The sequence below is a fragment of the Triturus cristatus genome, chromosome 2_1 (genome assembly GCF_964204655.1).
Source record: "Triturus cristatus chromosome 2_1, aTriCri1.1, whole genome shotgun sequence".
Taxonomy (NCBI): Eukaryota; Metazoa; Chordata; class Amphibia; order Caudata; family Salamandridae; genus Triturus; species Triturus cristatus.
In genome coordinates this window covers 148,628,987-148,773,165 of record NC_140581.1, presented here as the reverse complement: position 1 = coordinate 148,773,165, position 144,179 = coordinate 148,628,987, and positions in this window count along the sequence as shown.

Here is a 144,179-nt window from a genome sequence, read left to right as displayed (position 1 = left end):
TCACCTCTAAACAGCTGAATGTCGGCTTTTGGAATGGCTGAAGTGGTGGCTAATATTAAAGTGGATCACTCTGATCTGCTAGGGAAGGTCACTTGAGAAGTACTGGATTTATAAGTGCTGTAAACACCAAATGTTGTAGCTGAGAGTAGCCACTAAATAGGAAGTACTATAAACACCAAAGAATGGGGCTAAGAGCAGCCACTAAATAAGAAGTACTACAAACATCAAAGTATGTGGCTGAAAGCAGTCACTAAATAAGTACTGTATGCACCAAAGGATGTAGCTGAGAGCGGTCACTAAATAAGAAGTACCATAAACACCAGAGGACGCGAATGAGAGCAATCACTAAATTAGAACTACTATAAACACTGTAATATGTGGCTGCGAGCAATCAATAAATAAGTACTGTAAACACCAATGGATGTAGCTGAGAGCAGTCACTAAATAAAAAGTACTATAAAATCTAAAATATGTGGATGAGAGCAATCACCAAATAAGTACTGTAAACACCAACGGATGTGGCTGAGAGCAGTCACTAAATAGAAGTACTGTAAACACCAAAGGATGTGGCTTAGAGTAGACACTAAAAAAGAAGTAATAAAACACTGTAATATGTGGCTGCGAGCAATCACTAAATAAGTACTGTAAACACCAAAGGATGTAGTTGAGAGTGGTCACTAAATAAGAAGTACCATAAACACCAGAGAATGCGAATGAGAGCAATCACTAAATTAGAAGTACTATAAACACTGTAATATGTGGCTGCGAGCAATCACCAAATAAGTACTGTAAACACCAACGGATGTGGCTGAGAGCAGTCACTAAATAAGAAGTACTGTAAACACTAAAGGATGCAGCTAAGAGCAGTCACTAAATAAGAAGTACTCTAAACATTAAAATATGTGGCTCAGAGAAATCACTAAATAAGAAGGTCTATAAACACCAAAGGATGTGTCTAAGAGCAATCACTAAATAAGCACTGTACACACCAAAGGATGTGGCTTAGAGTAGACACTAAAAAAGAAGTAATAAAACACTGTAATATGTGGCTGCGAGCAATCACTAAATAAGTACTGTAAACACCAAAGGATGTAGCTGAGAGCGGTCACTAAATAAGAAGTACTATAAACACTGTAATATATGGCTGCGAGCAATCACCAAATAAGTACTGTAAACACCAACGGATGTAGCTGAGAGCAGTCACTAAATAAGAAGTACTATAAACACTGTAATATATGGCTGCGAGCAATCATCAAATAAGTACTGTAAACACCAATGGATGTGGCTGAGAGCAGTCACTAAATAAGAAGTACTGTAAACACTGTAATATGTGGCTGCGAGCAATCAATAAATAAGTACTGTAAACACCAAAGGATGTAGCTGAGAGCAGTCACTAAATAAGAATAACTATAAACACTGTAATATATGGCTGCGAGCAATCACCAAATAAGTACTGTAAACACCAACGGATGTGGCTGAGAGCAGTCATTAAATAAGAAGTACTGTAAACACTGTAATATGTGGCTGCGAGCAATCACCAAATAAGTACTGTAAACACCAACGGATGTGGCTGAGAGCAGTCACTAAATAGAAGTACTGTAAACACCAAAGGATGCAGCTAAGAGCAGTCACTAAATAAGAAGTACTATAAACACTAATATATGTGGCTGAGAGAAATCACTAAATAAGAAGGTGTATAAACACCAAAGGATGTGGCTAAGAGCAATCACTAAATAAGTACTGTAAACACCAAAGGATGTGGCTTAGAGTAGACACTAAAAAAGAAGTAATAAAACACTGTAATATGTGGCTCCGAGCAATCACTAAATAAGTACTGTAAACACCAAAGGATGTAGCTGAGAGTGGTCACTAAATAAGAAGTACCATAAACACCAGAGGATGCGAATGAGAGCAATCACTAAATTAGAAGTACTATAAACACTGTAATATGTGGCTGCGAGCAATCAATAAATAAGTACTGTAAACACCAAAGGATGTAGCTGAGAGCAGTTACTAAATAAGAAGCACTTGAAACATATAAGGAGCTGGCTTTGAGCAGTCACTAAATAAAAAAGCACTGCAAACACCAATGGAGTAGCTGAGAGCAGACACTAAGTAAGAAGTACTGTAAACCTCAAAGGCTATGGCTGGGAGTAGTCACTAAGGGGCATATTATCAAGAAACGGCATTAAAATTATCGCCGCTTTAGCGGCAGAAAACTGCCGCTAAAGCGGCGATAATGGGCTTGATAATATGCCCGTGAGAATTCCAATAGAAGCCCATGTTCTGGTGTCAACATGGGCTTCTATGGGAATTCTCTGCGGCATATTATCAAGCCCATTATTGCCGCTTTAGCACGGCGATAATTTTAACGCCGTGCTTGATAATATGCCCCTAAATAAGATATTTTCTTCTATTGCTTCACCATGGGTGGGGAAGTACCAGGCACTTAGAAACAATCATTGGCAAAGCCAATAAATCAGGATTTAATGTTTTAAGACAGGCACGCAGAGACACATCCAGATGACTGAGGAGTGTCTCTGTGTAAATAACGGCATGGCACCGAAAACAGGGCACAGACAGGAGAAAATATACAATGGCAGGTTATGATGATTTTGCTTAAGAAGCATACACACGTTTACCATGCCTATGTCTGCATGCATTGTTTCTTTAAACCAAGAGCTCCTACCATTTTAAACATAATACGACATTGCTTTACAAGATCTTTATTCGGTTTAAAATCCATAAACGAAACCATACAATTAATTGCAACAATTTCATTAAGCTCGCAATAAAAAAATGTCCCAATGTTAAAATCTCCCCGATGTCATCTTAAATAACAGTCCTATGTAAAAACAACGTAGCATGCGCCACTGCAAATCTCCAGCGTACTCGCCAGCTCCAGCACCCTGTCCTGTCCCAAACCAAGACGCCGTCACCAGCGCTGACATCAACCGGCTGCAGCAGCGGTGAGCGTGACACAGAACGTGTGCGCGTGACGATGGCAGAGTGCTGGTTGCATGCTATGTACACGGGGGCTACAGTGAAGCGTGACGTGGAGAGAAGAAAACCCAGAGGCAGCAGCACAAATGTGGCAGAAAGTGTTTGTTGCTTCAGTAAAAGAGCGCAGTGACTATGGATGGCTGTGGCAGTGGTGGTTTCCGCGATGGGCTCGTGCATGGTCAGTGTGGGTCTGGCTGATGCAGGGGAGTGAGGCTGAAGGGCAGCAGGCACAGAGGGAGCGGTTCTGTGCTGGGTCTGGCTGATGCAGGGGAGTGAGGCTGAGGGGCAGCAGGCACAGGGGGAGCGGTTCTGTGCTGGGTCTGGCTGATGCAGCGGAGTGAGGCTGAGGGGCAGCAGGCACAGGGGGAGCGGTTCTGCGCTGGGTCTGGCTGATGCAGGGGAGTGAGGCTGAGGGGCAGCAGGCACAGGGGGAGCGGTTCTGTGCTGGGTCTGGCTGATGCAGGGGAGTGAGGCTGAGGGGCAGCAGGTACAGGGGGAGCGGTTCTGCGCTGGGTCTGGCTGATGCAGGGGAGTGAGGCTGAGGGGCAGCAGGCACAGGGGGAGTGGTTCTGTGCTGGGTCTGGCTGATGCAGGGGAGTGAGGCTGAAGGGCAGCAGGCACAGGGGGAGCGGTTCTGTGCTGGGTTTGGCTGATGCAGGGGAGTGAGGCTGAAGGGCAGCAGGCCCAGGGAGAGCGGTTCTGTGCTGGGTTTGGCTGATGCAGGGGAGTGAGGCTGAAGGGCAGCAGGCACAGGGGGAGCGGTTCTGTGCTGGGTCTGGCTAATGCAGGGGAGTGAGGCTGAAGGGCAGCAGGCACAGGGGGAGCGGTTCTGTGCTGGGTCTGGCTGATGCAGGGGAGTGAGGCTGAAGGGCAGCAGGCCCAGGGAGAGCGGTTCTGTGCTGGGTTTGGCTGATGTAGGGGAGTGAGGCTGAAGGGCAGCAGGCACAGGGGAGCGGTTCTGTGCTGGGTGTGGCTGATGCAGGGGAGTGAGGCTGAAGGGCAGCAGGCACAGGGGGAGCGGTTCTGTGCTGGGTCTGGCTAATGCAGGGGAGTGAGGCTGAAGGGCAGCAGGCACAGAGGAGCGGTTCTGTGCTGGGTCTGGCTGATGCAGGGGAGTGAGGCTGAAGGGCAGCAGGCAGAGGGGGAGCGGTTCTGTGCTGGGTCTGGCTGATGCAGGGGAGTGAGGCTGAGGGGCAGCAGGCACGGAGGAGCGGTTCTGTGCTGGGTCTGGCTGATGCAGGGGAGTGATGCTGAAGGGCAGCAGGCACAGGGGGAGCGGTTCTGTGCTGGGTCTGGCTGATGCAGGGGACTGAGGCTGAAGGGCAGCAGGCACAGGGGGAGCGGTTCTGTGCTGGGTCTAGCTGATGCAGGGGAGTGAGGCTGAGGGGCAGCAGGCACAGGGGGAGCGGTTCTGTGCTGGGTCTGGCTGATGCAGGGGAGTGAGGCTGAGGGGCAGCAGGCACAGGGGGAGCGGTTCTGTGCTGGGTCTGGCTGATGCAGGGGAGTGAGGCTGAGGGGCAGCAGGCACAGGGGGAGCGGTTCTGTGCTGGGTCTGGCTGATGCAGGGGAGTGAGGCTGTGGGGCAGCAGGCACAGGGGGAGCGGTTCTGTGCTGGGTCTGGCTGATGCAGGGGAGTGAGGCTGAGGGGCAGCAGGCACAGGGGGAGCGGTTCTGTGCTGGGTCTGGCTGATGCAGGGGAGTGAGGCTGAAGGGCATCAGGCACAGGGAGAGAGGTACTGTGCTGGGTCTGGCTGATGCAGGGGAGTGAGGCTGAAGGGCAGCAGGCACAGGGGGAGCGGTTCTGTGCTGGGTCTGGCTGATGCAGGGGAGTGAGGCTGAAGGGCAGCAGGCACAGGGGGAGCGGTTCTGTGCTGGGTCTGGCTGATGCAGGGGACTGAGGCTGAAGGGCAGCAGGCACAGGGGGAGCGGTTCTGTGCTGGGTCTGGCTGATGCAGGGGAGTGAGGCTGAAGGGCAGCAGGCACAGGGGGAGCGGTTCTGTGCTGGGTCTGGCTGATGCAGGGGAGTGAGGCTGAGGGGCAGCAGGCACAGGGGGAGCGGTTCTGTGCTGGGTCTGGCTGATGCAGGGGAGTGAGGCTGAGGGGCAGCAGGCACAGGGGGAGCGGTTCTGTGCTGGGTCTGGCTGATGCAGGGGAGTGAGGCTGAGGGGCAGCAGGCACAGGGGGAGCGGTTCTGTGCTGGGTCTGGCTGATGCAGGGGAGTGAGGCTGAAGTGCAGCAGGCACAGGGGGAGCGGTTCTGTGCTGGGTCTGGCTAATGCAGGGGAGTGAGGCTGAAGGGCAGCAGGCACAGGGGGAGCGGTTCTGTGCTGGGTCTGGCTGATGCAGGGGAGTGAGGCTGAAGGGCAGCAGGCCCAGGGAGAGCGGTTCTGTGCTGGGTCTGGCTGATGCAGGGGAGTGAGGCTGAAGGGCAGCAGGCACAGGGGGAGCGGTTCTGTGCTGGGTCTGGCTAATGCAGGGGAGTGAGGCTGAAGGGCAGCAGGCACAGAGGAGCGGTTCTCTGCTGGGTCTGGCTGATGCAGGGGAGTGAGGCTGAAGGGCAGCAGGCAGAGGGGGAGCGGTTCTGTGCTGGGTCTGGCTGATGCAGGGGAGTGAGGCTGAGGGGCAGCAGGCACGGAGGAGCGGTTCTGTGCTGGGTCTGGCTGATGCAGGGGAGTGATGCTGAAGGGCAGCAGGCACAGGGGGAGCGGTTCTGTGCTGGGTCTGGCTGATGCAGGGGACTGAGGCTGAAGGGCAGCAGGCACAGGGGGAGCGGTTCTGTGCTGGGTCTGGCTGATGCAGGGGAGTGAGGCTGAGGGGCAGCAGGCACAGGGGGAGCGGTTCTGTGCTGGGTCTGGCTGATGCAGGGGAGTGAGGCTGAGGGGCAGCAGGCACAGGGGGAGCGGTTCTGTGCTGGGTCTGGCTGATGCAGGGGAGTGAGGCTGTGGGGCAGCAGGCACAGGGGGAGCGGTTCTGTGCTGGGTCTGGCTGATGCAGGGGAGTGAGGCTGAGGGGCAGCAGGCACAGGGGGAGCGGTTCTGTGCTGGGTCTGGCTGATGCAGGGGAGTGAGGCTGAAGGGCATCAGGCACAGGGAGAGAGGTACTGTGCTGGGTCTGGCTGATGCAGGGGAGTGAGGCTGAAGGGCAGCAGGCACAGGGGGAGCGGTTCTGTGCTGGGTCTGGCTGATGCAGGGGAGTGAGGCTGAAGGGCAGCAGGCACGGGGGAGCGGTTCTGTGCTGGGTCTGGCTGATGCAGGGGACTGAGGCTGAAGGGCAGCAGGCACAGGGGGAGCGGTTCTGTGCTGGGTCTGGCTGATGCAGGGGAGTGAGGCTGAAGGGCAGCAGGCACAGGGGGAGCGGTTCTGTGCTGGGTCTGGCTGATGCAGGGGAGTGAGGCTGAGGGGCAGCAGGCACAGGGGGAGCGGTTCTGTGCTGGGTCTGGCTGATGCAGGGGAGTGAGGCTGAGGGGCAGCAGGCACAGGGGGAGCGGTTCTGTGCTGGGTCTGGCTGATGCAAGGGAGTGAGGCTGAGGGGCAGCAGGCACAGGGGGAGCGGTTCTGTGCTGGGTCTGGCTGATGCAGGGGAGTGAGGCTGAAGTGCAGCAGGCACAGGGGGAGCGGTTCTGTGCTGGGTCTGGCTAATGCAGGGGAGTGAGGCTGAAGGGCAGCAGGCACAGGGGGAGCGGTTCTGTGCTGGGTCTGGCTGATGCAGGGGAGTGAGGCTGAGGGGCAGCAGGCACAGGGGGAGCGGTTCTGTGCTGGGTCTGGCTGATGCAGGGGAGTGAGGCTGAGGGGCAGCAGGCACAGGGGGAGCGGTTCTGTGCTGGGTCTGGCTGATGCAGGGGAGTGAGGCTGAAGGGCATCAGGCACAGGGAGAGAGGTACTGTGCTGGGTCTGGCTGATGCAGGGGAGTGAGGCTGAAGGGCAGCAGGCACAGGGGGAGCGGTTCTGTGCTGGGTCTGGCTGATGCAGGGGAGTGAGGCTGAAGGGCAGCAGGCACAGGGGGAGCGGTTCTGTGCTGGGTCTGGCTGATGCAGGGGACTGAGGCTGAAGGGCAGCAGGCACAGGGGGAGCGGTTCTGTGCTGGGTCTGGCTGATGCAGGGGAGTGAGGCTGAAGGGCAGCAGGCACAGGGGGAGCGGTTCTGTGCTGGGTCTGGCTGATGCAGGGGAGTGAGGCTGAGGGGCAGCAGGCACAGGGGGAGCGGTTCTGTGCTGGGTCTGGCTGATGCAGGGGAGTGAGGCTGAGGGGCAGCAGGCACAGGGGGAGCGGTTCTGTGCTGGGTCTGGCTGATGCAGGGGAGTGAGGCTGAGGGGCAGCAGGCACAGGGGGAGCGGTTCTGTGCTGGGTCTGGCTGATGCAGGGGAGTGAGGCTGAAGTGCAGCAGGCACAGGGGGAGCGGTTCTGTGCTGGGTCTGGCTAATGCAGGGGAGTGAGGCTGAAGGGCAGCAGGCACAGGGGGAGCGGTTCTGTGCTGGGTCTGGCTGATGCAGGGGAGTGAGGCTGAAGGGCAGCAGGCCCAGGGAGAGCGGTTCTGTGCTGGGTCTGGCTGATGCAGGGGAGTGAGGCTGAAGGGCAGCAGGCACAGGGGGAGCGGTTCTGTGCTGGGTCTGGCTAATGCAGGGGAGTGAGGCTGAAGGGCAGCAGGCACAGAGGAGCGGTTCTCTGCTGGGTCTGGCTGATGCAGGGGAGTGAGGCTGAAGGGCAGCAGGCAGAGGGGGAGCGGTTCTGTGCTGGGTCTGGCTGATGCAGGGGAGTGAGGCTGAGGGGCAGCAGGCACGGAGGAGCGGTTCTGTGCTGGGTCTGGCTGATGCAGGGGAGTGATGCTGAAGGGCAGCAGGCACAGGGGGAGCGGTTCTGTGCTGGGTCTGGCTGATGCAGGGGACTGAGGCTGAAGGGCAGCAGGCACAGGGGGAGCGGTTCTGTGCTGGGTCTGGCTGATGCAGGGGAGTGAGGCTGAGGGGCAGCAGGCACAGGGGGAGCGGTTCTGTGCTGGGTCTGGCTGATGCAGGGGAGTGAGGCTGAAGGGCAGCAGGCACAGGGGGAGCGGTTCTGTGCTGGGTCTGGCTGATGCAGGGGAGTGAGGCTGTGGGGCAGCAGGCACAGGGGGAGCGGTTCTGTGCTGGGTCTGGCTGATGCAGGGGAGTGAGGCTGAGGGGCAGCAGGCACAGGGGGAGCGGTTCTGTGCTGGGTCTGGCTGATGCAGGGGAGTGAGGCTGAAGGGCATCAGGCACAGGGAGAGAGGTACTGTGCTGGGTCTGGCTGATGCAGGGGAGTGAGGCTGAAGGGCAGCAGGCACAGGGGGAGCGGTTCTGTGCTGGGTCTGGCTGATGCAGGGGAGTGAGGCTGAAGGGCAGCAGGCACGGGGGAGCGGTTCTGTGCTGGGTCTGGCTGATGCAGGGGACTGAGGCTGAAGGGCAGCAGGCACAGGGGGAGCGGTTCTGTGCTGGGTCTGGCTGATGCAGGGGAGTGAGGCTGAAGGGCAGCAGGCACAGGGGGAGCGGTTCTGTGCTGGGTCTGGCTGATGCAGGGGAGTGAGGCTGAGGGGCAGCAGGCACAGGGGGAGCGGTTCTGTGCTGGGTCTGGCTGATGCAGGGGAGTGAGGCTGAGGGGCAGCAGGCACAGGGGGAGCGGTTCTGTGCTGGGTCTGGCTGATGCAAGGGAGTGAGGCTGAGGGGCAGCAGGCACAGGGGGAGCGGTTCTGTGCTGGGTCTGGCTGATGCAGGGGAGTGAGGCTGAAGGGCAGCAGGCACAGGGAGAGCGGTTCTGTGCTGGGTCTGGCTGATGCAGGGGAGTGAGGCTGAAGGGCAGCAGGCACAGGGAGAGCGGTTCTGTGCTGGGTCTGGCTGATGAGCGCAGTGAGGCTGAAGGGCAGCAGGCACAGGGGGAGCGGTTCTGTGCTGGGTCTGGCTGATGCAGGGGAGTGAGGCTGAGGGGCAGCAGGCACAGGGGGAGCGGGTCTGTGCTGGGTCTGGCTGATGCAGGGGAGTGAGGCTGAAGGGCAGCAGGCACAGGGGGAGCGGTTCTGTGCTGGGTCTGGCTGATGCAGGGGAGTGAGGCTGAAGGGCATCAGGCACAGGGAGAGCGGTTCTGTGATGGGTCTGGCTGTTGCAGGGGAGTGAGGCTGAAGGGCAGCAGGCACAGGGGGAGCGGTTCTGTGCTGGGTCTGGCTGATGCAGGGGAGTGAGGCTGAAGGGCAGCAGGCACAGCGGGAGCGGTTCTGTGCTGGGTCTGGCTAATGCAGGGGAGTGAGGCTGAAGGGCAGCAGGCACAGAGGAGCGGTTCTGTGCTGGGTCTGGCTGATGCAGGGGAGTGAGGCTGAAGGGCAGCAGGCAGAGGGGGAGCGGTTCTGTGCTGGGTCTGGCTGATGCAGGGGAGTGAGGCTGAGGGGCAGCAGGCACGGAGGAGCGGTTCTGTGCTGGGTCTGGCTGATGCAGGGGAGTGATGCTGAAGGGCAGCAGGCACAGGGGGAGCGGTTCTGTGCTGGGTCTGGCTGATGCAGGGGACTGAGGCTGAAGGGCAGCAGGCACAGGGGGAGCGGTTCTGTGCTGGGTCTGGCTGATGCAGGGGAGTGAGGCTGAGGGGCAGCAGGCACAGGGGGAGCGGTTCTGTGCTGGGTCTGGCTGATGCAGGGGAGTGAGGCTGAGGGGCAGCAGGCACAGGGGGAGCGGTTCTGTGCTGGGTCTGGCTAATGCAGGGGAGTGAGGCTGAAGGGCAGCAGGCACAGAGGAGCGGTTCTGTGCTGGGTCTGGCTGATGCAGGGGAGTGAGGCTGAAGGGCAGCAGGCAGAGGGGGAGCGGTTCTGTGCTGGGTCTGGCTGATGCAGGGGAGTGAGGCTGAGGGGCAGCAGGCACGGAGGAGCGGTTCTGTGCTGGGTCTGGCTGATGCAGGGGAGTGATGCTGAAGGGCAGCAGGCACAGGGGGAGCGGTTCTGTGCTGGGTCTGGCTGATGCAGGGGACTGAGGCTGAAGGGCAACAGGCACAGGGGGAGCGGTTCTGTGCTGGGTCTGGCTGATGCAGGGGAGTGAGGCTGAGGGGCAGCAGGCACGGGGGGAGCGGTTCTGTGCTGGGTCTGGCTGATGCAGGGGAGTGAGGCTGAGGGGCAGCAGGCACAGGGGAAGCGGTTCTGTGCTGGGTCTGGCTAATGCAGGGGAGTGAGGCTGTGGGGCAGCAGGCACAGGGGGAGCGGTTCTGTGCTGGGTCTGGCTGATGCAGGGGAGTGAGGCTGAGGGGCAGCAGGCACAGGGGGAGCGGTTCTGTGCTGGGTCTGGCTGATGCAGGGGAGTGAGGCTGAAGGGCATCAGGCACAGGAAGAGAGGTACTGTGCTGGGTCTGGCTGATGCAGGGGAGTGAGGCTGAAGGGCAGCAGGCACAGGGGGAGCGGTTCTGTGCTGGGTCTGGCTGATGCAGGGGAGTGAGGCTGAAGGGCAGCAGGCACAGGGGGAGCGGTTCTGTGCTGGGTCTGGCTGATGCAGGGGAGTGAGGCTGAGGGGCAGCAGGCACAGGGGGAGCGGTTCTGTGCTGGGTCTGGCTGATGCAGGGGAGTGAGGCTGAGGGGCAGCAGGCACAGGGGAAGCGGTTCTGTGCTGGGTCTGGCTGGTGCAGGGGAGTGAGGCTGAGGGGCAGCAGGCACAGGGGGAGCGGTTCTGTGCTGGGTCTGGCTGATGCAGGGGAGTGAGGCTGAGGGGCAGCAGGCACAGGGGGAGCGGTTCTGTGCTGGGTCTGGCTGATGCAGGGGAGTGAGGCTGAAGGGCAGCAGGCACAGGGAGAGCGGTTCTGTGCTGGGTCTGGCTGATGCAGGGGAGTGAGGCTGAGGGGCAGCAGGCACAAGGGGAGCGGTTCTGTGCTGGGTTTGGCTGATGCAGGGGAGTGAGGCTGAAGGGCAGCAGGCACAGGGGGAGCGGTTCTGTGCTGGGTCTGGCTGATGCAGGGGACTGAGGCTGAAGGGCAGCAGGCACAGAGGGAGCGGTTCTGTGCTGGGTCTGGCTGATGAGGGCAGTGAGGCTGAAGGGCAGCAGACACAGGGGGAGCGGTTCTGTGCTGGGTCTGGCTGATGCAGGGGAGTGAGGCTGAGGGGCAGCAGGCACAGGGGGAGCGGTTCTGTGCTGGGTCTGGCTGATGCAGGGGAGTGAGGCTGAGGGGCAGCAGGCACAGGGGGAGCGGTTCTGTGCTGGGTCTGGCTGATGCAGGGGAGTGAGGCTGAAGGGCAGCAGGCACAGGGGGAGCGGTTCTGTGCTGGGTCTGGCTGATGCAGGGGAGTGAGGCTGAAGGGCAGCAGGCACAGGGGGAGCGGTTCTGTGCTGGGTCTTGCTGATGCAGGGGAGTGAGGCTGAAGGGCAGCAGGCACAGGGGGAGCGGTTCTGTGCTGGGTCTGGCTGATGCAGGGGAGTGAGGCTGAAGGGCAGCAGGCACAGGGGGAGCGGTTCTGTGCTGGGTCTGGCTGATGCAGGGGAGTGAGGCTGAAGGGCAGCAGGCACAGGGAGAGCGGTTCTGTGCTGTGTCCTGCTTTGCAGTTTAGATGCACGCTCCTGGCCTGAGAGAGAGGCTGCTGGGAGCTCTGCATTTAAAATAAAGCACCCATCAGAAATGATAGTGTTGTTGTCAGGTGCTCTATACATATAATGTGCACTCTTGCTCCTGCCTCCTCTTCTGACGTGATAGGTGCCTGTGCAGCCTGAGGGACGCCCTGCTGTTCAGGGACAGCTGGCAAGTCAGTCAGTGCAAAAGAGCGCTTCAGATGCAGCCCTAGCATCGAGCGCCATAAGTAAAGCTGTCCCCGTTGCTTTTGGTATGGGTGCCTGCAATGATGCAGAACAGTCTGCTGAACTAATGCCTGTGCACGCTGGTGGGTGGCGGTGTACTGCAGGCCCAAGCTATAACGGCATGCACCAAGGACATTTTGGGACCACAAACACCACCCATACATTTTACCACTGCATGAAAGTCTACATATCCTCCGATTTTCTGGGCAACACGCTCCACGCCACCAATCAGAGGAGCCTCATTTAAAGAAGAGAGAACACCCAGGGCACAAGCTGGACGTGGATACAGTTTTCCCACCATTCTTAAACATGGTGCATTACATGATCCTTATCTCAAGGCATAAAGAGGTTTGGAGGTGTTCTTCTAGTCTCCTTGTGTGTTAGTACTGACTCCCTTTTGAAACAGCCTATCACAGCACATCTGCTTCAACCAGGCCCCCAGGGCAAGTATCAAGAAAAATATAAAATAAACTGTTTTGAAACAGGTATTGTATAGCTCTGAGCGGGTGGGTGAGGCAAGTAAACCCAGCACTTGTTCGAGAGATTGCCCCCCCTGAGGGACTTCTGAATTCCTTAGATTTCCTTCCTTCCTTTTCTCCATCCTTCTTGCAGTCTCTTCACACTTGTTTTCCTTCAATATTTAAATTTTTTCTGCACTTGTTTCATTCATGGATTCACCCATCCTCCTTCTGCCTCTTCCATCCACCCATCTCCCCTTCTCTCATCTTTCTTTGTCGTTTTTCTTCCGTCCTGTTTCATCCACACGTTTTTCTTCCGTCCTGTTGCATCCACAATCCATCCTTCCTTTTTGGCAGCCACCCATCCTTCTCTCCACATTTCCTTCTCTCTGACTATCCATCCACCTTTCCTAATTGTTTCCTCTAATCATTACTCATACATTCTATCCATCAATTCTTCCTTCTCTCCATTGTCATTCTTCTCGTCACCCCTAGAGTCACCATACTCTCCATCGCACTATCTCTGCATCCACCCATCTCTTCACCCATCCTCTCTCCATCAATCTTTCTCTCCATCCCTTCCTCCTTTCTTCCATCCATCTCTGCATTCATCTACCCATCCTCTCTCCTTTTACTTTATTTTCTAAAAATCCCACCCATCCTGAGGCCATATTTCTGAGCTACTTGAAGACCATTGTCTCTCATAAACATCAACGGAGTCATAAACAACTACTTAAATGTTCAATATGACATAGAACGGCCCAGTGACAAACTCCCCGTCCCCCGCACAGGCTGGTAAAGTGGAGGGTTTATGATGGTCCTGGTTCGTGTTGTCTCTAACTCTCCATGTCACTGGTTGCCTCCTCTATACTTATGAGTGGTTTATCTATTGATCTCTTAACTTCTCACCATTAACCTTTCCATTGCTTAAGGAGGTGTGAGTGTGAGGCGCTTTTTTCTCTGAAGCTGGTTAAGGAACACATCAGGAAACAAACCATTAACAGCAAACAGTTTACGAAAATACACCCAGCACGGCCACAGTTCCAATGGCGCTGTCAGCCATTTCTAAGATCAATGACACAGTGACCACATTGACATATACGTGGTTTATTTCAGACAACAATGGAAATTATTAAATGTTGATAAATCAATGGATTATGCTCTAAATATAGACCTCCTTACTGCCTGCAATACTCAGTGGGGCAACAACTGGACGTGGTATAGAAAGACTAGAATAGGCTGTTCCCTTTCAGCTGAGGGATATCCTTAATAAAGGGGTGTGCTACAATCTCCTCCTAGGCCACTGCAAGTGATGTTGTCGAAAATTATATATGCTATTGAGACCCTCCACATTTCTTGTAGGACTTGTTCCCTCAAAAAACAACAACGCTGTTATCTGAGCAGATGACACAAACCAAAGAACGTAAACCACAACACAATGGGCGAGAAACTGCATAAAGGGTGCATTGCAGGCACAGACTACCTAAATTAAATAATAAAAATGCTAAGGTGATGCAAAATGTGATGGACACTTCAAATAACCAGAAGCTGAAGGATTTGGTCTGACTCAAAGCCCACTCTATGTATATGTACACAACAAAAGATATTTCAGCAAAGTTGCTGAGTTCTGCGCCGTGTTGTGTGAACTGGAGAGAGCAGAGCTGCACCATATCTACAAAGAAACAGTGCAGTTCTGCTCTCCGCATGCACTGACGCACTTTATGCTACCCAGCGCCAATGCCGGCACTCTTGCGCCGTAGTGCACAGGTGTAAGCATTGTTGTCAGGATAGTTTCAGTGTAGGACGGTATACCTTCCCTGCACGAAAAACATCCTTTGAAGATTTTTTACTCTTTGCATATATGCCGCAGAATGAAAAACACATGCAAAGAGGGAATTACAGAGGAGAACTAAAAAATATTTCTCCTCCTTATGCCAGCCTTAGGTATGTGAACTTCCTTGATGGGAGCCCATGTCTACAACTGTTTGTAAATATGGACTTATGTCAAAATCCATGGGTGGAGGCAAGAGAAAGCCCATGCCCCACCCATGAAATGCCTGTTTGATGCAAAGTAGAGCAATGCACCGCATTACTTACTTTTTGCATTATTTTTCACAAATCAATCCAAATCGACATTTGCATTGCTTTGTCAATAGTTTATACACAACGGAAGGTGCACTCAAATAACCAGGTCCAAATTGATATGTATTCCAAAAGATCTTCTCTCGATCTTCGTATTTATTAAGCAAACAAGGCAGCCAACGCGTTTCGTCCCTAACACACAGGAACTTCTTCAGGGCACAGAGTAGGTAACTTATGTAATCCTATTCCAAATTCGTAGAGTCAGGGAAAACCCAGATCACAAAGTCGAACCGCACAGTAGGTGTGTAATAGCACATCCACAGGTATAAAAACGAAGGCAAGATCTTATTACAAAAAAGTCACGTGTAGACACAGGATAGTAGGTCAGGTACGTTATAAATCCATTGTTGGACCAATTAATCTCAATGGTCGTAAATGAGCCAGCGGCATGATAACCAGCAGCGGTTATCATGCCGCTGGCTCATTTACGACCATTGAGATTAATTGGTCCAACAATGGATTTATAACCTACCTGACCTACTATCCTGTGTCTACACGTGACTTTTTTGTAATAAGATCTTGCCTTCGTTTTTATACCTGTGGATGTGCTATTACACACCTACTGTGCGGTTCGACTTTGTGATCTGGGTTTTCCCTGACTCTACGAATTTGGAATAGGATTACATAAGTTACCTACTCTGTGCCCTGAAGAAGTTCCTGTGTGTTAGGGACGAAACGCGTTGGCTGCCTTGTTTGCTTAATAAATACGAAGATCGAGAGAAGATCTTTTGGAATACATATCAATTTGGACCTGGTTATTTGAGTGCACCTTCCGTTGTGTATAAACTCTTGGTCTTGTCCTGCATCTAACAACGACGGGTGCTGGAAGTTGTTGCACCACGTACACAAACATAGTGTACCTTAGTAATAAGGAAAACAGTAGGAATACAAGTGCTTGACCTTGGTCCGTCGTTGGGTTTGCTTTGTTCTTGTATGTATTGCTTTGTCAATACCTAAATGGATTTTGGTGAGATCTGCTTTAAAAAATGTGACACATAACTGGTGCAAACTCTATGTAAATCTGGTTCAGCATTTATGGCCACCATCAAACACAAAAACACTACAGCACCAGCTGCAAGAAATCTTAGAGAGTGGTTCATATCTGTCCAACCTGTTCTGCCATTTGTCAGATTCAGAATCTGATGATCTTAAGTGATGAAATTGATGATGGAACCTAAATTAGAGCAAGTCAGTTCAGCAATATGGAAGGCCCACCCAGCCAAGAAGGCCTGTGATGAAGGGGACAATAGATGCTGGGTTTGAAATTGGGAGTTAGATACTAAGGGGCATATTATCAAGGACGACGTTAAAAATTATGGAATTCCCATAGAAGCCCATGTTCTGGTGTGAACATGGGCTTCTATGGGAATTCTCCAAAGCATATTATCAAGCCCATTATCGCCGCTTTAGCGGCAGTTTTCTGCCGCTAAAATGGCGATAATGTTAACGCCGTCCTTGATAATATGCCCCTAATAAACTTAAAAATGAGTAAATCAACATCTGTACATTTACTCTAAGGGCCTGATACACGAAGTTAACTTATACTTTTGAGTACGTTTACTACATTTGTTTCTACTCACACACTGCCCTTTTGTAGTAACTAAGGGGCATATTAACAAGCCAGGCGATAAAATTATAGATGTGAATGACATCTAACCTGAGCTTCAATTGGAATTCCATAGAGCATATTATCAAGCCCATTATCGCCGTTTTAGCGGCACTTTTCTGCCGCTAAAGCAGCGATAATTTTATCGCCTGGCTTGTTAATATGCCCCTTATATTTTTATAGTAAGCCCAGCACTACCCATGCCCCACTACTGGTACTGTAGGTTATTAGTTTTCTTTATATTTAATATTTTGATATTAAACTAAACTTCTATATGCTTGCCATGGCAGGCCTTGCAGAATGCGTGCAATGGTATGGATTAAAAAAATAGGCAAACGCTCTGGAAAGTCATTTTGCTTTCTCGATCGGGCCTCCTGCAGGGTAGTACCCCCCCACCCCAAGCTGTTCAGGGGGACCCTTATTAGCCCAAGAACAATGAATATCTGTGCTATCTGGGCGGCAATGTGGCCTCTCTTCACATTTTGCAGCGAAGGCCCATCATTTTGTGTTCCACCACTGGTGACTCCTACACTTTCTAAAATGGTTGACTCATCACCAAACCCTAACACTTTTCACCGCTTTAGAGCTGCAATCCTGAAGCAAGTTTTTAAAAAGTCAACATGAAATTCTGTGGCCAGAAAATACTACTTTCAGACGGGCCTTGCTGCAATAATTACATATTTGGAAAAAGCCACGGGCTTTGCTTTCTGTTCTAATTTCATAACATCGAAACGTCATGAAATTAACTCAATCAGGATTCATTCTGTCTGCTAAAATCGTATCATCTTCACAGCGTTGAACAATGCTGCTAATTGTACATAAGGTGAAGTTCCTTTGTGAGTGCCTTGATTTTTTTTTTTAAATACCTCTTTTGTTCCCCATTTCGCGTCGTCAACGCTGTTACAGACATAATGCTAAAATTTAAATAACAAAAAAGTATGCATCTTTAAACATAATCTTCACGCTAAGAAATCCCGGCATCAAATTATGATTTTCTAGACCTTTCCACGACGGTATGATGCATATTCTGCATGTCTAGGTCATGCTTCAAAAATACGGTAGATGGCAGTATTAACATTGTCCTGACCCGAAGCCGCTCTTCACACAGCAGGAATCCTATCCTTTTGTGTAAATTTATCATCCGATATTTTTTTACTGCCAACATCTTCTCCAGAAAGAGAATAGCAAAGAAGTAAACAGGTGCACTGCCCCTGTCAGGAAAAATGTGCTGCCATAACAGATATAAAGACCCTAATGCAAACAGGGGAGTGAGAAATGGAAGGATGAATTAACCTCTTCTAAATGGCATTATTTCAATAGATGGCTTTTTAACGGAAGAAAAGGGAAGCGATTGGTTCCCTCGCTTGATCCTGTCTTTCATAAGATCGGTGAGATTTATGGCCTATGTAGGTTCACGCTTGATGACAAAAATGTTCCCATTAATAGCTATTTTAATGTCAAAAGGGGGTGGTGAGGCGCGCGCGATGCCCTGTCTCGAGAAGAGCGATGGCTTGGGAACATTGTTAATCATTTCAGTGCACTGGCAAGTGCGCGCTTCCGCTAGTGTTGTGCACAGAGGGAAAGCGTTCACGATGTGCGTTTGGTGCACTGACGTCACGTGCCTTTATTTTCACGGAGACTGCAGCATGCTGAATAGCACCGTCCCCTAGATGTGTTTGTGTAATTAATCTTCTAGAGATGTTTAGAGTTTGGCAGATGTCAGTCCCCCCTATACAGGGGCAGATTTACAATAAATGGTGCATCCCAGTTATTTTGCGTGACGTAAAAAAACCCTTGCGCCACCATGGATGCACCGCGTTTACAAAGCGGTGCACCGTGGCACAAGGATAGACAGATGTGTGATGCATCTGTCGGCGTAAAAGTGATGCAGTGCTGGAGTCGTGTCGCAAGCGTGACCCAACTCCAGCACTGTTCTCGGTCGGCCTATACATGCTGTGCTGTGTCACAGCGGGGTCGTAAAAGTGACGCAGTGAATTCACTGCATCACTTTTACGAGGCTTCTTTGCGACAGAACGCCCACCCTGCATACATTATACCTGACGCAGGTATGATGTAGTGCAGGGCTTTACAACGTGACACATCTCCATAGATGCATCACGTTGTAAATATGTCGCATAGTGGCGCATTGTTTACGACGCTGCTGCGTCACAGAAGTGACGCAACAGTGTCGTATAGATGTCACAAGGGGCTTGTAAATCTGCCCCTCAGAGTATAAACTAGACAGAAGGCTGTTTGTCGTATGTCCCGCACCTACCATACTCTAAAAAAACTCCTCTGTACTTAGAGACTATGGCCATATAGTAGAAGCTATGCTCTTAGCAGCGGATCTTTTAGAGTCCTAGGAATGTTGAAAGGAGACTACTATAGCCTTACAGCCTGCTGGAAAGAGCTATACCGGTTGTTAAAGGCTGTGAACCTGAGTTATAGAACGCGCCTGCGTCTCGGGCCTATAACTCAGGTTCAGGGCCTTTAAACAACCGGTATAGCCCTAGACTGAAGGGGTTTAAGACTATTAGAATATTTCACCAACTAATGGTAGAATGTTAAAAAATTAAAAGGATGAAACATGAAGACAAACATTGGAATGTTGGGGCTCCAAGCTAATATCAGCCACTATAAGTCCGCAGCGACCCCATTATTTTCAATAAATCTCTCAACATTCCAATGATTTAATATAGCTTTAGAGTCTGCCGTAGTGGTCTCTACTGGTGATTAGTGGTCCGCTCCAGCATTAAAGGCCCCAGCCAAAGGTGAGGGCCTGTGACAAGGGAATGGGCCTTTAATGGCCAGCAGAGCTACAGAGGGCTCTAAGGCAGTTAGAACATTCCACCCCTGGATGGCAGAGTGTTCTAGTTTCTAAAACAAAGGCCTCATGGAGCCTGAGGGAATTTAAATCCCCTCGGGCTCCGTGAGGCCTTTTGTTCGCAGCAACAGCTGTGAACAAACATTGGAATGTTGGAGCTCCAGCCTTTGTTTTCAATAGAGCTCCCAGCATTCTAATGTTCTAATACGAAGTCACCAGAGGGCTCCATTTCCACCCCATCCATCAGTGGGCCCGTAGGTCACAGTGACTGATGCCTCACCCTGCTCAGGGAGGCTCACTGCCTTTGATTTTCTGTATTCTGTGACCAAAAGTGGACGGAGGAAGATTCAGGCAGGGGAAACAAATAATGATCCTGTTGTGTCATGCCACTGACTTCCACTTTGGGAGTTTTTTTGGTAAACAAGAAAGAAAGCTTAGTAAAAAAAAGAACAGAGAACACACTCAGCATTCTCCAGTGTCTTCAATGAGATGTAGTTAGGCATACAAATCCCTAATCATGGCAGCCAACCAGCCATTAGGGGAGTCTCCTCTGACTTGGCTGGTTGGTAAATCACCCAGCAAATAATCCATATCTCGGAAAAACCTTACCTGGTTCAAATAGCTCTTCACTGATGCATTGCAATGTGTAAAAAGTGGCGTTTCTTGTTCGGGAATTCATGCCAGCAGCTCACTGGATGTTGAAGCTTTATGAGAACTGCTACACATCCATGACGTATCTTCTCACCAACACTCAGTCACTTTTCAGTTTAATCTGTCAATGGATTGCACCAGCAGCATCCACACCAAACCCACCTTTAGATCAGAGGTCCAAACATTCAACCAATCTACATTTAGCAGCTGTTGAAACATCAATAACTGCCCTCCCTAGGCGAGCTCTTTCAATGCATAGTCTGTCAAGCAGTACCCAGCTGCAAGGTGTACAGCTGCCACACAACGCACAAAACAGATGATATCCAAAGTGTGGAGTGCACACTCTGGTCTACACAGGGCATCTGCACTTGCTGCGGTTGGCAATACAATATTATTTGTCATTCAAGAATTATTATTTAGAACAGTGTCGGTTTACCTCACTCCTCCATAATTTGTATACTATTTTTCGAGCCTAGATGGCTGTACATTAACATATAAGAATAATTTGGGTCTCTGGGGCTGAGGGACTGTTTCTGTGTGTAATGCATTTAACTGAGTTGTGTCATAGTCATTCCTTCTCTCCCTTCCATAACAGATTGATGATGTGCTGCTCATCACCCCGATTAATATTGTGTCATTCTGTAGTGTTTGTCTTTGTCACACCTTTCCCCAGATCCCCTTTCTCATCCATTCATCAAACCCCTATCCCTCTTCCCCTGGGTTGTGTGACTTAATTTACACCATGAACAGATCACACACTTGGTGGAGCGGATATGGTGAAAGTGACACCAACTCACTGCAGGATCTTCTATTACCTGAACATTAGCCCACGTGGCCCCATTTTATTTTATCCACCCACTTATAAAAGTGATCCAAATTTTAGCTATAGAAGAAGTTCATTCGTCAACATCATCATTCAAGCCTTGTGTTGCGTAAATGCTTAACCTTGTCCAGTCATGACTCTGACTCAACTCCTCCTGACTCCAAGATTTTGTAAGTTTAGTACTTTAGTTTTAAAATCGATCTCCCCATTGCTCAGAAGACGTTACTATTGATAGTTTTTGTTATATCCTGTCTTCTTGCTGTGTCATGGTGGTAGTGTGGTCTCAGTCTTTCCAAAGGTATGATGATGACATAGTAATATTAAAACCCACTAACTCTAGGGTTTTTTCAAATGTACTTGCCTGTGATAGATAATACTTTGATTAATCTTACAGTTGTCGTTCACCTGGGTGGGAGTGGGAACTCACTTTGATCCCTTCCGTTAGTGTGCTGGCCTGCTACCACTACCGCCACCCTAAAATGCCTCCTTGGCAAACCCAGCAGTACGAACGATGAAAAGAGGCAGCAGCCCTCACTTCATTTATTTAGGTAAGAGAACTATGGAGCGTTATTATCATATAGGCAATGGCAATCCCCGCTAATGGTGGATATATTTACAGAGGATAGTAGGATTAGGGTACTGGATGGTATATACTTTTTTAAACCAATTTAAACAACAGACTGCACTAAAAAGCAGCAGTGTAAAAGTAAAACACCCCAAAAAAGATTTGAGGCATCAATAAAGTAAAATAAATACTTATTTCCCTTTTTAACAATAAAACTTATCCCTCCCATTCACAACTGGTCCACTCCTCTCCCCAAACAAATCTCCCTCTCCAAAAAGTCCAACTAAAAGTCCAATAAACAGTGCCGGTCCTAATTCCCATCATTCCTACCCTCTCCATTCACAGCAAGTCCCTCTCACCAAAACAAATATTTAAAAAAGGCTAAAGAAGAGGACACTACACTACACGCGGGCCAGAAGCTGCTTGAAGTGCCCCTCCATGTGTGATTCAATGCGTGCCTGTCTGCTTTCAATGCTTGCCAGCCTCAGCATGATGCGGCGCTTGAAAGGACTGTCTGAGTGCAAGGGGGGAACAGTGGTGATGTGATGGGTGGCTGCTGGCGGCAATGGCGTTGTTGTTGCTGGGAGACTGGAGGTGCTAGAGGCTGTCCGGGGCCATGGGCAGCAGCAGCAGCTGCCTTCTCCTCCTTCTCCAAGATCATCAGTCGCTGAAATTCAGCTCTTATGGCCTCCAGCCTCTGCTATTGAGGCTGGAATGCTATCTCCTGCCTAGTTGTTTGTCGACCAGCAGGTGTAGCTATATCAAGAAAGAAAAAGAAAAAATTGTAAACAATGCTCTGTGCAAAGCACATCTTTAAAAGTATATAGCAGCACAGTAGCAGTACATTACTAGTCCCTCAGGCCATTCGAATTTTATGGGATTAGAGTAACAGGCATTTTCTACCCACATATGCCTCACAAAAGGCTGAAACTGGCTGCAAGGAATCAAGGCCAAATAACCACACATCGGATAAAAAAACGGTTGTTTTTTGTTTCTTTCAACCCCTTTGCTGCTAGGCCTCCCTACCTCCCCCCCGTGCTAGGACTTTTTTTGGCTATTTGGGGTAGTTCGCGCTTAGGCCACCGTAACTTTTTGTTTTTGAAAAATGGGAAAAAGGTGCTTCAGATGAAAGCGTCTTTTTTTCCCTGCAAATGGTATCAATAAAGGGTTTGTGGTGCTGAAATCCCAATCTTCCAAGCTTTCAGGGACTGACGGACATTTGTCAGTAAACCACATTTTTTCACACAGTTTTTGCATTTTAATGGGCCATAGCCTATTTTTGCTATTTTTTGTGCTTTCTACCTCCTTCCAGTTAATGGTATAAACGGGCATGAAAGGAATAATGGATAATGGAAAGCTATACATTTCAGAAAAGTAGACACAATTCTAAATTCAGCGAGGGGTCACCTGTGTAGATCCTTCAAGGTTTTTTTAATGGAAACTAACAGTTGAAAATAGGAAAAATTGAAAATGAGTTGCCAAAAACAGCCATTTGTGCCAACGTTTTCACCTGTATCTTCTTCTAAGTATGACAGATTTTTGAAAGTCATGTACCGTTACATCTGATGGACTCTTCTGGTTATGGGGATTTTTATGACTTGTAGGTTCACTAAGAACCTGACGAACCCAGAGCCAATAACTGAGCAGAGTCTTGCAATGATTTTTTATTGTGTACCGGGTATATAGCAATTCATTTGGGAAAATTGTGTGTACCCAATCTAGCATGTGAATTATGGGACATTTTTCTAAGTGACTTCTTTTTTACAAATTGTATTACATTTGGAAGGCAGAAATGCATTGAAATTCAATAAGTAATAACAGTTGCTGTACGATTCTGTATTCCTCTAAGTCTCAAAGTGGAACCTCCCTTGTGTGGGTAGGCCTAGTGCCTGCGACAGGAAATGGACCAAAATGCAACTTGGACATTCCACATTTTTACAGTGAAAACAGACCCTTTTTTTGCGAAGTGCCTAGCAGTGGATTTTGAACCCTATCTCAGCCGGCACCTGGGGAAACCTAGCAAACGTATACATTTTTGGAAACTAGACACCCAGGGAAATCTAAGATGGGGTGACTTGTCTGGCTCTCACCAGGTTCTGTTACCCAGAATCCCTTGCAAACCTCAAACTTTGTAAAAAAAACCACATTTTCCTCACATTTCTGTGATGGAAAGTTCCGGAATCTATGCAGATCAACAAAATTCCACCCACCCTGCATTCCCCAACGTTTTTTAATAAAAATGGTACCTTACTTGAGTGGGAAGGCCTAGTGCCCGAAACAGGAAAAGGCCAAAACGCAATGTAGACACCCAGGGAAATCCAGGAAGGGGTGACATGTCTGGCTCTCACCAGGTTCTGTTACCCAGAATCTCTTACAAACCTCAAACTTTGTAAAAAAAACACATTTTCCTCACATTTCTGTGATGGAAAGTTCTGAAATCTGTGCAGATCCACAAAATTCCATTCACCCTGCATTCCCCAAAGTCTTTCAATAAAAATGGTACCTTACTTGTGTGGGTCGACCTAGTGCCCGCGACAGGAAACGGACCAAAACACAACGTGGACACACCACATTTTTACAGTGAAAACTGACCCTTTTTTTGCAAATTGTACAGCTATAGATTTTGAACCCTAGCTCTACCTGCACCTAGGAAAACTAAGAAAACCTATACATTGTTTAAAACTAGACACCCAGGGGAATCCACAATGGGGTGACTTCCACAATGGGGAGACTTGTCTGGCTCTCACCAGAATGTGTTACCCAGAATCCCTTGCAAACCTTAAACTTTGTAAAAAAAAACCACACATTTTCCTCACATTCCTGTGATGTAAATTTGTGGAATTTGCGTGGATCCACACAATTCCACTCACCCCACATTCCCCAAAGTCTTCCAATAAAAATAGTACCTCACTTGCATGTGTAGGCCTAGTGCCCAAAACAGGAAAAGGCGCAAAACGCAATGTAACAGTGAAAACTGACCATTGTTTTGCAAAGTGCCTAGTTGTAGATTTTGGACCCTAGCAAAGCCAGCACCAAGGGAAACCTAGCAAACATATACATTTCTGAAAACTAGACACCCAGGGGAATCCAGGATCGGGTGACTTGTCTGGCTCTCACCAGGTGCTGTTACCCAGAATCCCTTGCAAACCTCAAACTTTATAAGAAAAAAAACATCTTTCTCACATTTCTGTGATGGAAAGTTCTGGAATCAGCGTGGATTCACAAACTTCCACCCACCCCTTATTATCCAAAGTCTTCCGATAAAAATAGCACCTCACTTGTGTGGGTAGGCCTAGTGCCTGCAACAGGAAACGGCCCAAAACCCAACTTGGACACACCACGGGCAATATTATCAAGAAAGGCGATAACATTATCGCTGTTTTAGCGGCAGAAAACTGCCGCTAAAGCGGCGATAAGGGGCTTGATAATATGCCCTTGTGAATTCCAATAGAAGCCCAGGTTTAGTGTCCTTCACATCAAAACCTGGGCTTCTATTAGAATTCTCAAGGGCATATTATCAAGCCCCTTATCTCTGCTTTTGTCAGCAGTTTCCTGCCGCTAAAGCGGCGATAATTTTATCGCCATTCTTGATAATATGGTCCCACATATTGACAGTGAAAACTGTCCCTTTTTTTGCAAAGTTGCCTAGCTGTAGATTTTGAACCCTAGCTCTGCCGGCACCTAGGGAAACCTAGCAAACCTATGAATTTTTTAAAACTAGACACCAAGGGAAATCCAGGAGGGGGTGACTTGTCTGGCTCTCACCAGGTTCTGTTACCTAGAATCCCTTGCAAACCTCAAACCTTGTAAAAAAAAACATATTCCTCACATTTCTGTGATGGAAAGTTTCAGAATATGTGCAGATACACAAAATTCCACCCACCCCGCATTCCCCAAGGTTTTCTGATAAAAATGGTAACTTACTTGTGTGGGTAGGCCTAGTGCCCGCTACAGGAAACGGCCCAAAAAACAACGTGGACACACCACTTTTTTACAGTGAAAACTAACCCATTTTTTGCAAAGTGCCTAGCTGTAGATTTTGAGCCGCAGCTGGGTCTGTACCTAGGGAAACCTAGCAAACCTATACATTTTTTAAACTAGACACGGTGGGAAATCCAGGATGGGGTGACGTGTCTGGCTCTCACTAGGTTCTGAAACCCAGAATCCCTTGCAAACCTCAAACTTTGTAAAAGAAAACACATTTTCCCCACATTTCTGTGATGGAAAGTTCTAGAATCTGCATGGGTCCACAAACTTCCACCCACCCGCATTCTCCAAAGTCTCCTGATAAAATGGCACCTCACTTGTGTGGGTGGGTCAAGTACCCCCGACAGGCAAGGGCCTTAAACATATTGTGAAGACTTCAAAATTACCTATCATAAAATGACCTGGTTTTGCAGGGGGGGCATCTGGGTTTTTGGCCGCGGGCTCAGCGTCCATCTAGGGAAACCTACCACACTCACACATTTCTGAATACTAGATACCATGGGGAGTCCAGTGAGGTATGGCTTGCGTGGATCCCCCAATGTTTCCCTACTCAGAATCCCCTGCAAACCATCAAATTTTGCAAAAATAATCACATTTTTCTCAATTTTTTGTGTGGGAAAGTTGTAGGATCATCGGACTAACACAAATTTCCTACCATGCAGCATTCCCCCAGGTCTTCAGATAAAAATGGTACATCACTTGTGTGAGTTGGCATAGTGGCCACAACAGGAAATGGCTCAAATCGTACTGTGGAGACTTCAAAATTACCTATCATAAAATGACCTGGTTTTGCATGGGGGAGGGGGCACCTGTTTTTTTTGGCCCTGGGCTCGTGCCAATCTAGGGAAACCTACCAAATGCACAAATTTCTGAAAAATAGACACCATGGGGAATCCAGTGAGGTATGTCTTGCGTGGACCCCTGAACGTTTTCCTTCCCAGAATCTCCTGCAAACCTCAAATTTGGCTGAAAAAATCAAAATGTTCTCAAGTTTCTATGTGGAAATGCTGTGGGATCACCGGGCTGACACAAATGTCCTTCTACCCAGCATTTCCACAGGTCTCCCGATGAAAATAGTACCTCACTTGTGTGGGTGGCTGTTTGAAACGGGGTCTCTAGTTGGCAGGGGTATGTACCCTAGACCAAGTAGGGAACACCGGTTCCGACCCACCCACCCACCATAACAGAGTGAAACACCACAAATAGACACTACACCAGTTGTTTATAAAAATATAAAATCTTTAGCTCTGTTTCAGGCGAGGTCACAAATAAAAAGTTCACATATCATGAGCTCTTCTTGGTAATGTCTCTCTATGTTCTTTGTGACAGGAACAGGGGAACAAACTTGCAGGATCTGGGATGGTCCTGTATATCAGGTTCATGTATCACCAGTTCAGTCTTAGGTATGGAGGAAATGCCCACGGGAGAACGAGCTGCTGCTCAGAATAGCGAGGTCCTTGAATGTGGGTACTGTCTTTTGCGCGCAGGGCTCCCTATGCTATGTGTTTAGGTCTTAATTAGAAGAAGGACACCAGTTCAGTCTTAGGAATGGAGGAAATGCCCCTTCTCCCTGGCGTGGGGAGAGTCCCGTGAAAAACAGTTACCGGCTCAAAACAACGTGATCCTAGAGTGCCGGTCTCTAGTGTACAAGGCCCGTCATCTCGTGGTAGGCCGTAATTATACCACCGGGACCCCCGCTTCCGGATGCGCTGTCAGCCCAAACCCCATTTATCATTAGAAAGGGTTCTCCGCTACGATTCTAGCTATACTAAACATGACATACCTAGTAGGTCCCAGTCAACAGTTATCCCATGGGGGGGTTCCCAATGTTAGTCTATGGAGGGGTAGGCCTCGCTAGCAGGTGCCTGTGGCAGATATGCCAGTGCCATCATGCTTTTACGGGAGAGCATCTTCACCTTAGCACTGTTTTGCAGTGGTAAGGTGCCCAGAGTCCTAAGTCCAACAAAAATGTGAGGTCAAGTGGGAGGCAAAAAGGGCAAAACTGTAGGGGGAAACCACCCTAAGGCTGACAGGTCCGACAGTGGCCAAGTACCCGCAACAGGCAAGGGCCCAGAACGTATTGTGGAGACATCAAAATTACCTATCACAAAAAGATCTGGTTTTGCAAGGGGTGTCACATGAGTTTTTGGTCCCGGGCTTGGCTGCCATCTAGAGAACCTACCAAACCCACACAATTCTGAAAACTAGAGACACGGTGGAGTCCAGGTAGGTATGGCTTGCGTGGATCCCCAAATGTTTCCCTACCCAGAATCCCCTGCAAACCTTCCTGAAGCCAACAAAAAATGGAAATCCCTCTGCTGTCTGCAGCAGAGGGATTTAGTGCCCCTGTACTCCTGACGGAATGGTTTCGTCATGAGCACAGGAGCACTGGTGCTCATGACAGGACCATTCCGTCATAAGCACTGAAAGGGTTAAAGGATTTCCTAGTAAAACAAAAAACAGACCTTTTGTGTGGAAAAATTAAAATAAATCGCCTCTTATTAATGAGTAAGACATTATGCAATATGGGGTACAAGTATTCTTGTTGAGCTAATTTAATGGGGGCATGCTAGCTAGTGCATCAGTAGTAGCAACTCTGCACTTCAGCTGGGGCAGCTGTAGAGCACAATCATCATATCCCAATGGCCCTGATTTTCTCCACAATGGCTTTCAATTTTACCGGGACTCCAAGGCAGATGAATAGTAATGATACAATGTTCCACTCATCAGATATTAAATGCAGATATCCTGTGCTGTATGTAGATGGGGGAAAAACGATGCACTGCAGTTCAGGTAAAGGATTAGGAAACAAGATATATGAATTGTATTTGGCGCGTTCGTCACAGACTATCCCATCCACAAAAACTCAAGGCACTTAGTCCCACTTTACTCCTGGGCCTTACCCTTCACCACAATTTACATCATTATTTATATATATGTTATTTATAATTATATAATTATTTCCAACAAATACGTTTGCTTGGCAGTATGGAAAGCAAACTTAACTTACTCGACTGCAGGATAAGTCAGGGGAATTAGGCAAGGTAAGTTAGTAGATGTTTTAATACAGAATAATAGTGGGGTGTCACTGATCCCCGTCATGTGCCTAAGCTTTTGACTATTCACTCACTGTAGGTGACAAATGTTGAATGAGAAAAATTTGAGCAAGCATGAATCTGTTATGGAAGCCATGAAATATATATAAATCAATATAATCTAAAATCTAAAATAAAAATGTGTCTCATCCCAAGAATGGATTTCTCACTTTTTTGTGCAGGGTAGGACAGAATTTAGGAAAGAATAAATGAGTGAAGTAGTAGAAAGTGACTGAGTGGGCACTGGGAGGGGAGGGAAGCACACTTTGCTTTAGCTTTGCATTCATTGAAAACTTTGTAAGTACCACATTAACTGACGCAGACGCACATTGCACAGCCACCACTGCAGTACTGTATTGAACCATGCTGCAGTTAGGTCATTGGTGGCACTGGCAAAATGCCATGTGAAGGGATGTCACAATTGAAAACCATCCATCCATATATATCTATTCATCCATTCATTCATCTATCCACGGCTCTCAACTATCCTTTCACCAACATCCACTTACCCACCCATGCATACTTTCACCCATCCACACTTTCACCCACTAAGAAGAATTCCTTTCAACCATCAACTGTTTCACCCACACAGGTAGGCATCCTTTCACCATTATACCCTTTCACCCATCCTTCATCCACCCATGCATCTTATTACCCCCCTATGCATCCTTTCACCACTCACCTTGACTTACCTACACATTTCTTTCACTCATATAACTTTCCTCCATCCTTTCCCCATCTATCCTTTTTTTCCATTGTCCATCAACCCATCATTTTTAGCATTCATTATGAACTTTTGTCTGCTGAGTTGCAGATAGAGGAGGCCATTAACTCAACCCCGCTGTAGCTGCTAAATCAGGGGGTTCACAACCCCCTTGCAGTGAGTTTCAGTATGCTAGTAATTGTCAATAAGCAAGCAATGTAACTTACCACACCGCCCATCCCTGCTGATGCTGGGACTCCCCCTTCATGTGCTGTTGCGTCTGCTCTGCTGGCACTGTTGCTGGCTCTAGTATTGGCGGTCTATACAGCTAGAACAAATATAACAAATTTTAGATGCTAGTTATGCCTCCCCTTATTTTTAACAACATTCAACTACAATACATTACTAAAGTTCGGTTGCAGTAACTTCTATCAAAAATATCTCATTGGGCATTTTGCTAATTGGCAATGTTAGAAAAGCCAGATAGTCAAGCCAACCAAAAACCTTTTGTAATATAGGGGCAAAGTTATGATGACTCTTGGGTCACTGGCGCACAGAAAAGGGGAGGAATAATTGGTCAATGAAGGACATATTGTCTTGGTTGGCAGGTGCACTGGGGCCGTCCAGATACTAGTTTCGAGTCATGTTGGACTGTCATCGAAACTGCTGGTATACTATTACTGTATAAATGAATACATACATAACATTGGGAGGGTCCACCCTTGATGACTATGGGCTCTCTCTAGTTTTACTATTTGAGCATGAGCAAGAAAAAGAAAGTCTTCTCAACGAACATGCACAGAATAAGACAAGCCTACTTGGGCATGCAATTGCAATCTTGACAGTAGAGTACCTGTCCTAAAATCAGTTCACTTAGTCTGACAGTACCAGTCCACAAGAAATAAAAGCGGAGAAATAATCTTACTGACAAAGCAGAAGAAAGGAGGTTACAGACAGACTAGTGCAGACAGGAGTGAGTTAAGTTCCAAAACTTGAAATAATGAAAATAACTAGGATAATGTAAGGAAAATAAGAATTTAACAAACATAAATAGCAGTAGAACTAATACCAGTTGGAAAAAAAAGAATTAGGAGACAGGCATAGTAAAAAAAAATATAAAAAGGAAAAATTATTCTAAATGTAGTGAAATTTCCACCCACCGCAGAAATAGTGGTGGCACACCTGTATCCCTCACTTGTGTTTACTGAGTGCTGGTACTCCAGAAGTGGAAAGAGGAAAGCAGGAAGCCAGTGGGCATGGTCCGTGTGCAAGTTGCAGGCCATGGATGCAGTGTGCCTGCAGTCAAGACTGCAGGACTGCTGTTGTGCCGCTGCCTGAGCTGAGGTGCCGCAGACTGAGTCAGAGAAGCGGAGTGCATGGTAGGGACAGACACCACGGCTGCACTGCCTGCCACCAGTCAGTCCATCAGCCTGCTACACACCAGCTCCTGGAGCTCTCTTACAGCCCTCCCGCAGTCTGCACCTCCCCGGCATGCTGGGCCGGAGAGATTGGTGCTACAGGCCCTGAAGATCAGACCTGCGGTCCGACCTGGCCTCGCGGTTAGCAGGGGTCGCAGAGCAAGGTGGAGCCCACCACAACCAGCTCACAGTGAGCAGAGCTCTGCCTGTAGCACCCACCTCACCCGCTGGCAGTACACACAACCCACTGTCCACTGCCCATTACAAACTAAAAATCCACTGGTGGATGCTGACCCGGCCCAGCCCTAGCCGCAGCATCAGGCTTTGGCAAGCACTGCGCTACATAGGAGCAGGACACTGTAAGCAGCCCCCAGCTCTCCAGCCTCTCCAACCTCCCTAGCCTCCAGTACCCAGCATGGCCCGGGGGGGGGGGGGCGAGGTGAGGTCGCCCTAGGAAAGTGCAGCCGTGGCCGTTGGTGATCATGGAAGCGGCCAGCATTAGGCTGGTGCGGCTTGTGTTCACTGCATTATCCACTCACACCCCCTCTCACTGCCTGTAACTGCAACTGGTCCCTCCACCCCTGGGGACATGTAAAAACTCAAAAAGGAGCACAATGAAACAAAAGTAATATCCAAGGACATGTGACTGTTACTGATTCCTCTTCCCTGCAGACCAAGCTAATCTCCCACCAAAAAAAGGTACATATAGGAGACATAAGGAATATAAAGAAACTTAAGCAACATAAGAACGGATACAAATAACGGACTCAAAAAGACACCAAATGACGCCAAAGGAATGCAAAACCCAGCCAAGCCCAGGGTAGAGGCAACACACTTACCTAACCACAACCACCAAAGGACACAGGTGCCAACAGCTGGCTCACTCAGCCTGCGCGTGCCCCCCTCCTCAAGCTCCCACAAGGGAGGGGTGAGGCAGCGCATTCCTACAGAAGGAAAGGGCTGAGGAAAGTGGCAACAGATCTCCGGCCCACTCTGCACCTCACCCTAAGCTCCGTCTGAACTACTGGACAAAGACATGCACTCTTGAAAATCACTGGGGCCTGTGGTGGCTCACAGAAGTGGAAGGGGAGGGCAGAGTGTCCCGAACCTTCTGCTGCATCAGACCAGATACTTGACACCAATACGAGGCATCCAGACTGGCTCAACACCACACACAACCACAACCAGCTTCTCAGGATCCAGTGCTACCCTCTCTCAGCCAAAGATCACTTCCAAATTCAAAAATGAAGAGTCAGCCATCTTCTCCAGCAACTCAAGTCTCAAGGGCCTGCCCATCCCTCTGGGACCCATAGTGACCATATACAAGGGGGGCCTCAACCCAGCACTTTATGAGCTGGAAATGACACCAGGAGCAAGCAAACCACTTGGATCCCCGAAGTTCACTAAGGGGCCCCCCAAAAGGACGGTGTCCCTGCCCCCCCCAACCCAGGCAGGGCAGAGGCCCTGATGGGCCATATCAGCACTTAACCCTGGGACAAAGCAGGACCAGCACAAGAGTATAAAGAAGAGACAAAGAAAGCAGTCAGTGATGCTGCCCCAAAACCCAAAATGGAGGGGTACTTATCGCAGCCTCTGTTCAACTCGTCACTGGGCGGGGAAGAGCTGTCCCACTGAATCTTCCAGAAAGAGGAAGAAGAGAGAAATTGGGCGGTTCTAGGAGGCAAAGTATGCTCTGCAACACAGACAATGGAACATCTAGAGGGAGCATCACCACCTGTGGATGCTTCAACAAAGCTAGAAATAAAAAAAACACAGGCAACTAGACAGAACCAATAAATTCTCACCGAAGAAGACTCACAAAACCTCACAAAAGGCCTATCCTACTTTCGCTCCAAGGAATGGGAGATTATGTTGCCATCTTGTGGAAATAAAGCCCTAAAAAACTCAAGCCCCAGAGCTACTTCAAAAGAGGAAGCCAAGGGACAAAGAATCGACCTGGGCCACAGCCCTTAGCATTTTGCAGAGGTCAGTGGATGCAATGTCCTTCCAAGCAACCAAAATGAACATACAGATCAGCCTCCTAAATACCTTGGTTCTGTACATAGCCAGCGTTTGTTTTGCGTGACGCATTTAAGGTACTTTGTGGGAAAGTGTCGCATTTACAACTTGCATTGAACTGAACTATTTCAACCATTTGAAAACCTTATTTTTAATACTGTATTGTGGATTTGCATTGTTTGGTCTTGTTTAGATAAAGAATACTTATTTATCTAAACTGGTGTAGTGTCCTTTTGTAGTGATTTCACTGTGTTACTGTATGTGTTCACAAATGCTTTAGACACTGCTTCTGAGATAAGCCTGTCTGCTCGTGCTAAGCTACCAAGGGGGTGAGCAGGGGTTATTTTAGGAGTGTATCCCCTTACCCTGACTAGAAGCAAGGGCCCCTGTCTGGACAAAGGTACCTACCTCTGCCAACTAGAGACCCCCTTTCTAATAGAGATTATGTAGCCATCTTATGGAAATGAAGCCCCAAATAAATTCAAGCCCCAGAGCTACTTCAATAGAGGAAGCCAAGGGACAACAAGAATCGACCTGGGCCACAGCCCTTGCCATTTTGCAGAGCTCAGTGGATGCAATGTCCTTCCAAGCAACCAAAATGGACATACAGATTAGCCTCCTAAATACCTTGGCTCTGTACATAGCCAGCGTTGATGAAAAGATCACACATCTAAACAATCCAATAAAACTGTCCCAGGTGGATGCTGACAATCCCCGCCAAACATGCAACTGCTCTCCAGTCCTAGATAAACTAAGCTCACTCCTGAAGGTGATGACAAAGCTAGTGGGTGAACTGAAAGAAATAACCAATGCAAAGCCTCAAACTCTCATCGCTGGGGCCTCAGAACTTAGCCGGGGGGGAAACTGAAAAAGGACACCGAGACGGTCAGACAGACAGGACAAAAGCCGAAAGGGTAGCTGAGGTTGGACACCCGCAGCGACTGGCTACAACAGACAGCAAAGTTGATAGTAACCGCTTGCTTGCCTCTTTGGCAGCCAACATTCCCGAGGACAATTCCACAACTACAGCTGGATTTGACAGGGTACACTATGTATACGAAGGAGAGCCCAAACGCAAATGAACAAAAGGAAAGGTTGCAACAAAAATCTAATTTCGAACCACAACACGGTGCCATCTGTTTCAAACCAGGAAATGCTCAGCTCACACAGCCCCGCATAAGGATCAACACCAGCAAAGTGGCCTGGAAGTGGTGCCAGAAGGCGCTGGCCAAATCCCTGAACCAAATCTCATGACTCAATAGACAAACATCATGGCAGACACCAAAATGAGCATCCCCTCAGATGCTATGGACCCAGCCTTGACAGCAAATAGGGACACCCCTGCAAATCATCCAAAAATCCTCAAGCAAGACCGGGCTGTCTCAGTCCCGAGCCCCTTATTGGAAGTCTGGTTTCAGAAGCCAAGCTACAGGTAGCTAACACTCACAATCTAGAGGGACACAAGGTTCACTGAAAAACTGTCAGGACAGCACGCATAGTCGGTACCGGGAAAGACAACAAAACTTAAAACTCACAAGCTGCGCTCCACAGAAGGAGGTGGAACTAGCCACCTAATAAGGATCGCCAAAAAACGGACTAACCAGTTGTGTAGAAGCTTAAAAAGGTCACCAATCGCTCTAAAAATAATATGTAACCTAAGGGAAGCTCGAAGTAGTCTGAAGGTGGTGAAAAGGGTACACCAAAGATATGGAACTCATTCTGGACAAAACTACTGTATGACTTCAGGCCAATACACTGCAAATTCTGGCACACTATATACGGACTGGGTGGCACTCTCCCAAAAGAGCCCTCTACCAACATCTCAGAACCAGCATGGTATCATTTTCTATATGATCACTTTAATAAACAACTGCAATTTGTTCAACCCCTTGTCCAGCGGGAAGGTTCAGTGGCCAGCAATCCCTCGGAACATCCTTCAACGAGCTACAATGAGGCTATTCCCTGGTGCCTCATCACTGGTGCCAAAGTCCAGAAAAAAATTGCAAAAGGCCGCCGAGAGGGGCATCTGGACCAGGTGGCATCTCACCAGCTATTTATAAGGATGACAAGAAGATGCCAAGGAACTATTGCCTGATAGCCTCAATCGACAATGAAGGAAAGTATTTTGCTGCCATGTTGTTGGACTCACTACTAACATGGGCTGAGACAAAAAAAATCGTACCCCCCAAATCACACTGGCCTCATGAGCACACAGGGACAACCTTGAACCTCATTGCACTCTCCTTTCTGATAGATCAGGCGGAACTCAACAACCACCTTCTCTACATGGGCTTCATTTTACTACAAATCTGCTTTCAGCAGGGTGGACAGGGGGAAGCTTTGGCAGAAACTCACTCACTCTAACTTCCCAGACACCCTGCATAGGGCCCGGCAGCTGTTGCATCATCACACAGAATAAAAATTGGACATGGATTGCACTTGCCACGGACTATAACCTCCAAGCAAGGCCTCAAGCAAGGCTGCGTTCTAGCACCCACCCTATTCAACCTGTCTCTATCTGACCTGACCCTAGCCCTGAACACAATTGACTCTCATCTGCTTAAACTAGGGTGCTTTCACCTTTCAAACCTACTGTATGCAGATGATCTGGTTATTAGCAAAACAAAGAGTGGCTTGCAACGCCTCTTGGACGCCTCACCCATATTTTCAACTAGGAATGGTCTGTTGATCAGCAAGAAGAAAACAAAGATCCTTGCGGATAGAGGCATCAAAACACAAAAGCTGTTGTGGTCTCCGGAGCAGGCGAAACTAGTTGCAACCATATGCCACAAGTACCTAGGGGTCCACTTCAACGACAACGATAGATGCAGGAGCCAGATGAACGAAATCAAAAATATCTGTATACACAAAGTTAAAAGGACCCACACTTACGTCTATACTCGAATGTCTGACAGAATATTGACGGACAGAAAATCGACCTACAAAAATATCGTTAAAAAAATATCGATGTCAAAAATATAGATGTTAAAAATATCGTTTTTTAAAATGTTTTAATAATAATGTAAAATTAAGTAAATAATACATATAAATAAAAGAAACATAGTTAAAAATATTAAAACATGTTTAAAAAATATTAACTAATACATATAGGGGCCGATTCAGATCCTGTAAAACCCGGTTGCGAATGGTTGTACGGAGCGTATTCTCCATATGACTCGTACCCGGGAAATCCTCCTTACAAAGCAGCAAGTACGATTCGTACAGAAATACCATTTCCGTACGAATCGTAAAAAACTACGTGCGGCGAAAAAATACCCACAATTCCGATCCGGAACATTGCGTACGTGATGTCCGGACGGAGTCACGCAGCGTTTTACAGACCAGCAAGTACGATTTGTGCCTACGTCACTCAACACGGCTCATTTTTTATGGCAGCCAAAAACTCCTGGGAAATTGAGGACGACGCGAAGAAGGAGCACCGGTACGCGACGGACAGCCATGGACCCCATCCTACGTGTCATCCCGGCCCTCCTAGCCTATGACCTGGTGCACCAAAACCGCCGCCTACGCCGCAGAAGGTCAGAACAACACCCAGGGGGCAAAGGGGGGGGCGAGGGGCAGGAAACATAACCCCTACACAATTTACAAAAAATATATCCTGAACATACATTACCTCCAGGGTCTGGTCACTTCGGGGGGCGTGTCCACCAATCCCTGCGTACCGCCACAACGGAAGTGGTCGTCTGCGCGTACCCGTCACCACTACAATGGCGGGATGGACCGTACCCACGCTCTGAGGGCGTGGGTACGGTCCGTTCCACCATTGTAGTGGTGATGTAGGGGTAAGCGTGGTACGGACCGTACCCACACCCTCAGCATGTGGGTACAGTCCGTACCACCATTGTAGTGGTGATGTAGGGGTACGCGTGGTATGGACCGTACCCACGCCCTCAGCGCGTGGGTACGGTCCTTACCACCATTGTAGTGGTGATGTAGGGGTACATGTGGCACGGACCGTACCCACGCCCTCAGAGCGTGGGTATGGTCCGTACCACGCGTACCCCTACATCACCACTACAATGGTGGTACGGACCATACCCACGCCCTCAGAGCGTGGGTACGGTCTGTACCACGCATACCCCTACATCACCACTACAATGGTGGTACAGACCGTACCCACGCTCTGAGGGCGTGGGTACGGTGCATAACACGCGTACCCCTACATCATCACTACAATGGTGGTACAGACCGTACCCACGGTCTGAGGGCGTGAGTACGGTCCGTACCACGCGTACCCCTACATCACCACTACAATGGTGGTACGGATCGTACCCATGCGCTGAGGGCATGGGTACGGTCCGTACCACGTGTACCCCTGCATCACCACTACAATGGTGGTACGGACCGTACCCACGCCCTCAGAGTGTGGGTACGGTCCGTACCACCTGTACCCCTACCTCACCACTACAATGGTGGTACGGACCGTACACACGCGGTGAGGGCGTGGGTACGGTCCGTACCATGCGTACCTGTTAGACCCGGCCCTCGTAACATAGCCATCCCTGTCCCCGCACCACATAACCTGACCCCTGCATCTCACGCAGCCCCCGAGCCCACGGCCTAGCCGATCCTTCCCACCAGAACACACACACACTCGACCCGGGCTTCCCCGTCCGTGGCCTTCCTCCCTTCGGCCACACCGGGCCCGCATGCCCACTCCATGCACCATGATGGCCGCCCGGCCCCAGCGAGACCCTGGCCTAGAGGCGCCACTCTGGCTGGAGGACATCGCGCTCCCATTGGGATAAAAGAGGGAGGAGCCGTTTCCATCGCACCTGTGAGCTCCCCTGGGAAGGTGGGTTTCGATCGGCCCTCCGACCTCCCCGAGGGCTGGCTCCACGCCTGCTGGGTGTCAGGGACTCCTCCCGACCCGGCCCTGAAAGGATCAAAAGACAATGGCAGGAAACCCCGACAAGCGACCCCCAGGTGACAAGACCCCTGCCTGCACAGACTCCGGACATCAAAGAGGAGTCGTCCTATAACAAGGGGTGCTCTGGGACTGTCCGGCAGATTCGCCTTTGGAAACACCTGAGCCCTGCTGAGTGACTCGCGGCTCCCTGAAGATCGAAAGACCTCCGAACTTGTGCTTGAGCCCTGCTGAGTGACTCGGGGCTCCCTGAAGATCGTAAGACCTCCGAACTTGTGCTTGAGCTCTGCTGAGTGACTCGCGGCTCCCACAGACTCTCTTGGTCCCGCCGGACCCCAACGACGACAAGCGTATCCCCCAGCTCGAGGATTGTGAGCTGTGCGCCGGGTACGCTCCTGCATTTGATCCATATCCCCAAAGACTGTCCCGCTACCTCCTACCCCCCTCCAAGACTCTGTGAGCCCGCGCTCCACTTGTATATATTTGCCTTGCTGATCATAAAGATCCTACAACTCCGATCTGATAAAGATTTGCTCTTAAGAACTCCCGATGTGGTGTCTCTTTGTCGTGTGGTGCCGAGTGTACGCTCCTAGATACGAGATTCCTCCCCTGAGGAGTCTCCCGCCAGTGCCCGGCTACGATATCTCGAGGGTTGGTCTCAGGATAGCCAGGGCCCCCTCCGGGCTCCTCTGAGGTCGCCTTCTAACAGTACCCCTACATTACCACTACAATGGTGGTACGGACCGTACCCATGCCCTCAGAGCGTGGGTACGGTCCGTACCACGTGTACCCCTACCTCACCACTACAATGGTGGTACGGACCGTACACACGCGCTGAGGGCGTGGGTACGGTCCGTACCATGCATACCCCTACATCACCACTACAATGGTGGTACAGACCGTACCCACGGACTCAGCGCGTGGGTACGGTCCGTACCACCATTGTAGTGGTGAGGTAGGGGTACGCGTGGTACGGAACGTACCCAACCTATGAATGCGAGGGTACAGACCGCATCACCCGTACCCCTAGGGCACCAGTACATTTGTGATACAAGGCGTACACCCACCACGAATGTTGGCTTAGGGCCTGGTGCAGCATATAACCAGTATATTGGGGGGGGTGTATGCCCAGGACAGCAGTGTACTGCACCAAGGGTGTGGGTGGGATGGTGGGTGGCTGCCTAGGATTCCCAGCAGTGGACAAAGACATGTGAGGTGTGGGTGCAGAGGACTCCCAGCAGTGGACAGAGACATGGGGGTGCATGCAGAGGACTCCCAGCAGTGGACAGAGACATGGGGGTGGGTGCCTATCACTCCCAGCAGTGGACAGAGACATGTGATGGGTGGGTGCCTACCACTCCCAGCCGTGGACAGACACATGGGGATGGGTGCAGAGGACTCCCAGCAGTAAACAGAGACATGGGGGTGGGTGCAGAGGACTCCCAGCAGTGGACAGAGACATGTGAGGGGTGGGTGCCTATCACTCCCAGCAGTGGACAGAGACATGTGAGGGGTGGGTGCCTATCACTCCCAGCAGTGGACAAAGACATGGGGATGGGTGCAGAGGACTCCCAGCAGTGGACAGAGACATGGGGGTGGGTGCAGAGGACTCCCAGCAGTGGACAGAGACATGGGGGTGGGTGCCTATCACTCCCAGCAGTGGACAGAGACATGTGATGGGTGGGTGCCTATCACTCCCAGCAGTGGACAGAGACATGGGGATGGGTGCAGAGGACTCCCAGCAGTGGACAGAGACATGGGGGTGGCTGCAGAGGACTCCCAGCAGTGGACAGAGACATGTGAGGGGTGGGTGCCTATCACTCCCAGCAGTGGACAGAGACATGGGGGTGGGTGCAGAGGACTCCCAGCAGTGGACAGAGACATGTGAGGGGTGGGGGCCTATCACTCCCAGCAGTGGACAGAGACATGTGATGGGTGGGTGCCTATCACTCCCAGCAGTGGACAGAGACATGGGGATGGGTGCAGAAGACTCCCAGCAGTGGACAGAGACATGTGAGGGGTGGGTGCCTATCACTCCCAGCAGTAGACAGAGACATGGGGGTGGGTGCAGAGGACTCCCAGCAGTGGACAGAGACATGTGAGGGGTGGGTGCCTATCACTCCCAGCAGTGGACATAGACATGTGAGGGGTGGGTGCCTATCACTCCCAGCAGTGGAGAGAAACATGGGGGTGGGTGCAGACGACTCCCAGCAGTGTTCAAAGTCACAAGAGCAACCCTTATGTCCCTGCGAACCGGGTAAGTACAATGTACTACAGAACAATGTTCACAAGGAACTCATTTGAGAATAATTTTCTATCACAAACAACATCAATAGTTGTCTTTGAGTTAATCTTTCACCAAGCTAACATAAAGTTAGCAATTCACACAGTAAGCCTATACACAACAATTATTTTACAAAGCCTCAGCCGAGGTCTTTTATTTAGCTAGCAAATTGGCAAAACACATATAAAAACATATCATATGTACAATACTCCTCTCTTTTTCTTACATTCACAGTGCAAAGTGACCCCAGTGAAACCATAACCATACAAACACAAATAAACAAAAACACTTAATAAAGGTGCAAAAAGGTTATTGGAGAAAATTAAATAAGGACAGTTTTATAAATGATATAATAATTCAGTCAGAGCTGTCTCTTATTTTGTTTGTCGACGGCGTTTCGACCCACTTCTAAATACCGGGTCTCATCAGGACTGTAAATATGGGGACTAGTGGAGGGAAAAAGAAAAGGGCGTGTTTGACTATATTTGAAACAGAATAAACGATTGTTTTCAGTTAAAAACTATGAATGTATTATGTATAGTTGTTAGTAGGCTTACCTAGTTTATGGCATACACATGTCCATTTCGGATCCGGTATGCAAATAAATTAATAGTATCCACACCTATAGATAATGAACATACATATATTATAGTTCAGTGTTCAAAAAGAAATTTTGACAATTTCTTATCAGTACACCACGGAGTGCGATATTTGAATATACTCACTTAGCCAGTAAAGCATATAATTATATCTTCCACTGGTATGGGTCAATTAGTCGGTTGAGTAATGTGCGGGACAGAATTCCTATTGTGTGAGGAATGGGGATAGTTAATTGCGTTTCCATGATATTTTACAATAGCACCACGGTGTCCCTAATTCAATCAAAAACACTTACTTAGGATTTTGTGTTATTATTATCCCTATTTTCAGGATGCCCCATCATTTTAGGGTAATGCGACCTGTTCTTGTAGCGCTTTGGCTGTAATGTGTTAGAAACAATATCAATACAATGTTCTATACATCATTACCTCAGACTTTTGACATTGCCAAAGTGATTGCAAATACTCACATTACTACTAATTTGTGATGTAGAAAAAGTGGGGTCCGCAATACAATCGGGCAATAGCTGATTGATTCCACCTTCAACACGCTCTTAATCCGTGTCTTGCCAGTAACGGACTGAATCACGCTGGCTCCTAGACTCGGAAACCGATCAGACGATCTCTATTTGTATCAGCCTCAGGAAAGGAATTGGTGGCGGCCATCTTGTAGTGGCTAGGGTAGTACACGATGTCGTCGCGATATTAGTTCTTCTACCCCATACTTAGAATATATTAGAAAATCAATGTGTTACCTAAATACAGGATATTCAAGTGAAAATTTTTTATCACAGCTTTTCTTAAAAATCTCTATCTCGTCGTTCCGATCGGAGTGACGATGGAGTAGCCATCTTGAATTGGAATTATTTAGCCAACTTATCGTGTCTAAAATTGTTATATGTTTCAGATCTGACACTGATTCACGTTGTAATTCATATAAATATGGTGGGAACAGCTTAAAGTGTTACCTCAATATAACATATCTGATACATATTTATCTACATCTCGGACAGCCGATTTAAATGGAAATGAGGTGGCCATCTTGGATTGGGGAAGGTCGACAAACTACCGGTTACCACTACCCAAGTGTGTAAACGTATTGCATGTGGTGTATATATGTATAGCTCTTCAACTATTGTAATTCCTGATGTGGAGTCATTACCACCATGGTTTAAACAGATGCTGCTACATTTTTCAGTATTTTCATTTCATCACCATTATATAACATTTTGGATCAAGTCAACCCAAGTGAAGTAATTGTGAGTTATTAAAATAAAACAATAATACAGGCTGCAGAGACATGCCAACACATTTTTTTGTTGTTGTCTAGTGGACAGAACACCGCGATAAACCGCATTCATTCAGAATATTGTTACCAACGCGAAAGTAATTCGTGCATACTAACACATTGTATGGTCAAATTCGATTATAAAGCATTTCTCATTATAGTCATTGCATAATCAATCCACATTGAAATTCCATTGTACCAGTTGTATTATGATACAACAATAACATTGTTACAAGAATCACTTTTTATGTTCGTTCACTACTCATTGTTGTAACAGTTGCTGAGATGTACGAAAAAACAGTACTGCATAGAGATTATCTCATTAGCTGAACCCTTTCTGTATGTTCAATATAGGCTAATAAATTTACGCCACTCTTCGAGGTTGTTCAGACCTTTCTTAATAGACCCACACTTGTCTATCCATTTGCACTCCAACGTCTGGAGAATCAGGGACATGTCACCACCTCTACGTGGGAGTGTAGCTTTTTCAACCACCTGCCAGGTCAAATCATTAGCTGTGTGGTCTTATATTGGGCAAACCATGCAACCAGTAAAAGCACGGATAGGCCAACACAGGAGTAGAATCCGATGCAAGGTGTTGAATGCCCCCCTGGTCGATCACTTCATTGAGAAAGACCAACCTCGAAGAGTGGCGTAAATTTATTAGCCTACATTGAACATACAGAAAGGGTTCAGCTAATGAGATAATCTCTATGCAGTACTGTTTTTTCGTACATCTCAGCAACTGTTACAACAATGAGTAGTGAACGAACATAAAAAGTGATTCTTGTAACAATGTTATTGTTGTATCATAATACAACTGGTACAATGGAATTTCAATGTGGATTGATTATGCAATGACTATAATGAGAAATGCTTTATAATCGAATTTGACCATACAATGTGTTAGTATGCACGAATTACTTTCGCGTTGGTAACAATATTCTGAATGAATGCGGTTTATCGCGGTGTTCTGTCCACTAGACAACAACAAAAAAATGTGTTGGCATGTCTCTGCAGCCTGTATTATTGTTTTATTTTAATAACTCACAATTACTTCACTTGGGTTGACTTGATCCAAAATGTTATATAATGGTGATGAAATGAAAATACTGAAAAATGTAGCAGCATCTGTTTAAACCATGGTGGTAATGACTCCACATCAGGAATTACAATAGTTGAAGAGCTATACATATATACACCACATGCAATACGTTTACACACTTGGGTAGTGGTAACCGGTAGTTTGTCGACCTTCCCCAATCCAAGATGGCCACCTCATTTCCATTTAAATCGGCTGTCCGAGATGTAGATAAATATGTATCAGATATGTTATATTGAGGTAACACTTTAAGCTGTTCCCACCATATTTATATGAATTACAACGTGAATCAGTGTCAGATCTGAAACATATAACAATTTTAGACACGATAAGTTGGCTAAATAATTCCAATTCAAGATGGCTACTCCATCGTCACTCCGATCGGAACGACGAGATAGAGATTTTTAAGAAAAGCTGTGATAAAAAAATTTCACTTGAATATCCTGTATTTAGGTAACACATTGATTTTCTAATATATTCTAAGTATGGGGTAGAAGAACTAATATCGCGACGACATCGTGTACTACCCTAGCCACTACAAGATGGCCGCCACCAATTCCTTTCCTGAGGCTGATACAAATAGAGATCGTCTGATCGGTTTCCGAGTCTAGGAGCCAGCGTGATTCAGTCCGTTACTGGCAAGACACGGATTAAGAGCGTGTTGAAGGTGGAATCAATCAGCTATTGCCCGATTGTATTGCGGACCCCACTTTTTCTACATCACAAATTAGTAGTAATGTGAGTATTTGCAATCACTTTGGCAATGTCAAAAGTCTGAGGTAATGATGTATAGAACATTGTATTGATATTGTTTCTAACATATTACAGCCAAAGCGCTACAAGAACAGGTCGCATTACCCTAAAATGATGGGGCATCCTGAAAATAGGGATAATAATAACACAAAATCCTAAGTAAGTGTTTTTGATTGAATTAGGGACACCGTGGTGCTATTGTAAAATATCATGGAAACGCAATTAACTATCCCCATTCCTCACACAATAGGAATTCTGTCCCGCACATTACTCAACCGACTAATTGACCCATACCAGTGGAAGATATAATTATATGCTTTACTGGCTAAGTGAGTATATTCAAATATCGCACTCCGTGGTGTACTGATAAGAAATTGTCAAAATTTCTTTTTGAACACTGAACTATAATATATGTATGTTCATTATCTATAGGTGTGGATACTATTAATTTATTTGCATACCGGATCCGAAATGGACATGTGTATGCCATAAACTAGGTAAGCCTACTAACAACTATACATAATACATTCATAGATTTTAACTGAAAACAATCGTTTATTCTGTTTCAAATATAGTCAAACACGCCCTTTTCTTTTTCCCTCCACTAGTCCCCATATTTACAGTCCTGATGAGACCCGGTATTTAGAAGTGGGTCGAAACGCCGTCGACAAACAAAATAAGAGACAGCTCTGACTGAATTATTATATAATTTATAAAACTGTCCTTGTTTAATTTTCTCCAATAACCTTTTTGCACCTTTATTAAGTGTTTTTGTTTATTTGTGTTTGTATGGTTATGGTTTCACTGGGGTCACTTTGCACTGTGAATGTAAGAAAAAGAGAGGAGTATTGTACATATGATATGTTTTTATATGTGTTTTGACAATTTGCTAGCTAAATAAAAGACCTTGGCTGAGGCTTTGTAAAATAATTGTTGTGTATAGGCTTACTGTGTGAATTGCTAACTTTATGTTAGCTTGGTGAAAGATTAACTCAAAGACAAATATTGATGTTGTTTGTGATAGAAAATTATTCTCAAATGACTCCCAGCAGTGGACAGAGACATGTGAGGGGCGGGTGCCTATCACTCCCAGCAGTGGACAGAGACATGTGAGGGGTGGGTGCCTATCACTGCCAGCAGTGGACAGAGACATGTGAGGAGTGGGTGCCTATCACGCCCAGCAGTGGGCAGAGACATGTGAGGGGTGGGTGCAGAGGACTCCCAGCAGTGGACAGAGACATGTGAGAGGTGGGCACCTATCACTCCCAGCAGTGGACAGAGACATGTGAAGGGTGGGTGCCTATCACTCCCAGCAGTGGGCAGAGACATGTGAGGGGTGGGTGCCTATCACTCCCAGAAGTGGACAGAGACATGGATGTGGGTGCCTATCACTCCCAGCAGTGGACGAAGACATGGGGGGTGGGTGCCTATCACACCCAGCAGTGGACAGAGACATGTGAGGGGTGGGTGCAGAGGAATACCAGCAGTGGACAGAGACATGTGAGGGGTGGGTGCCTATCACTCCCAGCAGTGGACAGAGACATGTGAGGGGTGGGTGCAGAGGAATACCAGCAGTGGACAGAGACATGTGATGGGTGGGTGCCTATAACTTCCAGCAGTGGACAGAGACATGTGAGGGGTGGGTGCAGAGGACTCCCAGCAGTGGACAGAGACATGTGAGGGGTGGGTGCCTATCACTCCCAGCAGTGGACAGAGACATGTGAGGGGTGGGTGCCTATCACTCCCAGCAGTGGACAGAGACATGTGAGGGGTGGGTGCCTATCACTCCCAGCAGTGGACAGAGACATGGGGATGGGTGCCTATCACTCCCAGCAGTGGACAGAGACATGTGAGGGGTGGGTGCAGAGGAATACCAGCAGTGGACAGAGACATGTGAGGGGTGGGTGCCTATCACTCCCAGCAGTGGATAGAGACATGTGATGGGTGGGTGCCTATCACTCCCAGCAGTGGACAGAGACATGTGATGGGTGGGTGCCTATCACTCCCAGCAGTGGACACAGACATGGGGGCGTGTACATCATTATAAGATGACCACAACTCCATGGGTGTATGAACGCATGCCTAATTTTCGACTATGTTGATAGTGCCATAACAACACATCACTGACAGCAGTGTCCCACTCCCATGAGGATGGATGTCTTTCCCCCACTGCATGACACACCACATGTGGGTGTGAGGACAAATGACACATGCATACCCACCCCTGGCGGATTCAGCACAATACACACACAGAGATCATGCCACAAGACTGCATAGTCATGTCAATGCCTACTAAACTAAGAGAGCCAAGGGGAACACACACTGTCACGCACATCCGAGGACTGATAGGAATGTACAGGTGCTGGGACAGCCACCAAGATGTTGTCTCTCATGGAAGGAATAGGGTGGAGTTCCCATAGATACAATGCCAACAATTGTCAGTCAGGTGCCCAAATACCCTGCAGAACAAGTACCATATGTGTTCTAGGCTGTGATTACACACATGCATAGTGCGGAAAAGGGATAATTTCTCCCTGAAGGCATGGCAACATACTCAATACACAAGTACAGTGACTAGCAAGGATGGCACAGACGATGCAGCCGGAGACATTGCTGAGCTGGCATGGCCATAGTTGAAGGGATCCGTCACCAACAAAGGGAATGTATACACAGGTCAGCACAACAATTGTGCAACTCCCTGCAGGGAAGATGTCAGGTGCTAGAGAGGAAGGAACACTCCTTGGGACAATGTCTCCAAACACAAATAGCACACACAACCAAAGATTCTTTGCAGAGACCATGTGATGGCACGTGTTGGACTTGGCCCTTCTGGCAGGTTCACCCCTGAACTTTTTGCTTTTACCGGTGACATGGTGGTAGTGATTTTTGGTTTCTGCGCACTTTCCCTGTGTCCCAGAGTAAAGTGCGTGCGCACCCTGAGTGCATGTGGTGAGATAGGCCTGCCCTCCCATAGGAATGCATGGGGAATGTATGTGTCCCTGGTAGTTCCTGATGCGTGGGGTGTGCAGGCTCGAGTTTGGTATGTGCGGACTCGTGTGATCGAATGCTTCGCAATGATGTATAATGCGTGATTATGTCATGTGCGGAATTGCCACTTCTAGGAGTTGGCATATTAGTGTAAAAAGGTGTCTGGCGTGTGATTGGCTGGAGCTGGCTGGTGAGCCTGGCTCCAGGAGTCTGGGTGGGTCTGCCCCAGTGGTGAGTGTGAGATTAGCATGCGGATGGCTGGGGAGGAGTGCACCTTGGGCCTGAATAGGGCAGGGCTTTCCCCACACAATGCTGGCTCCGCCCCCTGTGGTGCAACTGATGACCCTAGCCCTGCCAGTGAATAGAGTGAGGGGCTGAGCACATCAAGGGTGCTCCCCAACCAGCTGCGACTGGTTTTCCCCCTCACCCTGAACCAAGAACAAAGAGTTTTACAGTATAAGAAGGGGCTGTGTCCCCTTACCTGTTGTTCTCTTCCAGGATCCTGCCTGAGGGGGGCTGCTGCTGGACCAGAGGACCGCCACTTGGACTACCTCCCTGTCTGGAGGCCCAGTGAGCTGGCTCTGGGTCCAGCCTTGCCCCCCCCCACCCCTGTCTTGCTGTATGCAGGGGAGAACTTTGCTGGACTTTGTTTTTATCCTCCTTTAAGCGCTGGGAGCGCTTTACTTGTATCCCTAAGCGCCTGGAAGCGCTTTTACTAGGCTTATAGCGCTAGGAGCGCTTTATTTGGGCCCCCAGCATCAAGAAGCTCTTTCCCTGAAAAGCGCCTTCATTGGGACCGGCGGCGCGGCGCTACGATGATCTGCGAGGAAACCCGGACGTAGGGATTCCCCCGCTCTAGCCATATTCAAAGCGGGTGCCCACCCCGCATTGTGTGCTCGTTGGCGGGTGCCCACCCCGCTTATCTACTTATTTTGATAGCGGGAGCCTACCCCGCTTATCGCCGTGGTTTAATTGAGGGAGCCCACCCCTCATTGCCGCCGTATCCAAATCACCGCCGCGGCCAAGTGGAAAGGAAGTCAGGCATCCCCTGGCGGCGGGCCGCGGGACGGAAGCCTCGTCCCGGAACCCTCGTCCCGGAACCAGGAAGCGGACGGGAGCCTACCCCGCGCTCCTGTACCAGGAGATTCAGCCGGAAGCCGACGGGAGGCCACCCCGCACTCCGGTGCTGCCAGAAGAAGTGTCTGGGTGACGTCTGCAGGGAACGAGCCCCGCAGACCGAGTTCTGCCTTCGCCACCTCTCCCCCAGCCGGTGAGTGAAAAAGGGAGTCCAGGTGGGGAGAGGCGGGTGCAGAGCGGCCCCGCTTCGCAGAGGCCGCTCCAACGGGACCACAGCGTTGGCCTCCAAGCGTGAGTGGCGCTCCAACAAGGGGGGACATTGTCTGCCAAGAGCGCGCGGCGCTCTAACGTAGAGGGGGCATTTCCTTGGTGGCCAGAGCGCGAGTACGCTCCAAAGTTACGGGGGCATTGGTACCAAGAGCCCCTCGAGGCCCCACGATACGGGGGCATTTCTTCGGTAATCAGAGTGGCCCCGGAAGGCAGCGGGCCGCTCCAACGTTTTAGGGGTACCATTCCTTTCGAGCCCACGAGGCTGTAACGGGGCACATTTGTTTATTGAGCTTGTGAGGCTCCAACGGGGGCATTTCTTTGTTGTTTAGAGCCCAGAGGGGCTCAGGGGGCCACGAGTGTTGGGTTTTCAGAGCCCTGGAAGGCTCCAACGTTGGCCCCAGCCTCAGTGTTTTACAGCTGCCCAGCACTTCGTGGGCAGCTGCTCAGTTTAGGCCCCTGACTCTACTGGGACACAGGGCGTCCTAGCCCCTACGGGGCCAGTTGGCCTAGGGACTGCCACAGGTGGTGGCTAATGTGAGTTTTGCGCTATTGATCCTAACCTGCACCTCTGAATGTGTTTTTATGCGTCATGTGCCTTGTTTTACACCGCTGAATGTATGTTATGCATCATGTGTTTTCCTTCCCTACACCTCTGAATGTGTTGTGATGCATCATGTGTAATGGGCTTAGACCCCTGCAGGTAGTGTGATACTTAGTAGGTTGTTTTCTCCTAGTACAGTTGGTGCTAGTGAGGTCCTGGTTCTCTGCGCGACATTTTCCTAAGGTGGTTAGGGTTGCGTAGGTGGTACTTACCTGTTACCAGTAGTTACTGGTTGTGAGCTACATTTGCTATTTTGTACTACAGTAATTTTATATCCTATGTTCTAAGTGCTAAGTTCTAAAAGTGCTAATTCCTGACAGTGGTCCATGTGGCCCTGTCCCCTGTACATATTATCCCTTGTAAATTCTGTCCGTGCCTGTTGGCACATTGTAAAGTGTGTGTTTTTATCTAATGTGTTTTGGTATAATACAAAGGCTATTTTTATATAATACCTTGTGTGGAGTTTCTTTTGTGGTGGGCCTTGGGTGTTATTGCTGGGTGCGTGCGCAAACGCTTTACACATCGCTTCGGGATAAGCCTGACTGCTCGTGCCAAGCTACCAAGGGGGTGAGCAGGGGTTATCTTTGGCGTGTAACTCCCCAGCCCTGACTAGAGTGGTGGTTTCTGCCTGGCTTTGGCGCAAGCCCTAGCCAACCAGAAATCCCATTTCTAACATTGGTGATCAGCGGTGGGATTAGGACTTGCGTTTGCGCTCTACCGCAGCAGCAGCTGGCTGCACTACAAAACTCTGCATTTAGATAATCACATGGTATAGGGATTATTGTGCTAAAATTTGTTCTTAAGTGTCATTTCTGTAGAAATGTGTTTCTGGCTTCACCAGTAAGGGTGGGATCCAGTGGTGGCAGCATAATAGTGTCCAGTACATTTGTTCCCCGCCCTGCGCCCAGAGTTGGTACCTGTGTCACTTGTGGTCAGGTTGAGGAATCAGGGGTGGTAGAAACTGCCTTACCAGTCCGAGGGGAGGGTTGTGTGTGGATGAATGGTGTGTGGCACTAGGCAAGTGAGTGTGAGTTCTCTGGGATAGAGGGCTTGCTGAACCCGTTTTGTGAATTTTGTGCTCCTGTTAAGCTCAGACCCCTAGGTTCCCTGTGTAATCCTTTCACCAGAACGTCCGCCAGAATGGAGCCTGCTTTTGATCTGTGTGACCTGTTTGGGCACAGTAGGCAGGAGTTGGAAAGGTCCTGTAGAGAGAGAGGTATAGGGGTGAGAGAGTCAGACACTCTGTACGAACTTAGGGACCACCTGTTCCTATGGCAAAAGGGTCATTGGGATCCTGAGCGCAGTACGGAAAGGGCCTGGGCCTCACACCTGGAGGGTGGTGGGTCCGTGGGGAGCACTGAGGATTCAGAAGAGGAGGAAGAAGATGACAGTACCTGGACGCCAGTAGAGAGTGAGGACCCCATAGGTAGGGAGTCCCTTGCTGGGTCCAGAGTAGGACGCAGCGCCTCATCCCTTTCCCTGTCCCCAGAGGAGTGGGAAGATAGGAGGAAAGAAAGGGAGCACCAGCTGACGTTAGAGAAGCTCAGGTTAGAGCATGCCCAGGCTATGGCGCAGCTGGAGGTCAAGAAGCAACAGCTAGAGACTGAGAGGGTCTTGGCGCAGGAGAGGATAGAGGCGGCTGAGAGGGCCTCCCCCAGAGGCAAAGGAGCTCTGGAGGGTAGACTATCCCCTGCGCACAGTTCTAATTTGCTGGATTCCCCAGGGAGGGTTGAGTCCAGTGGTGGCAGTTATAGAGAGTCCCGTGCGAGAAGTCCCAGTCCCAGTTCCCCCAGTCTGGTACCTGTTTCCCAGGAGGAGGAGTTAAGGTTGAAATTTAGGGGCAGTAGGAAACTGTCTCACCAGTCTTGGGAGGAGTTTGTGGATGGATGTGAGGGTGCACTGTTTGATTGGATAGATCCCGCAGGATCTGATTTTGATAAACTGTGTAACCTGGTTCTCAAAGAACACCTGCTCAGTAGTTGTGTGCCGGGGTTGCGCCAACACCTGTTGGGGTGTGGATTGTCTGAGCCATTTGAGCTTGCGGATGAAGCAGAGTGCTGGGAAAGTGCTAGAGGTTCTCTAGAGTCATTAGGGAGTGACTCCAAAAGTAGTGGTTCAGGTATCTTCCAGCCCAGCGTGGTGGAAGAGGCTCAGTGTAGCCCAGCTAGGTCCCAGGATAGCGAGGAGGGTGTAGGGGCTTACGGCCTGGCTCAGTGGAGTGGGAGTAAGTGGGTGACCGAGGGTCCCCAGACGCACGAAACCCTGCCTCAGGACTTGGATGGTTTCTTGAGGGAACACCAGGTTGGGGACCTAGGCTGTCCTGTTAGTCCATTTGAGGAAGATCTCCTAGTGAGTGGAGGACCTGGAGCGCCTGTAAACAGGGCTCCTGTGGTTCTGGAGTCTGGCAGTACCGCTCCGGTAGGGAGGGTACAGGAGTCCAGCGTGAGGAGTGATTGGGGGATGGGTTTCCCAGTGGAAGAGCCGGTGGGTCAGGGACTACCCAGTTGGGCTAGGATCCCGTGTAGTGACCATGGTGACAACACTTCTGTTCTGGGGGATCTCTGCGCACTGTCAGGTGGACAGGGGACGGGAGATCAGCGCCAGACAGACAGTCACACGACATATGTGTCTTTTGTTAGCCTCAGGGGGATGGAGTGTAGATCCCCAGAAGTCCTGGAGTGCCAGGCGATTATTCCACCAAAGGTTCTAGACCGGAGGTTGGAAGGCCAGGTTCAGGATCAGCCTGACCTGAAGGGTGGGACGTCTGTAACCAGCATCCCGAACGGTTCTTCTTCCAGAGGTACCGCCCCAGTTGGTAGGGAGCAGGGCTCTGGAAGGGGGTGCAGAGGGTGGGAGAGCCCACCTCTGACCTCAGTGCAACCTAAGGGGTTAGACCCTGGGTTGGAATGGCGTTCTAGGTGTACCCCTCGCCAGATGAGGAGGAACCCTAGGAGAAGAGGTAGGGGGAGGAGAGCATTCCCTGAGACTCCTGGTCCGCCTGAGGGTGTAGACCCTAGGCTGGAGAACCAGTGGCAGTCTATTCCTGTCTTGCAGACAGGAAGAGTGGAGAATGGCCGCTATGTGCCAGGGGTTACTACCCCCCACTCTGTGATTAGGCAAGGACCGGAGGCACCTGGGTGGCCTAGGGCCTGGTCTTGGCCGCGGACAGCTTGGGAGTACCAGTGGGGTAGCCCAGTTGGTCCGGACAGTGGTTTTAGAAGGAATCCCATGGGTTCACTGTGGCGTAGAACAGGAGGGTGTCCCTGCAGTTGCGGGCCCGCGTTCGTGTTCTATCGCCCCAAGCAGGGAAGTCCATCACGGTGGTGATTGGTCTGCCCTGCGTTTTGGCTGGAAGGGGGTTGTGTTGGACTTGGCCCTTCTGGCAGGTTCACCCCTGAACTTTTTGCTTTTACCGGTGACCTGGTGGTAGTGATTTTTGGTTTCTGCGCACTTTCCCTGTGTCCCAGAGTAAAGTGCGTGCGCACTCTGAGTGCATGTGGTGAGATAGGCCTGCCCTCCCATAGGAATGCATGGGGAATGTATGTGTCCCTGGTAGTTCCTGATGCGTGGGGTGTGCAGGCTCGAGTTTGGTATGTGCGGACTCGTGTGATCGAATGCTTCGCAATGATGTATAATGCGTGATTATGTCATGTGCGGAAGTGCCACTTCTAGGAGTTGGCATATTAGTGTAAAAAGGTATCTGGTGTGTGATTGGCTGGAGCTGGCTGGTGAGCCTGGCTCCAGAAGTCTGTGTGGGTCTGCCCCAGTGGTGAGTGTGAGATTAGCATGCGGATGGCTGGGGAGGAGTGCACCTTGGACCTGAATAGGGCAGGGCTTTCCCCACACAATGCTGGCTCCGCCCCCTGTGGTGCGACTGATGACCCTAGCCCTGCCAGTGAATAGAGTGAGGGGCTGAGCACATCAAGGGTGCTCCCCGACCAGCTGCGACTGGTTTTCCCCCTCACCAAGAACAAAGGGTTTTACAGTATAAGAAGGGGCTGAGTCCCCTTACCTGTTGTTCTCTTCCAGGATCCTGCCTGAGGGGGGCTGCTGCTGCTGCTGGACCAGAGGACCGCCACTTGGACTACCTCCCTGCCTGGAGGCCCAGTGAGCTGGCTCTGGGTCCAGCCTTGCCCCCCCCACCCCTGCCTTGCTGTATGCAGGGAGAACTTTGCTGGACTTTGTTTTTATCCTCCTTTAAGCGCTGGGAGCGCTTTACTTGTATCCCTAAGCGCCTGGAAGCGCTTTTACTAGGCTTATAGTGCTAGGAGCGCTTTATTTGGGCCCCCAGCATCAAGAAGCTCTTTCCCTGAAAAGCGCCTTCATTGGGACCAGCGGCGCGGCGCTACGACGATCTGCGAGGGAACCCTGACGTAGGGATTCCCCCGCTCTAGCCATATTCAAAGCGGGTGCCCACCCCGCATTGTGTGCTCGTTGGCAGGTGCCCACTCCGCTTATCTACTTATTTTGATAGCGGGAGCCTACCCCGCTTATCGCCGTGGTTTAATTGAGGGAGCCCACCCCTCATTGCCGCCGTATCCAAATCACTGCCGCGGCCGAGTGGAAAGGAACTCAGGCATCCCCTGGGGGCAGGCCGCAGGACGGAAGCCTCGTCCCGGAACCAGGAAGCGGACGGGAGCCTACCCTGCGCTCCTGTAACAGGAGATTCAGCTGGAAGCCGACGGGAGGCCACCCCGTGCTCCGGTGCCGCCAGAAGAAGTGCCCGGGTGACGTCTGCAGGGAACGAGCCCCGCAGACCGAGTTCTGCCTTCGCCACCTCTCCCCCAGCCGGTGAGTGAAAAAGGGAGTCCGGGTGGGGAGAGGCGGGTGCAGAGCGGCCCCGCTTTGCAGAGGCCGCTCCAACGGGTCCGCAGCGTTGGTCTCCAAGCGTGAGTGGCGCTCCAACAAGGGGGGACATTGTCTGCCAAGAGCGCGCGGTGCTCTAACGTAGAGAGGGCATTTCCTTGGTGACCAGAGCGCGAGTACGCTCCAACGTTACGGGGGCATTGGTACCAAGAGCCCCTCGAGGCCCCACGATACGGGGGCATTTCTTCGGTAATCAGAGCGGCCCCGGAAGGCAGCGGGCCGCTCCAACGTTTTAGGGGCACCATTCCTTTCGAGCCCATGAGGCTCTAACGAGGCACATTTGTTTATTGAGCCTGTGAGGCTCCAACGGGGGCATTTCTTTGTTGTTTAGAGCCCAGAGGGGCTCAGGGGGCCACGAGTGTTGGGTATTCAGAGCCCTGGAAGGCTCCAACGTTGGCCCCAGCCTCAGTGTTTTACAGCTGCCCAGCACTTCGTGGGCAGCTGCTCAGTTTAGGCCCCTGACTCTACTGGGACACAGGGCGTCCTAGCCCCTACGAGGCCAGTTGGCCTAGGGACTGCCACAGGTGGTGGCTAATGTGAGTTTTGCGCTATTGATCCTAACCTGCACCTCTGAATGTGTTTTTATGCGTCATGTGCCTTGTTTTACACCGCTGAATGTATGTTATGCATCATGTGTTTTCCTTCCCTACACCTCTGAATGTGTTGTGATGCATCATGTGTAATGTGCTTAGACCCCTACAGGTATTGTGATACTTAGGTGGTTGTTTTCTCCTAGTACAGTTGGTGCTAGTGAGGTCCTGGTTCCCTGCGCGACATTTTCCTAAGGTGGTTAGGGTTGCGTAGGTGGTACTTACCTGTTACCAGTAGTTATTGGTTGTGTGCTACATTTGCTATTTTGTACTACAGTAATTTTATATCCTATGTTCTAAGTGCTAAGTTCTAAAAGTGCTAATTCCTGACAGTGGTCCATGTGGCCCTGTCCCCTGTACATATAATCCCTTGTAAATTCTGTCCGTGCCTGTTGGCACATTGTAAAGTGTGTGTTTTTATCTAATGTGTTTTGGTATAATACAAAGGCTATTTTTATATAATACCTTGTGTGGAGTTTCTTTTGTGGTGGGCCTTGGGTGTTGTTGCTGGGTGCACGCACAAACGCTTTACACATCGCTCCGGGATAAGCCTGACTGCTCGTGCCAAGCTACCAAGGGGGTGAGCAGGGGTTATCTTTGGCGTGTAACTCCCCAGCCCTGACTAGAGTGTTGGTTTCTGCCTGGCTTTGGTGCAAGCCCTAGCCAACCAGAAATCCCATTTCTAACAGCATGCAGATACCATGGTCCACCCCATGAGCATGAGACTACAACATTTCCCTGAAACATAACACATTACCACAACCCCAACTCCTGGAGCATCAGCACCAACATCAAGACCTGAAATGCAATAGTGTTCAAAGTAAAAAGAAAATGCTTTATTCAGCATTAAATGAAAAATAATTAAAGGACACTATTTACAAAGGCCAATGGCCAGTCCAGATCAGAAGTCCTTGAGGGGGGGCACATGGCCACGCGTCTCCCCTAGCTTGCCTGCACATTAGAACCCTCAGGTTCGTTGACTGGGGGGGGGCATCATGTGGGGAAGGACCAGGCACCGCAGGGACAGGAGGTGTAAGGGTAGGTGTGGTGGGTGCAGGGCTGGACGCCTCCACCACAGGGTGTGGGGCAGTGCCAAAGGTGGAGGTGAGCTCGGCGCTGCACACTTCTGCCAGGGCGTCCAGAGTATCCCCTGCACCCAAACAAACCACAGGCACAAAGGAGGGGGGGTCGGAGAGATGGGGTGCAGCGCTACTGGGGGAGGGGGTGGACAGGGGGGACTCAACTCCCCTACCCATGGAGAGCCTTGCCCGTTTGCGGGCTGGTGAGCCAGTGGGGCTGAGGTCCAGCACAGCCAAGTAGCTCTCTTTGTCAGACTGTGTGGCAGGGGAGCCGAGGGGAGTGCCTTTGGAGGGACTGGGTAGTGAGGCATGCGGACTCAGACTGTGGCTGCGTGTATGCCTATGTGCCCCAGACCCAGTGGGTGCGCCTTTATCCCCCTGAGTGTGCGTGCCAGGACGTGTGTGCTTGCCCTTACGTGTTTGTGTGCTGCCTGTGTCTGGTGGGGTGCATGCTTGGGAATGTCTGGGTGTGCATGGGACAGGCATGGGAGTGGGAAGTGTGGATGGTGCAGGGGTAGGGGGGGACGAAGCGCTGCAGGAGACTCACTGCTGCCGTCAGTGAAGAGTCCATGGACCTCAGCAACATCCGTTGATCAGACATCGCTGCTGACATGCCCTCCATGAACGACACCATCTGTGTCAGCAGAGTGGTGTGGCCGTGGAGGACATTCAGCATCGATGTCTGGCCAACCTGCAACTGCCACTGAATGTCCACAGACTCGGCAGTGAGGGCAGCAGGGGTGACAGGGGCAGGGGGTGCGGTGCCTGGCACAAAGGAGACATGGTGGTGCCCTGCACAGACAGAAGGGACCGGAGCAACTGGGAGGGCGGTGATGGGAATGGAGGAGGCGGTGACAGATGTTGTGCTGCTGCCAGGTGTTGTAGCAGCCTCCGCCCCCTCGAGGAGTTCAGCCTCGGACCCGTCAGCATCGTAGTCGGTGTCGCCACCAGACAGGTCCTCCGCCTGACTCCCTCGCCCTCTGTGCCACTTGCTCCCGCAGACTTGCCAGCAGTGGTGGCACCGGTGCTGGATCCCTCCTCCAGGTCCGTGCAGGTGTCTCCCTCGGTGTCCTCCGATGATGCTGTGGGCAAGGTGAAGATACAGAAAATAATCAGTCACCTGTATACATCTGACACATGAGTCCAAACAAAATAGATCACAGTGCATATCAGGAAATGCATCATGAGTAACATCTAGATTACTCCGCACATATGTAAGCTCTGTACTCCCCAGTTGGTTGACCCACCATGCCACTTGGAAACAAGGAAACATAGGACACAACAGCAAATAACTTGATATCGAATTATACTGAGAAGCTAGTGTCTGGGAACAGTTGAGCACAGCAATACTATGAAGGCATGCCACCTCTTGTTTACTGTGCCGAAACAGTATTGGTGCACCCAAGGCTAAATAACAGACCGCAATGCTGAAGGTGTCCCCACAATCAGAGACCTGTGAGTACTTTGGAAACCCAAATGAAATACCTTGTGATCCCTTGGGAATCACAACACGTTACACAATCTACATGTTTAGAATGTGTGAATGTGCCACTTTGTGAACAGAACACACATGTGCCTGTATAAAAGAAGTCACACAAGGAGGTGCACACAAAAATACATTTACACAGTCATTGTATGAGCTGCAAGCCTTATTCAAATAAGCCACTGTTAGAAAGAAATGGGGTTTCAGTAAGTACATATACATGGCCCCAGGGTGGTCTGGATGACTTGACACTCGTAAGTTGGTATCAGCAACAACCAAGGACTTACACAAATGCCACCACACTGTGGGAACATGTATATGTATAATCTGAAAAAAAGTGTTATTCGAACTGTGCCTTTCTTTAAAATGTGCCAGCGTGTCCCCTGAAAGTGTAAAGGTGGTTTCTTGTGCACTTGCGTGGGAGACATCTGTCATGCAGGCACATTATTGTCCTTCACAACATAACATCAAAGTCAAGCATTGAAAAAAGTAAGACATGTTGACAAGTGTAGTGAGTGCCAAGGTACAAGACTTTGGGCCCGATTCACAGAATTAACTTAAGACAAAATCCTAAACTTACTACTTTTGGTATTCACAGAATGCACTTACTACTTTTGGTATTCACAGAATGCACTTATTACTTTTGGTATTCACAGAATGGATTTACGACTACTAACTTTACGTCTGCACTCGGGCCGGAAATTCCGGCCCGGAGGCGGAGCTTCCGGGCCAGAGGTGGGGCTTCCAGGCCAGAGGCGGAGCTTCCAGGCCGGAGGCGGAGCTTCCGGCCCAGAGGTGGGGATTCCGGCCAGTGGCGGAGATTTAGCCATGGCCAAAATCTCCACCTCTGGGCCGGAAGTTCTGCCTCCGGCCTGGAAGCCCCGCCTCCGGACCGGAAGCTCCGCCTCCGGACCGGAAGCTCCACCTCCGGACCGGAAGCTCCGCCTCCGGACCTGAATTTCCGGCCCGAGTACGGACGTAAAGTTAGTAATCGTAAATCCATTCTGTGAATACCAAAAGTAGTAAGTGCATTCTGTGAATACCAAAAGTAGTAAGTGCATTCTGTGAATACCAAAAGTAGTAAGTTTATGATATTGTCTTAAGTTAATTCTGTGAATCGGGCCCTTCTTGACTAACAACTTGAATCATGCCACCTGTCACATGACCATCCGTACCATGATGACACAGTTGGCAACACATCTGACCCACTGCCTGTCATATGGAGTGGCACACATGTCCAAACACAGGACAATGTATAAGATAATGGCCTGCAATTGGGTCGGAATAAGGAGCACCTGCACTGAGGAGACACACTCATGGCAACCAAGAATGTCCACACAGATGTAAGCACACAAAGACCAAACTACGTAGCATCTGGACCACACACTGGTGCCAAAAATGGATGAGCAGGAATCATGTATTTAAACTTTCGACACATGCTGCAAAGCACAAACATTAAACCCTGCACAACATGACTGGGTCACTGCATGTTGAGTGTCTGTCCAGACAATTATCACACACAGGTCAGACTTGGCAAGGAGACATAAGGTTTGGACATGTAGGCCTTGCCCGCACAAACCCCCCATACCTGAGACAAAGTGATAGAGACACATCAAGAAGTTACACCTCTTAATCTGGGTTTACTAAAATGTGCATCAAGAATTCCTAAATGTACTCCACATCACCTCGTGAGGCTGCCAACACATATTTGTGACAAACAACCATCAACAGATAGTTGTATATAGACACACAGGCACTGCCCAGTGTGAGGATGCACAAGCCAAATGGGGTCACCCTGTCCAGTGGACACATGTAGCACACTTTACATAAATACAAATGACTCCAGGGAACAATGCCACAGAGGCCAACCTATGCTGAACACACAGAGAATGGGCACAGTGTTGGATGACACACATGATTCAGAGGCAAGGGTGTCTCAGGGGACTGTAGTGGGCACACTGCTCCATGGTCCTGGAATGATCTGACTGTAACATGAGCAACCGTCCCGGCACTATGCATATCTCCCACTCATGCACATCATGTCTGAGGCCACAACATCGGTCATGCATGCTGCAAGTCTGTTCATTTGAAACCTCACACTCCTATTTTGAGACTCAGCATCAGTGCCAACAAATATGGACCCCCAAATGACTGAATCGGACAGGGCACAGGCAAGGTACCAACACATGTCACAGACCACCCCCACACATGATGCAGAAAGCAATGTGCACTTGGATTAACTGGCAGCCTAGATGACCATGTGCAATAGTGTTTACACACAGACCAGGGAACACATGTCAAGGAGGGGAAGAGAGGAAGAACAGCACCGGTTGACTTGGGGGAAAAGGATATGCACTGCACATATAAACCCTGGCAGTGTATCCAGGCGACTGAGCATTTCCAAAAGCTGGTGACACACAACAAACACACATGTACCTACCCCCTTCCTGCTGTTGCATCTCCTGTAACCGCCTATCCATGTCAGGGAAGACCACCGCCAGGACACGCTTAATCTGGTGGGTCAGGTGTCGGTGCCCACCGTGGGGGCGTGGAGGTGAGTCCTTCAGCAGGACCCGGGCGATCCTCCGGGTCCAGCACCGGATGTCCTGCCACCGTTTTCTTACTTGGGCTAGGTGCCGACTGGGACCCTCCACCGATCTCACGGCCCTGATGGTCTGCATCCAGATCTCCCCCTTCGCGTAGGCAGTTACCTGTGAGGATGAAAAAGTGAGACAACATCACTACACCTGCTCCATGTCAGAAAGACACACATTTGAACATCTTTGATATGTTGAACAGGGCATAGGATGCTGCCAAGGAATAGCATCTTAGTCATATGGACATTGGCCTCTGTGGAAGCCCCAATGCACTACATGGCATATAAAGTACACAGGTGGCATGAGGGGTGCAACCCACAATATTTACATGGCACACACTGTGCATCACAAGCAACACCAGGCTGATGGACAGCACCTCCAAGCAGTTACATGCCCCAGGCCACTGACACAACCTCAGCAGAGTACACAGACACACATAGGCACAGATCAATCACATGCCATTGGCAACAGCAGATACAAACCTCACTCTGCACATGTGCCACTTGCCTGTGGGGTGTCACAGTTGTTGGGCTAGCTCAGTGTTGGACTTGGCCCTTCTGGCAGGTTCACCCCTGGACTTTTTGGCTTTTTATTGGTGACTTGGTGTGGTAATTTTTTTGGTTTCTGCGCACTTTCCCTGTGTCCCAGGGTAAAGTGCGTGCGTGCGCTGAGTGCATGTGGTGAGATAGGCCTGCCCTCCCATAGGAATGCATGGGGAATGTATGTGTCCCTAGTAGTTCCTGATGCGTGGGGTGTGCAGGCCCGAGTTTGGTATGTGCGGACTCGTGGGAGTGAATGCTGCGCGATGATGTGTGCGGCGTGCATGTACCTAGTGTGGAAGTGCCACTTCTAGAAGTGGGCACTTCTGTGTGCAGTGTGTCTGTCGCGTGATTGGCTGGTCATGTCATGTGACGGGCTAGGGATTCCCCAGTGTCAGGATGAGTCACCCAGTGGTGAATGGGGAGATCAGCAGCTAGATGGGTGGGAGGAGTCCACCTGGGTCCTGAATAGGACAGGGTTTTCCAAACACAATGCTGGCCCCGCCCCCTGTGGTGCGACTGACGACCCTAGCCCTGCCAGTGAATAGAGTGAGGGGCTGAGCACATCAAGGGTGCTCCCCAACCAGCTGCGACTGGTTTTCCCCCTCACCCTGAACCCAGAACAAAGGGTTTGCCTGTATAAAAATGGGGCTGTGTCCCCACAGAAACTGTTCTCTGCCAGGATCTTACCTGAGGGGGGGCTGCTGCTGCTGGACCAGAGGACCGCCACCTGGACTACCTCCCTGCCTGGAGGCCCAGTGAGCTGGCTCTGGGTCCAGCCTTGCCCCCACCCCTGCCCTGCTGCATGCAGGGAAGAACTTTGTTGGACTTTGTGGTGCTTTTTGGGCTGGAGCGCTGGGAGTGCTCTATCTGTGTCCCTAGGCGCTTGGAAGCGCTTTTATTTCCCTTATAGCGCTAGAAGTGCTCTGGTTGTGGCCCAAGCACCGAGGGGCGCTTTCCCTGCAGAGCGCCGTCAATTTGGCCCGTAGCGCGGCTCTACGACAAGCTGCAAGGGAACCCCGACATAGGGATTCCCCCGCTTTTGCCGGTTGTAAGGCGGGAGCCCACCCCGCATGGTGTGCTCGTTGGCGGGTGCCCACCCCGCTTATTTGTGTAATTAGCCGGCGGGTGCCCACCCCGCTTAGTGGTGGTGATTCTGAGGGAGCCTACCCCTCTTACGGCGGGGGAATCACCGCCGCGGCCCGAGCAGCGCATAGGATTCCCTCCGGGCCGCTGCCCAGCGCGACCCGGAAGGCAAGGACTCCGTGGGCGGGACTTCCGGATCGAGGGAAGCCCCGCGCCGAGTAAAGAAACGCCGCCACCACCGGAGACGTCCAAGCAGCGTCGCGGCTGCCCGATCGGAGTGCTGCCGGTCCCTGAAGAGCCAGCGGAGAGCAGAGGCAACGCGGGAGTCCCAGGTAAGCGGGACTCCCTGTGGTAGTGGTCTCTGCCCCCCCCCGTCCCCCGCAGCGGCGCAGCAGTTGCGGGCTGCTCCGACGGGGGCTGCACTCACGAGAGCGCCCGTCCGCCCCCGCAGAGGCCTTTATAGCTGAGAGCGCTAGTGGCGCTCCAACATACGGGGGCAGTTGTTTTTCGGAGAAGAGCGGCCCCGGAAGGCAGCGGGCCGCTCCAACATTGGCCCCCACTCTTGGATCTAGAGCCTGAAGGCTCACAAGAAAGGCACTGTGTTTTGAGCCACGAAGGCTCAGGGGGCATGAATGTTCAGAGCGCTCAGGGCGCTCCAACGACGGGGGCATTTCTCTTGTGATTGAGTGGCCCCAGATGGCAGCGGGCCACTCCCACCTTGCCCCACAGAGTTGTTTGGAGCCTGCGAGGCTCTAGGGGGCATTTTGCGTGGTTAGAGCCCAGGAGAGGCTCCAACCCCCCCGCCAGATTTGTTTAACAAGGCACAGTGGTGCCACCGCATCTCTCCAGTTGCCCAGCACTTAGTGGGCAACTGCAACGTTTAGGTTGTGGCCTCGGTGTTCTGGCTTGCGCAGCCTGCGCCGGCGCGCCCTGGCTTTTCTGGACACAGGGCGTCCTTGCCCCTACAAGGCCAGTTGGCCTAGGGACTGCCACAGGTGGTGGCGAATGTGAGTTTTGGCGCCATTGTACCTGTTCTGCACCTCTGAATGTGTTTTTGCGTCATGTGCTTTGCTTTACACCTCTGAATGTTATGCATCATGTGTTTATGTGCTTAGACCCCTACAGGTATAGTGATACTTAGGTGGTTGTTTTCTCCCTAGTACAGGTGGTGCTAGTGAGGTCCTGATTCCCTGCGCAATATTTTCCTAAGGTGGTTAGGGTTGCGTAGGTGGTACTTACCTGATACCAGTAGTGACTGGTTGTGTGCTAGGTGTAATTTTGTGCAACAGTAATTTTATTTCCTATGTTCCAAGTGCTATGTTCTAAGAGTGCTAATTCCGGACAGCGGTCCATGTGGCCCTGTCCCCTGTACATATAATCCCTTGTAAATTCTGCCCGTGCCTGCTGGCACATTGTAGAGTGTGTGTTTTTATCTAATGTGTTGTGTATAATACAAAGGCTATTTTTATAGAATACCTTGTGTGGAGTTTCCTTTGTGGTGGGCCTTGGGTGTTGTTGCTGGGTACGCGCGCAAACACTTTACACATCGCCTCAGAGATAAGCCTGACTGCTCGTGCCAAGCTACCAAGGGGGTGAGCAGGGGTTATCTTTGGCGTGTAACTTCCTTGCCCTGACTAGAGTGGTGGTTTCTGCCTGACTTTGGCGCAAGCCTTAGCCAACCAGAAATCCCATTTCTAACATTGGTGATCAGCGGTGGGATTTGGACTTGCGTTTGCGCTGTACCACAGCGGCAACTGGCCGCACTACAAAACTCTGCATTTAGATAAATCACATGGTATAGGGATTATTGTTTTAAAGTTTGTTTTTAACTTGTCATTTCTTTGGAAATGTGTTTTTGTGCACTGTGAGTTAGGTGTCCCTAGCTCGGGAGGGTAGATCATCCCCCTTAGTGCATTGTGTTTCTGGATTCACCAGAGGGTGGGATCCAGTGGTGGCAGCGTAATAGTGTCCAGTACATTTGTCCCCCGCCCTGCGCCCAGAGTTGGTACCTGTGTCACGTGGTGGTCAGGTTGAGGAATCAGGGGTGGTAGAAACTGCCTTACCAGTCCGAGGGGAGGGTTGTGTGTGTGGATGAATGGTGTGTGGCACTAGGCAAGTGAGTGTGAGTTCTCTGGGTTAGAGAGCTTGCTGAATCTTTTTGTGAATTGTGTGCTCCTGTGTGGAACTCAGACCCCTAGGTTCCCTGTATAATTGTTACCATAACGTCCGCCAGAATGGAGCCTGCTTGTGATCCCTATGAGCTAGCTTGGCGCCAGAGGCAGGAGTTAGAAAGGTACTGTACAGAGGAAGAGTCAGAAGAGGAGGTAGAGGATGACAATACCTGGACGCCAGTAGAGAGTGAGGACCCCATAGGTAGGGCGTCCCTTGCTGGGTCCAGCGTAGGAGGCAGCGCCTCATCCCTTTCCCTGTCCCCAGAGGAGTGGGAAGATAGGAGGAAAGAAAGGGAGCACCAGCTGGCGTTAGAGAAGCTCAGGTTAGAGCATGCTCAGGCGATGGCGCAGCTGGAGGCCAGGAAGCAACAGCGAGAGACTGAGTGGGTCTTGGCGCGGGAGAGGGTAGAGGAGGCTGAGAGGGCCTCCACCAGAGGCAAAGTAGCTCTGGAGGGTAGACTATCCCCTGCGTGCAGTTTTAATTTTCTGGGCTCCCCAGGGAGGGTTGAGTCCAGTGGTAGCAGCCAGATAGATTCCAGTGTAGGAAATCCCAGTCCCAGTTCCCCCAGTCTGGTACCTGTTTCCCAGGAGGAGGAGTTAAGGTTGAAATTCAGGGGCAGTAGGAAGCTGTCTCACCAGTCTTGGGAGGAGTTTGTGGATGACTGTCAGGATGCACTGGTGGAATGGCTGATGGTTAACCCGGAAGAGGATTTGAAGGCAGTGATCAAAATGATTATCAAAGAGCAGATGCTCAGTAGTTGTTCTCCAGGGTTGTGCCAACACCTGCAGAGGTACGACTCTTTTTGTCCTTGGGAGCTTGCAGAGGAAGCAGAGCACTGGGAAAGGGCTAGAGGTTCTCTAGAGTCATTAGGGAGTGACTCCAAAAGTAGTGGGTCAGGTATCTTCCAGCCCAGCGTGGTGGAAGAGGCTCAGTGTAGCCCAGCTAGGTCCCAGGATAGCGAGGAGGGTGTAGGGGCTCACTGCCTGGCTCAGTGGAGCAGGAGTGAGAGGGTGACCGAGGGTCCCCGGACGTACGAAACCCTGCCTCAGGACTTGGATGGTTCCATGAGGGAACACCAAGTTGGGGACCTAGGCTGTCCTGTTAGCCCATTTGAGGGAGATCTCCTGGTGAGTAGACAGCAAGTCAGACACACAGCACGGCTTACTTCTCACATCAGATGTGTAGAGCTGTTGCCTCCTCCATGCAGCTGTGGTGCAACACTTCACATAGACACTCACCCACATGACAAGGAACATTCACACACCTCAATGTCCAGGGGGCGTACACATCACTTGGACACTCTCACCACAGCTTCACTCAACTCACACACATCTGTGGGTACAGTCACCTGTCACACAGGGGGGACCACTGAATCACCTCAGGACTATAGACAAAAAATGCCACAAAGGATTAGCCAGGCTGAATGTGTCATGCACTATGCAGTGAATGTCACAGTAAGCACAATGCAAGTGAGGAGTGCACACATGAACTACATCATGCTCTGCATGGGAGACATAAGCCATTCCCCCCCCCGGACCCACTCTAAACAACATTGCATGTCTGTCACACCTGGACACAATGCCAGAAGTGACAGTCACAAAAAAGGTGCACAGTCAAAGCTAGTGGAGTCAGCACTCACATGCTCCCCTGGTCTCCCATACAGGCTGGGGTACTGTGGGTGGATGACATCCAGCAATGCCTCATTCTCCTCCTGGGTGAATGGCTGGGCCCTCTCCACAGACCTTGACATGGTGCCAGAGGAAGCACAGACAGCAGCAGTGTTGTTGACAGGAAAGTTGTGCAGGCAAGTGCCCTCTCATGGGTTCTGGCTGACTTATATTTGTCTTGCTGAGGGGCTTTTGTTTGGAGGAGTACATAGTGATTGATTAGATTCATTCGCATCTTACGTTTACTCCAATCCCTTTCCACATACACCAGTGAAAGCATTAGCATCTTTCAAAATTTGAGCATCATGTCAGGTCAACAACCACTTTGCAACATTGTATTTTGTGGCCAACTGACTTTTCCAGGCCACCTGATGGAAAATTTGAACTGAAAACTCTGTATCCATGACAACCAGCATGCATTTAGTGCCTAATGCTTGTCCCTTATGTGTCCCCTATGTAATTTTCAAATCCACACACAGGTACGGTGCGTTTCACACGTACCCCTATGGCACCAGTTGCAAAGTGCCTTTGACACGTATGTGTATGCACTGGTAGTACACGTACGGGTACGTGTACTACCAGTGCCTACACGTACGTGTACTACCAGTGCCTACACGTATGTGTAGGCACTGGTAATACACGTACCCATTTGTGTACTACCAGTGCCTAGACGTACATGTCCGCAATGGTAGTACACGTATGGGTGCGTGTACTACCAGTGCCTACACGTACGTGTACTACGAGTGCCTACACATACGTGTACTACCAGTGCCTACACGTACGTGTACTACCAGTGCCTACACGTACGTGTACTAGTACACGTAAGTGTAGGCACTGGTAGTACACGTACCCGTACTTGTACTACCAGTGCGTACACGTACGTGTAGGCACTGGTAGTACACGTATGTGTAGGCACTGGTAGTACACATACGGGTACGTGTACTACCAGTGCCTACATGTACGTGTACTACCAGTGCCTACACATATGTGTAGGCACTGGTAGTACATGTACGGGTACGTGTACTACCAGTGCCTAAATGTACGTGTACTACCAGTGCCTACACGTACGTGTACTACCACTGCCTACACGTACGTGTAGGCACTGGTAGTACACGTACGAGTACGTGTACTACCAGTGCGTACACATACGTGTAGGCACTGGTAATACACGTACGAGTACGTGTACTACCAGTGCGTACACGTACATGTAGGCACTGGTACACGTGTAGGCACTGGTAGTACACGTACGTGTAGGCACTGGTAGTACACGTACATGTGTACGGTCCGTACCACAAGTGCTCCTAATGCCACACAACTCTAGTGATACGGACCGTACACAAGCCCTCAGAGCGTGTGTACGGTGCGTTTCACACGCTTACACTGTTGAGAGGATGCGCACACGAAAGGAATGGAGGGCCCAGACTCGCAGAAGGATGTACATCAAGTCATTGTCATTGCTGTCCTACATGTGCAGGGCCTAGGTGTGTCAGGCAGTGATATTGCACATGTCTCCTCATGTATTTGCACAATTGATGTGTGATGACCTGTGTACACATGTCATGTGTGATGGGGCACTATGTGGCAGACTTCCCCTTCACACTTTGCACATGTGTGCATGTAGTACAAACGTGTCAAGCACAGCATCCCTGGTATGGCACAGTCACCACCACCCACAACTGTCCCCTGATGCCAGGGACAGGGACACTAACAACTGACATTTTACGACCAGCGTGCAACGATGTGACTATGTCATGTGTGTGTCATGTGTTCCCATGAGCTTGCTGTTGGTGTCCCGTCAACTGCATCTGCTGTTGCTGCATCCAACATGTGTCTGTGTCTAGATGGGCATGGCACACATCTACGCACACCATGCCACATGTGGGTTTCCATGTAAGGTGTGTCTGTATGCATCAAACTTGATATTTTGACATGAGGACATATCTGCGTCGTCTCAATGTCTGTGTTTTCTGTTTTCACATGTACCCCTTCATCGCAATGTGGGCGATCTGTACATTTGACATGCCATGTGATCTGTGCGTCTAGCTTGCAGTCAGCTGTCTGTATGAGATGACATCCTTAAAATGCTGAGATGTGGATGTATGTCACTCTTGTGATGTCTCTGGCTATTCACTGACACTGGCCCACAGCTCGTTTCAGGGCATGTCATGTAGACTTGACAATCAACGGGTGTAGCTGGCTTTTCGTAGGAGTATCACCTGGCTGGCATACGTGTCCTGGATGTATTGCACAGACCAGACTCTGTATTTAGCAGATATGTATTAGCAGTTGAGCATGTGCTCAGTTCATTGACATTGGTGTTGTTATGTTCTCACTCTTCGTTATTCATTCCCAATTTCTGCAGGGCACCGCCTGTCCCCAGACCAATGCCAGACTTGGGTGCCATGAGGGAACATGACTGCATACGTCGTTACAGATTCACCCAACAGTTGATTGAGGACCTGACAAACAGGCTGGCACCACACCTCCAACCGCGACACAGTTATCCTACTGCGCTGACCCGCAAGATGAAGGTGATGGCAGCCCTACATTTTTTTGCCACAGGTACGTTTCAATTCACCATAGCTGATGTTGGTGGCATGTCCCAGACGATGTTCGGCCGTGTCCTGCATGATGTTTTGGCAGCCATGTTGGAGCACCTGGATGAATTCATCCATTTTCCGACTCCTGAGGAGTTGACAGGTGTCAAGGGTGATTTCTATGCCCTGGGAGGGATGCCCCAAGTCATTGGGTCCATTGATGGGACACATGTGGCTTTTGTACCACCACAGGCACAGGAGGTCGCATATCTCAACCGTAAACATTACCACTCTATAAATGCCCTTGTGGTGTGTCTTGCTAACATGCTGATTTCCCATTTCTGTGCACGTTTTCCAGGGTCAGCACACGATGCCTACATCATGAGGCGTAGCAGGGTGCCACAAATGATGCTGGGGCTGCACAACGAACGAGCAGGTCTTGTTGGTGGGTATACTCTGTTTGTCCTGTGTTTTGCGGTATCTTTGTATCTTACGGCATCTCCTGACCCACTTTTTTACATGATGTTTCCATGTAGGGGACTCTGGCTATACCAACATGCCATGGCTGATGACGCCTCTCCACAACCCAAGATCAGCTGCAGATCACCGTTACAACGATGCACACAGGTAGACCAGGCGAGTGATTGAGAGGACGTTTGGCCTCCTGAAGAGCCCATTCCGGTGCCTTCACAAGACAGGCAGGTCCCTCCCATATGCACCGGTGAAGGTCTGCAAAATCTTCCTTGTGTGCTGCATGCTGCACAACATGGCAGTGGAGAAGGCAGTGTCACTCATCCTGGAGCAGCATGAGCAGGAACATCCACCCGTGGAGGATGAAGGGCTTGGTCACGAGGCAAGTGAGGAGGAGGAGGAGGAGGAGGATATCCGGAGTCAGCTCATACACAACTTCTTCTCATAATGGTGAGTCACTGGGTCTGAGTGTGCACGCTTGGAGCCTTGTGTGGCATGTGTTGCAATTTATGTGTCCAGCTGACTGTATGCTAAGTGACTTAGATGTGTGTTCTGATGTGTCACTCGAGTGATGATGTCATTCCACTCATTTTAGCTGTGACCCTAATGTTTCGAATCGCATGGTGACAACATTATTCCTGTAGAGTAAATGACCATGTATGCGGATAACAATCTTTTAGCTGACTGCTTGTGTGTCTGTCATCCACAGGTTCTTGCGCATGTTGTCTGGTCGTGTCATCGTTGGCCTCCTGCTATTCCTCATGAGTATTGCAACGTGTGCTGAATCAGCATTCCATGCACGGACATGTGGAAAAGTCATTTTGGGTGAGGATTGCTGCAAGGCATTTTGGGGTTGTTAGGTGTTTGGAATGTGTGGGGACTGCTCCTGTACATGTTGGGTTACCATGCATACATGTCGACTCACCATGGGGCACATGACATGTAGCATGACTCCCATGAGTTGATAGTTAACCTTCGTGACAGTCATCTCTAATGGTTTGTGGATTCTGATGAAGGCATCAATGTGTGTATGACTTCCCTCAGAAACATACGGGATGCTACGGGTGGACATGGTGTGGGACATCCCCATAACAGGCTCAATGGGGAATTGCAGCCTCTCCATGTGCAGAAGGGGGTGTTTGGCTCATCCCCTTAACTTGTGTGCCAGGCAATTTGGATTTACTACATCTGTGTTGTGAAGGGGGTGTCCAGTGTAGGTCCCACATGTTCAGCCAAATGACCTGTGTGTCTGTTCATATTGATGCTTTTCCCTTAGTGTGAGCCTGAGTAATAAAGGGGTTCCTCACCCTCCAAGGTGCCTCATCTCTGTCAATGCAGGTCTCTTGGCACTTTGCATGCGTCATCTCTGGCATAGTTGTCAAAGATTGTGCATATGAGTCTATGTGTAGTTTGGCTACATGCATGCCGGTCTTCATGGGTTAGAATCTCGATTGTGCCTGAATTCCATGGTTGTGTATGTATTTGGGCATGTTGGTCCCCACGACGGGCCGTCAACGCCTGCTGAGGGTGTGTCTCCTGTGCGCGGCTCGGCCTTCTGTTTCCTGATCCTGTGTCAGTCATCTTTGGTGATTGTGCATCCATTTTCTCTGGGTGTTCCATGGGTAACCGGACACTCCTTCCTTTACATACGCCTGTTGCAGTTGTCCTTTCTGACATCCTTGTCTTTGTGTGCTACTTTTGGCATAGTTTCAAGGACATGCTGCATGCTGCTGCGGCCCCTGCAGCAAGGGCCCACAAAGTGGTGGGATTCGGCAACACACATGCCTCAAAGATGCTCCTCCCTGCCTTCCTCCACCCATTCATTTGGCTGTCATCATCTTGTCTGTGCCACTGTTGGGTCCACGCGGTGCCAAAGGCAGGACCGTCAGCACATGCAATGTGCACATTGCACGACCCTCATGCCCTTGCATGACCCACATCACACTACAGTCTGATGTTGTAGCCACGCTCCTAGCAATGTCTATCCGAAATGCAACCGCCTGCTCTCAGGCATACCCTAAGTGCACACATGACACCTTTGCATGCTGAGTGTGCAACTCCAACTGCCTACACAGCGCTGTCTCACCTTCCAGGCCCTGTCACGCCAACCAGATCATGTCCCTCCTGCTCCACACTGGCTCTGTCCACCAGCAAGGCCATGGGAGTGGGACTCAAGCCTTCAGCATGTGGTATAGTGGCGTCATCTGGAACATGGCCCAGGGATCATCTCTCAGCATGTCAATCTTCACTATGTCCAGGACCCCCCTCTCCACCATCACATGCGCACACAACATCATCATCATGTCGTATGCCATTGACGACCAGGTGCTCCTCACCCTCACCAAAGACCCAGCCATTGCCAGTTCCAACATTCAAGAAGGCATGAGGTCCGTGGATGAATGGCTAAACATCAGCCACCTGAGGCTGGACTTGTACAGGACTGAGGTAAGCATCTGAGGATTGTCCCCTTACAGCTGGCTCAACTCCTTGTGTCCCACCCGCAGGGGCCCTACACAAGCACCCAGTGGCCACGCACACAAGATGGTGTGCATCATGGATTTGTCACTGACATTTGCCATGCAAATCACCAGCATCTGTACCACATGCTGCAACACCCTCTGCATGATGCACATGATCCTCAGATAGATCCACTCCAAGGAAAGACAGACCATCCCCCAGGTCCACAACACCAGCCATGTCAACTACTGCCCCGCCCTCTACGGAGCAAGTACATCCAAACTCACGGGAAACTTGTCCACATCAGGGTGCATCTGCACAACTCAGCTTCAACATCCCGCACCCCATCCACATAACCGTCCACCTGAGATAGTTGCAAGGGATCACTGTGTGCTGCAGGATGACCTTCACACTCCTCACACACACTCAGGAGGCAGTCAACAACCCCAGACCCCAAATTCACCCATGCATGTCTGTCATCCAAGACCCCGTTGGCCCAACTCAATGCATCTGAACTTGGCCTGGCCACCATTCTTCACATCCACAACACTCCAGCATGAAGGAGATGGTTCTCCCACCTGGCCAAACATACCTGGGACTCCCTCCCCGGGAACCTCCACATGAGCCATGACCTCTAGGCCTTCATCATCCTCTTCCTGATTGGTGTGTCCGCACAGTATTTCAAGCCCCCCCCTCAGCAGCTTGAGGCCATCACGGGTGAGTATTGGGCTCCCAGGCTGTATCGGATGATACATTGTGACCCATGTGTGTCCTGTACTGGACTCAGATCTCAAGGTATGGATGGCTGGAGTTAGTTCAACACTCAGGCATAGTTTGACATTTACCCACACGTATGTTGTGGACTAATGCAAAATGACTGCAACATCTCATGAAAAAAAATAGTTTTATTCTCGGTGGTGTGCGTGTTTTGGTAGATAAAATAAGGTGCTCTACTGGGTGCATGGAATCCAAAGTTCACAGGGGGAGATGCTATCCTTGGCATTTGAAGTCATCAGAGTCCAGACCACAGTGTTGGTCATCATTGGTCAGACTGTGACCAGCAAGTCCATGTGGCAGAGAATGTCAGTGAATGATGTGCTGCTGTTGCGCATGAAGGCCAGGTGCCAGGCCAGGTGACCTGGGAGATGTGGATGGTCCGCTGCCTCTCACGGTCTTTTCCGTGGACGACCCACCTTCCTCCGGGGACCCTCAGATGCAGGCCTTGACGATGTTTGGGACGCTCCGTCGGACGAATCCTCCTCCTCCTCCTCCCTCCCTGTGGCTGGTGCTGGTCTGCGCCTGGTGTCACAGGGAGGGTTGCCCATGTTGTCGGCGATCCGACGGAGTGAATGGCTTATGTCCCTTTGCACCGCCAGGAGCTTAGCCAGTCTTGCCTCCATCCGTCCTTGGTGTTGTTGTTGACTGGCGTGTTGCTCGGCCTGCTGATTCTTAATGTCTGTGAGGGTCGCCACTACCTGACTGATGGCCCTGGTATCACGCCGGTATGCCTCCCTGATGTTGCGTACGTGTGACATACCGGTCCCTTCAGCTGTCTGGTCAGGTTCTCGCCTCCGCCTGCATCCACTCCCACTACCCCTGCCCACACTAGCCTGGCCTGACATTGTGGGCACATCGGGTCTACGGGACCCCTGAGGGATGGCAGTGTCGGTGTTGGCTGCCTCCTCCTGGGTGCCCGGCGAACCTTGTTCCTCCAGGTCAGACTGGCTCAGCTGTTCGGTGTGGGCAGGGCTCCTGGGTGTCTCCTGGGGGTGTGGCAGGAATGGGGGTGGTGGTTGGCACAGATGTACCTGAAGCAGCTTGTGTAAGGGGTGAGTGATCATCCTTCAGCCCGACGCTGTTCAACATCCACATGGCCCCCCTCACACAAGTGGCCCACCATCACAACCTCGAAAACATCTCCTACGCCAACGACACCCAGCTCATCCTCTCCCTCACCAAGGACCCTCACACCGCCAAAACAAACATCCACAAGGGCTGAGGTCCATCGCCGACTGGATGCGGAGCGGCCATCTGAAACAGAACTTGGACAAGACGGAGGTCCTCATCCTGGGACACACACCCTCAGCCTGGGACGACTCCTGGTGGCCGATCGCTCTGGGGACAGCACTGACACCCACCCACCACGCACGCAACCTAGGATCGATCCTCGCATCCTCCCTCTCCATGTCCAAGCAGGTTAACGCCGTCTCCTCCTCCTGCTACGACACCCTACGCACGCTCCTCCGTATCTACTGGTGGATCCTGACCAAAACAAGTAGAACAGTGACACAGGCCCTCGTCAGCAGCTGACTGGACTACGGCAATGCACTCTACGCAGGACTCCCATCCAAACACCAACGGCGGATACAACGCTTCTGAAACGCCTCCGCACGACTGATCGTCAACGCCCCCCGCCACAGCCACATCACTCCTGTTAGATCTGGGGGTCTCTAGTTGGCAGGGTAGGTACCACTGTCCAAATAGGGACCCTTGCTTCTAGTCAGGGAAAGGGGGATACACTGTTAAGATAACCCCTGCTCACCCTCTAGGTAGCTTGGCCTGAGCAGTCTAGGCTATCAAAGGCAATGTGTAAAGTATTTGTACCAACACTCACAGTAGCACAGTGAAAACACCACAGATTTACTCCACACCAGTTTTAGAAAAATAAGGTATCTTTACTAAAAACTTCACAAGACCAAATACTACAGACAAACCAACATATAATTCACAAGGTTACTTTAAAGATAGTTCAAGAGCTTGCAGAAAGTACTCCAGGATGTAAAAGTCAGTGTCTTGCACAATGCGACTCTCAATGCACAAAATGCAACACTTTCGCGCCCAACAGTACCTGTAGTTGCGATAAGGTTCCCAAAAGCTATAACAAGGAAGCTTGCAAAGGCGATGCGATACTCCTGAGATCCTGGGGAGGCTTGGCAGCAGCCCTGCTTCACGCAGCAGAGGTGGATGCGCCGGCTCCGATCTGTAAGGGGAGGATGCGATGACTTTGGCCTTCGTTGCGTAGGTTTCTTAGGGGGAAGCTTCACGCACAGGTTCGATGTGACACGCTTCGATGTGGCACGATGCGCGGCACAGCGTTATCTTCCGGTGCCGCAACTCTCGATGTGCCACGGAACGGGACTCTGCGTCGACGTACCCGATGACTGGAGACTTTCTCGCACCGGCAGTGGTGCGGCTCGCAAACTGGTTCTGCGATGACCCTCGCAATGTCAGGAATCTTCACGCTTCGGGACGATGCTCGACGCACTCGGCGATGCGGGGACCCTGCGTGTTGCGAGGGTGCCGCGATGAAATTTTCCACGCACTCTCGTTCTTGCGACACGCAATCGGATGATGCGTTGGGTACCAGTTGCTCTTTTTCACGATTCTGCTTCCCAGCTCCCAAAACACAGCAAAATGACCTCCTGAGGCCCCAAGACTGGGCAAGCACTCCAAGGCAGGTCAGAACTCTCTCAGCAGAGTTCCAGGGGAGCTGGTGGTGAAGTCCTTTTGTTCCTGGGACTTCTTAACAGGGAGCCAGCTCTTCTCAGGCCCTTGGAGATCAGAATCAAAAGAAGGGTACACAGCAAAGTCCTTCCCCTCTCCTTGGCAGCAAAGCAAAACAGCAAGCAGGCAGTCTTCTCCTCTTCAGTCCTTTTCAGCTTTCTCCTTGGCAGAGGTTTCTTCTTAGTTCCAAAGTGATCTAAAGTTTTAGGTGTCCGGGGTCCTCTTCTTATACCCCTCCAAGTCTTTGTCTCTCTTTGTTCCAGTGGGGGGATTCCCCTGCTCAAACCGGTTCCTGGGTGTGCTCTGCTCTGAAGAACCTGGTTCCTTTCAGAGTGAGGGGCAGGGTCGTTAGACGCTCAGCAGGAGGTGGAGCCTTCTTTGTGCCAGCAGAGGCAGAGTCCTCAGCCTGGCCAGCAGGGGGTGGAGCCAGCTTTGTGTTTGTCAGGGGCAGCCCTATTCAGACCCAGGGACTACTCCTCCCACCCATCTAAAGCAGATCTCCCTATTCACCCTGCTGCTGACTCATCCAGGCTCCTGGAGCCACCTAGCACATCACCTGACACCAGTCAGCCAACCAGCACACAGGCACACAGGAAGGTTAAACAGGAGAATAGCTACTTTCTAAAAAGTGCTATTCCCACACAGTGAATTTAAAAACCATCTTGCTAAAAAGATGTATAATTAAATTCTGAACACAGAGATACCAAACTTGGATTTTCTATCTTGCCCCTATGGGAAGATAGGCATGTAAACAGCCTTCCCCATTCTATCCTATGGGCAAGATAGCCTCTCAGCAGTGAAAAACGAAAATGGCTGTAATTCACTACCAGGGTATGTTACACACCTCAGTACATGCCCTACCTTTCAGATACACTGCACCCAGCCCAGGGGGGTACCTAGGGCCACCATAGGGATGCCTGACATGTACAGAAAGGGAAGGATAAGGCCTGGTCAGTGGGTGCACTGGCCAGGTCGACATGGCAGTCCTGGACTGCACATAGGCACTGCAAGCAGGCCTAAGACATCATTTTAGCGCTACTCCTGTGGGTGGCACAATCAGTGCTGCAGCCCACTAGTAGCATTTGAATCACCAGCCCTGGCACACGCAGTGCACTTTACTAGGGGCTAACAGGTGAAACAAATATCCCAATCATGGATAACCAATCAATACAACAATTTACCAAGGGAGCACTTGCACTTTGACACTGATCAGCAGTGGCAAAGTGCCCAAAGCATCTAAACCAGCAAAAACGAAATCCAGCATAGCATCAAAAAACACAGGAGGTAGAGGCAAAACGTCAGGGGTAACCACGCCAAAGATGCCAGGTCTAACACGTGTCCCCTCCAGCTGAAAGTGGGGAGAACTACCCACCCTCTTGGGAGTTCTCATCGCTAAGGCGGAAAAACCTGGACAGACCATCAGCGTTGGCGTGTTCTGTACCGGGGCGGTGTTCCACCGTAAAGTCCATCCCCTGTAGGGAAATGGACCACCTCAACAGCTTAGGATTCTCACCCCTCATCTGCATCAACCATCTGAGGGGCCTGTGGTCCGTCTGAACCCGGAAGTGAGTCCCAAACAAGTAGGGTCTCAGCTTCTTCAGCGCCCAGACCACAGCAAAAGCTTCCCTTTCAATTGCACTCCACCTCTGTTCCCTGGGAAGTAGCCTCCTACTAATGAAAGCTACAGGTTGGTCCAAGTCCTCATCATTTAGTTGTGAGAGCACCGCTCCCACTCCATGCTCAGAAGCGTCTGTCTGCACTATGAATTCCTTGGAGAAGTCAGGCGCCTTGAGTACAGGTGCTGTACACATGGCCTCCTTCAGGGCATCAAAAGCTTCTTGGCAGGCACTGGTCCAAATCACTTTCTTCGGTAACTTCTTGGAAGTTAGTTCTGTCAAGGGAGCCACAATGGTGCCATACCCCTTGACAAAACGGTGATAGTACCCGGTGAGTCCTAAGAAGGCTCTCACCGCTGTCTGGGTTTTGGGGGGTTCCCAAGCCCGGATGGTATCTATCTTGGCTTGTAGGGGTGCCACCTGGCTGCTTCCTACCTGGTGTCCCAAATACACCACCGAACCTGCCCTATCTGGCACTTACTGGCCTTGATAGTGAGGCCTGCACTATGCAGAGCCTTCAACACTGCGCAGAGGTGTTGCAAGTGTTCTTCCCAAGTGGAGCTGAACACAGCGATGTCATCAAGATATGCGGCGCTGAATTGCTCCAGCCCGGACAGTACCTGGTTGACCAGTCTCTGGAATGTGGCAGGGGCGTTCTTCAACCCAAAGGGCATGACACGGAACTGGAAGTGCCCCTCTGGCGTTGAAAACGCAGACCTCTCCTTGGCCCCATCGGTTAAGGCAATCTGCCAGTACCCAGAAGTTAAATCAAACGTACTGAGGTAGTTGGCAGCTCCCAACCGATCCACGAGCTCATCAGCTCTGGGGATGGGGTGTGCGTCAGTCTTCGTGACCGCATTGAGCCCACGGTAGTCCACACAAAACCTAAGTTCTGGAGTGGCACCTGGCGCAGCAGCTTTCGGTACGAGTACCACTGGGCTAGCCCAGGGGCTGCTGGAGGGCTCAATCACCCCTAGCTCCAACATCTTAGAAACCTCCTTCTTGATGCTGGCCCTGACCTTGTCAGCCACCCGATAAAACTTCTGTTTCACAGGCATGCTATCACCCGTGTCCACGTCATGGACACACCAGTTGGTGATACCGGGGGTCAGGGAGAACAGAGATGCAAACTGACCCAGCACATGGCGACAGTCCCTCTGCTGTTCTGGGGTCAGGGTGGGCGAGAGGACCACTCCATCCACTGACCCATCTTGCTCCTTAGCTTCCAGGAGGTCAGGAAGAGGATCGCTATCCTCCTCCATCCCTGCATCTGTAGCAAGTAGCATTGTTATTTCAGACCTCTCAAAACGGGGTTTGAGGCGGTTCACGTGTAGGACCCTCATGGGGTTCCTGGGAGATCGCAAGTTGACCAGGTAGGTCACCTCACTCTTGCGCTCCACCACCTCATATGGCCCAGTCCACTTGTCTTGGAGCGCGCAAGGCTCCACTGGCGCCATCACCCACACCATCTGCCCAGGTTGAAATTCCATCAGAGTGGTATGCTGGTCATACCACCTCGTCATCTCATCCTGGCTGGCTTCCAGGTTCGCCTGAGCGAGGGCCCGGAAGCGCTGTGTCTGGTTGCGGATGGCCAGCACATAGCTGAACACATCCTGGGGGGTTTTCCCAGGGCTTTCTCCCAACCCTCCTTCACCAGACTGAGAGGTCCTCTAACAGGGTGCCCGTACAAAAGCTCAAAGGGACTGAACCCCAGAGACTTTTGTGGTACCTCCCTGTAGGCAAATAATAGGCATGGCAAAAAGACGTCCCACTTCCGTCTCATGGGCTCCGTCAGCCCCATGATCATGCCCTTCAGGGTCCGGTTGAACCTTTCAACCAACCCATTTCCTTGAGGGTGGTAAGGAGTGGTGAACTTATAAGTTACCCCACACTCCTCCCACAGAGACTTCATATACCTGGAGATGAAGTTGGTACCCCGGTCAGATACCACCTCTTTGGGGAAACCCACACGGGAAAAGATCCCCATCAACGCACGGCCCACCACCGGGGCTGTGGTTGTCCTGAGAGGGATAGCCTCCGGGTACCGGGTGGCATGATCCACCAGGACCAGGATGAACCTGTTGCCTAAGGCGGTCCTGGGGTCCAGTGGCCCCACAATATCTATCCCCACCTGCTCGAAAGGGGTGCTCACTACAGGAAAAGGCTGGAGAGGGCCTTTGCATTTTCCTCCAGCCTTGCCACTTGCCTGGCAAGTCTGGCATGATTTACAGAAGGAAGCGACGTCCGTCTTCATCCCGGGCCAGTAAAAGTGGGTGGCAAGCCTTTGTCGGGTCTTGTCCTGCCCGAGATGTCCTGCAAGCGGCACGTCGTGAGCCAGACCCAGTAGGAAGTCTCTGAACCCTGCGGGTACCACCAGGGTACGTGATCCACTGGGCTCAGCAAACCTAGGCTCACTGTACAACAAGTCATTCTCCCAGTAGAGAAAGAAGTTCTTCGGATCAGCACCTGCTGCCTGGTCTGCAGCCTGGTGCCGCAGACCTTCAAGAGTAGGGCATGTCTTCTGCGCACGGCAGACCTCCTCTCTGGAGGGACCACCCTCTTGCTGCCAATGGGTCAGCTCAGGTATGTCTCCCAGCTTAGCGACCTGTTCCCCTGTAGGCTCCAGGGCATCCCCCGTAGGTTCTGCTCCTTCCTGGACCGTGGGAACAGCGGGGGTGGACGCACCACGCCCCTTGCCCTTCCTCTTTCTGGCAGGGACCTGGGCCACTGTTTCAGGCTCCAGGTCTGCTTCACAACCCTGTCTGGCTGCCATGGACCGGGTGGTCACACAGACCCACTCAGGCAAACCCAACATCTCCAAATGAGCCTGGCGTTCCACCTCCTTCCACGGGGAACTCACCAGGTCATTACCTAGCAGACAGTCTACTGGCATGGATGGACTCACAACAACTCTGAGAGGACCTGAGACCCCCCCCCCACTCAAAGGGAACATGTGCTACCTTGCAAAGGCGCACAGAGTTGTCAGCTGACACTACTGGGTGAAGTACGTCTGGAATGATCAGCTCCTCAGGGACCCACTGACACCTGACCGTAGTCACACTGGCTCCAGTGTCCCTGAGAGCCTCCACCCTCCTCCCATTGATGGTCACCCACTGCCTGTACTTCTTAGTGTTATCAGGGACAGGGGTTTCCTGGACCATCTCTGTGTCTCCTAAAGAGACAAGGGACATAACTGCTAAACCCTCCAAATCACTAGAAATTAAATCCCCCCCAAAAGCTACACTAGCTATACCCGGTGTTGGAGCACCAGTGGGTGCCTGGGATTTCTTGGGACACACAGGAGACTTGTGACCCAATTCTTGACAGTGATAACCCCTAATGGGACCCTTGTTATCCGACCTGCCCTTAGGAGGCCAGGTTGGTTTGGGTTTTGACTTGGGGGGCTGGGACTGGTTACCCTGGGAACTATTTTGGGGCCCTTGTGAGAACTCCTTTTGGTTACCCTTGTCCCCCCCACTCTTCTGCTGGGGACCCTGCCCACCTTTGGCAATGGTACCCACAATTCCTCTGTGGACCCTGGTACTGGTCCAGCGGTCCGCCTCCTTAGCAAGCTCAATGGGGTCTGTCAACTTGCTATCTAAAAGATGCTGGCGCAGCTCTGGAACACATAGACTACTCAAGTGCTCCCAACTAATTAAATGTAACAACCCCTTATAATCAGTTACCTTGCTGCCCTTCATCCAACCTTCCAGTGCCCGCGAGTACAGATTCACACACTCCATCCAAGTCTCAGACTCTTTCTTCTTGGAATTCCTAAACTGCAGTCTATACTGCTCTGGAGTAAGTCCATACCTGAGACATAGGGCCTCCTTCATATTGGGATAGGTCATGGTACCTGCTAATTCTAAGGGCTCTAGAGCACTCCTCCCAGAAGCCTCAAAGTGTTTCCACAGGCCCGCCCCCCAATGCTGCTCAGGCACACCATTCATCCTCAATGCAATTTCATACGATGTGAACCAGGCATAGATATCCTCACTCCTATTGTAATTCTGTACTAAATCCTTAGGGATATATACTTTACCCCCTTGCACTGGCTGTGCACTGCCACCATTTGAACCGGACTCCACCTGCTTGGCCTTGATGTCCAGTTCTCTCATGCTCACTTCATGAGCCAGAAGCAATTTCTTCTCTTCCAAGGCACGGGCATTCTTGCTCTCCTCCGCCGCCTTTGTCCTTCTCTACTTCCAATTGCTTCATTTTCATTTTCATCATTTCCATTTCATGGTTTCTCACCCTTTGATTCTCCTCCAACTCCTCTGGAGTGAGCCCCCTACTGGAATGGGAGCTGCCAGCCCTTGAGACTGGTCTGCCCACAGGCAGATCTTGGGGAACAAAACCCTCCTCTTCATTTGCATCACTTTCCTCTTGGGCCTCCCACCAGGCCTTCAGGACTCTTTGTAGCACATCCTTTCTAGCTCCGCTCTTAAAAGAGCAACCACGGTCTTTGCAGAATTGCTTGAGATCTTCAACTTTGTATGAATATAAATCCGCAATGGAAAACTCCAATTCTGCCTTCTCACTGGCTGCTTTCTCACTTTGAGCCATGATGCTCTTGAAGAGTTACTCAAAAATAGAATCAAAAATATAGTATGTGGTTGTCTATTGGTCTGCACTCCTAGTGATGTACACCAATTACTGTGGGTCAAGTACAAATACAAGTTCAATCCTCACCGCTGACCACCAATGTTAGATCTGGGGGTCTCTAGTTGGCAGGGTAGGTACCACTGTCCAAATAGGGACCCTTGCTTCTAGTCAGGGAAAGGGGGATACACTGTTAAGATAACCCCTGCTCACCCTCTAGGTAGCTTGGCCTGAGCAGTCTAGGCTATCAAAGGCAATGTGTAAAGTATTTGTACCAACACTCACAGTAACACAGTGAAAACACCACAGATTTACTCCACACCAGTTTTAGAAAAATAAGGTATCTTTACTAAAAACTTCACAAGACCAAATACTACAGACAAACCAACATATAATTCACAAGGTTACTTTAAAGATAGTTCAAGAGCTTGCAGAAAGTACTCCAGGATGTAAAAGTCAGTGTCTTGCACAATGCGACTCTCAATGCACAAAATGCGAAACTTTCGTGCCCAACAGTACCTGTAGTTGCGATAAGGTTCCCAAAAGCTATAACAAGGAAGCTTGCAAAGGCGATGCGATACTCCTGAGATCCTGGGGAGGCTTGGCAGCAGCCCTGCTTCACGCAGCAGAGGTGGATGCGCCGGCTCCGATCTGTAAGGGGAGGATGCGATGACTTTGGCCTTCGTTGCGTAGGTTTCTTAGGGGGAAGCTTCACGCACAGGTTCGATGTGACACGCTTCGATGTGGCACGATGCGCGGCACAGCGTTGTCTTCCGGTGCCGCAACTCTCGATGTGCCACGGAACGGGACTCTGCGTCGACGCACCCGATGACTGGAGACTTTCTCGCACCGGCAGTGGTGCGGCTCGCAAACTGGTTCTGCGACGACCCTCGCAACGTCAGGAATCTTCACGCTTCGGGACGATGCTCGACGCACTCGGCGATGCGGGGACCCTGCGTGTTGCGAGGGTGCCGCGATGAAATTTTCCACGCACTCTCGTTCTTGCGACACGCAATTGGATGATGCGTTGGGTACCAGTTGCTCTTTTTCACGATTCTGCTTCCCAGCTCCCAAAACACAGCAAAATGACCTCCTGAGGCCCCAAGACTGGGCAAGCACTCCAAGGCAGGTCAGAACTCTCTCAGCAGAGTTCCAGGGGAGCTGGTGGTGAAGTCCTTTTGTTCCTGGGACTTCTTAACAGGGAGCCAGCTCTTCTCAGGCCCTTGGAGATCAGAATCAAAAGAAGGGTACACAGCAAAGTCCTTCCCCTCTCCTTGGCAGCAAAGCAAAACAGCAAGCAGGCAGTCTTCTCCTCTTCAGTCCTTTTCAGCTTTCTCCTTGGCAGAGGTTTCTTCTTAGTTCCAAAGTGATCTAAAGTTTTAGGTGTCTGGGGTCCTCTTCTTATACCCCTCCAAGTCTTTGTCTCTCTTTGTTCCAGTGGGGGGATTCCCCTGCTCAAACCGGTTCCTGGGTGTGCTCTGCTCTGAAGCACCTGGTTCCTTTCAGAGTGAGGGGCAGGGTCGTTAGACGCTCAGCAGGAGGTGGAGCCTTCTTTGTGCCAGCAGAGGCAGAGTCCTCAGCCTGGCCAGCAGGGGGTGGAGCCAGCTTTGTGTTTGTCAGGGGCAGCCCTATTCAGACCCAGGGACTACTCCTCCCACCCATCTAAAGCAGATCTCCCTATTCACCCTGCTGCTGACTCATCCAGGCTCCTGGAGCCACCTAGCACATCACCTGACACCAGTCAGCCAACCAGCACACAGGCACACAGGAAGGTTAAACAGGAGAATAGCTACTTTCTAAAAAGTGCTATTCCCACACAGTGAATTTAAAAACCATCTTGCTAAAAAGATGTATAATTAAATTCTGAACACAGAGATACCAAACTTGGATTTTCTATCTTGCCCCTATGGGAAGATAGGCATGTAAACAGCCTTCCCTATTCTATCCTATGGGCAAGATAGCCTCTCAGCAGTGAAAAACGAAAATGGCTGTAATTCACTACCAGGGCATGTTACACACCTCAGTACATGCCCTACCTTTCAGATACACTGCACCCAGCCCAGGGGGGTACCTAGGGCCACCATAGGGATGCCTGACATGTACAGAAAGGGAAGGATAAGGCCTGGTCAGTGGGTGCACTGGCCAGGTCGACATGGCAGTCCTGGACTGCACATAGGCACTGCAAGCAGGCCTAAGACATCATTTTAGCGCTACTCCTGTGGGTGGCACAATCAGTGCTGCAGCCCACTAGTAGCATTTGAATCACCAGCCCTGGCACACGCAGTGCACTTTACTAGGGGCTAACAGGTGAAACAAATATCCCAATCATGGATAACCAATCAATACAACAATTTACCAAGGGAGCACTTGCACTTTGACACTGATCAGCAGTGGCAAAGTGCCCAAAGCATCTAAACCAGCAAAAACGAAATCCAGCATAGCATCAAAAAACACAGGAGGTAGAGGCAAAACGTCAGGGGTAACCACGCCAAAGATGCCAGGTCTAACAACCCCCCTCCTGAGTGACCTGCACTGGCTCCACATTGACAAGAGGATCGCCTTCCAGCTCCTCACCCACGCACACAAGGCACTCCACAACGCCGGACAAGCCTACCTGAACATCAGACTCAGCTTCTACACCCCCACCCGTTAGCTCCGTTCCGGCAGCCTCGCCCTCGCAGCTATCCCCTGCATCCAACATGCGACCGCCTGCGGGAGATTCTACTCCTACCTCGCCGCCAAGACCTGGAACACCCTCCCAACCCACCTACGACTGACTCAAGACCTACTTGCCTTCAGATGACTCCTCAAGACCTGGCTCTTCGAGCAGTAGTGGAACTCCCCCCCTCAGTGCCTTGAGACCCTCACAGGTAAGTAGCGCACCTTACAAGTACCCTGATCGATTGTTGATTGATTGACGGTGCCTGCTGGTGGGTGTAGTGTGATTTGGCAGTGGGTCTCCCAGGTGATGTATCTGTCCCCCCATGGAGCATGCTCCCATGTCAGTGAGTGTGAGTTCCTGTCCTAGATATCTGAGCTGGTTGTGTTTGTGTTAGATTTTGCAGTTGTGTGGAAATGTGGATTTTCCTGATCAGTTATGTCCCCTATCTTGGACCCCAACGGTTCTATATGCATGTTACAAGTACATGTATGTTCCCTCCAGTTCCAGTTTCTAAGACGCAAACATATGTGTGTCTACCGTCGACATGTTCTCTGTCAGATCCGCCATCACAGGGTTGGATATTCGATTCCTAAGTATGAAAGGCCACCGACTTTATATGGCTAAGTTACTTCATTTTTACAGTTCAGGCAAGTAGGCCCGATTCTGTCCTCAAGCCTTTCCCTGCTCTCTGTCTCTGACAGCTTCAGCTTGAGCTCGCATCTGTATCCATGAACTTTGTCCTACTCCCTGTGCAGCTAACGGTGCCTGCCTCGGCCAGTTTTCGCCTGTCTGCCAAGAAGCTGTATTTCACCTTCGAATTATCTATTTTGCTCTTCAGCCGATGCATTCCTGTCTAGTGATTTAAGTAAACATTTCCTTTAGCTCACAAGCAAAGGACTCAGCCTTTCCGTCCTCCTGCAAGTGATTCATAGCCCTGTTGCCATGGAAAGTTTTCTATCCCTCGCATCTCATATAGACACTTAGACGCTTGTACACGTACACAGTCAGTATAGAATAGATTCTGTCCGAGAGTCTCTTCCTTGTGGATAACATAGTTCTTTAAACATAGGATGTTAGATATGATTTGGGATTAGGTTGACTTGACCCCCAGACTTCTCGTCTCCACATGTAGAGCTAAATGTCAAGTCCCCTTCACCCCCTAGTTGCACGTCAATTACACGTCATGCTGCCGCGCGCGCATCTATGCCAAGTATTATCTTATAGATCCACCTATGTCTGATAATTCTAACCAATCATGTTTCTTTTATTCCTTATTACGCCTAGTTTCGATTATGTCACTGTTTTGTCACTTTTCTTATCAAATGTTACGCCTTCTACATTCGTTTCATTGTAATGTACTTATTATAAAAATACATGTCTGTTAATAAATTATTGTACTTCACTTCCTGAACCCTCGTGGTGACGGAACCTGAAGGCCGCGACTCGAGTCGGCCATTTTGAATGGAATAAAGCCCATTAGAAAACCTCTTATACCACGGATTCTGCCTCTTGTTATTTTGAGCTATTTACTTTATTTTAAGATTCCGTATGAAATTCAGTCCGGTATTTTATTTACCACATAATGGCGCCCGAACAGGGACACTTTCTCATCTCACGCGCCGGCGGTGCGTTGCAGGCCCGGTCTCCTGCCACAGCTGGACGGACCATAAACGCGTACCAGCAGGATTTCCTGTAAGCTCCCTCCGGTCAAGCGGGGGCGACTGAGGCTGCGATCAACCCAGACGAGGCGGTGAGAAGTGCGAAGTATCCCGACCAGAGCCTAGCTGAGAGAGCAAGATCCGAGGTATACAGAGGCCCACCAGGTTTTCCGAAATCCCGACGTCCAGAGGGTCCGATGTCCGCAGTTATCGAGTCCTGTCCATTCTCTGAGGCCTTCCGTTTCAAGGAGCTACTCGGTGAGTACCATCGCCGGGGAGGCGTGTTGACGCGCACATAGGTTGTGCCGGTCAAGACGGATTTGGGTACACAAATCCGGTCTGCACTGTTTAGCAGTGTATATGTACTGTTTAGCAGTATATCAAGTATTCCGAAGTATTCAGTTATTGTCAAGAATTCAGCGTGGTGATTAGTTAGGCAGACTGTCATCATTGTCGATCATTGTTATAATGTTTAATGTTTAATGTTTAAAGTATTCAGAAATGTCTTGCATATTGTGGTATGAATGACTGTTCATTGTTCACTGTTCATTTATGGTGTTTTTCGTATTAAGAAAATTCAAGAGTAAGTATCAGATCAGTTGTCAATATGCCGCTCTTCTCGAAGTTAAGACAGATTACTACCAGAAAAGGGGTGCTTGAAGAAGCGGTTCCTATTCCTCCTAGGGACACCCCAGGGCATTTTATGTACCATAAACATGGCTTAGATGCCATATTGTTTCTTGATCTATGGGTAGATTATACCAAAGGATTACCGGAAAGTCAAAGGTGGCCCATAGCGGGAACCTGGGATGCAGAGTGCATCATGAAAGTGGAGGAAGAGTTATGGAAAAGAAAGGTCAGACAGTCACAGAAAGACGCTGTTGAGTTATGGCGTAAAGAATCTCATAGACGAACAGAAAAAGCACGTAGACAAGAAGAGAGGAGTAAAGAAAGTTCAAATAAAGTTCAAGAAAATCTATTAATTAAGGAAGGTATCCGAGTGAAATCAGAACAAGTGAATAGACAAAGAAATGCTCTTATGAATGGTATGTATCCCCTTCTAGCCGAAGGACTACCTAAGGCTGTTACAGAGATGCCAAAAGACTTGCCACCCCCATTATTTCCAATTAAGGTACATCCAAAGGGGCATCCCAGAACCGCAGAAGATGTTTTTCTTTCCTCATATCTAGACGATGCAGCTCCCGAGTATGCTAACGCCACACCACATAGACCGTCTGGCGGAGGGGTTCAACGTCAGGATCAGGTATCTGTCCCCGTGCAACAGCAAGTCCCGATACAAGCTTCGGCAAGCACATCTGTTTCCGCATCTGTCTCCGCAGTCGATCCTATAGGGGTATCGACACCCATAGTTGCTGTGTCACGTTCAACGAATCCATTCACACCCGACGCCCCAGATGGGGCCACGGGAGGTGCTAGCAGTACCTTTACACCACCTAGAATAAATAAACTTGTCTTTCAAGAGTCAACACATTCACGTACACCAAAATTCGTAAATGAACGTACGCTTAAGGAACTCCTTGTAAATTGTAGATATGACCCCGTGGTCGGTAAAGAGGACGAAATGGTCCTGGCATCATTACGTATCAGACGAGCCGCAGAGTATTTAGCAAGGTTACCAGGAATGACTACGCATCTGGATAACATATATCATTTTGTTCAAACAGGACGAGATCCAGGATGTATTAACAGAGCTATGGAATTTCAGAAAGTAGAAATACAGGGGGAACTGTTACGTTTCCTCATAAACTGTGTAATCAGAAATCAAGATCGTCCGGGGGTAGACCCGAATGCAATGCTTATTCTTACAAAATGGAGTCAGAACATATCAGAAGGGAGACACGATAAGCAAAATTGTATAATAGCCATGTGCCGAAAAATCCGTAAAGAAATAGAGCGTATTCATGAAGAAAGATTGGGAACAGACGAGTTTGAGCAAGATGAAGTGTCCGAATCAGGGAATTCCGCAAGACAGTCAGAGACCATAGCCTATGTAGGCAGAGGAAGATACTGTGAAAATACTAGATGTTTTTCTGATCCCATACACTCTGTATGTCCAAATAATAGCAGAACGTATCCGACGCCTGTAATGAATCTGAAGTCTCCTGAACATTTGTTTCAAGCCGCAGATAAAATACTACGAGAACGAAGAGGTTACCACCTCCTCGATTCCATGGATGAGCAAGAATTAGCCAGATCAGCCGTTCACTGGATTGACAGTCCTGAAAAATACGGTGATGAGACCGTAGCACACACGTTTTTTAACCTCAGTACAGATGAACAACGTTTAGCTGGAATATATATGATTCAGCAACTCCTCATATTATATAAGAGCCAACATGCTGACCCTGGTCCTTTACCTGATATATTAACGGAACTACTCACGAACAGATGGAGAGGTTCTAGTAACAAGCTAATTAAAGAGATATTAGTGTCACGTAAGCAGTATGTCCTTTTTGTAAGTCCGGATTCTCTCTCGCTGCCCCACAGAGAAAGAGCGCCGTACTATATGGATAGACAAAATCCCCTACGAGAAGTGCACCCAATAAAAGGCGAAGACAATGAGTTTCACCGTGTATTTGTTTACACACCCATATCAAAAATGGAATTATTAGAAATGAAAAAAGTAGTACCTAGTCATGACAAAGACCCAGCGGGTTTCCACTGAGAAATTAAAGACATGTTACTGATGGGAGAGTACACCTTTCCTGATATTATGACGATATTAAAGGTGCTTTTGCCTGCTGGCATTTATGAAAAACTGAAAGAAAAAGAGTGGGAAGTGGGAGACCAAAAGATAGACTGGACAGCATTAGCAGAGGAAGAAAGGGGCCGAGCTGCAGGTTCAGGGCTCGGGGATAAAGTTAAACTATTACCAGGTTTACTAGTACAGGTACTGCCACGTTTATTAACTACAAAAAAGGAAGATTGGGGTGCAATCACAGCCTGTAAACAAAAGCAAGATGAAGACACAAGCGATTATTATGCTCGATTTGAAAAATGTTTTGGTATAAATAGTGGTATAAAAGCAAGTAGTGACTCATATCCACATTTATTTGTGACAAAATTAGTGGAAAATGCATTGCCTCCAGTGAAGAATAGAATATTGAAATTCGAGAGTACCTGGCAAAGTAACACTCCGTCGCAAATGCTACAAATGTTACAGTATCATCACAATAGAATTAGGGATGAACAAGAACACGAGCATAGACGCATGAAGGATACAAAAATGAAAATGCTAGTTTCTCAGACAGTACCAGCAGATGGTCACAAAAAGGGTGTGACACATTCTGGTGATTCTGCAGTTCCTGTAAAAGGAACCTGCAATTACTGTAAACAACTAGGCCATTATGTACACGATTGTCCAGTCCTGAAACGTAATATAGCTACAGGTATTGCAAAAGAGAGACCACGATTAGTTAGACAAGATCAGAATGAACAAGGAGCTATGCAGCATGGACAGTCCATGCCAGTTCAGCAACAGTCCATGCCAGCCTCACAGCAACCCATACAGTTTGTGCCAGCTGCACCACCGTTGCCTGCTACTGCCACACAAACCACAACACGACAAATGTATCAGACTGCACAGTATGAATACCCTGAGTATCAGCGTTACGCATGAACCAGCCTAGAGAGGGAAGTTGACTTACCGCTTATCGAGATTCCTGTAGATCAAGAAGGACCTTATGTACATAGTGAATTATTAGGTCAAGATAGAAAATTCTTACTCGATACAGGGGCAAGTCGAACAACCATAAAACGTAGTGAAGTTCCAGGGGCACCCCTCTCAGGCTCTCAAAATGTTTCCCTTGGTTTTTCGGGAAAACCTATTGTTAATGAAGTATCACAGCCTCTACCACTTACGATAGGACCTTTGACACGAACTACAGATTTATTGCTTACTAAATCATGCCCAGAAAATCTGTTAGGAATTAAAACTCTGAAAGCACTAGGAGCCATAATATGTTGTTCTCCGGAAGGAGTAAGGTTGTTTTTGCGTGATTTTAAAGGTCACTATGTGTCTAGAGACATGGATCCCCGACTACAGACTTTACCAGTACATCTATGGGCACAAGGCCCTACGGATGTTGGCTGCATGAACATTACACCCTATCGAGTTACATTGAAAGCAGGAGTGGTACTACCACGAATGCGACAATACAAGTTACCGCATGATGCTGTAGTGGCTTTGTTGAAAATCATTGATGAGCTGATTGCCCAGGGAGTAGTTGTAGAAACAGACTCCAATGTATGTAATTCACCGATAATTCCGATTCTTAAACGAACTGATCCTACTGCTCCGCCAGTATACCGATTGGTTATTGATTTGCGTGAACTAAACAAGTGTATTGTACCACAATTCCCTGTGGTCCCTGATATATCATCATTGTTGACAGCAATTGATTCCGAAGCAACATTCTTTACTGTAATTGATCTCAAGAATGCCTTTTTCAGCGTCCCAATAGATCCGGAAAGCCAATACTTGTTCGGATTCAGTTTAAATGGGCGCAGCTTTAAATTCTCACGCGCTCCTCAAGGATTTACAGAAAGCCCCAGCATCTACAGCCAAGCACTGAAACGAGAACTTGACAGTATCCACATGCCAGTCAATACTGCACTGCTTCAATATGTCGATGATCTGCTGATCACCGCGAGAAGCGAGCCAGAATGTGAAAAAGCTTCTCTGACAGTTTTACATTTCCTAGCCGACAAGGGGCACAAGGTGTCCCCTTCTAAGCTGCAATTCTGTGTTCAGCGAGTTATTTATCTTGGTCACTCGCTGTCCAAGGAGGGAAGGCAGCTTACACCAGATCGCATCCAGTTAATTGCTAACATGTCAATACCCCAGACACAAAAGGAGGTGCGGGCTTTCATAGGCCTCACTTCATATTGTAGGCAGTGGATCCCTCAGTACGCATTTCTAGCAAAACCACTCATTCAGTTAACCACACAGGAGGCAGCCACATCGACTGTTCTCCCTTGGACTCAGGAACATACACAAGCTTTTGAAAGCCTAAAGAAAGCTTTATGTCAAGCACCTGTTTTAGCAACACCATGTTATAGCAAACCTTTTACACTCTTTGTTACAGAACGCGAAGGTACTGCCTTGTCAGTACTCACTCAGGATCAAGCAGGATCATGCAAGCCATGTGCTTATTTTTCCAGTACATTAGATCCCGTAGCTCAGGCTTTGCCTGCATGCCTGAAATCAGTGGCAGCGACAGCTTTAGCAATCAGACAAAGCGATGCCATAGTATTAGGACACCCATTGACAGTTCAAGTACCACATGCAGTAGAGGTTCTTGTGAACCGAACACAAACACAACACTTGACCATAGCAAGACTTACCGGTTATGAACTGACATTGTTTCAACCACACATAGAGATCCGACGGTGTAATACATTGAATCCTGCTACACTATTACCTGTAATTGGAACAGACCCACTAGCTCATGATTGTGTTGAAATCATTGAAATAAAGACGAAACCTAGACAAGACTTGACAGACGTTCCATTGTTAGATCCAGACCTGACGTTGTATGTAGACGGATCATGCATGAGAGCAAGTACAGGAGATTTAGTGGCCGCGTATGCAGTCACAACAGACACTGAAGTTATTGAGACACATTGTATAGATACTCTGTCAGCCCAAGCAGCAGAACTTATTGCTCTAACGCAAGCCTGTATTCAAGCCACAAATAAGAAAGTTAATGTATACACTGACTCACGTTATGCATTCGGAGTTGTACACGACTTCGGCGTGCTGTGGCGAGAGAGAGGTTATTTAACGTCCCATGGTGCCCACATTCAGCACGGGCCCCTCATTCATGCTTTGTTAGATGCAATACATCTACCCACTGCTATATCGATTATGAAATGTAAAGCACACACGAAGGTTACTGATACCATTTCTCAAGGAAATGATTTAGCTGACCGAACAGCTAAACAGACTGCTCAGAATCGCACATTAGACATGACAAAGCCAATAGTTCAGACCCCAACACAGTGTATGACAATTAAGGATCCCGCACTTGACGTAATTGACATACAGACACATGCCACAGCAGAAGAAATAAAGAAGTGGACTGAACTAGGAGGGATCCAGACAGATCAAGGATGGATGACGAAGGAGAAATCTGTATGGTTTCTCCCTGATTCCATGGTTCAAGCCATTATAGCTACAGTTCACAGTCCAGCACATTTAGGAGAGAAGGCTATGCTAGACAGCATTCAGCACATTTGGTTCAACAAACATTTACGAGCAGCAGCTAAACAAAAAGTTCGTACCTGTATGATATGTTGTCAGTTTAATCCAGGAAAGAGTGTTCCCGTAGAGCAGGGTGGATTTCAGCCTCCTGACCATCCTTTTGAAGTCCTCCAGATGGATTATATTCAGATGGAACGTTGTCGAGGATTCAAATATGTCCTCGTAGTTGTCTGCGCTCTCTCCCGTTGGACAGAGGCGTATCCCGTATCAGATTACACTGCCCCGACTACTGCCAAGCAGCTAGTTCGAGAATTCTTCCCACGGTACGGTTTACCACGTGTTGTATATTCAGATAACGGTCAGCCTTTCTCATCCGAATTAATGAAACATGTCTCACTCTTGTTGGGATATCAGTGGAAATTCCACTGTGTCCGACACCCCGAGGCAGCAGGTCTCGTAGAAAGACATAACCAGACACTGAAAATCAGACTGTCCAAAATATGTAGAGAGAAAGGTGTCGACTGGATAGTAGCATTACCAGTTGCACTCTTTTACATGAGAATGGTAGCACACTCTAGAACAGGGCTATCCCCGTATGAGGTGATCTTTGGTAGACCACCGAATATGTGGGGGACGCCTATACCACGCAAAATAACTGACATTGACTGTAACATGCTGACAGATTACTTGGCTTCCTTGATGTCTGCACTACAATCTTCTCGTTCACAGGTAGCTGCAGCCTTTCCCGACAACACTGAGGCGAAACCCCATGACGTTGTTCCGGGTAATCTTGTCTTTGTGAGAAATTTCGACAGGAAAAGTCAACTGGAGCCCAGGTGGAAAGCACCCAAGTTGGTCCTGTTGACCACAAGAACAGCCGTGAAGATCGAGGGACGCAAAGGGTGGATTCATTCAAGTCACGTCAAAAAATTTCATGGACTACCTTCAGATATAGACACTGTGCCCTGCACTCCCTCACAGACTGATTCAAAACTTCCTTTTGTTGAACAGAATGACTCTCAGTGCTATAAATTAAAGCTTAGGCCCAAACAGTCGAGCAATTTGATTGTTTAAGTCCTCTCCAAGGTGAAGCGGTTGAATTGTCTCCGACATGTATCCCTTGGACCTGAGTAGAGAAAATACCCGAGAAATGTTGAAACGACAGGCGTATTGTAAATCACTGCGTAGCTACTGTATGAGGACATTATTAATTTTGTTTTTATTGAGTATTTTAGTAATTATTACGAGTGTGATTTTGCACATATATCATCCTATCTCTAGACATGTTTATAATGTTGCTGCAGAACATTCTTTTAGTGACCTACCCCCACATGAGTTGTCCTATAGACTTGCGCTGCGCAATAACACCTTCATTAGTATGTTACATCATTCCCATCAGACTAGTAATGCGACCAATTGTTGGGTGTGTGGCCGACTTCCTCCCTATCAGAATAACAAAGGAGTTCTGCCTTTCTTTCCACATCCGTTCACACACAATGGCTCCTGTGGAGCATGGTTTAGTTTATTAAATTCCATAGACCCAGACACAGCAGTTTATCAACAACATTGGATATGGGGAAATCTGAATCTAGTTTTATTCAAAGTCTGTCACCCTAATAAGGAGGGTCACCCCAGTAGAACAGGAACTGATTTAGAAAATGAAGTGTATAAATTAGGTAATTTTACGCCTAATCTTATGATTCTGAATGTCAAATCCGAAGTTGAACTAATTCTGCCCACTATGTCAGTATTTCCAGTTAAGGGTGAATTATGTGTAAGAAAAGTTGGTTCCATACATATGGGCCATAGCCAATGCGTTACTACAGTAGAATATAGTGATCAAGGTAAATCTTCATTTAGAGCTTCTCGCCATTCTTACTTCATATGTGGTCAGACGGCATATATGCGTCTGCCTCTAGATTGGGATGGTACCTGTTACATAGCATTCCTTTTGCCACCTGTTTTCCTAGCTCCCCCTGATTATTATCGAAATGTTCATTTAGTACACAATAGAGAGCAAAGAGATCTCCCAGTTGTCGATTATACTGAGACAGCATGGGACAAGTATGTAGATTTCAATAAAGGTATCTTTCCCTATATAGGTACAATATCAAATAGTAAGCTGATACGCAGACTCACCAAGACTCTTGAAGCTGTAGTAAACGAGACTATAGCCGCCCTAGGCAATCTGACAGAGGAACAATCAGTGATGAGAATTGTTGTTCTCCAGAATCGTCTTGTCCTTGACGTCATCCTGGCCGATAGGGGCGGAGCTTGCAGGGTCATCGGATCCAGCTGCTGCATATTCATACCAGAAAATTCGCCATCTGTATATAAAGCTATAACACACCTTCATAAGATTGTAAGCCAGATACACGAAAATCCAGGCACTTGGACGTGGTCCGGGTGGTTTTGGAGTGTGATATCAGCCTGGGGATGGAGAGTTTTATCCTTCCTAGGTATTGGCCTTCTTATGCTCTTCAGTTGTTGTTTATGCCTGCAAGGTGGACCAGCGATTTGTGGTCTGTGTGCCACATCATGCATTCCACATCACAGGTCCCGTTCAGAATGCCGGAAGGAAGAAGAAATGATGCTCCGTGAGCAAATCAATGGAATGATGAAGATTGATGTCTCGTGAAGGGCAAGAAGGGGACAAGGAGGGAATGTGGAAATGTGGATTTTCCTGATCAGTTATGTCCCCTATCTTGGACCCCAACGGTTCTATATGCATGTTACAAGTACATGTATGTTCCCTCCAGTTCCAGTTTCTAAGACGCAAACATATGTGTGTCTACCGTCGACATGTTCTCTGTCAGATCCGCCATCACAGGGTTGGATATTCGATTCCTAAGTATGAAAGGCCACCGACTTTATATGGCTAAGTTACTTCATTTTTACAGTTCAGGCAAGTAGGCCCGATTCTGTCCTCAAGCCTTTCCCTGCTCTCTGTCTCTGACAGCTTCAGCTTGAGCTCGCATCTGTATCCATGAACTTTGTCCTACTCCCTGTGCAGCTAACGGTGCCTGCCTCGGCCAGTTTTCGCCTGTCTGCCAAGAAGCTGTATTTCACCTTCGAATTATCTATTTTGCTCTTCAGCCGATGCATTCCTGTCTAGTGATTTAAGTAAACATTTCCTTTAGCTCACAAGCAAAGGACTCAGCCTTTCCGTCCTCCTGCAAGTGATTCATAGCCCTGTTGCCATGGAAAGTTTTCTATCCCTCGCATCTCATATAGACACTTAGACGCTTGTACACGTACACAGTCAGTATAGAATAGATTCTGTCCGAGAGTCTCTTCCTTGTGGATAACATAGTTCTTTAAACATAGGATGTTAGATATGATTTGGGATTAGGTTGACTTGACCCCCAGACTTCTCGTCTCCACATGTAGAGCTAAATGTCAAGTCCCCTTCACCCCCTAGTTGCACGTCAATTACACGTCATGCTGCCGCGCGCGCATCTATGCCAAGTATTATCTTATAGATCCACCTATGTCTGATAATTCTAACCAATCATGTTTCTTTTATTCCTTATTACGCCTAGTTTCGATTATGTCACTGTTTTGTCACTTTTCTTATCAAATGTTACGCCTTCTACATTCGTTTCATTGTAATGTACTTATTATAAAAATACATGTCTGTTAATAAATTATTGTACTTCACTTCCTGAACCCTCGTGGTGACGGAACCTGAAGGCCGCGACTCGAGTCGGCCATTTTGAATGGAATAAAGCCCATTAGAAAACCTCTTATACCACGGATTCTGCCTCTTGTTATTTTGAGCTATTTACTTTATTTTAAGATTCCGTATGAAATTCAGTCCGGTATTTTATTTACCACAGTTGTCACAGGAGGGCCTTGTGCTGTCTACAGCAGGGCCAAGTGTCAGCTACCTTGTCAGTACTTTGCCAGTCCCTGTGCATTGCGCATGGTGCATGGGTATGTAGCTGGGCCATATGGGCTGAGGGCAATGGTGTCTGTTTCTGAGTTGTACAATATGTTTAGTGATCCCCACCCTCCCAGCATCCCGGACATCCAGTCTTCGGTTTGTGGTTTGTGTAGCCTGGGACATGGCATGGCCTTGCTTTGTGAATGGGGCATACACATGTTAGTGGCATGAGCGTTGTTTTTGAGTGTGGTTGTGTCCGGTGAGGGCTTGGGGGTAGGTGAGTGCATTTGTTGTAGTTGGGGTGTGGATGCCATTACCCCCATGTTACATAAGTTGTTTGTGTACTCACCAGGCTCGGCAACTCCTTCGACTCCGTGTTCTCCCACCGGCGGAAGCAGGGCCATCACCTTCTCCTCCCAGGGATGGTAATGTACCGGTCTGCTGGGCAGCCCACCTCCTGTGATGTTACTCTGGGCATAGTCCTCGTTCATTTTCTGCTTGACTGCCCTCCGCAGATCGTACCACCTGGCTTGGCATTCATTCCTGGTCCTTCTGATGGGCGCAACAGCATTCACCCGATCGACGATCCTCTGCCACAGGCGGGATTTTTCAGCTATGCTGGTCTGTCTGACCAATGTTCCAAAGAGCTGTGGCTCGACTCTGATGACTTTGTTCACAAGGATGTCCAGCTCCTCCCTTGTGAACTTTGGATTCTTGTCTGTGGGCATGGTGTGGGGTGTGGGTGTCGATGGTTGTGGGTGTGAATGTGTAGGTGTGTGTGTGAATGTGTAGAGGGGGTATGTGCGCAGGAGGTTGTGTGATGGTGTGTCAGTTGAGGTGTATGGGTGCAGTTGTTTGTGTGTGGTGTCTGTCAGCAGTGGGTCTGTTGCAAAGGCTCATGGTTTGTGAGTGTGGGCCCTTTTTATTGGTCCATTTGTGGGTGTGGCTGGGTTTGAACTTTTGGTGGGTGTGTTATAAGAGGTGGTTGTGAGTTTGGGCCTCTGTTTGCCTATATGGATGTGCCAGGTCAGTCTTTTAGATGTTTTTTGTACTGTAGACGTGTTTTGTGGTGTTGTGCGATTCAAATTGACCCTCCTTGTTTTGCAGTGTCCTGGTTCTGTACGAGTCGTTTTAGCGTATGTAAGGTGCGTACATACGCGATGTTGTTGTACAGTGCTCACATATGCAATGTTGTTGTACGGTTCGTACATACGTGATGCTGGGGTATGGTGGTGGGGTATGGTGCATCCAAGTACGGGTCTGGGGTACAGTGGTGGGGTACGGTGCGTACAAGTAAGGGGCTGGGGGACGGTGTTGGGGTACGGTGCTGGGGTAGGGTGCAGGGGTAGGGTGCTGGGGTACGGTGTGTCCAAGCAGGGGCATGGGGTACGGTGCTGGGGTACGGTGCATCCAAGTACGGGGCTGGGGGACGGTGGTGGGGTACGGTGCATACAAGTAAGGGGCTGGGGTACGGGGCTGGAGTAGGGCGCTGGGGTACGGTGCGTCCAAGTACGTGGCTGGGGTACGGTGGTGGGGTACGGTGCGTACAAGTAAGGGGCTGGGGGACGGTGGTGGGGTACGGTGCGTACAAGTAATGGGCTGGGGGACGGCGGTGGGGTACGGTGCGTACAAGTAAGGGGCTGGGGTAGAGTGGTAGGGTACGGTGCATACATGTACGGGGCTTGGATACGGTGGTGGGGTATGGTGGTGGGGTACGGTGCGTCCAAGTACGGGGCTGGGGGAAGGTGGTGGGGTACGGTGCGTACAAGTAAGGGGCTGTGGTAGGGCGCTGGGGTACGGTGCGTCCAAGTACGGGGCTGGGGTACGGTGGTGGGGTACAGTGCGTACAAGTAAGGGGCTGGGGGACGGTGGTGGGGCACGGTGTGTACAAGTAAGGGGCTGGGGGACGGTGGTGGGGTACGGTGCACACAAGTAAGGGGCTGGGGTAGGGTGGTGGGGTACAGTGCGTACATGTACGGGGCTTGGATACGGTGGTGGGGTATGGTGGTGGGGTACGGTGCGTCCAAGTACAGGGCTGGGGTATGGTGTTGGGGTACGGTGCTGTGGTACGGTGCGTACAAGTACGGGGCTGGGGTACGGTGGTGGGGTACAGTGCGTACATGTATGGGGCAGGGGTACAGTGCGTACATGGGGGGTACGATGCAGACATATGGAGGGGGAGGGGGGGGTGGTACGACTCGTAGCCCGGGCACAAGTTCACCCGGATATGAGTGGTACGGCGTTCGATCCGTGCGGAGCCTTTTCCATGCGCTTGTGTTTTCGGACGCCGGTACGGATCGTACTTGCGTGCTCGGACTTCAGTTTTACGATTTGTATGTAAAACTGTCCGGGGACGTCTCGTAGGCTTTTCCCGAAGTAATTCGTATGGATTTTTCACGTACGACTCATACTTCGCCATTTGTACGGGACTTGTACAATTCGTACGTAAAAAAATACAGATACGAATCGTACGGTAATTCTTTTTAACGGATCGGAATCGGCACCATAATGTTAATATAAATTAAACATATGCATATAAATTAATATATATACTTACTCCACATAATGCAACAGTAGGGAAAGCATTGGATAGCGTAGGGGTAAAAATTACTATTCCCACTCCAGTGAGTGCAACAGTAGGGAAAGTGTTGGATAGCGTAGGGGTTAAAATTACTATTCCCAATCCAGGGAGTGCAACAGTAGGGAAAGCGTTGGATAGCGTAAGGGTTAAAATTACTATTCCCACTTCAGTGAGTGCAACAGTAGGGAAAGGGTTGGATAGCGTAGGGGTTAAAATTACTATTCCCACTCCAGTGAGTGCAACAGTAGGGAAAGCGTTGGATAGCATAGGGGTAATAATTACTATTCCCACTCCAGTGAGTGCAACAGTAGGGAAAGTGTTGGATAGCGTAGGGGTTAAAATTACTATTCCCAATCCAGGGAGTGCAACAGTAGGGAAAGCGTTGGATAGCGTGAGGGTTAAAATTACTATTCCCACTTCAGTGAGTGCAACAGTAGGGAAAGGGTTGGATAGCGTAGGGGTTAAAATTACTATTCCCACTCCAGTGAGTGCAACAGTAGGGAAAGCGTTGGATAGCGTAGGGGTTAAAATCACTATTCCCACTTCAGTGAGTGCAACAGTAGGGAAAGTGTTGGATAGCGTAGGGGTTACCTTAACATACTTATTAATTAAATGCATTTTGTAAAATAAATAACATATTAAAAATCAATTAACAAAAAAATTAATAATAATACCAATACAATTAAATTAATATTTAGTTAAATTACATTAAATTACTTCCAACCCTATTCCCCCATAAACACACAACCCACTACACATAAAGAATAACAGAATCAATTTATTTTTCAATTAATCAATTAATAAAAATGTATTAACAATTAATAGAAATAACAATAAATTAATAAACAATAACAATCAGTAAAACATACCAATACATTAATTATAATTAATATAATTATAAATTGCTCAATTAATAAAAATTATTTACCAATTAATAATCATTTAACAATAAATTATTAATCAATAACAATAAATAAAAACATATTAATTAATTCATTAATTATAATTAAATTACTTCCCACCCTATTTCCCTATAAACCCACACCCCACTACACATAAAAATGAACATAATTATTTTAATTATCAATTACTCAATTAATAAAAAAAAATACCAATTAATAATTAATTAACAAACCTTAATTAACAGTAACAATAAATAAATAATAATAATAAATTAATTAATATAATTTTTACAGTGCTGAAATGTTGGCAACTTGGGTCATTTGTGCTCTTGGACGTTTTTTGTACTCTTGGCATTGTTGGTCTGCAGATGTGTTGTTGACGTCAGGGGTTGTATGTGCATGTGAATGTGTCAGAGTGTGACCTGCTCCTTTGAGGATGTGATCCACAGTGGGCCACCTCAGTGTCGTGTTGTGCACCATGTCATGTATTTTGACTGCAGCCATGCTATTGGTCATGCAGTGTCACTTGCATTGTCAGTGTGGCTCACAGAGCCGCTGCTTTGCTGGATGCAGCACATGTGCATGGGTAGGTTGTGAGATTGGTGATAGGGAGGGGGGCCCCTTTGTGCACATGGTGGCCGGGGGCCTACTTGGCGTTTCTATGTGTGCTGCAGTGTGCCAGGGGTATTAGGGACATGTTCCACAATCATTGTGGATGTGCACTGTGCTACACATAATTGTGCATGAGTGCCATTGTGCCCATCTCCACCCGTCCCCCCAGTCCCTGGTCGTTACTCACCCTGTTGCTGTTGGGTCAGCTCATATCGAGCTGTGTCCGGACCCCAGACTCCTGCCACCGTCTCCCCACTGATGACTGTGGCCACCATTTCCTCCAGCTCATCCAGCACCTCCTGTGGTGCAGGACTCCCACCTCCGGTCACCGTTGCTGCCTTCCCGTTGGCAGCGACTTTCTGCTTGGTTTAGCCATTCACATCATGCCAGCACCTCTTGGCCTCCTCCATTGACCTCCTCAACACTCCGACTGCATTCACGTCGTTCACGATCGACTGCCATATTTCCGTTTGTGTTGCCAAAGACATAGTGGAGGTGACGAACAGTTGTTGGTAGTGTTCTATCACCTCCGTGACGATGATCCGGTTTTCCTGTGAACTGAAGCCCGTCTTCCTCTTCTTCTTGCCCTTCCCCGACCACAGGGTTCCTAGCTGGTTGTCCGAGGGGGCTTATGGGGATCGAGTAATCCTCTGCACGTTCATTTTGGGCCATTGCTTACTGCATAAAACGCTGTTTGTTTCCACCGTTTAGATATGCCGGAAACAATCAGGACACCTAAATCGTTTGTTCAAGTTGTTTTAATTGTGTAATTTCACCTGTCAGTCGCGCTTCACAATACTCTTTCGCTTTACGCTCGGCATGTATAAACGCAGCTGTAGAGCACTTGTATTCCGTCCAGCCATACGGCTACCCTGAGCAGCAAACACCACCTTGGCTCACACGCATTTGGAGCCAGCAGCCAAACAGCTTTACACCTCCAGTTGCTAGCTAATCCCTGTCACTAGCTTGTTACATAACGTGCCTGGCGTCCTGCATTCATGATGGCTGGCATTTTCTGTCATTCCTTGGCCCGAGCCTGTGCGTTTCCAATGTGCTGCACCAGAGCCTCTGTTACATATAACTGTGCTCCTCAATGATTCTCCATTGATATTTTGTTTTATTGAATGTAAAACCTGCTTATATATGCATCTTTTCTCTAATGCTATTGACCTAGGACACTGGGGACTTCCATCTGTCTTTTCTGCCGGGAATTGATGCTGTAGACTACAGTCCCGATTAGGGTGAGTCCTTTATCTGTACTGCTACCAAGGTGGGATGCTCCACCTCACTTGTTTTCTTATGACATGACACCAGTGAGAGCTAGCCACACACCTCTCACTTTTTTTTTAATCACCTTCACTGCATGCACACAGGGGACATGTATGTTTTGATGTTATAATGCCCTGTATAAGTCTAACATGTGTTTTTATCTCCGCCAGGTTGGTCACACTTCAACAGGTGCTATATTTAGAGTACTGTTTATGTTGGTTTATGTAGGCAAATATGCCCAGACAACCATTCCTGTGTAGATAGAACTGTTTTTATTAGGTCCTGACGAATCGCCACTAGATCATTTGACCATTAGGCGAGAAACATGTTGGCCACATAATATAGCGCCAAACACGAGCCATTACCTCTGGAGTGCGCTTTCTTCGTTTTTAACCAGGTTGGAAGGCCTGTTGATTATAATATTCTTCGGTGACACTTCGTATCCTGTTTTAAGCCTCCCTATTAATTACTCACTGACACATTACTCATCTACGCCTTATGATGAAGCATGACACCCAGCCGGGTGTGTGAGGGCCCTTAATTCCAACAGTTGGAACCCCGATTCCCTGTGTCAGTGTAGACCATTCGAGCCTGGCTCCACCCCTTTCCTTGCGATTAGGAACTGCATATCTCTTGTACTTCTACTGTTTGGGCACATATGCTGGACCTTTGTAAAGCCCTCAGTCCCTGTCTTTGTTGATATATATCTGTGTAACTTGGTCACAATTTCAAATCTATTAATGACAATAAATAACTATTTTTACATTTATTATTACTTAAATACCTTCCTACCATATACCTCTACAAACTAAACAACACACACCTAAAAGATATCTTGTAAATTAAAATTACATATTTTACATAATTATCATTTAAACATTAGTAATTAACTAATAATAAAATAATCTTATTTAATCAACTTCCCACACTTGATCCCTACAACTCACACCTAAAATGTAAATAAAAAATATCTTAATTGCATAATTATTTCTCAATTAAACAATTATTAATAATTAACTAATAATATCTTAATTGTATTTAATTAACTTCCCACTCTTTACCCCCTACAAACTCAACAACCCACACCAGATATACAACTTATAAAATATCTTAATTACACATTTACCTAATTAATTATCAATTACATGATTATTAATAATTAACATTAATCATTAATTATTATATTTAATTTCTTTTGCTCCCTTTATACCTAAAAAAACAAAACCTACACCAAAAATATATATAATAACACAATTTACATAATCAATTATGGATTAAATAATTAAAAATGTATTCTCAAATAGTTATAATGAAATTATCAACCACCGTATACCCCTACAAACCCCATAACCCATACCTAAAACGTACTCAATTAAAAAAAGGAATTGCACATTTAATATAATTATTAATTAAATAATTAGGATTAATTAATTTGCTTCCAACCTTGTACCCCTATACTAAATTAAACGTAGTAACAGCTGAAAATTTACAAACTATATTTAAAAAAAGGAGCAATAATTAAAATATATACTACAATTTATAAACATAATCAAAAAAACTATATTATTAACAATATTTTTGTAAACAATAATAGCAAGATAGATATTTTTAACTACGATATTACTTACCTTAAATTCAATATTTTTGTCAATGATATTTTCGCACATGCATCATAATATTTCCAACTGAATATTTCAGCATCATATTTTTTGCCTGATATTTTGTCCGAATACCCTACTTTACTTAGAGTCATGATGACAAATGAGGTTTGCATGAATTGTAAAACTTGTTATATATTGATAGTATTCTCGCCATGTCCATGATTTTTGGTCAACTTGATTAGAACCAATCTTTTAACCTCAAAAGGCAGAAATGACAAACCATAAAAGAGCCTGAAATATTGAGCTTTGTGGAGAATCCAATTGAATCTTTCTATCAGGAATCTTGAAAGGGAAAAAATATGATGGGGATTTAGTCTCAATTATGCTCATCTGTAATAGAAAGATCTCCAGCTAAAACCATACGAAGGGGAATACCTATTACATCTGCATATAATAGGTGGAATACGCATACGTTTCATCTTCAAAAGAAGGATCTCAATAGAGCAACAAGAGCAGTATATAAACAATGTCACATAGATTCTATTTGTGCCAGAAAGCTTTTATTGAAACATTTGAGAAGGGCAGGGTAGAGGCAAAAAAGGCTTATTATGAGGACATATGGTCCAAGCTGCATTACTCATGTAAGGCAAGTAATACAAAGGCTTTCTGGAGAACTGTCAACAACCTGGAGAATGGTGGTTGCAGGGCAAATAGTGCCAATATTCCAGAATCTGACTGGAGTATTTTTATCTCCGGCCTGTATGATGACCATCCTGAAAATCCTACAGGACAAAATACCCAAAGGAAAATTCATATCATATCGAGTGATTTAATCTATCGTCCTGCGGGGATTGAAAGCCCTCACATAGAAACAACATCATTAGACCCAATGGAGCACATGGTCCTAATGGTATACCCAAAGCTGTTTTTAAAGCTAATCCTGAAGTTTAGGCAAGAGTGCTGACACCATTATTCAAAGATACAGTAGCAACTAAACTGGTTCTGGAATCACGGCAAGGGAGTACTTTGTCAGTAAGGCAAAGTTGATCCCTTCACTGGCCTATGGATAAGTAATCTTTCCAGGCCTTGACTCCAAACTCAAGGACAAACTACAAATTAAAGCTTTGAAATCTATTTTCAAGATCCCGAATAACACTGGACACGTGGAAATCTAACTGTAGATCTGCTTATTAAGCCAAGTCTTAGTGAGGCAGTCCACTTTAAACATTTTTTACATACTCTGTGGAATATTTACAAGGAAATGAAGCAGCACAGCACTGCATGCAATTTAGCAGTGCCACGCTATTTAAAAAGGGCACCTTCCTGCACATAAACAATCTTTAAATGTGATTTGCTCTTTCTGTGTGTGCCGCATTCTGCACACATCAAAAGGGCAAAAACAAGGAGAAATAAAAGTATTTCTCCTTGTTGGGCCAATCTGATGCCTGCTATTCAGTGGCATTAGTTTTTGGCACTGCCTCATATATACAGATCCTGTTAAATCTGGGGCAGTGTCAAAAAGCAATGGGTGTTGCGGTGGAACACCCACACCAACACCCATTGCACGCCCTTTTCATGCAGATACCTGCATGAAAGAGGTGGAAGCAGCATTTAGCCACACAAAGTGACTTTATGGCACTTTGTAAATATGGAGCAGGTCATTGCACCACCACATCAGCACTGGTGTAATGAAACTAGAGGGGGCCTCCACGCAAGGCACATGGAGGGGCCCCCTCCAGGCTCAATCAGGAGCTATGCAGCCAGAGTGCTGTGCTGAGGGGCCCCCCTGGAGCTTGGGCCCCCCCCCCCGCACTGCGGGGGCTGCGGGGGGCTGTGTTACGCCCCTGCACATCGGTAAAAGTCACTTTCTGGCTGTGCAATCCCCTTGTATATATGCCACTCTGTCTTTATCCGACCCTGATACTTTAGTAAACCAATATTGGCAAGAATTTACAATATATGATTTTACAAGTATTAGAGGTCTTATTTATCAGAGAGTCTACATACTTTTAACCTCCAGCCTTTCCCAGCTTTTGGAAGCAAACAAGGCCTGGATTATAACCGTACGAAATCGAACAACAACTTTTTATCTTTTGAAATAGATAAAGAAGCCATAGTGGAAAAAAGCATGCTTGAACCATTAACAAGGGATTTATTTCTTAAGATCAGCTTGGCATCTCAAAATAGTTACTACAGTGGCCAACAATCTTTTGCAGACTTTATGGCTTCTCAAAAGCATCTCTATTACATATAGTATGTATCTGTCCTAGCCTACTTCAAGCACGTCGAACTTTATAGAAACCTCTGTTTATTGAATCTGGGGTGGGAACATGCAGCCATGCCATAATACTCAGTTTATCTGCGCGATCAACCTGTTTGATTAGTCAATTTACCAAGTTCATGTTTTTGGCAGATAATATGTTAAAATCAGACTTAAATACAAGACTGCTGTGGAGTGCTACTCATAACACAAGATTATGTAACCGTTTTATCTGGAAAACCCTTTGCTATTTTAGGAAGAGTTGAATTTCTTATAAACCTACAACATGAATAGGTAACAAATAATGGTTACACTGAATATTTTGTAACTAACTGCAGTGGTTTATAGAACATGCACAGCTGATGCAAATGCAATATTATTTTACAGGTGCACTTCAACGTTAATTATGTATCAACTCTTCTCACAACATATAAGAACATTCTGTTCCAATTGCTCAAGTCTTCTGTATGGGCTCAGTATTCTTTAGCCCATCAACAGTAAGAGCAGTCCACTCACCTCTAGCTCGCCAAGGGCTTTCCCAGTGTCCTGTATGGCCAGTCCTTCTGTGGGAGGGCTGAGGAGTGGACAAAGCTTCCAACTTCGTCTTTGACGGTGGGCTAATTAGACAAAGTTTGTAACTTGTGCAGTGTGTAGGGAGTGCCAACATTCTAACTAAGCTTCACAAAACTTATATTTATGTGAAAAAAAATGTTGTTAAAGTGAATATTTGTGAGTTTTTTTCTGAATACTTACGGTTAGCTGACATTTTTTACCAGTCGTTTTTTTAATCGCACACATTTCATGAAATACACTAAGGCTGCAAAGTTATAAAAAGAACTTCATACATTTTGAAAGAGAAATCTGTAAATTGTACACACCCTTAATGTCCCCTCTCTGTTCATGATTGTTCAGTGTAATATAGAGATAATAAGCATTTGCAGAACTGCTTTTAATTTGCAGATCATCCCTGCTCTGTGCCACTTAGAGACTATGGGCCTGATTTACAAAGAGTTCTCATTACGGAGATTCCGCCCCAAGTGCAGAGACTCTCTCACAACTGCGGGCCTACACCACGAGTGCGGAGCCCCTTTGTGAATCTGGCCTAGGATGCAGGGAGCAGAAAGCAAAATGCTGCTGTGCTACCTTGCTTAAAGATTCTTAAACTGGAGCTTGAGGGGGAAGGACGCTTCTTTTCTGCTGCCCTATTAATCACCTCACACCATGCACCTTCAGGGGGCATTAAGTATACCCTGAGCTGCCTTCCTTGCCACATATTAAAAGGCAGTCTTAAGCACCACTTGCACACACTTCACAGCTTACCACGTCTTAAGGTGCAGCCCCGGGGACAGTAAGCATCCTCGCCCTGCCCTGGTAAAAAACTGTTTGCAGTGCATCCTCAGGGGGCAGGACTCAACCTTGCGCTACCCTGCTTCCCATCTTTTACAATGCAGCCCAAGGGTGCAATGCTGGCTCAATTCTAGGCTCACTGCTCATCAGTGATGTAGAGGGTGTCGAAGTGGTGATGAGGGAGTCTGGGCAGTTGGCTGGGCACATGTGGTAAACCCCAGCAACTCGAATCCTGTCTGCCTCACAAAACCAGACATTCTTTCTCCCTCTGCAGCTCACACTTTGGGCTTTGTTTGGATTAGATGCAGGTCCGCCAGGAATCTCAGCAGTGCAGATGAAAATCTAATCTTAAATAGTTTACTTACCTAAAGGAACTAAACCTTACGCTGGAAAGGTGTCATGCTCTTTAGGTCAGTCCCATCCTGTACATACCGATTACATACATTGTGTCCCATCCACACGACAAAACGGTCTTACACAGGTGACCTTTTACCTAGTCACTTACTTCTGTCTCTCCGACATCAGGCTCTTGGTACCATATCTTAATTCCTGTACCTGATGTACATAAACAGGCCCCAGGCACAGTAGATTTATTCTGTACAAGGCTCACTACTTTTTCATCCATGGCCAACAGCCAGTTGTGCATGATCATGTTTGTTTAGAAAAGGATTAGCAGGAGATTAGTGAATGTTTTCAAAACATATTGATTCTAGAAAAACTCAGGCGAGACCACTTTAGTATAAAAGACCCTCAATCCCCCTTAGACAGACAGAGGAGAATTCTTTCCGAGCTGGACGGAGACTCTGCAGGCTGATCCTTCGACAGGCAGAGACCTGACAACCCTTGGGGGGTGCCATCCTCGATGCAGAGACAGGGTGCTTCATTCAGAACCATCAGGTGAGAGGTTAGTACTTCCCTGGGGAATTTCTGGCTCCATTAGGAGATATCCTAGCACTTACACATACATGCTTCAACTACACATCTAGGCTAGGCACAGTTATGTAGGCTACGCATCGTGGGAGTACACCCATGCTATTGTTTATGTAATTTGCTTTTCTTCATCTTACAAGCAATATGGTAGAAATGTATCTAGTTTTTACAATATTGGTATTAGCGATTACATTTGTCTGCTCCTGTCTTTTGATTTACGCAGCTAACATGTTTCATACTAGTCTGACGCTTGGCCATTAAATAATTATTGAAGCCGTTCCAATCATCATTTTATGTATTCTGAGACAAGCAAGTACGAGTGACTGAGCGAAAGACACCGTATTGTTTCCTCGATACCTAAAGAATTAGGGTTGTCATGTTCAGTGGTTGCCAGAGACTACTTACAACACTGTAGAACACAGGGGGATGGTAGTGGCACCATAGAGCTAGCTGGTCTAACAGCTGACTCATTCTGTGGGGTTGTCCTGAGTCTGTCTGCACACCTAGCCCTCAGTTTAGGTCATTCAAAACTTGCAGGTCCTGGGGGAGTCCTAGGAACTAGAAGACAAAGGAACAGCATGCATTTTAGGAAGGTGCCAGACACTTTGTGGGAAAAACCAAGGCAAGAGTTTGTTTGGCATGGCTCTAAAAGCCTAAATACCAGCCAAGCCAAAACTTTCACACACATACAAGTAAACGCTTACATAAACACACACTCGCAGACTGATACATAAGCAACATTAATATGCTCCCACTCAAACATATGAGGTGGAAAATACCCTAGGGTAGTTCTTGACATGCATTTTGCTTTGCACTTCAAATGGCTAGCAAGATTCTCTACTTCCAGATCTAACAAATAGTGTTCCAGAGTGAGGCTGACAACCTTATTATACCCAACCAGAAGCTCGGGTAGGAGAGGAGGATGTCCTTTTCCTTTATTGTGGTTTCTGATAGGACATAAGGACGCATGACTGACAGGCACTAAATAATTAGTACCCTAGTGCAGCATGTCAGATAAGTATTGAATCGATGTGAGATCATACTGTAACAAACCCCCCGACACATGCTCAATACAGCCTGTGGAACCCTCTTTGGGTGAAAGGTGATATTACAGATTCGAATTGTAAACAATTGATTGGTGAGATTGTTTGTTTTTCAAATGAAAGCTGTAATATGCAAGAAATAAGATACAGAGGGGCATATTTACAAACCCCTATCGCCACCACTATGTCACTTTTAGTGACGTTGTGATGGCGATAGGAGCTTTACCTTATTTACAAGGCAGCATTAAGCCACTTAATGTGGCTTAACGCTGCCTTGTTAATAAGGCCCCCTTTAACGCTACACTTAGCGTGAAAGGGGCGGGCAATGGGTGTTGTGGTGGGCGTTCCACCGCAACACCCATTGATTTTGACACTGCACCCTATTTTTAAGAGCAGCTTAAATAGGAGACAGTATATAGACAGGGGTCACCCAATATTCCATCCGCATCTGGGTAATACAATAATAACCAAGGCACAGTGATGCGAAGGAACAGATCATGTACGTTTTTCACATAATGTGAAGGATACCATAAATTATTCCTTCAAGATAAATTACTTACTTTTAGAATTAATCATATATTAATATCATTGTCTGGACACAGCTTCATTTAACACATCCTTTTATCAATATACACATGAAGTGTCAATTATTCAATTGTACATATAGTTTAGTAAACATAAATCAAATAAAGAAAACAAGAAACAAATCAAAATAAAAATAAACAAGGAACATATCATCCATTCCTTATTCCCCTATAAATGACTATGGATGCTAACTCCTTTTTGCTATTAGCATTCCATTTGTTTAAAGTAGCCCCACTCAGCAGTACTAAGAGGCAATAACACTTGTACACCTCTAAACAATTTGTTAGTACTTCATATATCAGTTTAACAGATGGTTTCAATTTATGAGGGGCTCTTTATGTTCAAAAAAGTCGACGCGTTTCAGCCCAACTTGCTTTAGGGCCTCATCAGGACTAGGGTTTATAAGGATATCTCTCCCAGGACAACACCTATAATATAAAAATCTATTTACAATATGTACAGCTATATATATATATATATATTATACACAAGAGATCAGTGATAAACAAATCCTCTCTTGGAGTGGCAGTCCCAATGAAATTGAAGTATAATAAACCAGAAAGCGTGTAGGGAAAGACACCACACCACCTACAGGATTTGTACACCCGTGTAGAACTGCACCACGGAAAAATGAGTCACTTTAGTTAAAAGCGCCGTGTTAAGAACACTGTGGTATTACCATTCGGGAAGGAATCCGTGTCGGACCGTCAAATTCACCTGCGTTTATGTCTCAAAAAAAGGGACTATGCGATCTAAACAGTATGTAAGAAAAAGAAGAAAACAAACGCACATCACTTTATTCCTATTCAAAATACTAAATGAAGGCAAAAACGTGTGTCTCAAGGTCATACAAATAACACAAGGTTGCCTCGATCTTACCATTGGGACCAATTCATTGAGTGACACATCATGGGGGAACTCGTAAATCGCAACCCCAAGCTGAAATGTGTTGCTTATGAAGATTCTAACACGGAGAAAAGAAAAGAGGGAACAGCCCATAAATACTAGGGAAACCCGACCGATTATTATTCTCTAAAAGGGAAGTATAGGCTAAAACCACCTATTGGTATCATACCTTTCACTCTCTAACGAGCTCGGCGCAAAAATCCGCCTCTCCACACGGTTCCGAAAGGAATCACGTGACCGGAGTTAGCGGAAGCAATTAAATCAAAAAAGGATGACGGACTCATACGTCATCTAACGTGCCAGCAGATAAAGAGGCCAGAAAGACTAACTTCCTCTTACTGCATAGACCAAAACTACACCGGCAAAAATAATAATATAAAATAGGTTGAAAAAAGAAAGAAAAAATCATAAAAAGAATTTAAAAGGATTAGCAAGCCACCTCGTGTCAAGTAATTAATTCTGCCACTCCGTAAAATATTACTAAGCGGATGCTGCACAAGTCACATCAGATTCACAAATATTAAGGATCGAACTTACTCCTATTCTGTCAACATACATTCAACCCTAAGGTTACAATTATGATACAGACCACATTTATTTCGTAGTAATAATGGTTCAGGCTCCCAGATATAAATAAACAGCTCAATAGCAAGGGTAACAACAGAATAAAACTCCAAAATGTTCGAAACTCAAGTTTCTTGTAGTAACGACCACACTTCATCCCTGTCATTAAGGCCTTGCGATGCAGTATGGTACTTTTCTATTAACCTTGCTTCTAGTCTGTTCAGTTTCATTTGGAACAATTTCTCCGAATACGTAGTAATTGCCCATATAGCAGATTTTCCTTCAGTGTGCGTGGATGTCCGCTGGTAAAATGTAACAAGGTGTTCCGGTCAGTGGGCTTAGTATAAAGACTAACCTTCAATTGGCCATTTTGATGTTGTATGAAGACATCCAAAAAATTGATCTTTTCACTATCTTTAGAAACAGTGAATTTAAGTTCCGATGTTCTTACATTGAGCCAGTCGTGGAAATCTGACAGTTGGGTCTCATTCCTGCCCCAAATCATAAAGATGTCATCAATATAGCGACACCAAAAACATACCCGAGATTTAAAAGGGTTGGTGTCGCTATATATCCATCTTTTTTCAAACTCATCCATGACCAAATTGGCTATCTCAGGCAAGAAGCTACAGCCCATTAATACTCCCATTATTTGAAGATACAAAGTCTCCTTGAAATTGAAGAAATTGTTCTTTAGGAGACAGCACCAAAATTAAGACCAGGGAAAACCTAGTCTTAAACAGGTGAAACGAGGAGCAATGCTTTATTTCTCCTCATGTTGCTGTTTCCCTGTGGGCAGCACACATGGAAACAGCAAAACACCAATTATTGTTTATGTGCAGGAAGGTGCCCCTTCCTGCACATAAACACTCATTTGGAAAAAATGAAGTTTTGCAACTTCTATGTGTGCTGTATTAATGTAGCACACATAGAAGTTACAAAACGGCATTTAAAGATTGTTTATGTCCAGGAAGGGGGATCTTCCAGCACATAAACAATCTTTCCCTCAATACAGGTTTCACTATGGTGCAAGGGTGCCTGCGTTGGTGCTAGGCAGCTAAATGTAGCGCCAGTGCATGGGGAAACACAGTGCCTAACCATATTCTAGTAAATATGGTGCAGCCCTGCGTTAGTAAAGTGATGAAGCCTGTCGTTAGCCTTCTTGGCTTAACAACATACTTCGCCACTTTCTTGTACATGTGCCCCAGACAGTGGCGTGATGGTTTGATGAGTCGCCACCCTTGTGCTCCCTATGGAAGAGCCGCCACTGGAATGGAATAGTTTCATCATTCTCAGATCGTGCTTAAAGAGAAAATAAAGAAATAAAAAGTCTCAGAATCTTAGGAACCAGTCAGCAATATAAACAGAGTTGATGCTGAATGTCAGGGTTGCCAGATACATAGGCTTTCCAGTATTGATACTGCCTCTTGCCTGTTTCTTCCCCACCTTTAATGTAGTGCTATTGATCTTACTCTTATATGTTCTTTTTAATTCTTGCTTTGCTCCTTTATCACTGTTTTTCTATTTGGTCACTCTTTTTCCATTTTCTGCATTTCTCTTTCTTGCTCTGGGTTAAAATCGAAAGCTGAAACTTAAGTACTGATCCATCACAACTTATTACAGGTGGACTGGTCACCACCTGCAAGGCCAGGCACACATTACACACTATTACAAAATTGTTTAAAATATATATATTTTCAATTCATTTATTAGTTCCTTCCTCTCGAATTTAATTTCACTTAAAAGGGTTCTGTTTATGGTATCAAGAACCAGAGCTGAATGTTTTGTACAGTACAGTTAAACTAATGTCTGAGACATTATGTGATGTGCTGCTAACATTTTATGTGATAGAACATATCTGAATAAACTCCTTCATTTAGTACACAAGAGAATTGCTGTGCTATCATGCATGTCTACACATAGATCAATAATCCATGGTCTGCAGAATTTTTATTTCCCGATTGCCTTTAGCGAGCATAACTTTAGGAAAGAACAGTGAGAGATGTTTGATTGAAATCCCTTTACTGCTGCAAAATGCTGAGCAGCCCCATGAGTAGACTGGTCCAGGCAGACATCAGAGCAACTAGAAACAGTTCCTGGACAGTTCTTCTTTTCGATTTTTTTCCCTTTGTCTTGATAACATATACCAGCGTTCGGAAGCACGAAGGTTCGCCATCACTTGTTGTAATATGATTTCAGAGTAAAATATACTTCGGTTTTGGAGGAATGTTTCGAATTTCTTTTAGGAAATCTTAAAAGCACTCTTTCATTTTCCTCATATTTCCAAGCCCCTATTGCCACCACAATGCCACTTTTTGTGATGTTGTGGTGGTGATAGGGTCAGCGCCCTATTACCAAGGCAGCGTTAAACCACATAACGTGGCTAAAAGCTGTGGGTAAACGCTGCCTTGGTAGTAGGGCCCCTTTCACGCTAAAATTTGTGTGAAAGGGGCGTGCAGTGGCTGTTGCAGTGGGTGTTCCACCGCAACACCCATTCTCTTCGACTTCACTTCATTTTATCAAGAGAGGCAATAATAGGTGGCAGCGCCGAACTTAAGACCAGAAAAATCCTGGTGTTAAGGTGGCAAAACGAGGAGAAACGCTTAATTTCTCCTTGTTTTTGCTTTTTCCATGTGTGCTGCCTTGTGCAGCACACATGGAAAAAGCAAAATGACAAGCTTTGTTTATGTACACTACGGTGTCCCTTCCTGTACATAAACAAACCTTTTTTCAAAATGCCATTTTGTAACTTACATGTGTGCTGCAGGAAGCAGCACACATGTAAGTTACAAAATGGCATTTTAGGTTTGTTTATGTACAGGAAGGAGCACCTTCCTGTACATAAACAAACCTTCCGTCTCGCAGACGCCCTCGCACTCTGGTGCAAGGGTGCCTGCGTGGCGTTACGATGAGAGGCGTTAAGCCAAGGAGGCTAAAGCCTCTCACCGCCACTCCCTAGATAATATGCCCCTACCTGCTTCTTTCTTGTAGTTATTTTGTATTGTCTTATTTTAACATGTTTTTCGTTAGCAAATTAAAATAGCTGAAAGGAGTGTCTACCATTTTACCACTGTTTTTGTTCATTGTCAACAAAGTAACACAATATCTGTGCTTGTAATGTGATTTTATTCTATGTTTTATAACACGCTTGAAAACCTTTCTCTGTTTGCCTCTTTCATTTGTTTCTGAAGTTCTCTTGAGTTCGTTTGATTGTTTGCTCAAAATGAATAAATGATCATTCCTCGTCTTCTGTTAGATATCTGTTGGGACGGGAATGTCCCTCGCATCGTGTACAGTCCTGTGCCCCTGAGCTGACTGCCCTACTGTATTTCTTATCCTGATTTTTGATTTTGAGCTCAGTCTTGCGATAATCTAGTGCAGAGATGTAGGGCTCTTCCTTGACATGATAGAGGTCCTGATCATTTCCTGTGACTTAAGTAAGTAAAATCTTTATTGTACGATTACCCAAAATCATTTAGAAAAGCAATGTAAATTACGACGTAACAACAGGAATCATATGTAAAACTAGATGATTAGAACCTATGCGATAATCATTTAAGTTAAAAAAATAAAATGGCACAACATTTGAAGCCCAAACTAGGGCCCAGTGATATGGGAGCAGCAAATAACTCAAAGAGTTGTTTTGTGTGGCCAAGCATAATGAGGCATCACTGGGTAAAGCCAGCAACCATGGAGTGCTTGGGCATGCAGTTTTGTGCCATGTAGGCATGCAAAAGATTATAAAGTTTGTGGGCATACATCAGCAAATTACAGTGGATTACAGCAGGACTACGTTGTGGCCCTTAAAGTTTTGCATCATAGTCAATCGTACGTTAGCTCTAGGGTGCGCATGCATGCATTAACAAAACATCAGACCCATGCACAGGTAGCTTCTTGCTTGCCATTGTACTCCTTGAGGTCCTGGAGTGCGAGGAGCATGTGTGGAACAGTTCAGTGCCAATTCATGGAAAGTGCCCCCCTGGAAAGTGTTTCTACAACAATAAGGCTTGTGCTTTGCAGTCTTTTGTCTTCGACTCTTGGGATGTTCGTAGAATTCTTCATGCAAGGCCCATGGGCACCGTGGTAGTGTAGATGAACATTAGGGCCTCTTTGCATGTTCTTGCGCCACTTTACAGAAACATCGTTCTTAGGTATAATTGCGTCTGACATAAGAGGGCTGGACAGCTACAAGTAATGTGCTTGGCTGATTCTATATGGTATTGACACAAGCAGCATACCTTTCTTTGTGGCAAGTTATTTTTCCAGTGGCCCTATAGTCCCATATTGGCAGTGTCAGGGGCCTGGTTTTCAGAATGTTCTGTAAGGCTTGCCTTTCCGAACCTGCCTTCAGATATGGTTGGCATGCTGTGACTTTGTGTGAGTGAGCAAGGCCCTCTGCACCAGGGGTATATCTAATCCCTTTGAGATCCTGTTCTCTTGAAATGTATTTGCCCTGTGTGTGTAGCAATCTTTTTAGGCTTGACATTGTTAAGGATGTATCAGTTATAATTTCTAGAGGCAGGCCCAGTGATTCAATGGCACATGTAAGGTACCTAGCCCAATGACTTTTGTTGTCCTGGAAAATTGCTTTTAGTGCCTCCCTGATTGTGCCAGGACCCGCCATGGCCACACGATGGTAGAGTTTGACTATGCTGTGTTTGCATTCAATGTCCCTTGTTGAGATATTAAATTCCAGACAGATCAATGACCACCATGTTAAATATGGGAGATTGAATACCTTTCTAAACGCCGCTAAATGCAGTCATTCCTTTTTTGGTTAATATTCCCAGGAAGGCAAGATGCCCGTAGCTTAGTCCTGGAATTAATTTTGCCTGCATGACCCGACGAATGCCTCTGTGGCATGGCTTTGGAGCTTGTGGTGTAATTTACGTAGTACATGTGTGACCTTAGATGCCTTGGCTTCCAGAACCTTGGCCTGCAGGGTTGACCTGCCAGTATCTGAGAGATGTATACCCAGATAATTATTTTTGTTAGCAGTGGCTATCCTTAATGGGGCAAGATACCATTCCAGCAGTTGCTTTTTTGGTTTATGTCCAAATTCCAGAACCTTCGCTTTTGTGGTGTTATATAGATGTAATTCCTCCAGTGCCCTTTTCATGCCAATTCTAGTTTGGTCCCATAGTAGCAGATCATCTGCATACTGCATAGTGGGGAGTCTAAGGTGGCCTAGTTTGGGCGGCAAGATGTCAGCTTTCAATAGCGCCTCTCCCAAGCCCGTGGTGTATAGTTTAAACAATGTGAGAGCAATCACACAGCCCTGTTTTAACCCTTTGCTTGTGTAGATCTTGGCCGTTCCATTTGTCTGCGTAAGCTTTGTGCGAACCCATGTGCCTTGTTGGACGTAGATGGGTAGGCATTCGCAAAAGTGCTTTTGGAAGAGCTAGAGGCCTGGATAAACAAAAATCACATCATACCTAAATATGAGACAGGATTGCGGCCCAACTCATCTACGTTGGACAACGCCATTGCCTTGTCACATTTGGCAACCAGGGCCACAGCGTTCGCCTCCACACCACTCTATGCCTGTTTTGTTTAATATAGTGCTGTTTTTGACAGCATTGACAATAACATACTTTGGGCAAAACTCGCAAAGTGGGGTATCCCAAGGAAACTCCTAGCAGCCATTATGATGCTCCATACCGGCACATGGGTTCGCACAAAGCTTACGCAGACAAATGGAACGGATTGAAATGTGCTTGGCTGATTCTGTATGGTATTGACACAAGCAGCATGCCTTTTTTTGTGGCAAGTTAATTTTTCCAGTGGTGCTATAGTCCCATATTGGCAGTGTCAGGAGCCTGGTTTTCAGAATGTTCTGTAAGGCTTGCCTTTCCGAACCTGCCTTCAGATATGGTTGGCATGCTATGACTTTGTGTGAGTGAGCAAAGCCCTCTGCACCAGGGGTATATCTAATCCCTTTGAGATCCTGTTCTCTTGAAATGCATTTGCCCTGTGTGTGTAGCAATCTTTTTAGGCTGGACATTGTTAAGGATGTATCAGTTATAATTTCTAGAGGTGATTCAATGGCACATGTAAGGTACCTAGCCCAATGACTTTTGTTGTCCTGGAAAATTGCTTTTAGTGCTTCCCTGATTGTGCCAGGACCCACCATGGCCACACGATGGTAGAGTTTGACTATGCTGTTTTTGCATTCAATGTCCCTTGTTGAGATATTAAATTCCAGACAGATCAATGAGCACCATGTTAAATATGGGAGATTGAATACCTTTCTAAATGCCGCTAAATGCAGTCATTTCTTTTTTGGTTAACATTCCCAGGAAGGCAAGATGCCCGTAGCTTAGTCCTGGAATTAATTTTGCCTGCATGACCCGACGAATGCCTCTGTGGAATGGCTTTGGAGCTTGTGGTGTAATTTACGTAGTACATGTGTGACCTTAGATGCCTTGGCTTTCAGAACCTTGACCTGCAGGGTTGACCTGCCAGTATCTGAGAGATGTATACCCAGATAATTATTTTTGTTAGCAGTGGCTATCCTTAATGGGGCAAGATACCAGCAGTTGCTTTTTTGGTTTATGTCCAAATACCAGAACCTTCGCTTTTGTGGTGTTATATAGATGTAATTCCTCCAGTGCCCTTTTCATGCCAATTCTAGTTTGGTCCCATAGTAGCAGATAATCTGCATACTGCATAGTGGGGAGCCTAAGGTGGCCTAGTTTGGGCGGAAAGATGTTAGCTTTCAATTGCTCACCCCCTTGGTAGCTAGGCTTATCCCGGAGGCAATGTGTAAAGCGTTTGCGCGCGCACCCAGCAACAACACCCAAGGCCCACCACAAAAGAAACTCCACACAAGGTTATATATAAAAATAGCCTTTGTATTATACCAAAACACATTAGATAATATTCACACAATTTACACTGTGCCAACTGGCACTGGCAGAATTTACAGGGGACTATTTACACAAGACAGGGCCACATGGACCACTGTCAGAATTAGCACAAATCACCAATTGTAAATGTAGACATGTAGAACAAATAATAAATGTAGCGCACAACCAGTAACCACTGGTAAAAGGTAAGTACACCCTACGCAATCCTAAACACCTTAGGCATATCACGCAAGGAACCATGAACACACTAGCATAACCTATACTAGGAAAACAGTCTCCCACGCATGGACACAGTTAGGAATAAAAAATAAGCATACAGGCAATACACATGGCGCAAAAGTACACATGTAAAAAATAACCATGTACCCTAGGTGAGGGCACAACACAGGAAAACTGTCCCCAGGCCAACTTGGCCTCTCAGGGGCTCAAAACGCCCTTTGTCCAAATGTCAGGACGGGGCTGCGCAGGCAGCCAAGGAAAAATGCGCAAGGACTTCGAGGGCCTAAACGATGCAGCTGCCCACTACTTGCTGGGCAGCTGTGAGAGTTCACAATGAGGCAGGGGCCCTCAATGGCCCGTGGAAGCAATGCGTAAAATGTTGGAGCCACACACGGCTCTAGAAATGACCAGGTCCTATGGAGCCCACTAGCTCCCGAAGTACTCAGGCCGTCATCAAGAAAAAAAGGACCGGGCCCTCTGGCACGGTGGAGCCACACAGGGCTCTGGAAACAAGTCTGCAAAGCGTTAGATCCTCACAGGGCTCTGTGAACAATTGTGCCCCGTCGTTGGAGCCATGTAGGCTCTGGAGACCAACTATGCCCCCAAGTCGCTGCCCCCTTTGTCAAAAAGAGGCGGGCCTCATTGGAGCGGCCCGCTGCCAAGTGGGGCCGCTCGGGAATCAATAAGGACAGGAACCACCCTGAGCCCTCTCCTTACCGGGCTCCTGGCATGTGGTCTCATCCAGGCGGCAGATCTCTCTTCACCCAGGCCCCCTCCTGGGACCCGGGACTTGGACGCGGAGCCTGCTGAGCTCCAGACCTTCCTGGCGGAACGTCCCAGTGCGGGGTGGGCTCCCGCCTGGGTCTTTGGACGCGGCGTTCCTTGGAACAAAGGCACGGCTCCGCCTGGGTTCCGACCGGCGCTTCTCTTCCGGGCTCCTCTCAAGCCCCGCCCGCAACCAAGGCTGCTGAGTTCTACATATGGGTCACCGCGGGCAGCCCGGCGGCCCTCCGGGTTTTGGTGACTCCTTCTTGCCGCAGTACGGGGTGGGCTCCCGGTTTGAGAGAAGTCACTTGCGGGGTGGGCACCCGCCGGGAGGCACTAGTATGCGAGGTGGGCTCCCGCAATTTAAATAAAGAAATAAGCGGGGTGGGCACCCGCAACAGGCACAAGTATGCGGGGTGGGCTCCCGCAATTTAAATAAAGAAATAAGCGGGGTGGGCACCCGCGACAGGCACTAGTAAGCGGGGTGGGATCTCGCTTTTCCTCAGAGCATGAGGGAGTTCTTGAACTGCTCACGAAGCACAGCACTAAGCAAAGCGCTTTTCAGGGAATCAAAGCAAACGTCCACAGACCAGGGTTGGAAAGCTCTCCCCAGCAAGGCAAAGTCCAGGGAAATGTCTTTGGGAAGGCAGGGGGGCAAGGGCTGGGCCCAGGGGCCAGCTCACAGGGCCCTCCAGGCAGGGAGGCAGTCCCCAGTGGCGGTCTCTCCTGGCGCCCAGCAGCAGCAGCAGGCCCCCCTCCAGTTAGGATCAGAAGAGAACATTTTACATGGGGTCACAGCCCCTTTTTATACACAGGTTTCCTTTGTCTCAAGGTGCAGGGAAGGGGCGAACCAGATGCAACTGGTTCTTGAGCACTTTGTTTTGCTCAGCCCATCTCCCTATTCACAGAACAGGCCAGGGTCATCAGTCGCACCACAGGGGGCGGAGCCAGCATTGCGTGGGGAAAGCCCAGCCCTATTCAGGTCCCAGGTGTAATCCTCCTACTCATCAACATGCAGATCTCTCCACTCACCACTTGGACAGACCCATCCTGACTCCTGGAGCCAGGCACACCAGCCAATCACACGCTAGACAGCCACTTCACTTTTATGCCAGCGTCTAGAAGTGGCACTTCTATACTAGACACAGTAACGCCGCACACATCATCGTGCAGCATTCACTCTCACGAGTTCGCACATACCAAACTCGACCCTGCACTCCCCACGCATCAGGGACTACCATGGACACATACATTCCCCATGCATTCCTATGGGAGGGCAGGTCAGTCCCACTAAATGTAACAGCGTGCACGCACTTTCCACTGGGACACAGTGTAAAAGTGCCTAGAGGCCTAAAACCACTCACACAACATAGGGAAAAAGCTAAGATAATCGCAAAAAGTTTAGGGGTGAACCTGCCAGAAGGGCCAATTCCAACAAGAATGATTAGGGTTTCCTTTTCAATTACGTTGGTGTGTTCTTCCTTATGTTTGTCAGGATGGTTGCCCTCTGCCTCCATGGTATTATCCGTGGGTTTCTCTAAGTCAACGTAGAGCTTTGTTATATGAGCTGTCCATTCATTGGCAGGTTCGGCATTCTCTGTGTGGGTTCCACCATTGAGGCCATTTATGTAACTCGAGAATTCCCTATTCTTATTAGTTGCTAGCCAGGAGTGTATATGTTTCCATTTCCCCTCTATGTAAGTTTGTTTCAGCTGCCAAGGGATTTTGTTGTGCGATTTTCTAGATCTTTTGAGATTATTTTTCGTCTGCGCGCACTTCTCTCCCCTGTACTCTAGCTCTGCCTGCCGACACCTCTTATTGCTCTTTTTTGAAATCTTTATTATCAAGAAGATAAATTGGCCCTTTTCCTATAGGTTTGCCTTTGTGTTTAGATTGCTTTTTTACACTCAAGGCTTTAAATAGTGAATCCATTTTTTCTGACCAGCTTTTCTGGATGCCTCATATTTGTATGACCTGCTTCCACTGGCGGTATCTGACCTGGCTGTGACTTGGAGGGACTTACTAGGCATGACCTCATTTGCCTGGCAGTGGACTATTGCTCCTGTCATTGGCTTAGTATGTATAGTGGTGGACGCATGAACAGAGCCATTTCCCTTTGTGATTGAGTGGAGCCTGCTAACCCACTTGTGCAAAGTTCTGCCTCTATGCACTAGCACATATCCTAGTGTTAATATATCAAGTGTATTTTGTATGTGTACATTGCCTGTGTGGTGCATGTGTGGAGTGCATCAGTGAGTCAAAGCAATGAAGAAGTTTGCTTCCCTTTTGGAACTCACTGGTTTGTTCCTTTGCACACGATGGAGGTTAGGTTGTTTTCCCAGACAGTTTAAGTGTATTGCAAAGTTCCTTAAGCTGGAGGGAGGAGACACATGCCCTGAGAAGGGGGGAAAGGATACAACTCTTCTTTAGAAATTCATTCAGAGAAGCTGCTGATCAGTCTTTTTGAGCTTTGTCATTTAGTAGGCGTAAAGGGTGGTAATGCAGGTTCTGTTGATGAAGGTGAGATGTGTCCTTTAGGTGAGGCCAGCGTTTTGTCTATTTACTGATCACTATTATTGTGGCTATTGATGAGCTAGGTGTAGAAAGCTCACAACTCACTTCTTTTGTGGGTATGTCAGGATAGAGACTACCCTGCTCACACCTCTTTGTGCCTCCTTTGTGGGCACTCCAGGGTGGAGACTATCCTGCTGTGACAAGCATTGTTCTTAATGATGGCTGTATCTGAAGAACAGCCTTGAGAGGACAGATGATAAAGGAACCAGTCCAAACCGATTCTGAAAAGGCAGACAGAAAATCTAAATCCCCTGTCTGCTTAGTCTGAATAAAAGTGAGAGCCATTGACCCACATGTTGTTCTTTGTAGAAGTTCTCTTCAACAAGAGAAGGGTGCCCTCTGCAGACCACTCAGAGAACTACTTTGCAACCAGTTCTGCAGTTTGTCTGACAGCCAGCTTCCCAGATGTGAGAGTCATCAACTGGAGTCTGGCCTAGATGGAAGGAACTGAATATCTCACATGAAGTGCCTTGAAGCTAACCTGATAGAGAGAGTTGGAAGGAGCACGTCAAACCTGCAGATGTTTGAATGACTTACATTGCCAGCTCAGTTTGATATCTAGTGCTGTGTGGTTCTAAGGGGTGTGATCCTGTGTGCCCTAAGGTATGTGGGCTGCACACTTCCCTTCTGAACGTTTCCCGGAGGAATCATGAATAGCCCTAATCACTGCTGCCTCCCAGAGGCTTATGTCTAAGGCAGAGAATGCCACCATCAAGAGGTTCTGTGGTAAGGTGGAGCATGCGGATGTCCAAGCATTTTATTCCCGAGGCAGAGTATGCCACTATTCAGAAATGTGTGCCAGACAGACTGTCACCGTTCAAAGACCATACCCAAGGAGTGCTCTGTTAATGCACCCACGACCCTCACATTGGCACCCTCATGCTACTGTGACCTCTGAACTCAGTGATCCATTTACTGCAGCTCACAAGTGCAGATGCAATTCCTGCCGAGGTGGATGTCCATCGTTGACTCCAGCTGTCATTCTGCTGTGGTCCTCCATGGGCCCTGGGTTAGGCCTCCAAGTCCAATGACTGTAAAGCCTGAGACTTGTCAAAGGCAATGATTGCTAAGAAATGAACTGAAGGGTAATATTCAGCACAGCTTTGATACTATCCTGAGACACTCAACCCCGGAGGGAAGACCTACCTAGACTTGCCAAGAGGACACCCATGAGAGGGGCAGAATACAAGGCGCCGTGCCCCAAACACCAAACACCGGTACAAGTATTGTGTGTCTTTTAGGAGATGTGAAGTGTAATGTTTTGTGTCGAGATGAAAGTACTATTCGTTTATCAAAGTAAAGTACTGTGATCGGCTTTCAGTTATCGTGCTGCTGGTTGCTTGTTGAGTGCTGAGGTTTGCACCCCCCCACACTATATCCCCGAGAAACCTGCGACTGCTCGCCATGCAGACCAGGAAGTGTTCAGTGCTGAAGGGGTTGTTCTTGGTCCAGTTTACAGAGTTGGACAGGACCCAAGACCTCAGAAGCAAACACCCTCAGGCCCCGCAGCTGATGCCCAGCAGCGCCTGCCTGCCCCGTGGGCCCTTGCAGGGGGTTTGACAATATGACTTTAAGTTTACTTTTGTTTCTGCATTCTGGGTTTCTATTTATATTTCCAATCTTCTGTAATTGCCTTCTGTTTACAGTGTTTTGTTATCCACATTTACAGAGGACAAAAGGCCTAGAATTATGCCTTCTGCGTCCTTAACTGTTTTGTAAGTATGTTTGTGCTATGCAGGGTTGAACTGGTACAACAAAATAGGCTCTGACACCAAAATAAAAGTGCCCACTTTTGTAAATCATGCCAGTTTCGAACTTGTAAAGATACACTATATGAGCATTTTGCAAAGTATGGGATACTGCATGCACTTGTGCTCACTGCAGGCACCGTTTGCGGTGATATCAGGGAAATCAACAGTCAAACCCAGCCCAAATGGTCATAAAACAGGCCCACAAACTACTAAAAAACGGCCCACATACCGGTCTGTCAGACCAGCCCACCGCGCACTGCCTTATTGCCCTTTAGGCCAGTCGCACCCTGGAACTATACATTAAGTTGAGAAAAACATCCAGGATTTTTTCTTATTGAGTTTCTTTCTGGAATTTCTTTTTTAATTGCTTTATCATCTATCCTTTCTTTTACACATTCAGCATTTTCTTTCATAGTACATTAAATACCTTTCTGTTAAAGTCACTCTCTTCTTCGTGTGTAAAATGCTCAAATGATCATGAATACACGTCTGTGCCATTTGTAGAACGGGCACATTCACCCCTAATCGTTCATTGTAGCTGTAATCTTTAATGTCATCTCTGCTGATTTCTACTTTTTCCTTTTCCACCACCAAATGAACAGCCCAGGAAAACTATCACATACCTTTCTAATACATTTGACATAGTTTACATTATGAATTGCACAACTAGCTGCATAAAATCCAATGATGTTCCTTACTTTGTCTCCTTTGTATTTAAAACCCCCAAAACTGCACATGCCACCGCCTGTGTCTTCATAAAGCCCTCAGGTTTCTTTAGCCATGCATAGTGGTCTGGGATGCGAAATGGATTACAGAATCAGGCATTATTTGCTTTCTCTACCTGTAGTCATCTGCTCCGGTAACTACACTCAGCTGTGCAATTTATTTTCTAAGGGAATGTAGAATTAAACAGAAGAAATACAATTGAGAGGTTGCACGTGTGTGTAGACTGTTAGCCACAAAAAAGGGAACCAGGCAGCAAGACTGAGACTGGCTCACAGTAAATGTCCAAAAACCTCGAGGTCAAAGGCAAAACCATTAGGTGACTCAATGTGTAGAATCCAATTTTCTACAGGTGCCCTCCATTCTCCTCAACCACCATGAATAGATCCATCTGGAAAGAATGTTAGAGATAATTTGCCAAACACATTGTGGCCAATGGTCATCATACCAGCTGCCAGGCCATACATTTTACAAGCATCCTATCCTCTATGTCCAATGGGTAAATACTCTACTATGTAACTGTACATATAGACCGTACTATTTCCAAACAAGATTATGCCCTTCTAAACAGGTGTAGGTACCAAGGGAGCATGCATTCAAGGGTTCAATGTGTACGATGTCTGTATTAATTCCCTTTTCTGCCTCTTTAACTTATCTTGACATCTGGTATTCTCACCTCTGCAGAGGCTAAGGTCATCTGGAGAGGTCCCAGCTACAGGTGCCATTCTTTATAATCTAACATTGCAATAACTGACACTTTGGAATGTCAAATGAGAATGTGTACAAAAATTTTGTTTAGTTACCCTTTGCCCATCTTCACTTAAAAAAGAACGGGCATATTAACAAGAAGCGGCGATAATGGGCTTGATAATATGCCCTTGAGAATTCCCATAGAAGCCCATGTTCTGGTGTCAACATGGGCTTCTATTGGAATTCTCTGCGGCATATTATCAAGCCCATTATCGCCGCTTTAGCTGCAGTTTTCTGCCGCTAAAGCGGCGATAATTTTAACGCCGTGCTTCATAATGTGCCCCAACATGCTTTAGACAGCACGTAATTCTTGGGGGTGAGATGCACTACATGCTTCAAGGTGTCACATTTGGACTCACACTTTTTTTGCTTACACCTCTTATGCAAATACTACCTACATTAGATGTCTTATATAGGTGCAACCCAGCATATTTTCCTTCTTAACCTACTGCCAATGTTGAGTGAAAAGATGAAGTTCAGTCTCTATTGAAACAGTGCCACCTCAACCAGATCAGCATTCTGCTCCAATTTATAATCCACAGAATGTCCAGTCAGATGTATATATTCTACAGAACATTGCACACTGAAGGTTCCTGCAGAAAGGTACAATATCACAGTGAGCTTACTGGAACAAAAGTACAAAATACAAATTTCTGGCTGCTATATTGGAGCATTCCTAAATAACCGATAGAGGCCTGAAAATAGATTAGTGCTATGCCAGATATTGGCTGTCTGGGACTCCACCCAAGGTCATAGGTGACTGGTTCCTCCAAGAGAAGCTAGTTGGCCCTTGTGCTTCCTCTCTAGTATGACTGCAGAGTAAAGAGTGTACTTGAGCAGAGTACCTGGCTGAAGCTATCAGACCTGTCATCACTTCTCATGTTTGTTGGCATGAATCCCCTGCAATGTACCAACAGAGTGCAGACACTCCTGTGTACAAAGGTAGCCAGTTGTACAGCAAAGATATTCTAGGAACCACCTGGAACTGGGAATTTTGTGGACCTTAAATAGTGTGGCAACGAGCCATACTTCAACTTCAACCCACAGAGCGGTTCCTGAAAGTCCTTTTCTGAATGCCTTGACACTTTTGGTTTCAAGGTAACAAAGTAGGGGGCATATCAACAAGGGCTTTATCTCTGCTTTTTTGGCTTCAAAAGCCAAAAAAGCAGAGATAAAACTAGCGCCCTATCAACAACTGGGTGCTAACATGCAAATTGGCATGTTAGCACCCTTTTACTCTACGCTTCCCCTTGCATCTCTAATGAGATGCAAAGGAGGCGTTCCAGAGTAAAATAATAGGAGAAATGTCGCTAAGCGACATTTCTCCTATTATCAAGAATATCGCTAACCCTATTAGAGACAAAAAAGCAGCGCTAACCTCGGTTAACGCTGCTTTTTTACGTCTGGTATTTTTCTGACTTAGCCATGATATCCTATGGAGGGTGCATATCATGGCTAAGTTTGTCTGTCCCTATCAACAATCTAACGTGAGATTATCGCTGGGTTTCCAGCGATAATCTCACGTTAGCCACTTAGCGTGAGGATTTTTATAGCTATTGAGATAAGCGTTGCTAATAGCACGCTATCTCAGCGATAAAAATCCACGCTAGCCGGCGATAATTATCCTAGCGCTAAGTGCGCTTAGCGATAATTATCGCCGGTTGTTGTTGATATGCCCCCAAGTTAGCTTCTGCTACAAATTGTCACTAAAAAAAGATCTTCTTCTGAAGGACCAGGACAAGGTAGGACTGCTAGAAAAAGATGGAGACTCAGTTTTCCCAGGTTCGTCTTTTAAATTGAGGGTCCAAATTACAGTGGAAATGTTCGGAAGACATATTTGACATTGCAGCACCATAGTTCACTACAGCTCCAAGTCTTGCCCAGATGAACCATCAACATTTACTCAACAATTAATGGTGCCTAGGTCCTGGCTGATTGTATTGCAGAGTTTTATATTTTCACTTTTTCATTTTGAAACCATTTTCAATTGTGTTTTGAATCCCAACCTCTCTACTCAATTATATGTCATTTTTGTGACAGTTCCTTAATTCGGAACCATATTGTTGCTTTGGTGTTATATTTCTCACAGAAATTTCTCAAAGGAATGCCTTGCTGATGGAGCCACACTACCATTGAGTGAGTCAGCTACTTCTTACAGAAACTAATTGTAATCAGATTGTTGAGGCTTCGTCTCACTTTAGCTGCCCATCACATGCAATCTGTGGTCTCTCTCCAACTTCTAGAATACAATTATTTTTTCTACACCAAGTCTAAATATGCCTGATTTGGCATCCCGATAGTCAGCACCATAACTAATACTTAAAGTGTGCAAATTACTACAAAAAGCTCAAAGCTCTTCTGTGTGTTGTTTCAGGCTTTATGGCTCTGGAAATAAAGTTTGGAAAGTCTGATACTGGATTGATTCTCTATCACATGTTGGTCAATAAAATGTTCAGGTTTTTCGGAGGGAGATGTGTTGACATACTGCTCAATTAGAAATGCATTTGTTGTTTTATTTCAAATGAAAGCTTTGTGTGTCAACCTCACCAATTCTCCTTATGTAAGATACTTTCTGGTAACCTCACAGGAAAAGGTGTCCGATTCCAAAGCAACCTTATCGGATACACCCTCTAGCTTGCCCGACTGGAGCATTTTGAGCACCATAAAAAATATTAAGTTCAAAGGTAGAAATCTTGACTGGGTGAAGGCATGTAAAGGACTTTGTTGGCGGAAAAAAATATTTTCTCCCACTCAGAACTTTTTCCACCGAAACCAACAGTTTCAGTGGGACCTTGTTCTTTGCAGCAGTGGGACCTTGTTCAGCAGCTATCCGGCTATGAAAGCACTTCGGCAGCTACAGCTGCAAGCTTGCCACGCTGGAGTATTTTGACTTTCATTCAGAGATTAAGGACCCGATTTTGATCTTGGCGGACTGGTAACTCTGTCACAACAGTGACAGATATCTCATCCACCGAAATATTAATCCCATAGGATATAACGAGATTTATATTTCGGCAGACGGGATACCTGTCACAGTTGTGATTGAGTAACTCATCCACCAAGATCGAAATCAGGCTCTAAGTCAGAAGGTAACATCTTTATCAGCACAAGCCTGCTTCATTTATCTGATTTCCACTCCATCGCAGTCACCCTGAAATCTTGCCTAAGGCCTCATTACGATGCCGGTCGGACCGACTTCTGTGGTCCTCTCAGAAGTGGTCAGACCACTGCGGTCTCGTCAGAATTGGTTGGTCCAGCCACCGGATTACGATGCAGACCATTGACTCTGACAGCCTTTCTCCGAGACAGAGATTGCAGTTGGGGAAAAGCAGCAGCCATAGAGATCGACAGGGAGTTCCAAAAGCCGTCTGGATTACGATGTGCATTTCCGACGATCCGGCCAAACATCGACTCATCAAAAACAAAGGATTTGGAGGGCATTCTCACCCAAATCAGCTTCTCCCTGACATTCTCCAGCGTGGATCCCTTTCTCCGGGTCTCCCCTACACTGCAGCAGCTGAACCCCAAAGACTAACAGCCTTTGGGCGCCAGAATGCAGGTAAATCCATAGGTGCCATGTATCCCCATTGACTGAACTGTGCACAGATCACCACACTCCAACAATGGGGAACATGCAGCACAAGGCATACACCCACAAATTTCATGCATGTATATACATAACACATGTTTCCCATGAGTTTATATGCGCTTGCAGCGAAAGATTTGGGGGAATTTGCACTGCAGTAGATGAGACCGCCAATGTAACAGCAGTTGCATCATAATACGGCGGGGGAACTTTCCTGGCCTCAGTTGTTTCAATTGTATCGCGGCCTTGGCAGTCTGGGATCGACCTGACTGGCATCGTAATGAGGCCCTAAGTCCTGTTCGACCACAAACAGGGACTAGTTGATTGGCACTTTACTTCTTTCTGGTACTGTTAGATCTGGGGGTCTCTAGTTGGCAGAGGTAAGTACCTTAGACCAAATAGGGACCCTTGCTTCTAGTCAGGGTACAGGGACACACACGGTAGAAAACCCCCGGCTCACCCTCTAGGTAGCTTGGCTCGAGCAGACAGGCTTATCCCCAAGGCAATGTGTAAAGTAGTTGCAGGTAACAACCACAATGACCCCCCCGGTACACCACAAATGTAGACCACGCAGGTGAGTATATTACAAATATAACTTTATCTAGTTTCAGCAGTAAGATTCAACCATCATAGCATTGCACATTAATCTTCCGTTTCTCTTTAGCTTTCTCGTATCGCTAGGCATGTAAAATGAATAGTCTCTAGTCTCTTGTGAGCGTTGGGTGTCAAGAAGTATATGGCTTTCTCGGTACCGAAAGTACCTCCTCCAGCTATGTCCCTGCGCTTACAACTGTAGCGCTTCTCTCCGTACACAGACTCACCAGGCTGCAGATCGGGGCGCACGGACTCGGCGCGTCGGAGCCCTTCTTCGCTACGAGGTTCTTGAAGCTTCTCGAGCGGTGGGCCAATCAGGTTGTGGCTCCCTCGATGAGCCTCCAGCGACGACGTTGAACGTCACCGGGCGTCCGCCAATCGTAGCGCGGCTCCTTCGGCCAAGCCCCTGCCGCCAGCCAATCCGGTCGCGACCTCCTCGCTCCTTCCTTCGTGGCACTGTGGGGCAGAGTGGCACAGCTTCTGGTCGATCTCGGGCCCCCGGGCTGCAGCGGTGAATTGCGGGCAGTATATTCCAAGGCGCCTCAGGTCAGCGGGTTGATCGTGGCTCCGCCAAACCTCACAGCTGCTTCGCCAGCCCTGGGGGCGCCCCACAATCTTTCTAGCCGCCGTAACACAGGTGCCGATGAGCACGTTGGCCTCTTCAGCGCGGCAGCCGGTCTCAGGCACAGATCAGCACGGCTCCCCTAAGCAAAGCAGAGAGCAGCCAGCGCATTTCACGGGACACAGCAGAGTTTGGAAGTCTCGGCAACCTTTATGTCCCTGGGTTGCCAAACAGGAGGCCAGCTCTGCTCAGGCCCTTGGAGATTTCAAGTTGCAGACACAGCACACAGCAAAGTCTTGGTTAGGTCAAGTAGGCAGGGCCACAGCACACAGCAAGGCCCCTTCTCCTCCTCAGCTTCAGTTGTACAGCAGGACAGGTCAGCCCTTAGAGCACACAGCAAGGCAATCTTCCTTTGGTCCTTCAGCGGTCCGTCATTCAGCAGAGGTTCCTCTTGATAGTTGAAATCTAAAAATCTGTTGTCAGGGGTCCTGTACTTATACCCTTAAAAGTCTTTGAAGTCTTTGTGCAAGTGGGTCCTGAGCCCGGTCTGATCCAGTTCTGGGTGTTGTTGGAGCACTTTTTTTTCCTGGCTTCTGCTTTCCTTTCAGAGTGAGGGGCAGAGTCGCCAGCCGCCCAGCAGGAGGTGGAGCCAGCAGTGTGGCAGGCAGGCACAGCCCTATTCACTCCCAGGTGCTATCTCCTCCCTCCACTCTACTTGCAAATGCAGTCATTCAGCAAAGGGCTCACTCATCCAACCTCCTGGGGGCTCCTCAGCCCCTGTCACTCTCAAACCAGACAGTCAATCCACAAGCATGCCCAGGCACACAGAAGGGTCAGACAAGAGAACAGCTACTCTCTAAAAAGTACTGTTCTCCAACTCAGGATTAAACAACAACCTCTCCTAAAAGATGTGTTATTAAATGCTGAGCTCAGGGATATCAAACTTATCTTGTTCCTATGAGAAGATAGGCTGATGGCCATTGGCACCAGCCTCCCCCATGTTAGCCTATGGAGCAAGCTAACCTTGCAGCAGTGAACACACAAAATGGCCGCTGTTCACTACCAGAGCATGATACCTGCACTAGTACATGCTCTACCTTTTACATACACTGCACCCTGCCCTGGGGGTACCTTGGGCCTTCCATAGGGATGACTGATGTGCATAAAAAGGGAAGGGTTAGGCCCGGCCAGTGTGGACACTGGCCAGGAGAACATGGCAGTCCAGGGACTGCAGGCAGGCCTGCGGTGGCAGGCCTGAGACACCAATTAGGGCTACTCGGGTGGGTGGCGCAATCAGCGCTGCAGGCCCACTAGTAGCATCTGTCATCACCAGCCCTGGCACACACAGTGCACTTTACTAGGGACTTCATGGTGATACAAATATGCCAATCAGGTATATCCAATCAATATGATATTTTACACAGGGAGCACTTACACTCTGGCACTGATTAGCAGTGGCAGAGTGTCCAAAGCATCTAAACCAGCAAAAACGAAATCCAGCACAGCATCAAAAATCCAGGTAGCAGAGGCAAAAGATAGGGGAAAAACCCACGCCAAGGATGTCAGGTCTAACACGTGTCCCCTCCAGCTGAAAGTGGGGAGAACTACCCACCCTCTTGGGAGTTCTCATCACTAAGGCGGAAAAACCTGGACAGACCATCAGCATTGGCGTGTTCTGCACCGGGACGGTGTTCCACCTTGAAGTCCATTCCCTGTAGGGAGATGGACCACCTCAACAGTTTTGGATTCTCACCCCTCATAGGGGAAAAACCCACGCCAAGGATGTCAGGTCTAACAGGTACCTTTTGCCTTAATTCTTCAAAAATTCATAACTCCAGTTTCCCGAATTGGATGTTTGTCATTTTAGTGTCATTTCACTCATTACATGTTGCAATGTTTGGCTAGATTGGTTGTTGAATTTGAATTGTGCTGTCTTTTGGCTTTTTACCTATTATGTTACTGCTAAATACTTTACACATTTTTCTAAGTTAAGCCAGCTCCCCCAGTGGCATAGCTACTATAGTGGTCTTATTCCTTGTGGTGGGCTCAGATCCACATAATTTAATAAACCTCTTCATAAAACATATTATTATTGTTTTTAATTATTGCTTACTAAAACCGTTTTCCTGATAATTAAAAAAAAATACTTGGGTTTTTTGGGCTCTGGGAAAATAGGGTAAGAGGCAAGTGTGATATATATATATATTCACTGAAAAAACCATAGGTTTCAGGGGCGTTATAGTTAGCTGGACAATTCCCTCGTACAAAACCCTAGAAATTCCCCAGTTATAGTTAGTTCAGCTAACTATAACTCACGCCCCCGCAATGCACTGCTGATGACGTCACATAATACATCACTCATGACATGGTCAGTGACATCACTGATGACATCACTGATGACATCTCAAATGACATCACTGATGACATCACTGATGACATCATCCAGTGAGTATGTGTTTCTGTACAGTTTTAATATGTTTAATATATATAGGGAAAGGCCTGTTGAAGAATGAGTGGGTGTACAAGTGTGTGAATGGATGATTTTCTAGGTGCGTAACTGACTCTATAAGTGAGTCATTAAATGTATCTTACTGCAGACTAGTGACTAAACTGTGTGAATGTCTGTACGTGTCTGTGTGTTGGTGTATAAGTGGCTGCACGGTTTTGTGAATAGCTATATGAGTGTCTATATGGGTTATTGATTGGTTGTCTGAGTATCTGTATGGGTGCCTGAGTGTTTGTGTGGGTAGGGTGTGTGTGACTCTGTGCGTAGATGTGTGAGTGGGTGATTCCATGGGTGCATGGTTTTAAGAGTGCAACTGTGATGGACTGTATGGTTGGGTGAGTGTATGTATGGGTGTGTTAGTGATTGAATGTATATCTCAGTTGTACATGTGTCAGCAACTACATATGTGAAACGCAGTGTATATGTGTGTAAGAGTATATAACTATCTATATGTGAGAGTGTGTGATTGCGGGAGTGGCTGAATGGATGAGTGTGTGCTTGTATTAGTAATTGTATAAGAGCATCAGAATTGTTAGTATTTATATGAGTAAGTGAACTTGAGTGTGTTTAACTGTATAGGTGAGTAAATTGGACTGTGTTTAATTATTTGCATGACTGACTAGGTGTGTCAGTACCTCACTGGATGATTGGCGGTGTGTGAGTGTCTATATAGGTGTATAAATGCATATGATTGTCTTGTACGGAGTGACTGTAAGTATGAGTGACTGTACAGGTGAGTGAGTGGAGATGTATGTAGACCTAAGAGTCAATGAGTGGGTATGTAGTTATTGGTATTGGAGTATCTATGGTTTTCAAAATGGCCGTCTGAAATTTTGAGCCGGTGTATCAAAGGTTATATTAGGGTGTGAGAAGATGCACTAATTTATTACATGGATGACGTCATCAGTGATGTCATCAGTGATGTCATTTGAGATGTCATCAGTGATGTCACTAACCATGTCATGAGTGATGTAATATGTGTCGTCATCAGCAGTGCCTTGCGGGGGCGCGAGTTATAGTTAGCTGAACTAACTATAACAGGGGAATTTCTAGTGTTTTGTACGAGGGAAATGTCCAGCTAACTATAACGCCCCTGAAACCTATGGTTTTTTCAGTGAATTTCTAAGGTTTTTTAAATGCTAATTCCTAACTATAGCGCCCCTGAAACGTTTGGCTTTTTCAGTGAATTTCAAAGGTTTTTTAAATGCCAATTCCTAACTATAGCGTGCATGAAACCTATGGTTTTTTCAGTGAATTTCAAAGGTTTTTTAAATGCTAATTCCTATCTATAACTTATCTCTAAAGATATCATGTTTAATGATTTTCATTGGATTTCTACATTTTTCAAATTCAGTGTGTCAGTTTCAGTAATTATGTTTTTTATCACCATTTTTTAAACTTATTTTTTCAATTAATTCTCTTAAAAATTAAAAAATATTATTTGTTTTTATTGGGTTTTTCAAACATATTTTTAAAAATATTTTTCAACTACATGTTCAAAACTTTATTTTATATATTTTTTTCCATGTTTTTTGGATCCGCGCACCCATGCGCACCGTTCTCGATCCCTATGCGATAGCATCCGCGCATGGTATGCGTTGGGTACGTGTTTAGTGCGCGATCGCAATGCGACCGGTACGCGACTCCCACCTATACGCGACACGTTCGATGTACGTAACGCGATGTTTACGCGCTTCTGCGATGCGTCATCTGCGTCTATGACGGGGAAGATGCGCGGATCCCGCGAAATATTTAACATTTAAAAGACATATATATGTATTTCATGTGAATATTAATTGAAGACAAACTCTAAACTAGTCTTAAAAGTAATATATTTTTACATCTAATCCTATATGTTTTTTAATTCAATTTTGCGGATGCGCGCTGGATGCGTGATGCGTAAGCGCAGGGTGCGCGGATCCCATGAGACCTGCAAAAAAAGAGATTTGATTGGTTCATTACACTTCCTGTTCTAACTATTGAAAGACCCCACCCAATTCAATCATTCTTCTTTCACCTTCTTTGGAGGAGCATCTCTTTGCAGTGAAGAAGATTTTTGGGACTAAGATTTCACTTAGCTCTAACTTTTTTCAACCAAAAATGGCTTCAGGGCAGCAGGCATCTCCTGCTTCTCCTCATACATCTGAGGATGAATGTTTCGAGGAGACACCACGCACACCACGTTTTTCATCTGTGGTGTGGAAATTTTTTACTTTTCCCGAGGGGCAAACAAAGACCAATGCCACCTTGGTCACGTGCAAGATTTGCAAAAGAGTGCTGTCGCGAGGGGATCCTAACAAGAAATACTCGTGCGGCACGGCAAGTATTATGAAGCACCTGAGGACCCTTCATCCGATCAATCTTGCAAGAGAAGAATGCCGACGGATGAGAAACACTCCTGCTCCTGCGCCTTCCTCCTCATCGCAGCCGAGCACTTCAAGAGTGCATCCATCAGCCCAAAATTTGGACATCCGTCCTCAATTTCAATTTCTAAAACTGCTCTGCACTAAGTGCAATGCGACTTTGTGCTACGGTGAGCAGTCGATCGATCTGATCTGCCGCCGGCAAGAAAGTCACAATTGCTAGTTTTTTTATTTTTTTATTTTTTGTTCCCTGAAGTTCATTGTTTGGTTCCTCCTGTTTTGTTTTTTGGGATTTTTTTTCTCCAGAAAAACCCAAAAAATCACAAAATTGTTAGAAAAAAAACAAAACATATATATAAAAGAAGAAAGAAGAAAAAAAAAAGTTCTTCTAAGAACTTACTTTCCTGGTTTAAAAAAAGAGCTAAATTTCTTTGTTAGTGTGTGAAAGTTTAGATGAATGTATGTGTAGTACGTAATTGACTGAATTAATGCATTAGTAGCGTATGGTGAATGTATAAGTGCAGAACTATGAGGAAGTGCTGCACCATCACACAGTAACCTCTTTAACTGCAGTGTGCTGTAGTACTTCCGAAGCACAGTGATGCAACATATGTACATAAATATGTTGCAAATCTATGCTTCTCTCTGCACGGCTGCTTAAACTGCAGCCATGTGGTGACACAGGCACCCATGCACCATTTTGCAAGGATATCTGTGTCATGTGCTGTTTGTTTTTCTGCAGGAAGACACACCTTACTGCACAAAAACAAAGAGAAAATGCATTTTTCTCCTTCAATGTATGCTGAACATTTCAGCAGACATTGAAGATATAAAAATGTGGAGAAATGAAAACAATTTTCCTTGTTGTGCTTTCCTACACCAACTTTAGAATGGTGCAGCATTCACACACATATCGAGATTTATGATTTCTGATAAATCTAGACATGTGTCTTGTTCGATGAGTATTCAGTGCAATCATGCACAACAACACTTATAGAACACCCTTTCAACGCAAAGTGGTGTGCATAATGAGGTTGTATTTACATGGAGTATAAAAAGAGCACAGAGTGCCTTTTCCTCTCTTTTTAAATATGAAAGAGTGTCTTGCGCAATAACTATGTTACAAAAAGTGACATATTTCCGGTTTTAAAATTCCTTGCGAATGATAGAAGGTAAGCACAGAGTTTTGTCTGCAAAGATGTTCAAAGAAGAATGATTGAAATGATTGCGGTCCTTCAATAGGTACAATGGGAAATATTATGAACCCCTCAAATCTCTTTTTGCAGGTCACATGATATCTGATTATGGTCAGATTTCAAAACTACATAGGTATAAACAGAGTATTTTTAGAAACGTGTTTCAACTTTGTAGCTTCTTGCAGACCTCCTCAGTCTGCATATTGAGACTTAGTTAAACTTACCTTCACAATAATAGGAATAAAAAATGGTATACATTTTTTTCAGATTTTCATTGCAATCTAAATTCATATAAATTGCTTATTTTAAAATGTGGATCTGTGAAAGAAAAGAAAAAAAATATATAACATGTAATAATACATTTTTTACAACACAGCATAATTTCCACAAAGTAATTTGTTTGCCTTTTTTGCTGTTCTCAGAATATATTGAATTTCACTAGAAATAGTGATTTCAATCGTACTCATCACTTAACAGCGGGCAAAAAAAAAACAATCAGAAAGATTGTTAAAAAAAAAACCACATGCTATTCTCAGTAAAATACCACAAGATACAAATCAAACATATATAAAATGCTTATGGCAAACAAAATTTTATAAGTTTAACTTACAAAAACTGTAAATGTTGTCGCTTAAAAATATTCACCAAATCTAAGGATGAAGTTTTGGAGGAGGCACCACGCCCACAACGTTTTTCTTCAGTGGTGTGGAAATGTTTTACTTTTCCCGAGGGGCAAACAAAGACCAATGCCACCTTGGTCACGTGCAAGATTTGCAAAAGAGTGCTGTCACAAGGGGATCCTAACAGGAAATATTCGTGCGGCACAGCAAGTATGATGAAGCACCTAAGGACCCTTCATCCGAACAATCTTGCACGAGAAGAATGCCGACGGACTAGAGACACTCCTGCTCCTGCGCCTTTCTGAGTTTCTTTTCTTTTTCTTTTTTTTCTGCCATGATTTCTCTATTTTAAGGTTGAAAAACAGTATCTGTAAAAAAGAATCACAAATAAATGTATATTAATAACTTTCAAATTGATACTATTCCATTACTGTACAAACACATTTTATATAAAAACTGACTAAGAAACTATAGCCCTGAACTACAAGTGTGACGATGGTTAAAACACTACATGCATAGTGCATACTACTTTGAAGCAGTTCATGCCCTGAAGCCTACCTCACTAAAAGACTACATGCTAACTGACTGAATGATTACAGTACTATAAGGAGACACACTGGGTGAGTAACAGGATGTTTGCTAGAAGTGTATGAATACTGACAGGGGAATTGAAGGTGTGAAAGACAACTGTGTAGGTGGTTAAAAGGACTGCATACATAGTGGATAGGCGTTTGAAGCAGTCCATGTGCTAAGGCCTGGCTCACTGCATGAGTACTTGGATACTGACTGAATGATTAGAGTACAGCAAGGAGAGTGCCTGGGTGAATTTATAAGTGGTTGGCTTTTGGCACAGTGAATGGATTAGTACTTGGTACTGAATGGGTCACTAGAGGAGTGCAAAGGGAGTGACAGGATGTTTGCTGGACTGTATGGATACTGACTAGGGAATTGAAGGTGTGAAAGACAAGTGTATAGTATGTTAGAAGACTGTATGCATACTGCATAGACATTTGAAGCAGTCTATGTGGCAATGTATGGTTCACAACATGAGTACTTGGAAACTGACTAAATCATCAGACTACTGCTAGGACAGTGCCTGGGTAAAACTTTTACATTTTCAGTTATGGCGCAGTGAAGAGAATAGTACATGGTACTGCACTCTAGTTTCAAACCCTGACTCATTTTAAAAATGCATAAGCAAAGACTAGCTTCTAATGCTACTAAAACTTGACAACATAACCGGTTTTAAAACAGTTATCTGTCAGCAAATACACGATGTTACCAAATGCTTCTCTCACAATCCTTACCCAAATGCACACAGACTCACAGTGTGATTTTAGACAAGCAACACTATCCTAGGAGTTTACCAAAACTCATTCACTAGTCTAGAAGAGGTAAGGGTACTGCACACAATTTACATATTTAAGTACTGCACTTTAGTGTCAAAGCCTGACTCATTTTAGCAATGCATAAGCAAAGACTGGCTTCTAATGCTACTAAAACTTGACAACATGACAGGTTTTAAAACAGTTATCTCTCAGCAAATACACGATGTTATCAAATGCTTCTCTCACAGTGGTTCCCAAATGCACACAGACTCACAGTGTGATTCTAGACAAGCAACACTATCCCTAAGAGTTTACCAAACCTCATTCACTACAGTGGAAGTGGTAAGGGAACTGCACACAATCTACATATTTCAGGACTGCACTTTTGTGTCTAAGCCTGACTCATTTAATCAAACCATAAGCAAAAACTGCCTTCTAATGCTACTAAAACTTGACAACAAGACTGGTTTTAAAACAGTTATCTCTCAGCAAATACACAATGTTATCAAATGCTTCTCTCACAGTGGTTCCCAAATGCACACAGACTCACAGTGTGATTCTAGACAAGCAACACTGTCCCTAGCAGCTTACCAAAACTCATTCACTACTGTGCAAGGGGTAAGGAGACTACACACAATCTACATATTAAAGTACAGCACATTAGTGTCAAAGCATGACTCATTTTATCAATGCATAACCAAAGACTGGCTTCTAATGCTACGAAAACTTGACAACATGACAGGTTTTAAAACAGTTATCTGTCAGCAAATACACGATGTTACCAAATGCTTCTCTCACAGTGGTTCCCAAATGCACACAGACTCACAGTGTGATTCTAGACAACAACCACTATCCCTAGGAGTTTACCAAAACTCATTCACTACTGTGGAAGTGGTAAGGGAACTGCACACAATATACATATTTCAGGACTGCACTTTTGTGTCAACGCCTAACTCATTTAATCAACGCATAGGCAAAGACTGGCTTCTAATGCTACTAAAACGTGACAACATGACAGGTTTTAAAAGAGTTATCTGTCAGAAAATAAACGATGTTACCAAATACTTCTCTCACAGTGGTTCCCAAATGCACACAGACTCACAGTGTGATTCTAGACAAGCACCACTATCCCGAGGAGTTTACCAAAACTCATTCACTACAGTGGAAGTGGCAAGGGACCTGCTCAAAATCTACATATTTCAGGACTGCACTTTTGTGTCAAAGCCTGACTCATTTAATCAAAGCATAAGCAAAAACTGACTTCTAATGCTACTAAAACTTGAAACAAGACAGGTTTTAAAACAGTTACCTGTCAGCAAATACACGATGTTACCAAATGCTTCTCTCACAGTGGTTCCCAAATGCACACAGACTCACAGTGTGATTCTAGTCAAGCAACACTATCCCTAGCAGCTAACCAAAACTCATTCACTACTGTGCAAGGGGTAAGGAGACTACACACAATCTACATATTAAAGTACAGCACATTAGTGTCAAAGCATGACTCATTTTTTCAATGCATAAGCAAACACTGGCTTCTAATGCTACTAAAACTTGACAACATGACAGGTTTAAAAACAGTTATCTGTCAGCAAATACACGATGTTACCAAATGCTTCTCTCACAGTGGTGCCCAAATGCACACAGACTCACAGTGTGATTCTAGACAGGCAACACTATCCCTTGGACTTTACCAAAACTCATTCACTACTCTGGAAGGGGTAAGGGGACTGCACACAATCTACATATTTCAGTACTACACTTTAGTGTCAAAGACTGACTCATGTTATGAATGCATAAGCAATGACTGTCTTCTAATGCTACTAAAACTTAACATGACAGGTTTTAAAACAGTTATCTGTGAGCAAATACACAATGTTACCAAATGCTTCTCTTACAGTGGTTCCCAAATGCACACAGACTCACAGTGTGATTCTAGACAAACAACATTATCCCTTGCACTGTACCAAAACACATTTCATAATCTAGAAGGAGTACTGCATTTTAGTGTAGAAACGTGACTCATTTTGCAAATACGTAAACAATGACTGGTTTCTAATTCTACCAAAACATGAAAACAGCACAGTTATCTGTCTGCAAACACATGAAAAACACAAATGCTTATCACAGAATGGTTTCTAAATGCACACACACTGACAATAAGATTCTAGACCAAAAAAAGTACTCCCTGCACTTTAGCAGGAGAAACACATTAGTCTGTTTAAAATCAAAATAGACCACATACATCCCCTCACAATTAAAAAACTCACCTTTCAAGTTGTTTTGTAGATTAAGAAGTATGTCAGTCACACACCAGATTTTCATATACAGAATCTCTGCACTGTGCACCTCTCAGCAGAACAAAAGAATGGCAAAGTTTCCCTCTCATTTCCCACACATATAAATGTAAACATCAAATCACATTCCTCCCACATAAATTCAAAAGCAAACACATATTTCGATTGGTTAAACATTTCAACCCTTTCCAAATGACATACATTTCAACCCATCCCCCAATCTGCCTTCTGCCTGTTACCATAGAAACAGATCATGGAACACTGTACTGAGCACGCAGGTCACAAGTTCAGCACACAATGTTGCTAATCAAGACAGCAAGTGTGCTTGACTTTTCAACATATCAGCTTATCATATATAATGTTCCTTACAATCAGTTTTTGTTAACCAATAAGAATCATACGTTTAAAAAAAAGAAATATACACCCTACCTTTCAGTGTAGAAGGTTGTCAAACAACCAATGATTTCTTGTCTTTTTTCAAAACTGCATCTTAGTCACCATTTTAGAAACATCTTACTTTCCAAACTGCCATTTCATTTACAGAGACCATCTGAGTGCATCCAGACCTCCTTTCAAGATGCTTAGAGTGTGGATTGTGGGACACAGCTATATTTTCTGGAGCCAAAGGTATGCAGAAAACAAAGGCATTCACAAAGACCTAGGTTTGCCAAATGTAGACATTAAATGGATTGGACAGAGAGGGTTAAAGTGGCACCAATTGATGCCATTGGTGAAATCCTTCATGCATATCCAACACCCTGACCTCATAATAGTGCACTGTGGTGGCAATGACCTAGGCACGTTGACTGGGGTAGGTCTGGAAATCCTTATGAAGGACACCTTTGCAGAACTGATTTCACTTTTCCCCAAAACTGCCTTTGTGTATTCTAACATATGCCAAAGGCAGAAATGGAACTGGTCCGATCATTTTTGTCCACAAATTGAGAAAGCTAGGAAACATGTTAATAAATCTGTTTCTGCTTTTCTCCGAGACTATAGAATGGGGTCCATTTACAATAACAATCTGCGCTTTCATATGCAAGAGATGTATAGGAGAGATGGAGTACACTTTACTGATTAAGGAAACAGAGTCTTCCTCAACAACTTTAGACTCTGTATAGGTACTTACTTATAAGTACCAAAAACTCTCAATGAACACAACGGCTCTTTTTAGAGCCACTCAAGAACAAAACACTTAAGCTTGATCTTTATCTCCCAAAAATTTCCATTTTTTTTCCCTTGGATCCGCACACCCAACGCGGGAGAATCCGTGCACCCAACGCGTTAGGATCCGCGCACCCTGCGCGCATTTCGCTGTTTAAAAAAAAAGGGGGCCCCAGGGGGTCCTTCTGGGACCCCCTAAGCAACTCTAGAGGGTCAGAGTATTTCCACTCTGCCCCCTTTATATGTTTTACACACTTATTCCCCTTGCTTCTTCCGCCTCGCTTCTACCGAGGCAGAAAATGGCCGCCAACAGTTCCTGGTTTCGAATGTAGACAGACACTCGACAGCCAATTAGCATTCAGCACGTGATCGGGAGGGTGCACGCTCGATTCGGGGAGGATGCGCTTACGGTGCGGGTAGGGTGCGCGGATCCTCCCCGGCCATAGATATCACTAACTTTTTTACCCTAATTTTCTCAGGTACTACTGAACAGATTCACACCATTTATGCAAAAGGCACTTTGCCAAATTTGGTGTCATTACGTTCAGCGGTTCGGGCTGTAGCTGCGACAACAGATCCTATGGGAAATTGCATGGGGAAAACGCGTTTTGGGACCCCCCTTTTTTCTCGGCCTCCGCTTGACGAATCACCACGAAACTTTCAGGGTAGAAGCAGAGCAGAGCTGGCCAAAAGTTTGGAAAATTTCGCAAAGATTCGTCAACCGGGGACAGACTTATTGGGAATAGAATGTTGCGGATTTCCTATGGAAAATAGGTCCTAACTATAACTATCTACTATATATCCATAAGAAATTGCTTGCACAGAGAAGACTCCACTCGCGATGTTGATTATGCCTTTTATTGCAGCAGAAACAGGTACGGCCTCTCAGTGCAAATTCTGCCATATGCCACACGCGTTTCAGGATGATTCCCTTTTTCACTGGCTGGCTTCTATTGAACAACAGCTATGCAGTTAGTATTGCACCTGCAAATGTTTTTAAAGTCCCGCCCTCATGGGCGTGTGCTGAAATGCACTCTGGATCTTAAAGTTTCCATTTGTATAAGCCATAGTGGTGCCGCTGTTAATGTCCCTCCATTATTCAATAAAATCACTGTTGGGATGCACCCGGCATGCCACATCAAACCGGCAGCATCGCTCCTTGTGTGCGCTCGAAATTGAAGGCGCAAGGACCTGCTAACCTGCAGTGGGGTGTCTTCGTGGCCAGAGCGGGCCACATAATATCCATATCCATAAAATGTTTTTATTGGCTGTTGTTGGCGTTGTCAACTATCATCATGAACAAGTTCTCCTTGGAGAATGAAACGCGTTGATGTGTGGTTTTCATCCTGAAAAGAAATTGAAATTGAAATAAACTAAATGTAATCTTCCGTGAGTGCAACCTATTTCCTTTCTTAGAAAGGGTTGTGTGTATATATATATATATATATATACATATATATATTCACTGAAAAAACCATAGGTTTCAGGCACATTATAGCTAGGAATTAGCATTTAAAAAACCTTAGAAATGCACTGAAAAAACCATAGGTTTCAGGGGCGTTATAGTTAGCTGGACTTTTCACTCGTACAAAACCATAGAAATTCCCCCGTTATAGTTAGTTCAGCTAACTATAACTCGCTTGCCCGCAATGCACTGCTGATGACGTCACATATTACATCACTCATGACATGGTCACACCAAGCCATGGGGATTCGACAAAAATTCGACCAAACAATGCAAGAAACCCCCTCACGGTTAATAAAACACACATCCACCGCCGGATGTGTAATACTTTTTATTTTACTCTCTGGAAAGGAGACGAACCTCACTTGAGAGTCACAGCGTGCTCCTGGCTGAGCCCAATGCTGTGTTACACCCACCAGTGCCCGCCGAGTGCCACACATCTCTGTGTTGTATTCCACCAGCTGGTGCGTATGCTATGAAACTCTCTAGCCCATGTGCACTGTAACACCACGCCGTGAATATGTCATGCTACACTTGCCTTCGCACGGGTTATATTGCCCCATCTAACGTGCCTTCCTCGATGGCTATGTTAAAAGCACAGCGCTATGCCATACATATTATAATCTGGGATCCATATCTTTGTCACAGTGCATATGCAATGTTACACTACCCAGCACATATTTTATATTACAACTTTAGAGACTACTTAGGTTATACAACACTGCCCTGTGCATATTACACTCCAAGGCGCATATCACATAGCAAGCGCTAGTGCCTGTGCTATCTCGCGCTCTCCAATGAACCTGTCATTGCGCACACTGTATTGCATATTATATTTCAAGGCCCGGTTCATCTTATATCACACTTTTTGGTGCATAGTTTATACCATATACTATATCTAGTTTTCATTTTCAATCGTGCTCTCAGGACTATGTTCTATATAACACTGCGTCCACCTACCCTTTTCACGGGCATTACATTTTGCGATGGGGGGTGGAGGGTCAGGGGATGTTTCTGCCAAGTGAGCCCGGAGTCACAGTCCCAAACGTCCTCTTCTTCCTGAATAAAAGTGAGATTATGCTGCATACTTGTTCATATTTTAAGTAGTTCTCACAAACACACATTTTAAAAACAATAAAGTTCCTAATAGCCACCTTCTATGAACAGTTAGCTTGCTGCCCCATCCACCTCCTCCCTATCCTCTGTTGTCTGAATCCATGGACTAGCCTCCTCCCTCCTGCCATGCATGGTCTGATGTGCTGCCACTGCCCTCCATTTAGCATGATGTACCAGTCCACTCCTCCTGCCCTCCATTGCCCAATTCTATGGCCCATCATTGACCTCCTGCTTAGCCTCTGTGCTTAGCTTGCTGCCCCTATTCTCGTTCCCCCTGCCCTCCGATGTCTTTGTGCATGCCCCTGCTCCATCCTTTTTGACCACCATGTTCCATGGACCTTCCACTCCTATCTACTCTGAGTGTTCTGTTGAGCTCCCCTCCCACCTGCCTAGCATTGTCAGATGACTGTAACCTGTCCCTGCCACCTCCACCCTGCCTGTCCACATGCCATGCCCCTATCCCCTTCCTCCTGTCCTCCATTGTCCATTTTACTGCCACACCCTTCTGCCCTCCCTGGTCTGTTGTGCTGCAACTGCTCCTCCTGCCTGCCCCGCACGGTCTGTTGTGAGGCCCCTTCCCCTGAACTCTCTTGTCTGTGCCCAGGTCCTGACCCTCCTTTCTATCCTCCATGGTCCTTTGTGCATGCCCCTGCACCCTCCTTCTTGCCCATCATATCCATTGTGCTGCCACTTACCCTCCCGCTTGCCATGCATGGTCTTCTGTGCTGCCATGGCCCCTCCCACCTTCCCTGTGTGGTCAGCTAGCTGCTCCTGACCCCCTCCCACCTTCCCTCCATGGTCTGTGTGTCTTGTTTCAAGTGCCCATCCTGCCTGACCTCCATGGTCATCTTGCTGCTCCTGCCCTGCCCCCTTGCCCCCAGCCCTCTGTTTCCATGTGCAGACCCCTATTCTCTCCCTCCTGGCTTGTCGGTTCCATTGTAATGCCCCTGATCCGTCCCTCCTGCCCTTTATGGTCTGTTATGCTGCAGCTTTCTCTCCTGTCAGTCCATTATGGTCAGCTAGCTACCATTGCCTCTTTCCCCTCTGTTGCCTGTTGTCCATGTTCATGGTCCTGTCCCCTCCTTATTTCTTTCTATGGATTGTTGTGCTGCACTCCCGTACCGCATGCCCTGTGTGGTGTATTGTGCTGCTGCAAACCCTGATGCCTGCCCTGTAGGGTCAGTTTGGTGCACCTCTCAATGTCCCTCCTGTCCTCTGTTATCCGAGTCCATGCCGCTAACCCAATTCCTCCTGCCTACCATGATCCAATGTACCATACTTGCGAACATTTTAAACTTGGTAAGAGGGAGATTTTGAAATAAAACTGGGGTATTGATTTTCCCCTTTCAGTTACATTGAAAAAGAGAAGATTGTAGACAGGAAACAGATCAAGTAAAGCCCATTTGAGCTTAAAAACATTGGACGTTTCCTGGCTGAAACGGGTCTGTTGGCATGTATGGTTGTACGACCGCTGCCTCTTCCTTCTGCCAACAATGGTCTATTATATTGCCACAGCCTCTCTTGCCAGTCCTGTATTGTTGGTTTGTTGCCCCTGCCCCCCTTTCCACTGCCCTCCATAGTCTGTTGTGCTGCCACTGCCCTTCCTGCCTGCCTAGTGTGGTCAAATTGTTGCCTCTGCACTCTCCTACCTGCCTTCAATTTTCAGAGTCCGTGCCCCTGACCTCTGCCTCTCAACAGTATCCCAATGAACAACTAGATTGCTAACATTCTATATTTATTACAAAAGTGTGGAACGCCTGACGTCATCTTGATGTAATCAAAACTGTAATGCCTAGAGCATTTCCTTTAGAGATTACATATATGAGAGGGTCTTATTTGCATCAAAAGTATGGTTAGTGCTCTAAAAAACTAAAATGAGGACATATTTTCAGAGTTTTCAAATAGCGACAAAGAACTTTTAAATTATTTGTAATCTTAGTTTTTTTATCCAGTTGACCACTTGATTAAATGTTGCATCCAAGGGGAGAGGGTGTGGTGTTACTTCCAGAGCTGCAGACTTTGCAACTGGGGAACCAGGTTGGAGTTTCTGCTTCAGCTCAACATTCTGTGATTCTGGTCAAATCACTTAATCTCCCCATGTCTACAACCAAAATGAATTTGATCTTGTGTGATGTAACCGATGCTCATGTAAAGCACTCCAATACCTGACAAGTCTGCACTATATAAAACTGCAAATACACAAAAAATAAGTGTTTTGCACACTTCTGTCATTGGGCTACATTTGGGCTACATCTGGGTGATATTTGGGCTACATTTGGGCTCTTTTGTCTCTGGTGGCCATTTTAGGAGATTTATTTGTTATGAAGTTTCCTAATTTCCTCATTTACTGCAGTCTCCTCAGTAGGAAATACTTTCAGTTTTTTACTTTGATTCCATCAAGAAGGTATTCAGATATGTCACACATTTGCCATAAATTCTGAATGTTAGCACTCTAGTTGCTCATTAGATCACTGTAGTAAAGCTACTGCTCACCACGGAAGTCTGCTGCTAGTATTAGAAGTGCATGTTTCAGTCTGCATATCAGAATTTTTTAATGAAATAGAAGAGGATTTGAGAAGTCACTCAAAATGTGCCCTAATTTTTCTTTCTGCAGCACTAATCATAATTTATATGGCAAAATGAACCCCCTCATTTTGTTCCTTTGTAAATTAAATGTTTTAAGTGTTACCACTTTATTCCAATCAAGATGGCTTCAGGTGTGCCATACTTTTGTCATAAGTAAGACTGTTAGCGCTCTAGTTGTTCTTTAGAGCACTCTGGGAAGCTGCAGTAGAACACAAAGGAATCAACTGACAGTCTCTGCCCTTGTAGGATGTACATGTTTTACTGAGAATGTCATACTTCATTTTTACATGACTGAGAAAGATAATGTGAATTTACAGAAAATACGCTCTCAGTTTAGCTTATAGATCACCTTCCAAACCTCTGTGGGAAAAGCATGAGAAAATAGTTTTCTCTCAAACATGGTTCATGATATCACAGCAGAAGGCTTTTTCACATGGTAAAATCACCTTAGAACACACCACAATTCCTAAAATGAGTATGGTACCATCAACAAATGATTTATACTGTAACTAAAGTCTTATAACCTTCTATTAACTGCAATGCTTTTTAATGAGGTGCTATCATGTATATTGGTCCCAAGATGGCTGCCAACGCTTCTTGGATGAAGTACTGACAGCCAATCAGATCTCACGATGACATGTGTCGTTAGGCTCCGCCCAGATATGTATGTGATTTTACTTTTGATTTTCTCAGGAACTACTGAACAGATTGACACCATATATGCAAAAGGCACATCCCTGAGCTGAGGACTACCTCTCTGCCAAATCTCAAGTAATTCTGTTCAGCCGTTCGGGCTGTACCTTGGACTAAAGGTCCCTACGGAAAATTGCATGGGGAAAACATGTTTTGGGACCCCCCTTTTTTCTCAGCCCCCGCTTGACGAATCCCCCCAAGACTTTCAGGGTAGGAGCGGAGCGGAGCGCCCCACCTATTTTACACATTTCGCG